Source organism: Schistocerca gregaria, chromosome 1 (genome assembly GCF_023897955.1).
Source record: "Schistocerca gregaria isolate iqSchGreg1 chromosome 1, iqSchGreg1.2, whole genome shotgun sequence".
Lineage (NCBI taxonomy): Eukaryota > Metazoa > Arthropoda > Insecta > Orthoptera > Acrididae > Schistocerca > Schistocerca gregaria.
Genome location: NC_064920.1, coordinates 138,249,804 through 138,393,982, shown reverse-complemented (window position 1 = coordinate 138,393,982; position 144,179 = coordinate 138,249,804).

Sequence of the window (144,179 nt, the reverse complement as noted above, 5' to 3'; positions counted from 1 at the left end):
ATTGTTGGGGCAAGCAATCCGTTCCCAGATGCGTTATCCGTCAGTTATGGAATGGTGTGTTGTCACTGCCAAATTTAGACTCCGCATTGCACTCATGCATTGTAGCGCTGTAAAGCGGATGAAAGGAGGGCGACTTGAAAATTTTGTTTTGCTGTCCTTCGTGACCATTACGACAGCGCTCATGACGCAATGGAAGTTCACCCCGTGAAGGCGAGACTCCTGCAACTAAATAGACTGCAATAATGTTGTCTTCCCTTGCGATCCCAACCACTTTCGATTCTTCATGGTGAGTTGGCGTCACTGTATTACCTAATTCGCCATCGAATGCCATCTCAGACCACACATCTACCATCATTCTACATATGGACGTGAGTGGTCACCCTCAACGTTATACAATGCGTGAACTTTCCGATCGTTACACTGGGGTGACATCAGACGCTATGCCGCCTGCTGATTTTACTTCCCCACTTAATAGTGGAGTTACGCCAGCATCCAAGAATATTTTTTTTGGCAGCTTTCCACCGTGATGAGGTTCTGACGTTGTACTTAGCTCTCCTTTCCGCAAATCACCTTATTTCAAAGTGGTTCAAATGGCTCTGAGCATTAAGGGACTTAACTGCTGAGGTCATCAGTCCCCTAGGACGTAGAACTACTGAAACCTAACCAACCTAAGGACATCACACACACCCATTCCCGAGGCAGGATTCGGACCTGCGACCGTAGCGGTCGTGCAGTTCCAGACTGTATCGCCGAGAACCGCTCGGCCACCCATGCTGGCTCACCCTATTTTAATGGGTTTTCCAGAGAATTTATGTTTGATTTTGGCCACTGGTAGGCGATACGAAGCATCTATGGTGAATAATGTTATGCAAGGCATACACATCTCGTCCTCCTTTAAGGTCGGAAAAATTGTTCTACTTCCCATGAAGACATCCGTCTATGGATCAGGTCCGACTGATAAAGTTACTAACTGGACATGGCAAAGGATGCAAAGCTCGTGTGAGCTTTTTGCGATTATGCTGTACCTGATATTTAGTCGTCAAGGAGTTGGATAAAGTGTAGAATCCGTTTTCTGTTCAAATGTATCATTATTGTTGCCTTGCTTTGTGTAAACTTGACAAAAAAGGAAAGAAAACTGAGAAGATTTTGAGTTAATTGGCACATTTCGTATTTTCGTCGGTCCCTCTAAAGGTGTACAGTCAGAGAGTTTATACCATTTTTGTGGCCCTGTTTTTTGTCTTGTTTCCTTTTTGTTTAGTTATTTAAAAAAGAAAAATTGTTGCAGGCCACAACTGGAAGTATTTTTTTTTCTTTTCTCTGTGGTTGAAATCGTGTACAATAAAGAGCAATTTTATTTCTTTCCTTTTTGAGTAGCGTGCTGTAAAGTTTTAAGAAAAGAAAATAAAGAAAGGAAAAGTTAAGAAAAAGGCCAGTACCATGTATAGGACCAGAACAGTGACAGGGGGAGGGGTGGGGAGGTGACAGGTGGGGAGAGACAACGCGGCCAGGGGTCGCGATCCGACCTCTGCCCTCCTTGTCTCCACCCACGCTGAAGTTGACTGCCTGTGTTCGTCCGACAAGAAAAAGAGAAAAAAAGAAGAGGCAATGCGACGGTGGGGAAAGATAATACGCAGACCCGACACGACATTCGAGTCGCGTTCGCGCCAAACCTTTCGTTGCCAGTTAAAGCATCAAATTGTCCCAATTTACAACTCTACAGTGCGGTATGTTGTGTATTTCTTTTTGTTAGCGTTAACTTAATTTAAACATTAAGACAACATGCACGTCTTACAGACGTAAACGGCCACTTTGTTTCTCCCATGACGCAGATAAAACCAACAGAAAATAACAGTCTGCATCCAATGGAGTACAAAAAAACAGAGTAGGTAGTCGGCACTAGATTGCACATTGTTATCCTTGCAACAATTACATTCTGTACGTTTGACGTCCAGGTTTGTCTTCACAGAGCCGTTACATAAACGTACGAGCAACGTTCACTCTAGAGAAGACCTTCACCTTGCGTTTGCAAACACTTCGCCACTCGCTGGATCATACTTTGCCAGACGCTATTCAACACACCTGCATACGCCATTGTCAAAGTGCGTGGTTGCTAGCTAGCGGTGTTCTAGCTAGTGGTGTTCTACCATGGATGCATGCTGTAAACTGTTCCTTTAAGTGTTGCAACAAATAAAAATCGTGTGGATTAAAGACTGGGAAACATGGATGTCAGAACAGTGGACCTCCATGACCAATCCATCTGCCTGGAAACATTATTTACGCACATTCATTCCAACGTGTGAAGGTGAACTATCATGCTGAGACCACTGATGTCACCTAACACCTAGTGGAACGTTTCCTAGTCATCCAACTACAGTTCCGCGAAGAAATGTTCGGAACAGGGCGCATTCAACTTCTCTGGAAATATGTAAGGGCCAAACCGCACTCCTCCCATGATTTCAGAGTACAGGTTTCTGTCAAAGCGTGCCTGAAATCCACGTTCACCGTTGGAAATTATTTCACGAGTGAAGGTAAATTCATCAGTCCACTACACGTTATTTAGAAAATTTTCGTTACCTTCCTCTAGGTGCAAAAGCTGTTCACCGAACTGTATTCGCCGAATACTGTCTTCTGGCTGCTGGTGCTGAGGTAACGTGAACGATGTTGTGGTTGGCAGGAGAGCCAACCGTGTTCCTAAAGGAGGCCGAAATGCACGCGTTTTAGCTCACGCAGGCTGGCGTGAGGTCTGTAACATGGGAAGGGAATTAGAATTGAGAAAAACGGAAGTAGCTGGTGGAATACTTAACTTTAATCCATTAATGACGAACGTCGCTCTTCCTGGTACATGATTTAAAATATCAATAGAAACTGATCATGGCGCCTTACTAGATCGTAGCAAATAACGTAGCTGAAGGCTATGCTATCGTCTCGACAAATGAGAGCGTAGAAGTCAGTGAACCATCGCTAGCAAAGTCGGCTGTACAACTGGGGACGAGTGCAATGAAGTCTCTCTAGACCTGCAGTTTGGCGGCGCTCGGTCTGCAATCACTGATATTGGCGACACGCGGGTCCGACGTATACTACCGGACCGCGGCCGATTTAAAGGCTACCACCTAGCAAGTGTGGTGTCTGGCGGTGACACTACATTCCTCCCCCGCAAATCGGAGTACGGTTGTGGCATAAGGCTTCCGCCCGCCGTGGGGAGGACCCCATGTTGACGTATGCGACGAGGTGGGGAGCCTAACAACAGGCGAGGCTGTGCCACCCGCACCCTGCCATTCGGACCGCGGGGAGCTAGGAAACGCCTGAAAACTTGCTCCAGGGTGCACGCCAACATGCGGTCTATGCGCACGTAGAGAGACAGGAGGGGCCGGTGGGTTGACTGACCTCCATCGCGCCGGGGTACCTGACGGGCGAAGACGACATATGGTCCGGAGCGGGAAAGAGTTCTCTGTCGGAGGACAACTGGTCACGGAAAGCGATCGGCGGCGCGTGACCCAGGGAGGCGCCCGGCGGTTGCAGCGACGCGTCCACTGCGGGCGTCGCCGGCGGGAGAACAGGAGGCGGCGGTGGCGGCGGCGGCGGTGGTGGCGCTTCGCCATGGGGCATATGGAAGGCAGCGTCGGTAACACCTGGGGCTGAGGCGAGCCAGTAGATGGGTCCCCAGGGCGCTGACCGGACGGCACCGACGCTGAAAGCAGACGGCGAGCGGCAGATCCCGTGCTACGACAGAGGCGCAGCTGATTGAGATGCCGACGCACCTCACCAGAGACCCCCAAAACCAGATACATAGCGCTGCCGAGGCAGCGAAGAATGCGCCCTTCGAGCCAACGCCGTGAACCTCGGTAGTGGCGATAGCAGACGACGTCGCCTTGGAGTAAAAGCAGGTGTTTGCCGCTGCACAGGAACCTGATGCGGCGGATGTAGCAATGACATCAAGGTTCGATGAGGGCGACCGTGGAGCAACTCAGCCGGCTAGTGACCATCTCGGGGCTGAGAGCGATACGAGGACAAAAAGAGCAATAACGTGTCCTCCCGAGACTCTTTCAACTTCAACATCTGTGACTTGAAAGTCCTAACCAATCGTTCAGCGGCAACGTTTGACTGTGGCGAAAACGGCGCGGATGTCAGATGTTGAATACCATTGGCCTTGCAGAATGACTGAAATTCTTCTGACATGAATTGTGGGCCATTGTCGGAAACAATAGTCTGTGGAAGACCTTCAATGCAAAAGATAGCGGATAACGCTTGGATAGTGGCAGCTGACGTCGTGGAAGACATCCGGACAACAAAAGGAAAATTACTGAATGAATCTACCACAACCAACCATCGAGCATTCCAGAATGGACCAGCAAAATCGATGCGTAAGCGTTGCCATTGGGAAATGGCTTTTGGCCATGCAAAGAATTTCCGCGGTGGTGCTGATTGTTGTTCGGCACACACCATGCAAGAAGAGCACATATTCGTAATCGCGGCATCGATTCCGAACCAAGTACAGTGCTGACGAGCAAGTTCTTTCGTTCTCACTATACCCCAAAGTCCTTTGTGGAGAAGCTGTAAGACAGAGGACTGTAACGAACGTGGTACCACGACCCTGGACTGATCATTATCAGAAAGCAACAGCAAAACACCACGTCGTACAAAAAGTCGCTCCTTATGAGCAAAAAATCGGCGAACCAACGGGTCCCCGATCCGTGACTTTGATAAGGGCCATTGCGTAGCAACAAAACGCAGAACAGGAGCAAGGACAGGGTCGGCAGCTGTGGCTGTAGCTACACGACGAAAATCAATCGCAAACGATTCGACCACGTCATCGGTTTCCGCATCAGTGAACATGCAAGCAAGTTCGGAGGAATCGAATGCCCTATCCTCAGCAACAGGCAAGCGGGACAACGCATCGGCGTTTCCGTGCTTAGCAGTGGACCGATACAAGATATCGTAGCGGTACTGCGAGAGGAAAATAGACCAGCGAATGAATTTCTGAGCTGTACGTGGAGGTACAGGCTTGGTCGGATGAAAAAGCGATGTCAATGGTTTGTGGTCTGTGATTATGGTAAAGTGACGACCATACAAGAAATCATGAAATTTTGTAACACCAAATACGAGAGCCACTGCTTCTTTCTAGATCTGTGAATAATTTCTTTGCGCAGACGAGAGCAATTTGGACGAAAAGGCAATAGGGCGATCGTGCGATCCATCTTTGTGCACAAGCACAGCACCGATCCCGAAATCCGACGCAACCACCATCAACAAAAGGGGCTTCTGGGGATCGAATGGCGTAAGGCGAGTATTGGAAAGCAACGGCGATTTCAACTGGCGAAAGGCGCGTTCGCATTCCGTCGTCCAGACGAACAGAACGCCTTTTCGGCGTAAGCGATGAAGCGGAGCTGAAACAGAAGAGGCATGCGGCATATATTTATAATAATAGTTGATTTTTCCTAGCACGCTCTGTAGCTGCTTCAAATTCTGCGGCGAAGGCAAGTCTTGAATGGCACGAAGGTGCCTGGGAATGGGATGTATGCCTTGGGAATTGATTACATGTCCCAGGTATGGTAAGTCCCGAAAAAAATACACATTTGTCATTCCGCAAGCGAAGACCATTTCGTCGCAAGACCTGAAATAATGTTCTGAGATTGGCCACATGATCTTCTTCCGTCTTTCCAGAGATCACAATATCGTCCAGATAATTTGCAGCAGTAGGGACCGACGCACAAACAGTTTGTAGATATTGCTGAAACAATGCAGGGGCGGATGCACACCCGAATGGCAGTCGTTTGAATCGATACTACCCAAGATGTGTTTTAACCACCAAAACGCGCTGGGATGCTTCGTCCACCGGTATTTGCAAGTACGCATCTGCTAGGTCCTACTTCGAAAAATATTTACCCTGGCACAGTTTGTCAAAAAGATCTTCTGGGCGGGGTAAAGGAAAATTTGCAATCTCTAGTTGTGGATTCACTGTTGCCTTGAAGTCCACACAAAGTCTCAACTTTCCGGAAGGTTTTGGCAAAATTACTAAGAGTGATGCCCAGAGAGAAGCCTGCACACGTTCAAATACACCTTGTGATTCTAAATCGTGTAACGTTTTTGCGACCTCATCGCGCAATGCGTGGGTAACATTGCGCGCTCTGAAAAATTTCGGTTGCGCGTTTACTTTCAGTTCCAAATGTGCTTTGTAGTTCGTAGCGCAACCGAGGCCCGGTGCAAAAATGTCTGCAAATTCTTCACATAGACTCGAAACACTGTCTGAAGGCACAGTCTGGTTCACTGATAGGACCTGATTTACTATAGACAAGTTAAACAACTGAAATAAATCTAAACCAAACAAGTTCACTGCAGAAGAAGAACGAAAGACGTAAAATGACACAAGTTTTGATTGTCTTTTGTATGTTGCCAGAAGGCTGCACTGTCCTAACACAGGGATCTTTTGTCCTTAATAGCTACGTAATTTAACGTTTGCGGCGCGCAACGGAGGTGTGCCCAGCAGTTTGTAAGTGTCTTGGGTGATCAGTGAAACTGAAGCTCCTGTATCGAGCTGGAATGGTATCACGTCGCCGTTAATGTCCAAGTCTACAAAAAGTTTATTGTCCTGCTGACGACAAGAGCGACTGTCTCGTGCAAGGTGAACTGACACTGGTACATAATCACTTGCGACTTGACGGGAGTTCCGGCGATGTCGACGCACACTATTTTTGGGACGAACACAGTCACTGTTAGAGATAGTGGCACTGGGCGGAGTGGAATGAACTACATGAATTTCCATGGGCGAAGTTTCGCGAGCCTGAGTATCCTTGGTTCGATTCCGATTCCAGCGCGAAGCAAAGGGTCTGGAACGGTTTTGAGCTTCCGATCTGAGCTTTTTCTGGCAAACACTCTGAACATGTCCTTTTTTATTACAATAAAAGCAAATAGCTTGGCGTGACGGACAATTCTCACGCGAATGTTTAGTAGCACACCGCGGGCATGATTTGATCACTGCATTTGCTTGCCTGCGCGGTACACGTGGCTGAGAGCCTGGCGGCAGCGGCTCGGTCGGGCGCGAGGGCTCTTTACTGCTCCGTGCAGCTCGCCCGGCGCGCCGGTGAACCTGACACACTGCTGGCGAAGTTTCAAATGATTCCTGAGCAAACTCAAGTACGTCCTGCCGATCCAATATGCCCAGCACTTGTTGAAGGGAGGGATTTACTAGTTTCAAAATCTGTTCCCTTATACGAACATCAGAAACGTTCTGTGCAATTGCATCACGTACCATAATATCTGAATACGGGAGTCCACATTGACACTCAAAAGCACAATCCCTAGTAAGGCCTTGCAAGGTTGCAACCCACTCCCGATTAGTCTGACCTGCCGTACGTTTTGTACGAAAGAAGCTATACCGTTTGGCAGCTACATTGACTGATTCTTTGAAATATGCATCTAATGCAGACAAAATTTCTTCGTAGGACAGAGTTGCTACGAAGCGTCGGGTAAATAATTTGAATATCACACGGCACGTGGTCACACCTACTGAAGGAAGGAGAAACGGCTGCCGCTCGTTACCTTGAATTCTGTAGGCGGCGAGATGGAATCCAAATTGGCGTGACCACTCCGTCCAGCTTTCCAGTGCAGCATCAAAAGGTCGAAAAGTGGGTGCAACAGCGTGGTGCGGCTGCGTGAGCGGAGAAGCGGCTGCTGCCGTATCGTTTTGCATCGCACGTTGACCCTGGACGAGCTCTCAAAGGGCATCCAGTAAGGCCTGCGTCTGCTGATTCTGTAAGCGATAGAGTTCGGACAGTACATCTGGAGATTGAGGCGAAGCCATTACACAAGTAAATCAGAGCAATTTAGATAAGAACACTTGTACTCTCGTCGCCAATGTTGTGGTTGGCAGGAGAGCCATCCGTATTCCTAAAGGAGGCCGAAATGCACGCGTTTTAGCTCACGCAGGCTGGTGTGAGGTCTGGAACATGGCAAGGGAATGAGAATTGAGAAAAACGGAAGTAGGTGGTGGAATACTTAACTTTAATCCATTAATAACGAACGTCGCTCTTTTTGGTACATGATTTACAATATCAATAGAAACTGATCATGGCGCCTTGCTAGGTCGTAGCAAATAACGTAGCTGAAGGCTATGCTAACTATCGTCTCGGCAAATGAGAGCGTAGAAGTCAGTGAACCATCGCTAGCAAAGTCGGCTGTACAACTGGTGACGAGTTCAAGGAAGTCTCTCTAGACCTGCAGTTTGGCGGCGCTCGGTCTGCAATCACTGATAGTGGCGACACGCGGGTCCGACATATACTACCGGACCGCGGCCGATTTAAAGGCTACCACCTAGCAAGTGTGGTGTCTGGCGGTGACACCACAAACGATATGCGTGCAGTTCTTCATCATGGAACCAGTCTTTGAGATATCTGGAACTTCCTTACAATATCACTGGTATTTCGCCGAGGTAATAGGTGAACGGTCTCAAGAACCGCGTCCTTGTGGACGAAGATTACCGGTTTCTCGAAGATCTTGCTCCAGGCAAGGAAAAACATTGTTATCGGGACCGTTCCTTTAGGGGTACCATGCAGCATATACACTGAAGCGCCGCAAAACTTCTATAGGCATGCATATTCAAATACAGAAATATTTAAACAGGCAGAATATGGCGCTGCGGTCGTCAACGGCAATGACAGGTTATCAAGATTTAAGTGAGTTTGAACGCAGTTATATAGTCGGCGCACAAGCGATGGGACATAGCATCTCCGAGGTAACGATGAAGTGGGGATTTTCCCATACGACCATTTCACGAGTGTGCCAGGAATATCAGGAATCAAGTAAAACATCAAATCTCCAACATCGCTGTGGCGGGAAAAAGATCCTGCAAGCACGGGACCCACGACGACTGAAGATAATCTTTCAACGTGACTGAAGTGCAACCCTTCCTCAAATTGCTGCAGATTTCAGTGCTGGGCCAGCAACAAGTGCCGGAGTGCAAACCATTGAACGAAACATCATCGACATGGGCTTTCGGAGCCGAAGGTCCACTCGTGTACCCTTGATGACTGCACGACACAAACTTTATGCCTCGAGCCTTCCTCGGTGGCCGAGCGGTTCTAGGCGCTTCAGTCCTAAACCGCGCGACTGCTACGGTCACAGGTTCGAATCCTGGCTCGGGCATGGATGTGTGTGATGTCATTAGGTTAGTTAGGTTTAAGTAGTTATATAAGTTCTATGGGACTGATGACCTCAGCCGGTAAGTCCCATAGTGCTCAGAGCCATTTTTTTATGCCTCGCCTGGGCCCATCAACACCAGCATTAGACTATTGACGACTGGAAACATGTTGCCTGGTCGGACAAGTCTAGTTTCAAATTGTATCGTCCGGATGGACGTGTACGGGTATGGATACCACCTCATGAACGTATGGACCCTGCATGTCAACAGGGGATTGTTCGAGCTGGTGGAACTCTGTAATGCTGTAGGACGTGGGCAGATGGAGTGATATGGGACACCTGATACGCCTAGATACGACACTGGCACGTAACACGTACGTAAGCAACCTGTCTGATCACCCGCATCCATTCATGTCAATTGTACTTTCCTACGGACTTGGACAATTCCAGCAGACAATGCGACACCCCAAACGTCCAGAATTGCTACAGAGTGGCTCCACGAACATTATTCTCAGTTAAACACTTCCGCTGGCCACCAAACTCCCTAGACATGAACATTATTGAGCAAATCTGGGATGCCCTCAGACGTGCCGTTCAGAAGAGATCTCCACCCCGTCGTACTCGTTACAGATTTATGGACAGTCCTGCAGGATTCATGGTGTCAATTTTCTCTAGCACTACAGACATCAGTCGAGTCCATGCCGCGTCGTATTGCAGCACTTCTGCGCGCCCGTGGGAGCCCTACACGATACTAAGCAGGTATACCAATTTCTTTGGATATTAGTGTAATTTGTTCTGAAATTGCCTGAAAACGTTATGATATCGATTTTCTTCGAAGCGCTTGGCCGAGGCACCTAAGTGACTCCCAGATACTAAAAGATTATTTTAAAATGTTAGGCCTACTGTCCATTTTCATGTAAGTATTAATAACGCAGTTCAATAAAATCACGCATTTATTTTTCTCGTCAGAAGCGTGAGCGACCGAGACTGCTACTACTATAACTTAATTTGTTTCAAAAAGAAGTGAAAGAACAGGTGGACGAAAAATTAGTATAATGAGCGACAAAAAATCACACACGAAATATTGATAAAATGTGGATCTTGAAAACGGCAAATGATTACCGGACTGCTTCACGAGGCTATAATCCAACATTTGAGACAGTACTGAAATTGATTGCCACTGAGATTAACATTCAGACTTAACAGTGAAATAAATTAATGAAAATGTAAATGTCTAACGAACGAAATATAACGTGGTAAACTGACTGTAATACCTACCACGAGAATAACCTGGAGCGTCTAACAACCCTACCACAACAAAGGTCAAAAATTAATTATGATTGTAATGTTGCTCACGCTGCTAAATATTGCATTTTCGGGCAACAACAAAGTTATATTATGTGGCAGGTGTCATTAGAGCATAGTTATTAAAGTCATTTCTTGAAACAATGAATAAACTAGGCACTCATCTTTTCGTGTTTCCCACGCTGGTCTCGTTGTGAACTTATGGCTCAATCGTCGAAAATCTAGGTAGTGATGATTCCATGCTCGGATGCAAAGAGGCCTAGGTGTTATTTTGCGATATTCAGTTTTATAGGTGTGTTTCATAAACCATTCTTGAAGATTAAACTTTTGCAAGTTAGCACAATGGTGGTGTAAAAAAGTAATCAGCACTCCGAATTTAAGTTAGACTTCTTTCTTATTACTTTTTTTGCAACATCACTTCACAATATAAAACATACTTGAAAATATCTTCCTCGCTGTTAAAGTTCACGTTTCATAAACTGACTACAATTTGCGTCATGACGACCAAGACTTGACTCTCTAATATCCGCTTACGCGCCCAAAAATCAGAGTTACAAGTACGACATAGATCATAGTGGCAAAAGAAAGAATACACATAAGAATAATATCATTGCAATAGAAACATATCGATGTATCACAGCACCTCTACATTAATGAAATGAAATCTGAATGCTGTCACAGAAATATGTTAACTACTTTGCAGAAACACAGTAGAATATTGTTGGTATCGAGAGGTTGGGGTAAGGGGCCGTAATTGTTACGTAATACAGGTACCATTACAAGCGACGAGACCTATCTTTAATATAGTACCTGCAGATGTCACGTGATGGCGGGACAAGCGAAAGCTCGAGTATCTGACAGAAAGACGACTGCAAACTTTTATTTATTGACTAATTGCCGTTGTTACATACGTCGCATATCTTCGAAGATATTGCAGTCTGTTTTAATAGTTATTTTTATTGTTAAAGTCCACAGTGCCATATAAATGCTAAGGCAGATTGCTGATATAGTACCTACAGAAGTCTCTAGATCGTGGCCGATCAAAAGACCAAACTGAATCAGAGATTTCCTAATCTGTAACGTAATCTGTTCGAATACTTCAAACACAACCCTACTTGAAACAGTGAAAACTGAGCTGAAGCAATGGAAGACGAATTCTCAAAAAAACACAGTGAGATACCTATTTCAAAATGTAACAACTAATCGTTTTTTCCTACAGGTGAGGCTATATTCATTCGTCGCATTCCGTTGGCACCCTGTGACTCAAGTATGCCTTTCGATTTAAAGCGATTGAAGTTTTCCATGCGGCTTGAATTCGCGGTGTGTATTATCACCAAAGCAAAAGGCCAATCGCTTTGTGTGGCAGATGTTAAACATCCCGGGCAACGAAGAGCGCTGCAGCTAATATGAACAGAAGATTTCTGGCAGTTTCTTTCAGTGTGCCGTAACAAAAAGAAAGATGGCTTTACGAGTCCCACGATATGGTTTCGTGGGTTATTATTTGTCGGCCCGAGTCTTGGTCGGTTACGGGAGTAAATCGCACCAGGACGAGATATTAGTCACTTCCCTGAAAAGAGCGCACTGGACGCTTATGAGTACTGCACATAGTGTGTAACTGGTTGCCCAGCGGTCAGGGGACCATATACCTTGGGCGTACATAATACCAGTGAAGTAGTGTGTATGCCAGTCGGTTGCATAGAACCTGTCCCGTGACATAAGTCGACGTGAGCGGTGTCAGAATGTCAGACAGAAACTAACTTTTTTGGACGTGCACCTAGCGACACTATGAATGGAGCTGCCCGATTTGTTCTGTCATTGCGAATTGTCCAATGCGCCCACGTGGGAGGGTTTGCCGCTCACAGCCGCATAACGCGAAATAAGAACAGTCGGCCTGAGAAGAATCCTAACCGACAGAGACCGGTGGCTAGTGTTACGCCTTGTCTAACACAACAGGTTTGAAACTCGACGCTAATTACTGCTGATAGTAAATAACATACACTCCTGGAAATGGAAAAAATAACACATTGACACCGGTGTGTCAGACCCACCATACTTGCTCCGGACACTGCGAGAGGGCTGTACAAGCAATCGTCACACGCACGGCACAGCGGACACACCAGGAACCGCGGTGTTGGCCGTCGAATGGCGCTAGCTGCGCAGCATTTGTGCACCGCCGCCGTCAGTGTCAGCCAGTTTGCCGTGGCATACGGAGCTCCATCGCAGTCTTTAACACTGGTAGCATGCCGCGACAGCGTGGACGTGAACCGTATGTGCAGTTGACGGACTTTGAGCGAGGGCGTATAGTGGGCATGCGGGAGGCCGGGTGGACGTACCGCCGAATTGCTCAACACGTGGGGCGTGAGGTCTCCACAGTACATCGATGTTGTCGCCAGTGGTCGGCGGAAGGTGCACGTGCCGTCGACCTGGGACCGGACCGCAGCGACGCACGGATGCACGCCAAGACCGTAGGATCCTACGCAGTTCCGTAGGGGACCGCACCGCCACTTCCCAGCAAATTAGGGACACTGTTGCTCCTGGGGTATCGGCGAGGACCATTCGCAACCGTCTCCATGAAGCTGGGCTACGGTCCCGCACACCGTTAGGCCGTCTTCCGCTCACGCCCCAACATCGTGCAGCCCGCCTCTATTGGTGTCGCGACAGGCGTGAATGGAGGGACGAATGGAGACGTGTCGTCTTCAGCGATGAGAGTCGCTTCTGCCTTGGTGCCAATGATGGTCGTATGCGTGTTTGCCGCCGTGCAGATGAGCGCCACAATCATGACTGCATACGACCGAGGCACACAGGGCAAACAGCCGGCATCATGGTGTGGGGAGCGATCTCCTACACTGGCCGTACACCTCTGGTGATCGTCGAGGGGACACTGAATAGTGCACGGTACATCCAAACCGTCATCGAACCCATCGTTCTACCATTCCTAGACCGGCAAGGGAACTTGCTGTTCTAACATTACAATGCACGTCCGCATGTATCCCGTGCCACCCAACGTGCTCTAGAAGGTGTAAGTCAACTACCCTGGCCAGCAAGATCTCCGGATCTGTCCCCCATTGAGCATGTTTGGGACTGGATGAAGCGTCGTCTCACGCGATTTGCACGTCCAGCACGAACGCTGGTCCAACTGAGGCGCCAGGTGGAAATGGCATGGCAAGCCGTTCCACAGGACTACATCCAGCATCTCTACGATCGTTTCCATGGGAGAATAGCAGCCTGCATTCCTGCGAAAGGTGGATATACACTGTACTAGTGCCGATATTGTGCATGCTCTGTTGCCTGTGTCTATGTGACTGTGGTTCTGTCAGTGTGATCATGTGATGTATCTGACCCCAGGAATGTGTCAATAAAGTTTCCCCTTCCTGGGACAATGAATTCACGGTGTTCTTATTTCAATTTCCAGGAGTGTAATTTACGGACTATAATACGCTACGGACCCCCAATATGAACCTTAATTTTTAAGCATTTTTTTAAAATACATTTTTACCAATTTTATTATTAGACTGTAAAACCAGACTAAAATTATTCTTAGTTTATAAAACCGACCTGACCTTTAAAATTCCAGAAAATCGTCTTCGGAACTTCCTTCTTTTTCTTCCCTCTTCGTCGTCATCGTCGTCCTCTTCATATGAAAGATGATCTTCACAGCCACTGAGAGCGTTACTTATGCCAAAAATCTTGAATCATATAGTGGTGTATTTATCGAGACATCAAGAAGTTGCAATTACGAAGTAAGTTCAAAAAAATGGCTCTGAGCACTATGGAACTCAACTGCTGTGGTCATCAGTCCCCTAGAACTTAGAACTACTTAAACCTAACTAACATAAGGACATCACACACATCCATGCCCGAGGCAGGATTCGAGCCTGCGACCGTAGCAGGCGCACACGAAGTAAGTCCTCCTGGAATGATAGCTCTGTACTTCCCCATCTCGGTTTCTCTTTCACAGATTTTTTCAAATGACTACTAAACTGATCTAGCACAAGAATAGAATTCTTCTTCAATAAAGCACCTTTCCTTCTCTCCCACACTCTGTTAATCGATAATTTCATACTAACCTCATTTATCCAACCTTCGTTTGTACTCGTGGCGTATTTAAGAAGATTTTGGCATTGTTTTGCAGTTGGAATAAATTAAGCACCGTCAGCACAACATGAAAGGACCACAGTACAGTGCATTTTTTCGTGTCCTCTTGTTTTCGTAATGACGGTTTTAGCACTTATCATGACAACAGTTCTGTTGCTCGACACATCAAATGTCAGAGGGGCTTCGTCCATATACGTTATTTGGCTCAGTTCCATACTGGTTCTCTTTCGACGTTGAATAATAAAGCGATGGAAAGGTAATATTTTCTCTTCATAATCTTATGGCATTTTCTGAGACTTTTTGGTTTTGGTTCGCATGCTACGTCCATTACGCTTCAGGAACATGTAGCACCAACAAACTCCACCCTTAAAGACTTTTTGTTAAGTTTCTGTGCAGCGCTAGATTACGAGCGTGTATTTGAATCATTTTTGTATTAATTCCAATGCCTTTTTGAGGGTGTCCTTGAATTTCAATACGCCATCTTCTAGTTTTGGCTAATTTCCATTCAGTCCTCCATTTGCACCTTTACTCTTCCAGATTTTTTTCAGCCCGCCAATCGTGAATGTTTCTGTTCTGACAGTGGACGCCCGAAATACTACTCAGCTGCTCTGTTTCCATGTTCTGTTCTTATGCTAAATGATACATGCAACTTGGAGCAACAGTGATATCACTACACATTTTCTTTCTTCCCTTAGCGCACCTTTCACCGGGTCTTTCACTAATAACGGGCAACGAGTTTTCCGAACAAGCGTCCACACAGAATGAACGTTGAACTTACTCTCGTTTCGTAAGGAAAAATAGAAGAAAAACAGCAGGCGTGACGCTGCTCGCATTTGAAGACCTTGGTAGGTAAAAAATGGTGCGAGACCGGATTCCAAGGGCACGACGAAGTATTTAGTCCTATTTTGTGAAAGCATTAGCGTAGCGTAATTAATTTTCAATTATGTGATAAATTCGAGGAAGGAAACCTGTCATGCTACCGGCACAAAACTCCGGCGTCCGACATGTAGTACAAGAGTTGCCACCCTGCCTGCGCCTAGGCTGGCCACACCTTAGTGGGCACTGCTTTCCGCAGTTAACTCGACATATTTCACATTCGCGCCATTTCTGTACTCGAATGGCCATAATGATTCATTCGTGCAAATGTAATTGCTTTTATCAAACAGAAAAAAGTGGCATTTTGTCACAACCAAACATGCTGTTAATTGACATTATGTTAAAAAGATACTCGCCTCCATAACTGGCAAAACGTGATTTATATGTCCATATAATGTTATTTCAGATGTGGCTCAATAATTTGCTGGCAAGAGAGGAATATAACGACTGAAAGGCAAAGCTGGAACGCGTCACAGTTACAGTACAAATTAAATTTCTAGGGTGTCCCACTCAAACCTCCCTGATTTCACGGATCCTCGAGAGAAAAACCACAGTAGATACGGCAGTGAAAAATGCATCACATTGTAGAGCATCCCGCGTCAGAAGCGCCAAGTAACGTCGCCAGAGTGCAGCGTGGTCGCATGAAGAGAAAATGGCGACTCTACAGCAGGGCATGCAGAAGTATTGTGATTTGCAGAAACAAAATCGCCGATTACTGTGCAAAGAAACTATCGTCGTGTGATCCACGTGATGTGAAAACAATTAAGGAATGGTATGGGAAGTTTCTGGCAGCAGGATGTGTTCTGAAACATTCTGGTGGTGCAAGTTATGGAGTTTCAGAAGAAACAATGGTGGACAGCAGACAAACGTTTCTCAGAAGCCCACGTAAGTCAATTCGTCAAACGTCTAGGCAACTTGATGTACCTAGATCAACATTGCATCGTGTAGTTCACCAGTGTGTTCGTATGTGTGCTTCCAAAGTGCAAATTCTGCAACGTCTGAAGCCAAACGACAAACAACGCCAACAACAATTTGCTGTGGGTAAGCTGCAGCATATTGATAAGGATGCCAGCTTCCTGGAAATATGTTTATCCTCAGATGAGGCAACCTTTCATCTATCAGGAAGGGATAATAGGCATAATATCGGATTTGGGGTTCGCAAAACCCGCACTTTGTCATTGAAGATGTCCATGATAGCCCTAAACTGAACCTCTGGTTCGGGGTAATGCACGACAGGATTGTTGGACCGTTCTTCTTTGCGGAACAAACAAGAAACGGGTCAGTGTATATGGACATGTGGAGCAGTCTGTGCACCTCAGATACAAGACTTGCAACCCAACATCACTTTTCAACAAGATGGAACTCTGCCACATTGGTCAACAGCTGTTCGCAAGTTTCTGGATAGGAAATTTCCCAATCATTGGCTCGGACATGGAGGACCCATTGCCTGGCCACCACGTTCACCCGACATTACGCCGTTTGATTTCTCCATGTGGGGATTCGTGAAGGACCGCGTGTATGCGACCAAAGTCAACGATATTCCTAAGTTGCGACATCGTATAACTAATGCGATTGCAGCAATAAGAGATGAAATGTTATAAAGAACTAGGTAAGAAATTGGATATAGACCCGATATTCTTCGTGCTACAAACGGTTCACATGTACAGGTGCACTGATGGTAAATAAATAAATTCTTTGAGATGCTCTACAATGTGGTGCATTTTTCATTGTCGCATGTACTGTGTTTTATTTTTTTATCCTGGGTCTTTGAAATCAGGGACGTTTGAGTGGAACACCCTGCACAAAATATGCCGTCAAGCAAAAACGTGATTTACTTATATTGATTGAGATGGAACATAAAAGTCTAATAGAACAGTAAACTGATGTGCAACTCTCCTCTGTCGTTTAAGAATATCTTTGCAATGCGCATTTAACATAATATCCCACACTATGAAGCAGCTAAATAGCTGAATGCTCTCTTTGGTCAACAGTTCAATGAGGTGCTGTTTGCCGGTGTTTGCACGGAATAATCACCGCTGCTACCCGCCACCATAGGGCAGTCTAAAGTTATTGATTTGGTTCTGTATGGCGTAAATAACGTTTGGTGCGACAGGATTAAAGTGTTACTATATGGCGCATACTTCTAAGTCACGATAGTTATATGTGTTTTAAGGGTGTGTTTTGCATACTTATTGAGTCATAACACCCATGTTAAGCAACGTTACGCACTTTGAAAAGAAATCTGACCAGACCACCGCAACTATAAAACTGCTTCCTAAAGTTCTCGTTCGCAAAAAAATTACAGCAAACACGAGGAGCGTTCAGTAAGTAATTCAACACACATTTTCCTCGGCCATTTTCGATTGATAAGATCCGGATATTGTTGTGGGAACATTCCCGCTTCAGCCCCTATAGTTGCACAAATTTCCGATAGGTGGCATTGCTGTATGTAGCCTTCAAAATGACGCCTGTAACGGGCGTGCATTCGAAACAGAGAGCTATCACAAAGTTTCTTTTGCTGGAAAACCAGAGCATCACAGATATTCATAGGCGCTTGTAGAATGTTTACGGAAAGTGAACAAAAGCACAGTGAGTCGGTGTGAGAGACTTCTTTTTCAACGCACCAAGGTCGCGCAAACCTGTCCGATCGTCTGCTTGCCAGCCAGCCAAATGTTTTTGACCGTTGCAATGCTGGAGCGTGCGGACAGTCTCATTCGACATTATCGACGGATGCAAACGAACTTCTCCTTCTCCCTGACGAGGCAAGACCTCATGAGAGGAACTAACAGAGCATCATTGGACTGTTCTACTTCAACCAACCTAAATATCGCACCTTTCGACTTCCATCTGCTTGGCCAAATGAAGGAACCACTCGAAGGGAAGCGGTACATAGATGACGGGGAGATTATTCAAGCACCAAGTTGTCGGCTCCGACTTCAACCAGTAGAGTGGTAACACACGGGCATACAGGCCCTCCCAGTAAGATGACGTAAGGCCATCGCATTGAAAGGAGATTATGTTGAAAAATAGTGGTTTGTAGCCAAAGGAGTGGGAAATGATATGGTGCACTGGAATTTTGAATAAAACCAACCTGCTCGCAGCAAAAAAGTGTGATGCATTACTTACCGATCACCTCTCGTATGAACCAGATTACTTAGATGCATGAAAACAACAAATTTCACTTTATGATGACCTCAATATTCGGATCAAAAGGTATGATACACTATTCTGGAACACTAGCAGAAAATTATTCACAATGTCTTGGATAATATGAACATACACTTAGAAGATAGATGGCTTTTGCCATTTCAGAAATTGCAGCGAGTCAAGCATCACAGCAGTCTTGTTGATGCAGAATACAAACAATCCATGCTTGAGAGAAATCGCAGATTTCTGATGTACATTCATTTCTTCTTAACATCCCAAGAGCTATTATACCGGAGGGAGTCAGCTCTCGCCCTCATATGCAATCACCAGAACATGAAGTAATTCGTTAAGTACTACATCACGAGCTGTTTGAGCTGAAACGTCAGTTAGAAGCTCTTTGGGGACCGAGAAGGAAATAATTATAGAATGTGGTATAAGTTTTACTACATGTATATCATTTATAAAGTTGTAAAAAATATGACTATTTGTAAAAAATATATGTTTAAAAATGAAAGAAAGGAAAAAAAACGTAGACAAGGTCGTTAACCTATGCCGGTGGTGTGGCACTCGACGCGTCGGGTGGAAGGGGGGGAGGAAAGGGGGGAAATCGGTTCGAATCCTGATGGCGGACTTAATTTTCACTGCCCATATTTTGGTCGGCAAGAGAAGAGGAGGTAGTGGAGTGTAAAGTTTCAGGTCACCAGTCTTCGCGTCAGTGTAGTGGACAAAGTTCTAAACCTCTCGTCAGTGTCTCGTGAAGTGAGGACATGTGACAATATATATAGGGATGCTAGTTCGGTGACCCCCATTGTGTTATTCGAGAGCTGCGACCAGTGCGCCGGTATCTTCACATTTTTTTTCCACAGCACAGGCAAATGTTACACTACACAAGCATCCATAACACCCATCTCCACTCTACAAATACACATACGATGCAACGCTCAAGTATCCGCAAGGACATGGGCCAGTCTCCGCCAAGGAAGAACAGCCCCGCCGATAGGCAGCTAGTGCCAATACATGCGATACTCCACCAAAACTGCTATATGACATTTACATTTTACTGTCTTTGTGGTTATTCTTTACTGTTTAACGTTACAGAACGTTCTTTCGTCCTTACGGCACTGAAATTCGCCGAGAAGACTACTATATGACGATGGTGTCCGTCTAGCAACTGACCATTTGCGTCTCATACATAGTTTCATTTACGCAATGACCCCCCCCCCACCCCACCAGTAATACGACGGTAACACTACATAACTCCTTGACGACTGCAAGATACATACATAATTTTTTTGCCCGAAACGACAACAGCCTACAATTTAGTTTGTTAATCGACCACATATTCTTCAGTTTCCTGTGATCGATACGTGGACGTTCAGGGAGTAAGGAGTTTCGGAAATACAGTGACTGCAAATACTTGGTTCAATTTCATATTTTTACATTTCATGAACTGTACATAACACTTTGTAAATCCACTCACCGTTAACACTCTGATGGTAGCTGACTTCATCCCACTGACAGTGGCTAATCTGCTTCATCAGGTAACTTATCATAGTAGTGATATGATTTTCAGCTCATCTATTCGCTGTTGATAAACTTCGCTCACAAATCATAAAAATCATAAAAAGAAAGAATGTCATGTATTCTGATACCAGGAGAAAATGACTGACACAAAAGAGTGAAATCTCCTTTACCAACATTATATATGCATGTTCAGGCAGAGAATAATTCTGAAATCGTCGAACATCTTAATTCCTATGACGCAGAGCCCCGAACTGTTGGAAAATGAAGTTCTGCATTCTTCATTAATTTTGAAACCAAGTGCCGCTTTGCCGCCACCGCAATCGGCTGTTTAGTGGGGGGACTGGACTCACGGTATACAGAGAAATTTTCTCAAACGTGATTGACAATACGTCATTACAACAACTGAAAGATAAACAATGAATGATTAAATGCAACAAATACATAAGCTCGTCACGGCAACCTCGAATGGCATTCATGAATGTGCAATAAGTGAATTTTTCAGATTAATTTAAAAATGCACCAAGCCAGCAATATAAACCAATCGAGGAAAATTTAAAGTTAATCACTTACTGAGAGGAATCATTATTAAGTAAAATGCAGTATCAGGGGAAATTAATAAATATTTGAAATCAGTAAATGACGTAGAAACATAAATCTGATCTAATGTCTCAGACAGCAGTACAAGACATACCTTAATAAATCCATCAGGGCGGTCTTCAAGGCCAATATTAGCAATATAGTGTTTAATTAATAACACAAAAATTAATTAACAACAAATGCAGGATAGCAAGAACTTAGATGAGGTCATCGATTTGGATCAATGAGGTAAAGCAGTGATGATAAATGAAAGTAGAGACTGCAGTGAACATACCCTCAAACATTTAATTAGTTGGTGAAACCTTCCCTCAAAAGTTTACTTAGGACAACCATTACACAGCTCGACCTTAATACGATACAGGCTACAAATCCATTACAGTAGAAATATGCACTTACAATGACACCACAATTGGCGGTTGTTTCAACGGATTACATATAATAATTTCATTATTCCTCGGGTTACAGCTCGTTCCATTCGCGCTCAGGCTCCTTACGGCCATCGGCCCAATCGCAGACCACCGGGAGATGCGGGTTACCCAAATGCCCATTCTAAAGCAATTAAGATCTCGGATGAGAAGCGGTTTGGCACTGGCGTAACACAAGGTCACAGGATAGCACAATAAAATGTTACAATTGCAATGCTATCAGCGTATACACCGAGGAGCCAGAACATTATGACCACTGTCCACCGCGAGGTTGAATGGCTCCTGGAAGTGTTGCGGACACGCAAAGCAGCAAGAAAAGAATGTAAGTGGAAGACAGAAGAATGGGCAGTCATTATAGCCAAGATACAGACCGCAAATGAGGAAATGCACTGATATAAGCAGTTTTGACAAAGGGCACATTGTCATGGACATGCGGCTGTAAAAGAAAATCTCCGAAACCGCGAAGCTGGTCGTCTGATGGCGTACGGCTGTCGTGAGTACCTGTGGAAAATGGCTGAAGGATGTGAAATAACGAGTAGGCCGTATGGTATTGTCTTGAATGAAAAAAAGTCCACAGTTACACTAAATTATGTTTACTTTAAACCTTGACCATGGTTTCAGAAGTCATACACACTAATAGCCCAGCGGCTGCGTCAAGATAATAACTTCAACAGACATAAGCCTGATTCAAACATAAGTAAAATTACATATGGCACCATATGTTCTCCGCTACTAACTCTGCTGAGTATAACAGTGGTTAACAATATTATCGCTTAACCAAGCGCACTAACGCCAGTTATTAATACCGATACACCAGCCTTACGAATCCGTAAGCAAATCTTAAACAGTACTTAAGATTTCTTGCGATAAACGTGAATAGGAAATTGGAAATTTGTGGTAAGTTCTATGATACCAAATTGCTGAGGTCATCGTTCCCTGGACTTATGAATTACTTGATCTAACTTAAACTATCTTCTGGTTTCCCGGGTTCGATTCCCGACGGGGTCAGGGATTTTCTCTGCCTCGTGATGACTGGGTGTTGTGTGCTATCCTTAGGTTAGTTAGGTTTAAGTAGTTCTAAGTTCTAGGGGGCTGATGACCATAGATGGTAAGTCCCATAGTACTGAGAGCCATTTGAACCATTTTTTTAAACTGTCTTTCTCTAAGGACAACACACACACTAGTGCCCAAAAGAGGACTCGAGCCTCCGACGGGAGGAGTCGCGCGATCTGTGGCAATGCTCCTTAGACTGTACGGCTACCCCGTGCCGCTAAATGTGAATACAGGAACCGCCTTCAGAAGGCTGAAGGCTTATAATTTCAGATAATCTGTTAATAGATGCCAGGTACTGGTAGATTCCACTGAACAGAACAACCATTAAAGTGTACGATATCCGTGCGGAGAATGTTCAAACAAATCCATTCATGTACGAATGCATGATTTAGTGGCGATATCCGTTTGAGGCTCAAAGGAAGAAAACCCTTGAAGAAGACACCAAGAAGGTTGCATTCTTACCGTTTTGTGGTTCAACAACAGGGAAGATTAGTCGTCTCATGAAGAGGCATAAAATAGGCACAGTCTTCAGTCCTCCGGCAAAGATCCGGCAACTAATGAAATCTGTGAAAGACGATATAGGCCTCAGAACGCGAGGAATTAACAGGATACCGTGTGTATGTGGGCAGTTCTATGTCGGCTAGACTGTTCGCGCAATTGAACAACGCCTCATAGAACATGAAAGGTGTCACCCACTGCTCTGTCTCGAAAAGTCAGCTGCAGCAGGACATGCTCTGGATCACGGACACCGAATTGCATTCGGTGAGACGTCTATTATTATACGGACTAATGGCATCTGGAATGGCGTGATAAACGAGAACATAGAGAGTAGAATTACTGACAACACCTTCAATAGAGACGGTGGATTGCAGCTGAGTACAGCGTGAGATACGGAGTTGAGGGACTTGAAGCGGGCCCGGCGGTCGCGCGGCCAAAATATTACCATATATGGTGCGGGACTGAGCACCAGTGACGTCACGAGCGCCGTCGCGGCTATATAAGCACGGCAATGACAGCCACACGACAGTCATCCATTTGACAATTGCAGAGGAGATCTCGGCCGAAAGCCCGTGGGCAGTAAACCACTTGACGCGCCTTAAAACATGAGAATGTTTTATTAAAGCCATTCATCATCAGATTTTATTTTCCAAGCACAGCCACAGCTGTCGCAGAACTCTTGGAATAAAACCACTATTTACACATTCGCCATTCTCAAAACAGAATCATAAGACCCAATTAAGCAAAGTGGCAGCTTGAAACAGTTAAATTCAAGTGGCTTCCAGTGACGTAACATCAGACTCGCTATCGATAAACCGGAGTCACCTGGCACTTTTCACTGATCGAACAACAGGTGAGCAGTACACAATACAATGAGTTGCACTTTGAGTTTTGCTCACCAAACGAACTTGACCACAGCGTCCGTTTTCAACAACCAGCAGTTTAGACTGGGCAGGGTGTACTTCACACACGAAGTCGTTCCGTCCCCCAGAAATAGCAGCTACCTCCACAATCAGCCACAGGCACCCTGCTAGACATCTCGACTGCCGATTTCCGTCCTCTCTCTGGTAGCTCGCACACGTCACGCAAATTCCACTTCCCGAAACCACCGCACCAAAACTGTCACACTGTCCACTTGCCTACCGCGCTTTCGCGTCAGTTATTTCAAATCCAAATATGTGTGCCAAACCGGCCGGCCGAAGTGGCCGAGCGGTTCTAGGCACTTCAGTCTGGAACCGCGTGACCAACGGTCGCAGGTTCGAATCCTGCCTCGGGCATGGATGTGTGTGATGTCCTTGGGTTAGTTAGGTTTAATTAGTTCTAAGTTCTAGGCGACTGATGACCTCAGAAGTTAAGTCGCATAGTGCTCAGAGCCATTTGAACCATTTGTGTGCCAAACCCGCCTTCAAAGATTTTTTTTGCGTCATCAGTCTTCTGACTGGTTTTATGCCGCCCGCCTCGAATTCCTCTCTTGTGGCAGTCTCTCATATCAGAATAGCACGTGCAATCTACGCCATCAATTATTTGCTGGATCTATTCCAATCTCTGTCTTCCTGTGCAGTTTTTAGCCTATGCAGCTCCCTCTAGTACCATGGAAACTATTCCCCCGTGCCTTAACAGATGTCCTGTCATCCTCTCCTTCTTCTTGTCAGTGTTTTCCACATATTCCTTTCCTCTACGATTCTGCGCAGAACCTCCTCATTTATCATCTTATAAGTCCACGCAATTTTCAACATTCGTATGTAGCACGACGCATCAAATGCTTCAATTCTCTTCTGTTCCGTTTTCCCCACAGTCCATGTTTCATTACCATTGCTGTGCTCCAAACTTACATTCTCAAAAATTTCTCCCTCAAATTGCAGTAGACTTCTCTTGGCCAGGAATGCCCTTTCTACCAGTGCTAGTCTGCTTTTGATGTCCTCCTTTCTCCGTCGGTCACTGGTGATTTTGCTCGCTAGGTACCAGAATCCCTTCACATAGTTCGTGACCATCAATCCTGATGTTAAGATTCTCGCTGCTCTCTTTTCTGCTACTTCTCAGTACAGGTAGTTCCAATTTTCAAGAAGGGTCGTCGAGCAGCTGCGCAAAACTATAGGCCTGCATATCTAGCATCGATCTGTTGTAGAATTTTAGAACATGTTTTTTGCTCGCGTATCATGTCATTTCTGGAAACCCAGAATCAACTCTGTAGGAATCAACACGGATTCCGGAAACAGCGATCGTGTGGAACCCAACTCGTTTTATTTGTTCATGACACCCAGAAAATATTAGATACAGGCTCCCAGGTACATGCCATTTTCCTTGACTTCCGGAAGGCGTTCGGTTCGATACAGTTCCGCACGGTCGCCTGATAAACAAAGTAAGAGCCTACGGAATATCAGACCAGCTGTGTGGCTGGATTGAAGAGTTTTTAGCAAACGGAACACAGCATGTTGGTCTCAATTGAGAGACGTCTACAGACGTTAAAGTAACCTCTGGCGTGCCACTGGGGAATGTTATGGGACCATTGCTTTTCACAATATATATAAATGACCTAGTAGATAATGTCAGAAGTTCCATGCAGCTTTTCGGGGATGATGCTGTAGTATACAGAGAAGTTGCAGCATTAGAAAATTGCAGTGAAGTGCAGGAAGATCTGCAGCGGATAGGCATTTGGTGCAGGGAGTGGCAACTGACCCTTAACATAGACAAATGTAATGTATTGCGAATACATAGAAAGAAGGATCCTTTATTGTATGATTATATGAAAGCGGAACAAACACTGGTAGTAGTTACCTTTGTAAAATATCTGGGAGTATGCGTATGGAACGATTTGAAGTGGAATGATTATATAAAATTAATTGTTGGTAAGGCGGATGCCAGGTTGAGATTCATTGGGAAAGTCCATAGAAAATGTAGTCTATCAACAAAAGAGGTGGATTACAAAACACTCGTTCGATCTATACTTGAGTGCTGCTCATCAGTGTGGGATCCGTACCAGATCGGGTTGACGGAGGAGATAGGATCCAAAGAAGCGTAGCGCGTTTCGTCACAGGGTTATTTGGTAAGCGTGATAGCGATTCGGAGATGTTTAGCAAACTCAAGTGTCAGACTCTGCAAGAGAGGCGCTCTGCATCGCGGTGTAGCTTGCTGTCCCGGTTTCGAGACGGTGCGTTTCTGGGTGAGGTATCGAATATATTGCTTTCCCCTACTAATACCTGCCGAGGAGATCACGAATGTAAAATTAGAGAGATTCGAGCTCGCACGGAGGCTTTCCGGCAGTCGTTCTTTCAACGAACCATACGCGACTGGAACAGGAAAAGGAGGTAATGACAGTGGCACTTAAAGTGGCCACCGCCACACACCGTTGTGTGGCTTGCGCAGTATAAATGTAGATGTAGATGTACTTTAGACAGCGGCTGGATATCATTGGACTGCGGCCCGCTAGTGGCTCCGGGACCTCATGAGGGTCGACTCGGCTCAGATTTACTGGAGAAACCTGTCCTGTAACATCTTTTGTAACTGACGTTGCTGTGGCTTAGCAGACCCGTAGACTTCAATATTTTCTTAAGGTGCTAGAAGTTCCTCTAAAACATGAATGTTCTAGCGACATCATTTGAAAACATTAAGACGAGTACTTTCAAGCGTTCATTGAATGTGAATTTGAAGTCCAGGAGGTATAGACATCTGATATTGTACCCAGTAATCTGAATGATCTGGTATTGGATAACACTACGTCACATTTGTTATAATAACTCTCTCATGTCCGCCTAGTCATTCGTTCGGAATGAGGCAGTGAGACAAATTTTCAACGACCTATTTGGTGAATACTCAAGTATCGAAGTTCACGCCCTTTTTCTCTGGCCATGTAGAGTGAAAAGTGTGTGTCTTGCCAGATGAATTAGTCTCAAGAGTGTTGTGGTGTAATGTGTATGATTTGTTACGAATTATCATGGGATTACCCTCCTACTACCAGTGACACTAAAACTTAACAGTAAAACCGTCCGAAGGAAGGCCCAACGGTGTCGACCGGCCATCGTGTCCTCCTCAGATCTTAGCCGTCACCGGATGCGGATACGGAGGGGCGCGTGGCCAGCACCCAGCTCTCCCGACCGTTGTCAGTTTTCGTGACTGCAGCCGCTGCTTCAATCAAGCAGCTCCTCAATAGGAGGCACAAGCGCTGAGTGCACCCTGATTAGCTATAGCGCTTGGCAGACCCGGGTGGCTTCTCCTACAAGTGCTAGCCAAGTGCGACAGCTTCGGAGATCTGACAGGAACCAGTGACATTACTGCAGGAAGGCCGCTGGCCCTACTATTAATTGCAGTCCCCACTGCGTTTTTCTATCTGCATCTGAAGTATAGTGTAACTACTATAATGATCTTATAGTGACTTCTCTAATAGAAAGTGTTAGTCACAAGGACAGTTTGTGTATATGATTTATTCATACCCCTAGCAAACTGACAAATATGATGAGAATTTGACCGCAGTTCATGGTCTCGCTGTAGCGTTCTCGCTTCCGGAGCACGAAACGAGAATCTGATTGGTTGGGGGCCGACCTTAGCCACGTACTGCGCAGTGCCACTTCGCTCGACGAGTTCTTTTCGTTGTAATACGGTGTCATTAAGTTCGTGTATAACTTCGTAGGATTTTTCCATAAATTTAAAACAACAGATACACGTAACAGGATTTTCGTCATCGGTAGTACAGGGTGCTCAAAAACGAGATATTGAATACTTTGTGCGGTGGTAGTGCTCATCAAGACAAGAAAAATAAGTACAATAAACATGGGTCCAGAAACGCTTGTTTGTACACTCCTGGAAATGGAAAAAAGAACACATTGACACCTGTGTGTCAGACCCACCATACTTGCTCCGGACACTGCGAGAGGGCTGTACAAGCAATGATCACAGGCACGGCACAGCGGACACACCAGGAACCGCGGTGTTGGCCGTCGAATGGCGCTAGCTGCGCAGCATTTGTGCACCGCCGCCGTCAGTGTCAGCCAGTTTGCCGTGGCATACGGAGCTCCATCGCAGTCTTTAACACTGGTAGCATGCCGCGACAGCGTGGACGTGAACCATATGTGCAGTTGACGGACTTTGAGCGAGGGCGTACAGTGGGCATGCGGGAGGCCGGGTGGACGTACCGCCGAATTGCTCAACACGTGGGGCGTGAGGTCTCCACAGTATATCGATGTTGCCGCCAGTGGTCGGCGAAAGGTGCATGTGCCCGTCGACCTGGGACCGGACCGCAGCGACACACGGATGCACGCCAAGACCGTAGGATCCTACACAGTGCCGTAGGGGACCGCACCGCCACTTCCCAGCAAATTAGGGACACTGTTGCTCCTGGGGTATTGGCGAGGACCATTCGTAACAGTCTCCATGAAGCTGGGCTACGGTCCCGCACACCGTTAGGCCGTCTTCTGCTCACACCCCAACATCGTGCAGCCCGCCTCCAGTGGTGTCGCGACAGGCGTGAATGGAGGGACGAATGGAGACGTGTTGTCTTCAGCGATGAGAGTCGCTTCTGCCTTGGTGCCAATGATGGTCGTATGCGTGTCTGGCGCCGTGCAGGTGAGCGCCACAATCAGGACTGCATACGACCGAGGCACACAGGGCCAACACCCGGCATCATGGTGTGGGGAGCGATCTCCTACACTGGCCGTACACCTCTGGTGATCGTCGAGGGGACACTGAATAGTGCACGGTACATCCAAACCGTCATCGAACCCATCGTTCTACCATTCCTAGACGGGCAAGGGAACTTGCTGTTCCAACAGGACAATGCACGTCCGCATGTATCCCGTGCCACCCAACGTGCTCTAGAAGGTGTAAATCAACTACCCTGGCCAGCAAGATCTCCGGATCTGTCCCCCACTGAGCATGTTTGGGACTGGATGAAGCGTCGTCTCACGCGGTCTGCACGTCCAGCACGAACGCTGGTCCAACTGAGGCGCCAGGTGGAAATGGCATGCCAAGCCGTTCCACAGGACTACATCCAGCATCTCTACGATCGTCTCCATGGGAGAATAGCAGCGTGCATTGCTGCGAAAGGTGGATATACACTGTACTAGTGCCGGCATTGTGCATGCTCTGTTGCCTGTGTCTATGTGCCTGTGGTTCTGTCAGTGTGATCATGTGATGTATCTGACCCCAGGAATGTGTCAATAAAGTTTCCCCTTCCTGGGACAATGAATTCACGGTGTTCTTATTTCAATTTCCAGGAGTGTAGAAAGGGTTTCACTACGCTTGGTTGTGAATATTAGCACAGACGTTGCAATAGCGCTCCGTCAAATGTGTCGCCAAGGTATTATGATGTGTTCGGTGTTTTGTAGTCAGCTGCGTAGTTCGACTCGTGTTGTAGGCTACGTTAGCTTTCGTCGTGTTTATGTACCTTACTGTACAGTACTGTCAACGCTGGGTGCTGTTTTACCTTCTTCCAGACGTGGAGTCACTTACCTGTTTACTGTTATTGCTCTGCTTGTACGTACAAATGGTGTTGTACATTTATATTTTCTCTATTCCATTACTTGTTAGCAATGGAAGCCTACTACTCAAAAAGTGAATGGCAGATATGGTATTCTGCTATGGTTTAGCAAATGGACGCAACCTGCTAGCCCGTGCCCTGTGCGCTGACAAATATCTACGGCACAGAGTGTCCTCTGATGACGTGTTCGGCAGTATTTTCCAGTGTCTGAGGGACACAGGGATCCTTGCATCTTGAAAGGCTGACAGTGGAAGGCGCTGCGCAGTCCTCACGCCTGACATGATAGAGCGTGTGTTACGTTCGGTGGAAGAAACCCCGGGACTAGTGTGCGTCGGTTAGCAGTAGCAGAAGGGTGGGGGTGTACTTCATGAACAACTGCTGTACCCATATTATCTACAGCGCCTTAAGGCCCTAAGGCCACCGGATCGTCATGGCAGGCGGTGGTTCTGTCGATGTCTGTTGCAGAACTGTGCCGCGTGCACACAGTTCGTATCCAACATTTTATTTATCGATGACGCAGGGTTTACAAGAAATGGTGTTGTGGATTTCCATAACCAGCATGTCCCCACATGTAAATACCCAAGCAATTCACAAAAAAAGGCTTCAACACCGATTCCCAATCAACGTGTGGGCAAGCGTACTTGGCGATAGATTAATGGCGTCATACGTGCTACTCCCGAAGGTTAACTAGGCGCATTATCTGGACTTTCTCATTATCGTATTTCCTACCATGCTGGAGGTTATACCATTGCAACAACGAATACAATTATGGTTTATGTATGATGTCGCACCAGCACACTTTCGCCACAATGTTTGCGGACATCTGATGCTCACATTACAGGAGTGGTCACGGAGGTTGTAGGGGTACAGCTTGGCTCCTAGTTCCCCAGAACGCAATCCCCTAGACTTATGATTATGGGCACACTTGAAGGAATTGGTCTACGCCACGCCAATCAACAGTATGCGGGCAGTATCGGGTCGTGTCTTCAATCCGTCCCAGCGGGTACAACAACAACCGGATGTACGAGTACCTCAAAAGCTATGTCATTCCCGACGCCGGAGGGCAGAGAAGTGTACTGTTATGGACGCCTCGTTGACCACCTCCTGTGAGCACGTGCTTATCGCAGAAAATATGCATTTCCGGACCTATGTTTATTAGACTTATCTCAGGAAGTATGCATGTTCGGATCCATGTTTATTGGACTTATTTTTCTTGTTTCGATTAGTACTATCACCTCTGAAAGCATTCGACACTTTTTTGAACACGCCGTATATTCTCTTTCACTAGTTACGATAGTCTGCCAACGCTGGGATAATTTTTCGATTCCGCGACTCTAGAAATCACGTAGTTTTGAGGCGAAGAACTCGTTGAGCCATTTTCAGAGTGCATTTTCATCCGGACAGGGAGTTACTTGAAGGTAGTTCAATACAGAGCGCAGAAAGTTAAAATCTGAGGGCGCAAGATCAGGTGAATAAGGTGGGTGCGGAAAGACTTCTCAACGAAACTCCTGGTACAATGTTCTTTGTCAGTGTAGCAGAATGCGGGCGGGCGTTATCGTGGCGTAGCGTAACTTCCTCCTCCTTGATCTGGGATTTCGTCGGCAAAAGTCTCAGATGTTAACAAATAATGCCAGCAGTGATAGTTACATCTCGGGGAAGCAATTCGTACTACATCACACCGTCGCTGTTGCATAATCTTTCGTGGATGCAGGCAGGTCTTTGTAAGGGAAGTTGCTACTTTGTTTTGGTTCAACTATTCCGTTCTTTTCCTTATGACAGCATAAAGACACCGTTTCTCGTCACCATGAACTATACAGGTGTTGTTCACGAGCCAACTGATGACGAACAAGCAGAGATGCACATTTGGCCACTTGCTTATTCTTGTGATTTTGTGACTTGCGGTACCCATATACCCGATTTTGGAACCTTCCCCACTGCGTACAAATGTCTCACGATCGCGGAATGATCACAGTTCACCACATTTACCAGTTCTCCACTACAGTGACGAGGATCATTGTGGACTAATGGGTTTAAACGATCTTCACTGACGGTCTTCCTGAACGTCGAAACGATCATGCTTACAACCAGAAAATCATGCCGTTATCCCCATAGACGGCGGAAATGTTTCTGGCGGTCTCCGGTGCTATCACAACTCCGTTCAACTTAAACAGAAGAATATTACGGAAATGTTTCTATTTCTCCTATTGGCACTCCATTTTCTATGGTCCACAACTCTATCTCCAAATGACAACACGACAATTGTAATCTCAAACCGCAACAGCGAACTACAAATAAAAGGTGGCAATCTATAAACAAATCCGTCGCAGCCGGAATAGCAATATGCAAAACCAAAACGCTACGAACTTATCCACTAATCTAATAGATTGTAAAACAACAGCTAGCTCTGGATTTGTTTATTCAGAGCATAGAAATTACTGTTGATCTTGTTATTCTCAGTTTTTTTCTTCGTCAAATGATTTACACCTGTTGGCTGATATTGCTGAAGCTATATTTTACGGCTACTCGTAATCTCTCCTATCTCTCTATCTTCCTCCTTTGAGTTAAACAATTTCTAATTCAGTAGAGAACAGGTGCTCTGTTGAAATAACGCAAATTTCCTGAAATAAAAAGTGACTTTATGAAAGATAGTTTTAAGTACCCTCTCAGCTGTTTCGAGAGGCCGACTAACGGATTAGCAATGGGCAAGGATCAGAAAATGACATTTGGACAAATATTAATAAAAGCAATAATTCTCAAATTTTTGGAAGCCCCGCTTAGCTATAGTTTTTTTTTCCTTTTTTTTTTCAACTGACTTTGAACTTTGTCTCGCGAGTTCTATGTTTTCATCTGATGAGATCAGTAGCCCAAACTTCGTAATAAATGAAAATATATTAATCAAACTAGACGGCTTTAAGGTAAATGATTAAGAGGGATTTCGAAATATGGACTCCTGGTCAAGAATCAAGTAGATGAAGATAGTGTGCAGTCTCCATGGAGGACGGAGGGAAATTAACAGCAGAACTGTGAATGGCTTCACACAAGATACCTGAGGTTTAGAACGTTTATAGGTGAGCCACTTGCGCTTGGGAAACAAAGTCCTCCACCATAGAGCGGGGATGGAGCAAACATGTGCCCGAATTGGCCATTCAGGTCGGTATCATGAAAAGAGAGAGCTCTTGGCGTGATTGACTTACCGTGTGAAATGGTGCAAGACACTTATTCGGTACAGCGATCCGAATCCCAGTCCGCCCGTCCAGATTCAGGATTTCCATGATTTCTCTGAATCGCTTAAGGCGCAGGTCGGGTGTCGTGTGGTTCCTTTGAAAGGGCTTGTCTCCTTCCTAACTGTCAGCTTAAATTGCGTCCCTATCTAACTCGTAGTCGATAGGATGTTAAAACCTTAACTTCCTTTCCGCTTGCTTTAGACTGGATTCGCAGGAGAGTGTCGATATCTCTCGCAAGATATGGGTATGTCACCTCCCGATTGCTTATTAGGAAAAACAGCATATTCAGTGCTGAGTACAACTAAAGAGGTCTTGGTGGCTAACCACACATTCCGTGTCGTAGCTTCACTATCACACCTTGCATTCGAAGGAGGAGGAATGGCACCTGTTAAAAATATCTAGCGAAAGAAAAAGAAAGTATCCAAGTGCGAGCAGCACTCACGCAATAAGGGTTCCGTACAAACTTAATCATATATATAGACCACTTGTTCCTAGAATCGAGAATCTCGACGATTTTTGCCTGTTATCTACAGTGATACTTGTAAGATATCTGTCCCAAGGATTCAAATAGTTTGAGAATGTTTTAATTATAATAATATAAATATGAGATAAAGTCATGCAGGAGGCAGGCGACCATTGTTGTAATAATCAGTACTTCCCCATTCAGGCTGGATCGCAGTGGTAAGATTCAGACATGACTTTATTGCTCATATGATACGTTTCGGAATTTATCCACCATTAGATATCTAAAACATACAATTGTAACGCCTTATCTACGAGCAGTTACCACTCCCGGATATCCGATGATGCATAAATTCCCGGAAGTGTCAAAAATATCATTCCTTTCCCGATGTTTAACTTTTACCATTGCGGCCTAGTTAGCTCGAATGCAGATTTACTGACTGGTTTAGTTTCAAGTTCGACGTCGGATAACGAACGGCAAAATAAACATTTCTTATGTGATATTATTACAAACTACTAATTTTCATATTTTTTCCTTTACTTCTACTGTGAAGCTTCGCATCTTGCCGTATTTCATGATTCTAGGCCAACGTTGATAAGTCTATACGTTTTAGTAAACGAGTTTGGCAGTATCGAAATGTCTACATCTACATCTACATGCATACTCCGCAAGCCACCTGACGGTGTGTGGCGAAGGGTACCTTGAGTGCCTCTGTCGGTTCTCCCTTCTATTCCAGTCTCGTATTGTTCGTGGAAAGAAGGATTGTCGGTATGCCTCTGTGCGGCCTCTAATCTCTCTGATTTTATCCTCATAGTCTCTTCGCGAGATCTGCATAGGAGGGAGCAGTATACTGCTTGATTCCTCAGTGAAGGTGTGACTGGAAGCTTCAACAAAAGCCCGTACCCAGCTACTGAGTGTCTCTCTTGTAGAGTCTTCCACTGGACTTTATCCACCATCTCCGTAACGCTTTCACGATTACTAAATGGTCCTGTAACGAAGCGCGCTGCTCTCCGTTGGATCTTCTCTATCTCTTCTATCAGCCCTATCTGGTACTCATCCGACACCGGTGAGCAGTATTCAAGCAGTGGGCGAACAAGTGCAGTGTAAGGTACTTCCTTTGTTTTCGGACTGCGTTTCCTTAGGATTCTCCTAGTGAATCTCAGTCTGGAATCTGCCTTACCGGCGATTAATTTTATATGGTCATTCCATTTTAAACCACTCCTAATGCCTACACCGAGATAATTTATGGAATTAACTGCTTCCAGTTGTTGACCTATATTGTAGCTAAATGATAAAGGATATTTCTTTCTATGTATTCGCAGCACATTACACTTGTCTACATTGAGATTCAACTGCCATTCCCTGCATCATGCGTCAATTTGTTGCAGATCCTCCTGCATGTGAGTACAATTTTCCATTGTTACAATCTCTAGATATACTACAACATTATCCGTAAAAAATATGACATAAATGGCCGTAACTTTTGACTGCATTGACAGGAGTTTCAGTGTTTCTCGCCTCCGAGGGGCCATAGATCACAGTATCTGACATAAATTTCAACTTGATATGTCTACCGGTTCCTGAGAAAAAGGATTTTTAACAGACATACGACAAAGGTACCTTATAGGGTGCCTTTTTACCGATCGAGTTACAGAAAGCTAAAAGTATACAATAAAATTATGTGTCGAGCGAATGCTTAGGGGGTAAGCTACCTGTTTGCGTAGGCGACGCTTAACGTCTGGAGACAACGTTTCCAGGCACAGAAGAGTACTTATTGGTACAGAAGTAACACAATGTATTGTAATAGCTTTAGCTTCTACAAGCTGACGTAATTTATAAACGTTTGCTGCCACTACGCTTGGGGAAAATTCCGTATATTCATTAAGCTCTCGATCAAAATTCAGAATTATTCTCGTCACGTTACTTCATGGCAACTGACAGTAATTACGTGGGCGGCCGTCGTTACAGCTTCAGCACGGACGAGATGATGGCGTCTCGAGCTGCCGGGAGGCCCGAACGTCGGGCGGCTTCAAACGGCATTAAATATGGGCGATAATGAATAGCCTCTGGGTAACGGCTACCACGTTAACTTGTGAATATGGATGTCTCGTGTGTATCGACTCTGCAGGAAAGGTTTAGTGTGGCGGGCAGTGTCGTAAGTCTTCGGTGGGGGCGCCAGTAGCGAGCGGGCAGCAGTGGCAGCAGCAGCAGTAGATGACAGGCCGACAGGGCGTGGCCGACGGTCCGAGTGCGCCGCTAAGTGGACAGCGCGGACGAGTCAGTTTTCGGCAAGGGCAGCGGGTGGCAGCGCCCGCTGGGAACCAGTCGGCTAGCCGGGCTGTCGCGGGCAGCAGTTTCCCAGCCACGATATCCCAGGAACGACACGTGCAAAGGTGCCTCCCTGCCTGCCACCCACAAAGTGTGATGTTAATTAGTAGGCGATAAACATTTCGTAAAAGGAAAAAAAGGTCATTCTCAAAATTTGTGAGAAAAAGTACGTATTTTGGAGGGACACATATCTGTCCTTCCCTATAACAAACATAGTATTATCTACATCTACATTTATACTCCGCAAGCCACCCAACGGTGTGTGGCGGAGGGCACTTCACGAACCACTGTCATTACCTCCCTTTCCTCTTCCAGTCGCGTATGATTCGTTGGAAGAACGGCTGCCGGAAAGCCTCCGTGCGCGCTCGAATCTCTCTAATTTTACATTCGTGATATCCTCGGGAGGTATAAGTAGGGGGGATACCTCATCCAGAAACGCACCCTCTCGAAACCTGGACAGCAAGCTACACCGCGAAGCAGACCGCCTCTCTTGTCGAGTCTGCCACTTGAGTTTGCTAAACATCTCCGTAACGCTATCACGCTTACCAAATAACACTGTGACGAAACGCGCCGCTCTTCTTTGGATCTTCTCTATCTCCTCTGTCAACCCGACCTGGTACGGATCCCACACTGATGAGCAATACTCAACTATAGGTCGAACGAGTGCTTTGTAAGCCACCTCGTTTGTTGATGGACTACATTTTCTAAGGACTCTCCCAATGAATCTCAATCTGGCACCCGTCTTGCCAACAATTAATTTTATATGAACATTCCACTTCAAATCGTTCCGTACGCATACTCTCAGATACACTCCTGGAAATTGAAATAAGAACACCGTGAATTCATTGTCCCAGGAAGGGGAAACTTTATTGACACATTCCTGGGGTCAGATACATCACATGATCACACTGACAGAACCACAGTCACACAGACACAGGCAACAGAGCATGCACAATGTCGGCACTAGTACAGTGTATATCCACCTTTCGCAGCAAGGCAGGCTGCTATTCTCCCATGGAGACGATCGTAGAGATGCTGGATGTAGTCCTGTGGAACGGCTTGCCATGCCATTTCCACCTGGCGCCTCAGTTGGACCAGCGTTCGTGCTGGACGTGCAGACCGCGTGAGACGACGCTTCATCCAGTCCCAAACATGCTCAATGGGGGACAGATCCGGAGATCTTGCTGGCCAGGGTAGTTGACTTACTCCTTCTAGAGCACGTTGGGTGGAACGGGATACATGCTGACGTGCATTGTCCTGTTGGAACAGCAAGTTCCCTTGCCGGTCTAGGAATGGTAGAACGATGGGTTCGATGACGGTTTGGATGTACCGTGCACTATTCAGTGTCCCCTCGATGATCACCAGAGGTGTACGGTCAGTGTAGGAGATCGCTCCCCACTCTATGATGCCGGGTGTTGGCCCTGTGTGCTTCGGTCGTATGCAGTCCTGATTGTGGCGCTCACCTGCACGGCGCCAGACACGCATACGACCATCATTGGCACCAAGGCAGAAGCGACTCTCATCGCTGAAGACGACACGTCTCCATTCGTTCCTCCATTCACGCCTGTCGCGACACCACTGGAGGTGGGCTGCACGATGTTGGGGCGTGAGCGGAAGACGGCCTAACGGTGTGCGGGACCGTAGCCCAGCTTCATGGAGACGGTTGCGAATGGTCCTCTCCGATACCCCAGGAGCAACAGTGTCCCTAATTTGCTGGGAAGTGGCGGTGCGGTCCCCTACGGCACTGCGTAGGATCCTACAGTCTTGTAGTGCACCCGTGCGTCGCTGCGGTCCGGTCCCAGGTCGACGGGCACGTGCACCTTCCGCCGACCACTGGCGACAACATCGATGTACTGTGGAGACATCACGCCCCCACGTCTTGAGCAATTCGGCGGTACGTCCACCCGGCCTCCCGCATGCCCACTATACGCTCTCGCTCAAAGTCCGTCAACTGCATATACGGTTCACGTCCACGCTGTCGCGGCATGCTACCAGTGTTAAAGACTGCGATGGAGCTCCGTATGCCACGGCAAACTGGCTGACTCTGACGGCGGCGGTGCACAAATGCTGCGCAGCTAGCGCCATTCGACGGCCAACACCGCGGTTCCTGGTGTGTCCGCTGTGCCGTGCGTGTGATCATTGCTTGTACAGCCCTCTCGCAGTGTCTGGAGCAAGTATGGTGGGTCTGACACACCGGTGTCAATGTGTTCTTTTTTCCATTTCCAGGAGTGTATTTTACAGAAGTTACTGCTACCAGTGTTTGTTCCGCTATCATATAATCATACAATAAAGGATCCTTCTTTCTATGTATTCGCAATGCATTACATTTGTCTACGTTAAGGGTCAGTTGCCACTCACTGCACCAAGTGTCTATCCGCTGCAGATCTCCCTGCATTTCGATGCAATTTTCTAATGCTGCAACTCCTCTGTATACTACAGCATCATCCGCGAAAAGTCGCATAGAACTTCCGACACTATCTACTAGGTCATTTACATATATTGTGAAAAGCAATGATCCCGTAACACTCCACTGTGGCACGCCAGAGTTTACTTTAACGTCTGCAGACGTCTCTCCATTGAGACCAACATGCTGTGTTCTGTTTGCTAGAAACTCTTCAATACAGCCACACAGCTGGTCTGATATTTCGTAGGCTCTTACTTTGTTTATCAGGCGACAGTGCGGAACTGTATCGTACGCCTTCCCGAAGTCAAGGAAAATGGCATGTACCTGGGAGTCTGTATCTAATATTTTCTGGGTGTCATGAACAAATAAAGCGAGTTGGGTCTCACACGATCGCTGTTTTCGGAATCCATGTTCATTCCTACAGAATAGATACTGGGTTTCCAGAAATGACATAATACGCGAGCAAAAACCACGTTCTAAAATTCTACAACAGATCGATTCTAAACATTCATGGTGGTGTCTGTTTGTGCTATATCGTGTCTCCCTACTACTTTCGCGCAACGACGGTCTGAGCGTGTTTTTTAGGGAATTGACTAGTTTGAACCTGGGACCTGTTGCTGGTAAGGAGACGCCAGACCACACATGACATGTAGAATTCAGAAGAGTTCAGTGAGAGTAGTGATGATATAACCAAGTACTAAATTATCTCAGCGTCAGCTCCAGTGCACTCCCTGTAAAAGAATCTTAATACTAACAAAATTTAGTGAAAGGGATTCAAGGCTTTCCTATTTTTAGTTAGCTGGTAAAATAACGTCGAAAAAGCAGTTACGTTTACCATTGGAAATTTTATTCTACTCACAATACATCGTTTATAAATTGCACTATTGATAAAAGGAAATATTTTAATACAGGATGGTAAAAACCAACTGCGTTCAACAAAAATGTGAACGAAAATTCCCTGAATGGGTTTCCAAGTCCTACATTGGATCGAAGGATGACCTATGCCATATCACATCTATAATCTAGTTTTAACTTAAGTTTCACAAAAGAGAAAAACTATCAAAATGGTCTACAGTAATCCTCAAATATCTTTAATAACTTATCTAACTTGTCGTAAATTACAGTGGCTGATGTGGCTTCTCAATAACTATATAACAGAAAAATCATCGCGTTTCAGATTTTTACTTCAAGTGGCAAATGTGAACACCATGAGGTTTAATTGACGATGGACACTAGTATTACGCAAAAAGGGGGTGTAACAGATGAGACGTCTGCAGTTCTGAGTGAAGCTTTATGCGCTCAAAAATGCGGCATCGCGTGCGTTCATTTCCTTGTCGGTGTTCGTCAGGGAGGCGGCGGCCGGCGCAGCAGCGATCCAGCTCGCCGTCTCGGAACTAACTCTCTCCTATCTTCTTCTTACTACAATTTACCGAAGTTGGTTAAAAAAAACTATCTGGCTGTGTTTTGATCTGACCAATCAGGGTCTCAATGTTAACCTTAAGCTCCGCCTACAAAAATTCTGTCTATCCAATGAGAAACGTTATTCTTTTCGTGGTGGGGCAATGTTTTTAAAGTTTGCAACGTAACAGAGATGCTAAAAAGTCTCACGCTAAAACCTGCAGCTGGTGTGATCCTTTTAGCGTTATCGTAGGATCTATACTGTTCTTCTGGAGGGCTCTACCTTTTAACATGGTCTGGGGGTGGTCCTAATATGACAGACACGCGAAAAAGTCTCATGCTAAAACTTGCATGTGGTAGCGGCCCTTTTTGTGTTATCGTAAGATCTATACTGTCTTTCTGGAGGGCTCTAGCTTTTAACATGGGCTGGGGGGTGGTCCTTGACGTAACAGAGATGCGAAAAAGTCTCACGCTAAAACGTGCAGGTGGTAGTCTTAGCGGTAGACTGCCGACGTGGGTGTCCAGTCCGTTCCTTCTCGTAGGGCCTTCTAGCTTAACACGGTTCTGCTCTCGGCTTCTGTTCTCGTTTCTCCCCTCTGAACTGCGTCTGCCTCACAGTGGGAAGGTACGACATCATGTCAGGGTTTTCATGGAAGGTGTTGGATTTCCCTGACACCTTACATGATGTCAGAGATATAGGCCTACAGTTTTGCGCATCTGCTCGACGATCCTTCTTGATAACTGGAACTATTTGTGCTCTTTCACAATCATTTGGAATCTTCAGTTCCTCTAGAGACTTGCGGTACACGGCGATTTGCATGAGAAGATGAAGCAGCGCTTTGTATAATCTACATGTAAAATGAACAGTGTGAAATACAAGCGTGTTAATGAATTAACTGATCATCACTTACTGTAATGAATGTCAGTTCTGAATCAATAAGACTTACCAACAGAGCATATATAGGGTAAGGTGGGGTAAATCCGACCTAGTAATTTCTTGTGGCTGTACAATGCTTATCCGAGGCCGGATCTTAACGTTATATACGTTAAATTATAGGTAATATAAAGGGCCAACTGTTTGCAAAATATTTTTGTTATACCATCAACAGTTTTTGAGTTATACGTACTTTAAGAAACGTACATTTTTGCCATTTGCAAAAATGCTGGGGTAAATCCAACCCCCTAGTTTTTCTGGCTGATTTTGCACAGAAACAGTTCTAAATGATGGTTTTTTGGGAAATAATTATAATCAATTATGTTTTTTACATAACTGAACAAGATGTATTAAAAAACATGTTTGGAGTACGAAATGTACTGAAAGTTAAATGAATGTAAATTTTAATGGAAAACAGTTGATTTCATTGCACGACGGTCCAACAGCAATGTCCATCTCAGAATGTTAAAATCACGAGCGACAGCTCGTAAAGACATTCGTATTTGCATTGCAGCAACTGCTTTGCGAATATCGTTTTGTTTGCGTTTTGTCGTTTTTCGTTTGTAATTTCGTACCATTTTCCTAAAAATAAACAAAAATTGACTTTGTTTCCATAAATAAATAATTCCACACCCATAAACGATAAAAAATATGCGGTCGGATATACCCCACCATTTAGCGGTCGGATTTAGCCTACCGTGCCATTTTTCATTTAACACACATAGAAACTATTTACACAAAATTTCCAGCAAAAACGATTCATGCACTGAATAGATCACTACATGTACTACAAAATCATTACCGTTTGTTTTGCGATCGTTTTGTTTAATAAGGTAAATCTAGTGATGCAATTTGCACAAAAATTAAATTGAAACAATCGAAAACACACTTGTTGTTTTTTGAGTATCTAAATGTCAAATGCGGCATCGCTGTCAAGGTCACATTTTCGTTATTTCGAATGCTCTGTACGGTAACACTAATGCGAAATAGCTCCGCTTTGCCGTATCTCACAAATAGAGGGCGGTCGGGTTTACCCACCCAGTCGGATTTTCGCCACTGTGTCCCATTTATCTTGACCACCCTAAATAACTGTTTGGCCAGATGCAAATTACAAAACGTTTCAAGCAAATGTTCTTCGGCCGTCAGGGGGACATCAATCAGCATGATTGCCTTCGTTGTAGCTTTGTTTTTTACGAAGATCTGAACAGCGGTATAACCTTTTCAAATGGCACCCTGTATTTTTTATTCGGTAATTAATTTCCTCTCCTAAAGATCTATTCAAAAATTTATCATGGTGTACCATTCACTGAAACACAACGTTATTAACTGCATAACACAACAATGACTTTGAGCTCGGGATCACAAACTCGTCTACTTGCTGGAGTTGTTTGATTCCCGGCGGGGTCAGGGATTTTCTCTGCCTGGTGATGACTGGGTGTTGTGTGACGTCCTTAGGTTAGTTGGGTTTAAGTAGTTCTAAGTTCTAGGGGACTGATGACCATAGATGTTAAGTCCCATAGTGCTCAGAGCCATTTTTAGCTGGAGTTGTCAGAAAACAAATTAAAACCGAGTAAAAATATAACACAAAATTGGCTTTGACTCTCCTGTACCTTTGCCCAAGAGCAGAACATTCAAAGGTGCTCGAAGTGGTGACCCTGGACACAGATACTTTGGTGCAACCGTTGAATGAAATAATTATTTACTGCTTACAGTGTTGCCTGCTGAAGAGAATTTGAAGTAAGCACGATACGTTCCCGCATGTCCGCGTTGTTGGAATATCGCGATAGACAACGTCTTTAATGCATCCGAAAAGAAAACAGTCCAGAGGATTTAAATCTGGAGACCTAGCAGGCCAAGTAACTGTTCCTCCTCAACCAATCCATCTGGCAGGATACCTTCGGTATCCTATTGTATTCATTTCCTAATTAATTAATATTAAGTAATAATAATTAATACTATTTTCTTGAATTGTTGTCTAGCGATACGAAAAAGCAACTTTCCTAGGCGGCCTATACTAGACGATTGGGCGGAACACAGCATTGGCGATGAGGTGTACGGCGGACCACTTGCCGACAGCCACCACTGGTTCTCTGTTTTGATTTACGTGGGCTATCGTTTTGGTGGCGTCTTAATTCTCTCTTGTCTTTTCTTTGCAGGGGTATTTACTTGCTTTAACAGTCTCTTGTCCTGGTTTTCTTAATCAGCGTTTTCAGGTGGACGTTGCAGAAATGTTCTTTGCTTTTGCACTTATTTTTCTTGCTTGATTTGTCTGTTTCTCACTTTTGTCTCTTGCGGCCGGCCGAGGTGGCCAAGCGGTTCTAGGCTCTACAGTTTGGAACAGTGCGACCGGTACGGTCGCAGGTTCGAATCCTGCCTCGGGCATGGATGTGTGTGATGTCCTTAGGTTAGTTAGGTTTAAGTAGTTCTAAGTTCTAGGGGACTGATGACCTCTGAAGTTAAGTCCCATAGTGCTCAGAGCCATTTGAATAATTTTTTTTTGTCTCTTGCGACATGTCAACCCCACCTATCCCACCCCCTGCATAGTCACCACTGCTGCGAGTGTTGCATGTAACGCAGCTAATGCAGATGATTCAGTTCCAGACCCTTTACTGCTAAGATCGGTGCAACAGCTCCTGTACAACGCTGGGCGCCCAACAGACAAAACACCTACCGTAACTGCAGGTGCTATACCGTCGCCAGTTTCGTGAGCAAGAAGAGGAAAGGCTCTAGTGGTTGCAACAGTTTGAAGCTCATGTACTTGCTCACAAAGTACCAGGTACTGTGAAACTGCCTTATTTATTGTCCATGGGTACGAAGTGCAGCGTTCCACCTATTTCAAAAATTCTTTCCTAACCCCATTGAGAGTGAAATTTCGTAGGATCAGGTTGTGGATTCGCTAACTAACTATTATGAGCAACAATTGAGTGGTAGCGACTAGGTATCAGTTCTTTAACTGCAAACTTATCGCAAGTGGGTAAACGATTTGCAGTGTATACCGAGGAAATGCAAATTCGGAAGTGCTTGTGGTGCTTTATATTCAGATGATGTATTGCGTGATGCAATCGCTTACAACGTAACTGATGTCAAACTCAGAGAACCGATTTTGAAACAGTCCGATCCATCATTTCAGCAAGTAGTGCAAATACTAGATCAGTAGGATTCAGGTGCCCTGTCGGACGACAATTTTGAGCAGCCAGCAGTTTGTTGGCTAGAATGGTACCTGGCCCCTTAAGCAACAGCTTGTGCGTGCCACGCTGCATAAACACTTTTCCACGACACGTAAGCAGGTCGCTAAACAGGCGGATACACAGGTGAATAGAATTAAGTCGTGCCCTCAGTGTTATTCACGGCACAAACGTCAAGACTGCCCCTCCCAATGAGCGCAGTGTTACGCTTGTGGAAAGAAAGAATGTTTGCAACGGAACGGAAATAGGAATTCCGCTCACTCACAAAAATCTAGTCACAAGGCCCATATAATTAACGCTCTGTATTCAAAGCCTGTAACAGGCATCAACAAAACTAGCAAGCGAGCAGTTTCTTCACTGCTACGCCACTCCAATAAACTTTTTGTTCATTTGCTTCTTTGTGGAAAACATGTGAAATTTCAGTTGGACACGGGTGTCACTGTTACATTGCTAAATCGTCACACATATGAACTGTTAGGCTACCCACGCCTGCCTAAAACCAACACGCACCTGACGGCTTATAATGGACAAGACGTTCCCGTATTTGGAAAATGTACTTTGCCTGCCATATATCGCTCGCATGCCCGAACAGTGACTTTTACAGTGCTGGTTCGAATCCTGCCTCGGGCATGATGTATGTGATCTCCTTAGGTTAGTTAGGTTTACGTTCTAGGGGACTGATGACCTGAGATGTTCAGTCCCATAGTGCTCAGAGCCATTTGAACCATTTTTACAGTGCTACAATCACGCGATTGTGAGAACATATTTGGTCTTGATTCATTTGATTTGTTTGGCTTTACCATTCGGGACGAAATGTTGTCACTGTCTGCATTCCATGCAAAGGACAGTGTGGCTAGCTTGGTGAAAGAATTCCTGGAACTCTTTTCTGAAGGTTTAGGCAAGGCTAACAATTTTGTTGCACATGTTACTCCGAAAGACAGTGCTCAGCCGAAATTTTGACGGCCCAGAACTGTTCCCACTGCATTACAGGACGAAGTCGATGCTGAACTGAATTGAGCCGATACATGCTAGTCAATAGGCAAGTCCACTGGTTTTGCTTCCCAGTCCTTCCGGGCAGTGCTCAGCCGAAATTTTGACGGCCCAGAACTGTTCCCACTGCATTACAGGACGAAGTCGATGCTGAACTGAATTGAGCCGATACATGCTAGTCAATAGGCAAGTCCACTGGTTTTGCTTCCCAGTCCTTCCGGGCGCATTCGCCTCTGGGTTGAGTTTAATTCTACGGTCAACCCACAAACTGCGACTGATACCCATTGCCGCTCCCAGAGGATCTCATGGGTAGATTAGGCGCTGATCACTGCTTTTCAAGAATTGATTATCGCGACGCGTATCTTCACATACCGTTCGGTGAAGAATCTCAAAAAGTGTGTGTAGTGAATAGTCATTTGGACATGTTTAAGTATTTGCGTTTGCCTTTTGGCAGTGCTTCCGCACCCGCCGTTTTCCAAATGTGTTTGAAACAACTGACTGCTCAAGTGCCAAACTGTTCAATCTATTTGGACGATATTGTCGTAGCAGCTGGTACCCCGAGGAGCACATGGCATATTTGAGTGCTTTGTTTCATGAGTTATCTGCTGCAAGACTGAAGTGTAGACTGGACAAGTGTGATTTTTTTTAAACCTGAGCTAGAGTACCTTGGTCATCTCATAAACAGTCAAGGTGTACATTCCTCATCAGTCGCATTTGTTAACCATACGAGATTGTCTGCTGCTTTGCAATGTCACAGAATTGCCTACAGTTTTAGTAAAAGTAAACTACACTACTGGCCATTAAAATAGCTACACCACGAAGATGATAGGCTACAGACGCGAAATTTAGCCGACAGGAAGAAGATGCTGTGATATGCAAATGACTAGCTTTTCAGAGCATTCACACAAGTTTGGCGCCGGTGGCGACAACTACAACGGGCTGACATGAGGAAAGTTTCCAATCGATTTCTCATACACAAACAGCAGAAGACCGGCGTTGCCTGGTGAAACGTTGTTGTAATGCCTCGTGTAAGGAGGAGAAATGCGTACCATCACATTTCCGACTTTGATAAAAGTCGGATTGTAGCCTATCGCGATTGCGGTTCGTCGTATCGCGACATTGCTACTCGTATTGGCCGAGATCGAATGACTGTTAGCAGAATATAGAATCGGTGGGTTCAGGAGGGTAATACGGAACGCCGTGCTGGATCCCAACGCCCTCGTATCATTAGCAGTCGAGATGACAGGCATCTTATCCGCATGGCTGAAACGGATCGTACAGCCACGTCTCGATCCCTGAGTCAACAGATGGGGACGTTTGCAAGACAACAACCATCTGCACGAACAGGTCGACGACGTTTGCAGCAGCATGGACTATGCTGCGGTTACCCTTGACGCTGCATCACAGACAGGAGGCCTGCGATGGTGTACTCAACGACGAACCTGGGTGCACGAATGGCAAAACATTATTTTTTCGGATGAATACAGGTTCTGTTTACAGCATCATGTTGGTCGTATCCGCGTTTGGCGACATCGCTGCGGACACACATAGGAAGCGTGCATTCGTCATCGCATACTGACGTATCAACCGGAGTGATGGTATTGGGTGCCATTGGTTACACGTTTCGGTCACCTCTTGTTCACATTGTCGGCACTTTGAACAGTGGACGGTACATTTCAGATGTGTTACGACTCGTGGCTCTACCCTTCATTCGATCCCTGGGAAACCCTACATCTCAGCAAGATAATGCACGACCGCATGTTGCAGGTCCTGTACGGGCCTTTCTAGATACAGAAAATGTTTGACTGCTGCCCTGGCCAGCACATTCTCCAGATCTCTCACGAACTGAAAACGTCTGGTCAATGGTGGCGGAGCAACTGGCTCGTCACAATACGCCAGTAACTACTATTGATGAACTGTAGTATCGTGTTGAAGCTGCATGGGCAGCTGTAGCTGTACACGCCATCCAAGCTCTGTTTGACTCAAAGCCCAGGCGTATCAAGGCCGTTATTACGGCCAGAGGTGGTTGTTATGGGTACTGATTTCTCAGGATCTATGCCAGAGGTGGTTGTTATGGGTACTGATGCATGAAAGTGTAATCACATATCGGTTATAGTATAATATATTTGTCCAATGAATACCCGTTTATCACCTGCATTTCTTCTTGGTGTAGCAATTATAATGGCCAGTAGTATATTATATTCGGTTCATACCGAATGATGCACAAATCGAAGCTCCATTGCATCGTTTGCGTCACAATAATGTTTCCTTTGTTTGGACAGCTGAATGCCAAATAGCCTTTCAAAAACTTAAAAATGCATTGCTCGTTGAGCGAAGCTTCGTTCACTTTGATCCTGACAAACCAGTTGTATTGCAAGTTGACGCTTCCTCTTACGGAATCAGTGCAGTGATTTCGCACAGATTTGATGATAAAGACATGCCTATCACTTTCGCATCACGAGTGCTGTTCAAATCTCAGTGTAACTATTCACAAATACAGAAAGAGGCATTGGCTACTGCGTATGGTGTCACCAAATTCCACCACTATTTGTAAGGCAGGAAATTCTACTTAGTAACGGTCCACAGGCCTTTGCAGTATTGTTTCATCCGACGAAACCGGTTGCAATACGAACTGTCCAAAAATTGAACGATGGACTTTATTGTTGTCTCAATACGGGAACGAGTTTGTGTACCGTCCGACGGCTCAACATGGTAACGCGGGCGCTTCCGATTGTCCTGATACAGACGTAGACACTTCGGCTGCGTCTTGTTGTCACATCGATGCTCAGAATTCCGAATTGCTTGAATCGTTTCCGCTGAACTAAAGGTAAATTGCACAGGCCATGGCAGCTGATATAGAATAGAAAATTTGGCTAACATACATTCGTACATCTTGGCCTCGCTCATTGAATAGCGTAAAGAACTCTTTTATTGCGCTGATTATTTGCTCATCGGCATAGCCTAGCTGTACAGAAAGGTGTAATTCTTGTTCCAAATGACAGTGGACAACCACGTGTGTTGATGCCTAAAGCTTTGGACAAAGAAGAGTTGCAGGTACTTCACCAACGACACTGGGGGATTGTTCGTAGCAAACAGCTAGCGCGTCGACACTGTACTTAGCAGGGTATGGACATCAGAATACAACAGATGACGTTACAGTGTCACGCATGTGCGGAAAATCAGTCCTCTCCGCCACAGACATTCTCTGCTTGGCCTAAGTCGCTATCACCATGGCAACGTGGGCAGATAGACTCTGCGGGACATTTTTGGAGCACTCGTTGGTCGATTGTGGTTATTGGAATAACAAGTTCCTTTTTGCCATGTCATTGTACTCGACGACATACCGTAGCGCAAATCAGGTGTTGTCTTCTATTTTTTGCCTCGAAGGTTCACCTGAAGTCGTAGTGTCGAAGAACGGCCCTCAGTTCACGCCAAATGAATTTGAAACATTCTGTGAACGCAGTGGCCTACAGCATCTCACTAGTGGACCGTTCCATCCACAGTCAATCGGCGGAGCGTTTTGTCAGAACCTTCAAGCAGCAGATGGCCCGGTTTGGCTCCGCACACGCCAGTGATCAAACATTGCAACTGTTTCACGCCTCGTATCGTTCGCATCCACGAGACTGACCTTCGCCGGCCGCCACGATCGGACGCTGCTTCACCTGTTCCACCCTCTTCAGCATCCGGCACCGAAGGAAGGCCGCAAGTATCGCTTCGCACCGTATGATATTGAGTTTTGCAGGATTTTTAGCGGCGCTAGAATATATATAATTGCAGGTCCCGACGGACTGCAGCGCTGACATCGCAATCAGATCCGCCACTGTCATGTGCACGGCGATCCTTCCATGTCTCTTCCCCCAGATTCACGGATCCCGAGGACGGACAGCGCGGCCACAGCAGGCTGCCGGAGGGTGTCGTCACGACCCTACGGAGACGGAGCCTTCGCCTCCTCCTTCTCTCGTCCTACCGATGGAGATGTACCCGCCCACGCCGCACTGGCAGACGCCTTCTACCTCTGATCATGGGGGCCTCAGGAGGTGGACGCGTACCCTTGCGGTCGTTTTCCGGGGTACGTTTCCACCAGAGCGACGGCCGGATGGCGAGGTGCGACCGGAAGCGTGATGTCGCGTGCAGCTACGGTTTCCGGTTCAACGCAGCATCTACACTCATACCTCGACCGCCGTTGTCGAGCTCCTTAGACGACGACGGTCTGTTGATTTGGGATAGGCGGAGGGGGGGGGGGGGAGGAATGTTGTGCTGTAACGTCAAGCACCGGCAAGACGAGGCAGAGGAGCAGAGGAGCAGAGAGCGCTCTGTGAAGACGTCAACCAGTAGTACACTGACGGACCCATCTTGAGGAAGGCCGAATACAAGCGACGCGCAGCCTAGCCACGGCCCGAGTTGAAGTCGAGCCGATCTACGAACGCTACAGCAGTAACTAAGAAACTGCAGTGGTTCCCTTGTGTTACTAATTGTATATTACTGAAGAGCTTGCTTATGTTTGTCTGACGCCTCTTGCTCGCGACACGTCTATACAGGGCGGTCCATTGATCGTGAAAGGGCAAAACATCTCACGAAGTAAGAATCAAACGAAAAAACTACAAAGAACGAAACTTGTCTAGCTTGAAGGGGCAAAACAGATAGCGCTATGGTTGGCCCGCTAGATGGCGCTGCCATAGGTCAAACGTATATCAACTGCATTTTTTAAAACGAAAAAACTACAAAGAACGAAACTTGTCTAGCTTGAAGGGGCAAAACAGATAGCGCTATGGTTGGCCCGCTAGAAGGCGCTGCCACAGGTCAAACGTATATCAACTGCATTTTTAAAAAATGGGAGCTCCAATTTTGTTACTTATTAGTGTAGTACGTAAAGAAATATGAATCTTTTAGTAGGACAACTTTTTTCGCTTTGTAATAGATGGAGCAATAATAGTCACAAACATATGGCTCACAATGTTCGACGAACAGTTGATAACAGATATGTTTTTAAATTGAAATACAGAACGTAGGTACGTTTGAACATTTCATTTCGTTTGTTCCAATGTGATACACGTGGCTTTGTGAACTTATCATTTCTCAGAACGCATGCTGTTACAGCGTGATTACCTGCAAATACCACATTAATGCAATAAATGCTCAATATTATGTCCGTCAACCTCAATGCATTTGGCAGTACCTGTAACGCCATAGCCGGCCGGGGTGGAAGAGCAGTTCTAGGTGCTACAGTCTGCAACCGCGCGACCGCTACAGTCGCAGGTTCGAATCCGGCCTCGGGCATGGATGTGTGTGACGTCCTTAGGTTAGTTAGATTTAAGTAGTTCTAAGTTTTAGCGGACTGATGACCTCAGATGTTAAGTCCCATAGTGCTCGGAGCCATTTGAACAATTTTCTGTAACGCCATTCCTCTCAACAGCGAGTAGTTCGCCCTCCGTAATGTTCGCACATGTATTGACAAGACGCTGACGCATGTTGTCAGGCGTTGTCGGTGGATCACGATAGCAAATATCCTTCAACATTCCCCACAGAAAGAAATCCGGGACGTCAGATCCGGTGAACTTGCTTCGACGAACAATCCACCTGTCATGAAATATGCTATTCACTACCGCTTCAACCGCACGCGAGCTATTTGCTGGACATCCATCATGTTGGAAGTACATCGCCATTCTGTCATGCAGTGAATCATCTTGTAGTAACATCTCTTGAACATTACGTAGGAAATCAGCATACATTCCACCATTTACATTGCCATCGATAAAATGGGGGTGAATTTTAACCTTCCTCCCCTAATGCCGCACCATACATTAACCCGCCAAGGTCGCTGATGTTCCACTTGTCGCAGCCATCGTGCATTTTCCGTTGCCAAATAGTGCATATTATGCCGGTTTACGTTACCGCTGTTGGTGAATGACGCTCCGTCGCTAAATAGAACGCGTGCAACAAATCTGCCATCGTCCCGTAATTTCTCTTGTGCCAAATGGCAGAACTGTACACGACGTTCAAAGTCATCGCCATGCAATTCCTGGAGCATAAAAATATGGTACGGGTGCAATCGATGTTGATGTAGCATTCTCAACTCTTGTCTAGCGATCCGAGAAAGCAGCTTTCCTAAGCACCTTACATCAGACGAGTCGGCAGAATACAACAGGTTTATTTCTTATCTTGACGGAAACACGAAGAGGTTGTGGGAATACACATACTTTCAAGCACTTCTGCGGGAATAACGAAACAAGTATGCGTATTTTAAGTAATGACGGGCAACGCTGACAGACAAGACAAATGCAGATGAACATTGCGGTTACACGCTTGACCGACGAGGCTGACAGCGTTAACGTTTGATGCAGTTTCTCTACACGAAACAGGACAGTGCGGGAGAGAGAGACGGTATTTCACCTATTCAGCCGACGTCAGCAGCGAAAGGCGTACGCTCTACTTGGTAAAACATAGCAGCGACTGCCGTCAGTGTAGGAAAAGAGACAATTACTCGCGTGTAACGCGCGCAGAGCAGGGGGTAAGTGACTGCCGAGCGGGACACGTCACCACCAGTAGAAAGCCGGTGTGCTGGCCTAGGCTGGCTCTGGGCACCTGTTTGGAATTCTGATCACAGTCTAGCCGAGTGTCGTTAGCCGCCACGCCACGACTCTCTCAGGCCCCGTTCTTATGTCGGCAGAACCTGACCGCTTTCATATCTCACAGCTCAGTGTTAGCGACGCGCGTCTGCAGTACGTAAGTAACGCTGTCAAGGGCAGGACCATCCTCGAATAAATTTCCCAGTCCGGCTTAATAATACAAACCGCGAGACATAAACGGACGACAGGACTAACTTACGAGAGCGAAAGTGACACTCTGCACAGTGTAATTGTTAACTGACGCTGAACAGCCCAGCAGCTAAGCGAAAAAGCAAAATTTATAGATACATGGTGGGAAATCACTGTGTTCAGTTACTTGAGACGGTAGCTATTGGTGTTGTCGCTCTCCTAAAGTCTGACAAAGGCATCACTTGTCCGTTTGATTTTTTTTTCGTTACTGCTATTTCTTAACCGAAACATGAACCTCTATTCCCTTCATTCAGTGTCAGATTTCCAAGAAGCCAGCGTTTTTTTGCTGACGTCATTCACGTACTGAGCAATCAAGAACGCTATCATCATTGCGGGAATGGCTGTTAGCCGCGAATAAATATTGTTGCATCCGGATTTTGTGTCACTGCAAAACACACATAGAATAGAAGAGCTTTCCAATAGCTGAGTGTCAAAAATAAGATGATCCTACTTTGTGCACAATATACAGGGTGGTCCATTGATCGTCACCTGGCCAAATAGCTCAAGAAATAAGTATCAAACGAAAAAACTACAAAGAACGAAACTTGTCTAGTTAGAAGGGGGAAACCAGATGGCGCTATGGTTGGCCCGCTAGATGGCGCTGCCATAGGTCAAACGGATATCAACTGAGCTTCTTTTTTAAATAGGAACCCCCATTTTTTATTCATATTCGTGTAGTACGTAAAGAAATACGAAAGTTTTAGTTGGACCACTTTTTTCGCTTTGTGACAAATGGCGCTGTTATAGTCAGAAACGTATAAGTACTCTCAAGAGCGAGTAGTTCGCCTTTCGTAATGTTCGCACATGCACTAACAATGCGCTGTCGCATATTGTCAGGCGTTGTCGGTGAATCACGATAGCAAATATCCTTCAACTTACTCCACAGGAAGAAATCCTGGGACGTCAGATCCGGTGAAGGTGCGGCCCATAGTATGGTGCTTCGACGATCAATCCACCTGTCCATTCAATACCGCTTCAAATGCACGCGAGCTACACTCCTGGAAATGGAAAAAATAACACATTGACACCGGTGTGTCAGACCCACCATACTTGCTCCGCACACTGCGAGAGGGCTGTACAAGCAATGATCACACGCACGGCACAGCGGACACACCAGGAACCGCGGTGTTGGCCGTCGAATGGCGCTAGCTGCGCAGCATTTGTGCACCGCCGCCGTCAGTGTCAGCCAGTTTGCCGTGGCATACGGAGCTTCCTCGCAGTCTTTAACACTGGTAGCATGCCGCGACAGCGTGGACGTGAACCGTATGTGCAGTTGACGGACTTTGAGCGAGGGCGTATAGTGGGCATGCGGGAGGCCGGGTGGACGTACCGCCGAATTGCTCAACACGTGGGGCGTGAGGTCTCCACAGTACATCGATGTTGTCGCCAGTGGTCGGCGGAAGGTGCACGTGCCCGTCGACCTGGGACCGGACCGCAGCGACGCACGAATGCACGCCAAGACCGTAGGATCCTACGCAGTGCCGTAGGGGACCGCACCGCCACTTCCCAGCAAATTAGGGACACTGTTGCTCCTGGGGTATCGGCGAGGACCATTCGCAACCGTCTCCATGAAGCTGGGCTACGGTCCCGCACACCGTTAGGCCGTCTTCCGCTCACGTCCCAACATCGTGCAGCCCGCCTCCAGTGGTGTCGCGACAGGCGTGAATGGAGGGACGAATGGAGACGTGTCGTCTTCAGCGACGATAGTCGCTTCTGCCTTGGTGCCAATGATGGTCGTATGCGTGTTTGGCGCCGTGCAGGTGAGCGCCACAATCAGGACTGCATACGACCGAGGCACACAGGGCCAACACCCGGCATCATGGTGTGGGGAGCGATCTCCTACACTGGCCGTACACCTCTGGTGATCGTCGAGGGGACACTGAATAGTGCACGGGACATCCAAACCGTCATCGAACCCATCGTTCTACCATTCCTAGACCGGCAAGGGAACTTGCTGTTCCAACAGGACAGTGCACGTCCGCATGTGTCCCGTGCCACCCAACGTGCTCTAGAAGGTGTAAGTCAACTACCCTGGCCAGCAAGATCTCCGGATCTGTCCCCCATTGAGCATGTTTAGGACTGGATGAAGCGTCGTCTCACGCGGTCTGCACGTCCAGCACGAACGCTGGTCCAACTGAGGCGCCAGGTGGAAATGGCATGGCAAGCCGTTCGACAGGACTACATCCAGCATCTCTACGATCGTTTCCGTGGGAGAATAGCAGCCTGCATTGCTGCGAAAGGTGGATATACACTGTACTAGTGCCGACATTGTGCATGCTCTGTTGCCTGTGTCTATGTGCCTGTGGTTCTGTCAGTGTGATCATGTGATGTATCTGACTCCAGGAATGTGTCAATAAAGTTTCCCCTTCCTGGGACAATGAATTAACGGTGTTCTTATTTCAATTTCCAGGAGTGTATGTGCCGGACATCCATCATGTTGGAAATACATCGCTATTCTGTCATGCAGTGAAACATCTTGTAGTAACATCTCTTGAACATTACGTAGGAAATCGGCATACATTGCGGCATTTAGATTGCCATCGATAAAATGGGGGCCAATTATCCTTCCTCCCATACTGTCGCACCATACATTAACCCGCCAAGGTCGTTGACGTTCCACTTGTCGCAGCCATCGTGCATTTTCCATTGCCCACTAGTGCATATTATGCCGGTTTACGTTAGCGCTGTTGGTGAGTGACACTTCGTCGCTAAATAAAAGGCGTGCAGAATATCTGTCATCGTTCGGTAATTTCTCTTGTGCCCAGTGGCAGAACTGTACACGACGTTCAAAGTTGTCGCCATGCAGTTCCTGGTGCATAGAAATATGATACGGGTGCAATCGATGTTGATGTAGCATTCTCAACAACGACGTTATTGAGATTCCCAATTCTCGCGTAATTTGTTTGCTACTGATGTGCGGATTAGCCGCAACAGCAGCTACAACACCTACTTGGGCATCATCATTTGTTGCAAGTCGTGGTTGACGTTTCACAAGTGGCTGAACACTTTCTGTTTCTTTCAATAACGTAACTATCCGGCGAACGGACCGGACATTCGGCTGATGTCGTCCAGGATACCGAGCAGCATACATAGCACTCTCCAGGTGGGCATTTTGATCACAAAGCCATAAATCAACACGATATCGACCTTTTCCGCAATTTGTAAGCGATCCATTTTCATACTGGTAATGTATCACGAAGCAAACACAGTCCACACTAGCGGAAAGTTACGTGATACCACGTACTTATACGTTTGTGACTATTGCATCGCCATCTATCACAAAGCGAAAAAAGTGGTCCAACTAATACATTCATATTTCTTTACGTACTACGTGAATATGTAATAAAATGGGCGTTCTTATTTTTTTAAAAACGCAGTCGTTATCGTTTTGACCTCTGGCAGCGGGACAACCATAGCGCCATTTGGTTTCCCCCTTCAAGCTAGACAAGTTTCGTTCTTTGTAGTTTTTTCGTTTGATGATTATTTCGTGAGATATTTGGCCCGGTCACTATCAACGGACCACCCTGTAGATGTGTGCGACAAGTACCGCTACGGATTTTTTGTTGGTGGGAGGACTGTAACGAGGTGCCGTTACTGCTGTAGTATGGATTGAGGAGGTACTTGACTGGCCGAGAGAGCTGTGTACTGACCCCATACCCCTACATACCACTATCACATGACACCATAGGGCAGAGGATGACACGGCGGTCGGTTGGTACAGTTTGGGTTGTCTGGGCCAGAAGCCGAAGCTTCGGGTTTGGTTGCCTGCAACGCGCCCGCTGATATATAATTGACGCCTGTCAGCAGCAAATGGTCTGGATTTCAATGCGATTTCACTAATTTTCATCCCGACCTTACAGTTTACCAGAAATATAAAAAGCGAACACAGTCCGAATAAGCCTTGCAGGCCCGATGCTACCGATCGTCCGCCGTGTCATCCTCAGTCCTAGGCATAATTTATTGTAACTACGAATATGTCCTATGTAGCTCGGTGTGAATACGTGCATATGCGTGTACCACCAACATGAAACACGTTCTTGCAGCTGGAAAAGTAGCTCTGTGGCATCGTACGTTATTCAGAATACTGGGAAGTGGCGCTGTAGCCGTAAAAAATGACTTAGTGTCGAGATAATCTCAATGAAACAGCAGGGGAGCTCGTTAAAACTGTGCTGGCGAGGGCACTTCACTCTGGACTATGTGGAACTTGCTAGAAAGTGATCGCAACACATTTGTATATCCGCCAAAAAGCTACTATTGCAAAACGCCGCACATTGGTAGGTATTATTTCAAATGGAATATCAATATAGAAAGTATTAAAAAAGAGTATTCCATATTTTGAAGCGTGGTAGTATGGACTAAAACAGGATTAAAAGCCGGCCGTAGTGGCCGAGCGGTTCTAGGCGCTTCAGTATCGAACCGCGAGATCGCTACGGTCGCAGGTTCGAATCCTGCCTCGGCCATGGATGTGTGTGATATCCTTAGTTTAGTTAGGTTTAAGTAGTTCTAAGTTCTAGGGGACTGATGACCTCAGATGTTAAGTTCCATAGTGCTCAGAGCCATTTGAACCAGGATTAAAATGTATGGTAAACATGAGCTCTAAAATGCATACTTTGCTACTACGAGCGAGCTACAGAATGCACTAAAGAAATGATGACAGTTTCTGTTTTTTTATCTATGGATACAGCATGCAGTAAATATCTGCTAGTGTCGTGAGGTTCTTCATAGAATAGCCAAAGAAAGATGGATATGGAAAACACTGACAAGAAGAACGGAAAGGATGAAGGGACATGTGGTAAGACATCAGGGAATAAGTTCCATGCTTACAAGAGCGAGCTGCAGTGGTCAAAAACTGCAGGGGAAGCAGGGAATAGAATACATCCAAGAAATAATTGAGGATGTAGGACGCAAGTGCTACTCTAAGCCGAAGAGATTGGTACAAGAGAGAAATCGTGGAGGGTCGCATCCAACTATTAAGAAGACTGGCAACCCCCTCACCAACACCGACGCCTCTCCGCCCCCCCCCCCCCCCCCATGCCCCGAAAAGAAAAATGTTGTATAGGTTACTTCTAACGGACCCAACCATCGAGCCCATACGCTGTATGTTGAACCATATCCAGAACGCTGGATACCACCTGGTCAGTTATTCAGCTGTCTCTTCCAACGACTAGAAGACTCTGGCTCCATAGCTCCAACAACGGTGGATAGTGGGAGCCCTTGCATCATTCATACTCCTGTTGTGGAACAGTGAGTACTGGAGCTACCGGGAGAAGATCCTTTAACTGGCGTACGTAGAATTACAGCGTCTCTCGGAATCTGTCATCCTCTAGTCTGGCAGATCCTTCATGAACAGTTGCTGTATCCACACACTGCATAGAGTGTCCAAGATCTTCGACAACAAAATCAGCCTGCCAGATTGAAGTGCTGCGAACGACTTTGGGTAAGGTACTGTGAAGATCCACTTTTCACCAAAATGGTTCAAATGGCTCTGAGCACTATGGGACTTAACATCTGTGGTCATCAGTCCCCTAGAACTTAGAACTACTTAAACCTAACTAACCTAAGGACATCACACACAACCATGCCCGAGGCAGGATTCGAAACGGCGACCGCAGCAATCACGCGGTTCCGGACTGAGCGCCTTAACCGCGAGACCACCGCGGCCGGCTATTCACCAAAAAGGTACCTTTTACAGTCGAGGCTGGTTTCACGCGAGATGGTATTTTCAACTTTTGCAAGCAGCATCTCTTAACGAATAAGCTTCGATCTTCAGTTAACGTATGGGCAGGAATTATACGCGACAGACTTACAGGACTTATTACCAAATAAGTTGAATGGTGCAAGGTACCGGCATCAAATGACTTGTCTGTCCTGCTAGAGGAAGCTAGAGCTGTGGCTCTTGCATGATCCCATACAAGTTCATTTTCTCCGAAATGGTAGAGAACACCTTATACAGACATTTGAACGACAATAGATTGCTCGGAGGGGTGCGGTGCGTCGCCTAACTCGTTCCCTCGATCTAAATTCCTTGCATTCTTGGTGGTAGGCAGACTTGAAATCTTCGGTGTATGCATGCCCCCTTAATGATGTACAAACACTACAGGAACGGGCGATCTGCGCTTAGCAGCGCTTCCGTGTCCAACCTGTGGTTTTTCAGAGAATATGTGATTCCCTAAAATGACCGACACAAGCGTGTCCCACCATGAATGGACACCATATTTAGAATTTCCTTTAGCTATGGTTCACAAATGCAGACCATATGTAATAGCAAGCTGATTATATTAGAAAATCTGCTGTTTCAAAGCAACAGAATGTTGGGTTCTCATGTGTTTACTCATCTCTTTGCTGCAGTGTGCAGGTGGGTCGTTCGTAATAGCAAGTATGTTCCTATTACCACAGAAGTGTTTCACAGAAGCAAAGATGAACGAGTGCGCATGGCCCCTCAAGTATGCATTTCAGATCTAATTTTTATTCAATATTTTTTCTTGTTTCGGTCCCTGCCACTACATTTCAAGATCTTAAATACTTTTTTTTTTGCATCCCGTACGATTGGAGCGCAAACAGTTTGTAGCCACACCGTTGTAGCACAAACAAGAGATGGCTGAGCCTAAGGAGGAATAATAAACTAAATAAGTATAGACGTAATTCTCAGTATCAAAATTTTTACGCGTGGTCGCAATGAAACTCCTTGACAGGTTAAAACTCTCTGTCCGACAGGAACTCGAATGTGGACTTTTGAATCCTGAGGCAGTGGTCAACAAGCTGATGTATCAGAGCATCTACAGTGATCTGATTCACAGATACATTTTCCCACTACTTTCCATGGTGAAACACCTCACAAGATGCCCTGCAGAGCTCTGTACACGAAAGGCAGAGGACAAATTTTGGTACCATCTCAGTACAAATTGTTTGCGTATGAGAAAGTTGGAAATCTATAGACTGTACGTTTGGGTATTTGTGTGTTTAATTAAGTACGCAACTGTTACCTGAACGCCTAAGAAATATAACCAGTAGTGTGATTAATTGTTGCCGTGCGGCCGCTCGGTTTGAGGTGCCATGTCACGGATCCCGCTGCCCCTCCCGCCGGAGGTTCGAGTCCTCCCTCGGTCATGGGTGTGTGTGCTGTTCTTAGAATAAGTTAATTTAATTTAGCCTAAGTAGTGTGTACGTCTAGGGAACGATGACGTCAGCAGTTGGTTCCGTTAGGAATTCACACACACATTTTTGATGAATTGTTATGGAAATCTGGAGCAACTACACTGAGGTGACGAAAGTCGTGGGATAGCGATACATACTTATACAGATGGCAGTAGTGTCGCGTACATAGGGTATAAAACGGCAGAGCACTGGCTGAGCTGTCATTTGCGCTCAGGTGATTCATGCGAAAGGGTTTCCGACGTGATTACGGTCACATGATGGGAATTATCAGACTTTGAACGCGGAATGGTAGTTGGAGCTACACACATCGGACATTCCATTTGGGAAATCGTTCCGGAATTCAGTCTCCGAGATGCACAGTGTCAAGAGTGTACTGAGAATACGAAATTTCATGCATTACCTCTCACGATGATCATCGCAGTGGCCATCGGTCATCACATAACGACCGAGAGCAACGGCGTTAGCGTACAGATGTCAGTGCTAACAGACAAGCAACACTGCGTGAAATAACAGCAGAAATCGATGTGGGACGTACGACGAACGTATCCGTTAGGTCAGTGAGGCGAAATTTAGCATTAACAGGACACGGATGCTTTTTCTAACAGCTAGACATCGCCTGCAGCGCCTCTCCTAGGCTCGTGACCGTATCTACTGGATCCTAGACGACTGGAAAACCATGGCCTCGCCTACATTTATACTCCGCAAGCCACCCAACGGTGAGTGGCGGAGGGCACTTTACGTGCCACTATCATTACCTCCGTTTCCTGTTCTAGTCGCTTGTGGTTCGCGGGAAGAACGACTGCCGGAAAGCCACCGTGCGCGCTCGAATCTATCTAATTTTCCATTCGTGACCTCCTCGGGAGGTATAAGTAGGGGGAAGCAATATATTCGATACCTCATCCAGAAACGTTCTCTCTCTTAACATGGACAGCAAGCTACACCGCGATCCAGAGCGCCTCTCTTGCAGAGTCTGCCACTTGAGTTTGCTAAACATCTGCGTAACGCTATCACGCTTACCAAATAACCCTGCGACGAAACGCACTGCTCTTCTTTAGATCTTCTCTATCTCCTCTGTCAACCCGATCTGGTACGGTTCCCACACTGATGAGCAATACTCAAGTATATGTCGAACGAGTGGTTTGTAAGCCACCTCCTTTGTTGATGGACTACATTTTCTAAGGACTCTTCCAATGAATCTCAACTTGTCACCTGCCTTACCAACAATTAATTTTATATGAATATTCCACTTCAAATCGTTCCGTACGCATACTCCAAGATATTTTACATAAGTAACTGCTACCAGTGTTTCTTCCGCTATCATATAATCATACAATGGAGGATCCTTCTTTCTATGTATTCGCAATACATTACATTTGTCTACGTTAAGGGTCAGTTGCCACTCCCTACACCACGTGCCTATCTGCTGCAGATCTTCTACATCTACATCCATACACCGCAAGCCACCTGACGATGTGTGGCGGAGGGTACCCTGAGTACCTCTATCGATTCTCCCTTCTATTCCAGTCTCGTATTGTCCGTGGAAAGAAGAATTGTCAGTATGCTTCTGTGTGGGCTCTAATCTCTCTGATTTGATCATCATGGTCTCTTCGCGAGATATACGTAGGAGGGAGCAATATACTGCTTGACTCTGCGGTGCAAGTATGTTCTCGAAACTTCAACAAAAGCCCGTACCGAGCTACTGAGCGTCTCTCCTGCAGAGTCTTCCACTGGAGTTTATCTATCATCTCCGTAACGCTTTCGCGATTGCTAAATGATCCTGTAACGAAGCGCGCTGCTCTCCGTTGGATCTTCTCTATCTCTTCTATCAACCCTATCTTGTACGGATTCCACACTGCTGAGCAGTATTCAAGCAGTGGGCGAACAAGCGTACAGTAACCTACTTCCTTTGTTTTCGGATTGCATTTCCTTAGGATTTTTCCAATGAATCTCAGTCTGGCATCTGCTTTACCGACGATCAACTTTATATGATCATTCCATTTTAAATCAGTCCAAATGCGTACTCCCAGATAATTTATGCATTAACTGCTTCCAGTTGCTGACCTGCTATTTTGTAGTAAATGATAAGGGATCTATCTTTCCATGTATTCGCAGCACATTACACTCGTCTACATTGAGATTGAATTGCCATTCCCGCACCATGCGTCAATTCGCTGCAGATCCTCCTGCATTTCAGTACAATTTTCCATTGTTACAACCTCTCGATACACCACAGCATCATCTGCAAAAAGCCTCAGTAAACTTTCGATGTCATCCACAAGATCATTTATGTATATTCTGAATAGCAACAGTCCTATGACACTCCCCTGCGGCACACCTGAAATCGCTCTTACTTCGGAAGACTTCTCTCCATTGAGAATGACATGCTGCGTTCTGTTATCTAGGAACTCTTCAATCCAAACACAAATCACATAATTTGTCTGATAGTCCATATGCTCTTACTTTGTTCATTAAACGACTGTGGGGAACTGTATCGAACGCCTTGCGGAAGTCAAGAAACACGGCATCTACCTGTGAACCCGTGTCTATGGCCTTCTGAGGCTCGTGGGCGAATAGCGCGAGCTGGGTTTCACACGATCGTCTTTTTCGAAAACCATGCTGATTCCTACAGAGTAGATTTCTAGTCTCCAGGAAAGTCATTATACTCGAACATAATACGTGTTCCAAAATTCTACAACTGATAGACGTTAGAGATATAGGTCTATAGTTCTGCACATTTGTTCGAAGTCCCTTCTTGTAAACGGGGATGACCTGTGCCCTTTTCCAATACTTAGGAACGCTACGCTCTTCTAGAGACCTACGGTACACCGCTGCAGAAGGGGGACACGTTCCTTCGCGTACTCTGTGTAAAATCGAGTATTCTGTATTTCTCTGCAATTTTCTAATGCTGCAACTTCTCTGTATACTACAGCATCATCCGCGAAAAGCCGCATGGAACTTCCGACACTGTCTACTAGGTCATTTATATATATTGTGAAAAGCAATGGTCCCATAATACACCCCTGTGGCACGCCAGAGGTTACTTTAACGTCTGTAGACGTCTCTCCGTTGAGAACAACATACTGTGTTCTGCTTGCTAACAACTCTTCGATCCAGCCACACAGATGGTCTGATATTCCGTATGCTCTTACTTTGTTTATCAGGTGACCGTGCGGAACTGTATCGAACGCCTTCCGAAAGTCAAGAAAAATGGCATCTACCTGGGAGCCTGTATCTAATATTTTCTGGGTCTCATGAACAGATAAAGTGAGATGAGTCCCGATTTCAGTTGGTGAGAGCTGATGGTAGCAAGGGAGTGTGGCGCAGACCCCACGAAGCCAAGGACACAAGTTGTCAACAAGGCACTCTTCAAGCTAGCAGTGGCTCCAGAATGTTGTTGGTTGTGCTTACAGGGAATGGAATGGGTCTTCTGATTCAACTGAACAGAACACTGACTCAAAATGGTTATGTTCTGCTACTTGGAGACCACTTGTAGCCATTCATAGACTTCATGGTCGCTAAGAGCGATGGAATTTTTTATGGATGACAGTGCGCCATGACTCCGGGCCACAGTCGTTCGAGTCCGATTTGAAGAATATTCTGGACAGTTCGAACGAATGATTTGGCCATCCAGTCCGCCCGACGTGGATCCCATCGAACTTTAATGAGACACAATCGAGAGGTAACTTCGTGCACAAAATCCAGCACCGGCAAAACCACTGCAATTATGGACAGCTATAGAGGCAGCATGGGACTTCCAGTAACTTGTTGAGTCCGTGCCACACCAAGCTGTAGCATTATGCCGGGAAGAAGGAGGTCTGACGCGATATTAGGTGGCATTGCGTGACTTGCGTTACCTCAGTATATAACCGTACCTAGTACTGAAGTTTAGGCTCGCTGCATAATTGAGTGAAAGTCACTAGTTCGGAAGTAAGTTAGCGTGATCCTTTTTTCACGACAAAGCTAGTGTCACCAAATTATGCAATAAACTGCAGAAGTTGCAATATTAACTTTTTTGTTACTTGATTAATTTCGAGCCTTAGCTCGAAATCAAATCAATATGCTCGAAATTAGTCTTCAAGGAACAAAAAAGGTAATATTGCAACTTGGATCGCCCTGTTGACCGTGCGGTTTAACGCACGGCTTTCCGGGCGGGAAGGAGCGCCTGGTCCCCGGCACGAATCCGCCCGGCGGATTTGTGTGGAGGTCCAGTGAACCGGCCAGTCTGTGGATGGTTTTTACGGGGTTTTCCATCTGCCTCGGAGAATGCGGGCTGCTTCCCCTTATTCCGCCTCGTTACACTATGTCGGCGATTTCTGCGCAAACAAGTTCTCCACGTACGCGTTCGCCACCATTACTCTACCACGAAAACATAGTGGTTACAGTCGTCTGGTGTGAGACGTTCCCTGACGGGGATTCACCGGGGGCCGAACCGCACAATAACCCTGGGTTCGGTGTGGGGCGGCGGAGGGGTGAAGTGGATTGTGGTAGCCGTCGTGGGGTTGTGGACCACTGCGGCGGGGGCGGAGTCTCACCGTCATTTCTAGGTCCCCGGTTAACATAACAATACAATATTGCAACTTCGGTGGTTCTCTGCAGTTTATTACATTATTCAGTGAACCATGCCTTGCACTTTTTTGCGTTGCACTTATATTTTTCTAAGTGAGACAATGTAAACTAAGTTAGCTCTGCTTGATCTTGAGAAGTTTTGGGGACAAAAATTTGAAGACTATCGTACCTTGACTATTTGTGTATCATATTTTCTGTGATAGAGACTGGAGAACAGTAGCTCAACATTTGCTTGAAGAACTACTTTTAATCGCCTAAAAACCACAAAAAATGGCTCTGAGCACTATGGAACTTAGCATCTGTGGTCATCAGTCCCCTATAACTTAGAACTACTTAAACCTAACCAACCTAAGGATATTACGCACGTCCATGCCCGATGCAGGATTCGAACCTGCGACCGTAGCGGTCACGCGGTTCCATACTGAAGCGCCGACAACTGCACGGCCACACCGGCCGGCTAAAAACCACATTCAGTCTGCCCAGTGTACCACACCACCGGCCGTTAATCCGGTGCATGATTTCTAACCGAATCTCCGACATCTTGTCTGCAAGCTAGCGAGCGCACTGCACGCCAAGCTACACGAGAAGGTTTCTTGTGTTCTCTCACAATGGCAAGTGAAAGGACACCTTGAGAAAATATTGAATAAAAAAATGAGAGTAGTCAGAATAAGCGAGTAACTTATTTACAATGGAAATGAAGAGGACCGCAGGACAAACCAGAAGCACCACGAGAGGCATACGTAGTCGAGATATCTCGTTACTAAGCGAAATGCATAGTGCACCAGGCAAGGAACAGCGCCAAGATGGTGAGAACCGCATCAGCATGCCTGTTGAAGGGACATGGTAGAGGAAATAAGATGGAGACGAGGAAGAAGTTGTGCTTCAGGTGGAGGGAGATGGTGAGTGGCACAAAGAGAGAGAGCGAAAGAGAGAGACAGAGAGGGGGTGATTTACGGCGCGCCGGCGCGGCAGTAATTTAGTGGAGGGCGGGCAGCTCGAAGACTCCCACCGCCCAGGCGAGACCAGATAAATCTGCCTCGCTGCTGGAAAAGTCAGTTCCTGCAGATCAGCTAGCGAGGACCGCTGGGGGCCTCGCTGCGAAGAGTGTTTGCGAATGTCTCAGAGATTCGCTAAGAGTAGTTGGGCCAACAGCAGGTTACACAGTTACAAGAATCCCAATAAACCAGTCCACATCATAGTTTCCAAAAGGAGAGGCACGGCTCTGTTATGCAGATTTCTCACGGCTTGCAGTGCTAAGCTTGATTAATATTACAAACGCTTTTCTACGGAGCGCTCATGACGAATGATGCTATCGTACCTTAAATGAAAGAATATCAAATGCCGATATCCTCGTTCTTATCAACTAAAGTACCATCTTCAGCAGTTTTCGTGCCGACGTTTCATGCTATGAAAAACATGTCATTGTTTCTCATTCCTCCACCATTTCTCACGCCTTTTACAATGATATATCTTTTGATCTACTATTCTTCTCAGCATCCTGAAGTTTCCTATTTTACTTTGACATTAATGCTGCTTCTTTTAAACTTTGACCGTTATGTACATCCATTAGTCTTTCAGCTAAATTTATTTCCGGCTGTTGCAGTTCTACTGCCTCTCTATCTCGGCTTTTATTGCTCACAATTTATCGAATCGTGATCCATTAGTCAGTTCAGCTTTTGGTATTTCGCCAACCTGGGATTTTGGAGACGTTGCGGATAGTAATTTCTAACTCAGTGTATCGTTATGGTGTGCTCTTGACACTAAGAATCTGTATATTATCTCCGGTAGAAACCAGAAACTTGGTGCCAGTAGCGTTTACAACCAGCTGTTCCTAACATACGCAGTAGAACAATACTTTAGAGGTAACAGTTGGAGGATGGTGTGTTTCATTATATTGCTCTGTGCGTCATTTTCGGGTATTGACCACATAAACCTTCAGAGGCTGCATGAAAGCAACATGTCTGGCAGTGCATACCATATCCTTTTTCTCTTATGTAAGTGAGCACACGTTCATCTCCATAAAGTATCGAAAATGTTGTATAGATAGTCAGATGGACTGTCGTTAGGCAGCTGGTAAAAGTCAAGTAGATTGGCTGCTACTGGGTACAAGATGCGAACGTAAGCATACTGACGAAAAGACATTAATTGCCGTGTAACTCGGTCTCTAACATTAATAATGGCCTCAGTTCGAAAGCAAGAGATTCCTAAAAGTTATCCAGAATACCCATCAAAAAATAAGAAAGGGAAACAAGTAAGCTGTAGATAATAAAGGGAATTGAAAATCTCATCTATATAAACACCAGAGTAGACCAAGATTCCACATTAGTTGTATACTACAAAAAATACTATAATACATACGTCAAAAGAAGTTCTGCATCGCCCCGGTTCCAAGAACTCCTGAAGATAGACGTTGATTGTGGATATTTATCAGTCACAGACCCGTGGGCCTATCAGATGGAGGGGGTCCGACAGCCTATCAGATCCAGTGATTCCACCAGGATGGAGGTACACAGCTAAGCTGTAGTTCAACCATGCCTGGACAGTGAATACCGCGGTTCGACAGCATCCGCATTGTTACTTTGTGCGCAGGAGAGCTTCTGTAAAGTTTGGAAGGTAGGAGACGGATACGGGCAGAAGTAAAGCTGTGAGTAACGGGCTTGAGTCGTGCTTCGGTAGCTCAGATGGTAGAGCACTTGCCCGGGAAAAGAAAAGGTCCCGAGTTCGAGTCTCGGTCGGGCACACAGTTTTAATCTGCCAGGAAGTTTCATATCAGCGCACACTCCGCTGCAGAGTGAAAATATCATTCTGATAACAAATAATGTTCTCAGTGACAGGGACGTCGGAAATTCCCGTTACAGACTTCTAGGACATGAAAAGGGTGTTGAGTACGTAACATTTTGAATAGGAACCCATGTCCGGAAACGAATCGTTTCCGTTCTACGACAGTTTCAATGCAGATGATTATCTCATCCACACCAACGTTCGGAATGTACTTCGGCGTTACCCAGTATAATTGTTGCAATCCATTTGAAAAGAATACTGACTCGTTCCGTTATTACTTGCGCATTTGCATTGCAACTTACACCTTATGGGTTACATTAGTCGACAGCAACAAGAACCCAGCATCTACGGCACCAGCTGCAACGTACCGATGCATTACAACAGCTGCTCGATGAGCCACCACCAACGATGTTACACACATTGTATCTCCCAAGCATGTTCTGGTACAGTCTCTCCATCCCACCTGGTGTCTCTTCAGTGTTTTGTGCAGCGGCCAGGACTCGTGCCAGCAGATCTTCCTCTGTCTTCACAGGTGTCTCATAAATAAGGCTCTTCATACAACCCCACAAGAAGTAGTCCATAGGGGTTAAATACGGCGATCGTGGCGGCCACGAGGTTGGACCACGATGGCCTATCCATCTTTCACCATACCGTCTGTTGAGATGTCTCCGGACAGCCACTGAAAAGTAAGGTGGTGCTCCATCATGGTGAAACCACATTTCCTGACGGACATTCAATGGCACAGCTTCCAAGAAAGAGTCCATTACGTGTTGTAGAAAGACTTAGTATGCGGGGCCCGTGAGCTTGGGTAGGAGGTATGGTCCAATCACATGACCGTCCAGAATACCTGCGGGCACATTAATTCCAAACCTGTTTTGAAATCCCTGAATATGCGTGGCGTGAGGGTTTTCATCCGCCCAGATATGGCTATTTCGAGCATGCAGGACACAATTCCTTGTGAACCTACATTCACCTGTGACGAGAACTCGACGTGGAAACAGCGGCGCGTCGACGCAACGGTGCAGGAATCCTGTCTGGAAGGCGACACGTTGTGGAAAGTCTGCTGGACTCATAGCATGTACCCTTTGTAAGTGGTACGGATGTAATTGTTGCTCATACAGGACGGCCAAAACGGTACACGTCATCGAGTCTGCCCTGTTGCATATCAGGACAGGGAATCTGAGACGTTTCTCTTGCCCTAAGTAGACGTTGACAAGGTACACATCTGATCTGAAACTGTAGTAGAACGGAAGCTATACGATTCTGGACATGGGTTCCTATTCAAAATGTTATGTACTCTCTACCCTCTACATGTCCTAGAAGTTTGTAACGGGAAATTCCGACCACCCTGTATGTAATGCATCACTGGAACAAGGAGTTTTTCCAGACAGATTAAAATATACGTTTGGTAGATCTCGTCATAAGAAAGTTAATAACAATGATTCAAATAACTATTTTCCTATTTCCTTACTGATATCTTTTTCCATCATCATCATCATTTAAGACTGATTATGCCTTTCAGCGTTCAATCTGGAGCATAGCCCCCTTATAAAATTCCTCCATGATCCCCTATTCAGTGCTAACATTGGTGCCTCTTCTGATGTTAAACCAATTACTTCAAAATCATTCTTAACCGATCCAGGTACCTTCTCCTTTGTCTACCCCGACTCCTCCTACCATCTACTGCTGAACCCATGAGTCTCTTGGGTAACCTTGCTTCTCCCATGCGTGTAACATGATCCCACCATCTAAGCCTGTTCGCCCTGACTGCTAGATCTGTAGAGTTCATTCCCAGTTTTTCTTTGACTTCCTCATTGTGAACACCCTCCTGCCATTGTTCCCATCTTCTAGTACCTGTAATCATCCTAGCTACTTTCATATCCGTAACCTCAACCTTGTTCATAAGGTAACCTGAATCCACCCAACAAAGTTGGTCGAAAGACGGTGCACAGATAACTTAGTCTTGGTACTGACTTTCTTCTTGCAGGAGAGAGTAGATCGTAGCTGACAGCTCACTGCATTAGCTTTGCGACACCTCGCTTCCAATTCTTTCACTATGTTGCCATCTTGTGAGAATATGCATCCTAAGTACTTGAAACCGTCCAACTGTTCCAACTTTGTTCCTCCTATTTGGCACTCAATCCGTTTATATTTCTTCCCCACTGACATTACTTTCGTTTTGGAGATGCTAATCTTCATACCATAGTCCTTACATTTCTGATCTAGCTCTGAAATATTACTTTGCAAACTTTCAGTCTAATCTGCCATCACAACTAAGTCACCCGCATATGCAAGACTGCTTATTTTGTGTTCACATACCTTAATCTCACCCAGCCAGTCTATTGTTTTCAACATATGATCCATAAATAATATGAACAACAGTGGAGACAGGTTGCAGCCTTGTCTTATCCCTGAAACTACTCTGAACCATGAACTCAATTTACCGTCCACTCTAACTGCTGCCTGACTATCCATGTAAAGACCTTTAACTGCTTGCAAAAGTTTGCCTCCTATTCCATAATCTCGTAGAACAGACAATAACTTCCTCCTAGGAACCCGGTCATTTGCCTTTTCTAGATCTATAAAGCATAGATACAGTTCCCTGTTCCACTCATAACACTTCTCCATTATTTGGCGTAAGCAAATTTCTTGTCCTGACAACCTCTAAGAGGCCTAAACCCACACTTATTTTCATCCAATTGGTCCTCAACTAATACTCGCACTTTCATTTCAACAATACCTGAGAAGATTTTACCCACAACGCTGATTAAAGAGATACCTCTGTAGTTGTTACAATCTTTTCTGTTTCCATGTTAACGATTGGTGTGATTACTGCTTTTGTCCAGTCTGATGGAACCTGTCCCGACTCCCAGGCCATTTCAATTATCCTGTGTAGCCATTCAACACCTGACGTTCCACTGTATTTGATGAGTTCCCACTTAATTTCATCCACCCCAGCTGCTTTATTGCACTGCAATCTATTGACCATTTTCTCCACTTCCTCAAATGTGATCCTATTTCCATCATCATTCCTATCCCATTCTACCTCGAAATCTGAAACATTGCTGATCGTATTTTCACCTACATTGAGCGACTCTTCAAAATATTCCCTCCATCTGCCCAAGGCATCCACAGGATTCACCAGCAGTTTTCCTGACCTGTCCAAAATACTTGCCATTCCCTTCTTACCTCCCTTTCGAAGACTGCTAATTACACTCCAGAATGGTTTTCCAGCAGCTTGATCCATAGTCTCTAACCTGTTTCCAAAGTCTTCCCAAGATTTCTTCTTGGATGCTGCAATTATCTGCTTGGCTTTGTTTCTTTCTTCAACATAACTTTCTCTGTCTACCTGAGTTCTAGTATGTAGCCATTTTTGATACGCCTACTTTTTCCTTTTACATGCTGCCTTGACTGTGTCACTCCACCAAGCTGTTTGCTTCATCCTACTTTTACACACTACTGTTCCAAGACATTCTTTAGCCACTTCTAGCACTGTGTCCCTGTACCTTGTCCATTCCTTTTCCAATTACTGTAATTGACTACATACAACTAACTGGTACCTTTCTGAGGTCGCTGTCATGTACTTGTGCCTGATTTCCTTATCCTGAAGTTTCTCCACTCTTATCCTCCTACGTATGGACCTGACCTCCTGCACTTTCGGCCTCACAATCCCAATTTTATTACAGATTAAATACTTTTTCCAAAGCATTCGAAAAAGGAATGCCTTCAAGAGTAATCTCACATATAAGAAGAAACAAGTTACTTAGCGTATGACAGTCTGGACTCCAGAAGTGCTGCTCGGCTGAGAATGCTATTTGTGTATTCACTCATCGGATATTGCAAGCCTTCAACCGCAAAATATCTCCAATTGGTATTACTAGTGGTCTTAGCAAGGCATTTGATTGTGTAGATCAAATTATACTGTTAGGAATATTCAGGTTTTATGCAGATGATGGCTTTACAAACATATGGTAGAAAATTTTTTGTGACTGGGAAGAAACCACAGCAGGATCCACTCAGGGTGTAATATTGGATCCGCTCCTCTTCCTTACTTATGTGAATGATGTTCCACTTAACATTCAGCAAGTAGAATTAGTACTTTTGAAAATGATACTATAGTCAATGACTGCGTTTATGGGCATTGGGCCGGGGATGCACAGTAGACAGCTGTATAGCTAGACAATCAGCACTCTGTCCGTTTCCGCGTTCGGTATTGTGCAATTTTCCGTGATACCTGAGCGCACTGTCGTGTTTTACGTGCGTGAAACTACGGTAGACTGATACTTATGGCATTCTGTGTGATCTGAGAGTTTTCTCATAATGGCTGAAACATTTAGAACGCACTAATGGATTCACGAACAGGCAAGGGACGTTAATTTTAAAGTGCACTCATTCCTCAAACGTGAGGCAGATTCAGGTGAGCCAGTTTGCGAGGTCGCCAAAATGCAGGAAAGCACTGCAGCGGCCTATGGCGATATTGGTATGTGGACTGTGCAGGAGGCCAAGCTGTCCCAGCAGGCAACTGTAAATGTGGAATTTCGCTCTCCACATAGTGTGCCAATGCAGGTAACAGGAATCTACGACTTCGATCAAAACGTTTTACCTCAGACGATATTCGAATTTTATGAAAGGCGCGAGTTCCTCACGGAAGCCGGAGTGGAGCTGGTGGGTCTGAGGGAAGTGCAAGGCCAATCCAAAGAATATTGAAGAACATCGGATTTAAATACGTAAAATCTGTGACGGACGGAAATTTTTAATGGAGCGAAGTGATATCCTTGCACGGAAAACACAGAATACGACAGCAATAGGTCAATCTTGGTTTCCCCCTCGTAAAACACGAACACTCAAGTATCACAGAAGTTTACATACTGCGGAACGTGGAAATTGACTGAGCGGTGACTCTAGTTAGCTGCACAGCTGTCTACGCACATGCCCGGCCCAGAGGTCATAAACGCTGTCGACGACTATAGATGTCGCCTGAAAAGGTATTATTCCTAATTGTTGAATTTTAAGTGGAGGGGAACCAACATTGAACAACGCATAAATTCAGATCAGAAGCAATGTCAACTGTATATTACTTAGACGAGAACTTAGTAAATCAAATGCACACTTAGTTGTCAAACAACAGAGGAAATAGGCGGCTTGAAAGTTCCAGTGGGAAAAGGAGGATGTCTCACCATACGTCTCACCGGTTCCGCTGCTGCTGGATTTGTGCTTCAAAGTAAGCTTGTTGTTGTTGGGGTCTTCAGTCCAGAGACAGGTTTGATGCCGCTCTCCATCCTACTCTCTCTTGTGCAAGCTTCTTCATCTCCAAGTATCTACTGCACACTACATCCTTCTGAATCTGCTTTGTATATTCACCTCTTGGTCTCCCTCTACGGTTTATACCCTCCATGCTGCCCTCCAGTTGATAATCCCTTGATGCCTCAGAACATGTCCTACCAACCGATCCCTTCTACTAGTCAAGTTGTGCCGACAATCCCTCTTGTCTCCAATTCTATTCAGTACCTCATCATTAATTACTTGATCTACCCATCTAATCTTCAGCATTCTTCTACACCACATTTCAAAAGCTTCTATTCTCTCCTTGTCTAAACCATTTATTGTCCATGTTTCACATCCATACAAATATAATAGGAAAGACTTCCTGACACTTAAATCTACACTCGATGTTAACAAATTTCTCTTCCTCAGAAACGCTTCCCTTGTCATTGCCAGTCCACTTGTTACATCCTCTCTAATTTTACCATTATCAGTTATTTTGCTCCCAAAATTGCAAAATTCATCTGCTACTTTAAGTGTCTCGTGTAATAATCTAATACCCTCTCCATCACATGATTTAATTGGGCTACATTGCATTATCTTCGTTTTGCTTTTGTTGGTCTTCGTCTTATATCCTCCATTCAAGACACTGTCCATTCCGTTCAACTGCTCTTCCAGGTCCTTTGCTGTCTCCGACAGAACTACAATGTCACCAGCAAACCTCAAAGATTTTATTTCTTCTCCACAGATTGTAATTCCTACTCCAAATTTTTCTTTTGTTTCCTTTACTGGTTGCTCAATATACAGATTGAATAACATCGGCGATGGGCTACATCCCTGTCTCACTCCCTTCGCAACCACTGCTGCCCTTTCATGTCCCTGATTCTTACAACTATCATCTGGTTTCTGTAGAAATTGTAAATAGGCTTCAGCTCCCTGTATTTGACACCAGTCACCTTTAGAATTTGAAAGAGAGTATTCCAGTCAACATTGTCAAAAGCTTTCTATAAGTCCACAAATACTACAAATGTACATTTGCCTTTCCTTAATCTGTCTTCTAAGGTAAGTCGTAAGGTCAGTATTGCCTCACGTGTCCTAACATTCGTACGGAATCCAAACTTCTACCAGTTTCTCCATTCGTCTGTAAAGAATTCGTGACAGCCGTGACTTATTAAACTAATAGTTCAGTAATTTTCATACCTGTCTACACCTGCTTTCTTTGGGATGAGAATTATTATATTCTTCTTGATGTCTGAGGGTATTTCGCCTGTCTCATACATCTTGCTGACCAGATGGTAGTTTCGTTAGGGCTGGCTCTCCCAAGGTTATCAATAGTTCCAATGGAATGTTGTCTACTCCTGAGGCCTTGTTTCGACCTAGATCTATCAGCGCTCTGTAAAATTCTTCATGCAGTATCATATCTCCCATTTCATCTTCATCTACGTCCTCTTTCATTTCCATAATATTGCCCTCAAGTACATCGCTCTTGTATAGATCCCCTATATTTTCCTTCCACCTTTCTGCTTTCCATTATTTGCCTAGAACTGGGTTTCCATCTGAGCTCTTGACATAAGAGGTTCCCTTTCTCCAAAGGTCTCTTTAACTTTTCTGTAGGCAGTTTCTATCTCACCCCTAGTGATATATGCCTCTACATCCTTACATTTGTCCTCTAGCTATCCCTGCTTAGCAATTTTGCACTTCCTGCCGATCTCATTTTTGAGATGCTTGTATTCCTTTTTCCTGTTCCATTTACTGCATCCTTTCATCAATTAAATTCAGTATTTCTTCTGTTACCCAAAAATTTCTACTATCCCTCGTCTCTTTACCTACTTGAACCTCTGCTGCCTTCACTATTTCATCTCTTCTTCTACTGTATTTCTTTCCCCCGTTCTAGTCAATCGTTCCCTAATACTGCACCTGAAACTCTGTACTACCTCTGGTTTAGTCAGTTTATCCAGGTCCCATCTCCTTAAATTCCCACCTTTTTGCAGTTTCTTCAGTTTTAATCTACAGTTGGTAACCAATAGATTGTGGCCAGAGCCGATATCCACTCATGGAAATATCTTACAATTTAAACCTGGTTCCTAAATCTGTGTGTTACCATTATATAATCTATCTGAAACCTTCCAGTGACTCCAGGCCTCTTCCTCGTATACAAGCTTCTTTTGTGATTCTTATACCATGTGTTAGCTCAAGTTACGTTCTGAGCAAAATTCTACCAGGCGACTTCCTCTCTCATTCCTTACCCCCAGTCCTTATTCACTTACTACTTTGCCTTCTCTTCCTTTTCCTACTATCGAATTCCAGCCCCCATGACTATCATATTTAAGTCTCGCTTCACCATCTGAATAATTTCTTTTATCCCATCATACATTTCTTCAATCTCTTCATCATCTGCGGAGCTAGTTGGCATATAAATTTGTACTACTCTGGTAGGCATGGGCTTCGTGTCTATCTTGGCTACAATAATGCGTTCACTATGCTGTTTTTTTATTCGTTATTAAACCTACTCCTGCATTACACCCATTTGATTTTGTATTTAAAACCCTGTATTCACATGACCAGAAGTATTGCTCCTCCTGTACCGAACTTCACTAATTCCCACTATATCTAACTTTAACCTATCCATTTCCCTTTTTTGATTTTCTAACCTACCTGCCCGATTAAGGGATCTGACATTCCACCCTCTGACCCGTAGAACCCCAGTTTTCTTTCTCCTGATAACGACATCCTCTTGAGTAGTCCCAACCTGGAGACCCGAATGGGGGACTATTTTACCTCCGGAATATTTTACCCAAGAGGACGCAATCATCTTTTAACCATACAGTAAAGCTGCATTCTCTCGGGAAAAATTACGGCTGTAGTTTCCCCTTGCTTTCAGCGTTGGCAGTACCAGCACAGATAGGGCCGGTTTGGTTAGTGTTACAAGGCCAGATCAGTCAATAATCCAGACTGTTGCTCCTACAAATACTGAAAATGCTGCTGCCCCTCTTCAGGAACCACGCGTTCATCTGGCTTCTCAACTGATACACTTCCGTTTTGGCTGCACCTATGGTATGGCTACCTGCATCGCTGAGACACGCAAGTCTCCCCACCAACGGCAAAGTCTATTGTTCCGATGAAAATCAAAAAACAAACTCTGACTACAATTCCGAAATGAATGGAGAAACAGCTCGAGAATAGTTCCAGATTCAGCGCTTGCCTTATCTGCATCTAAGCTTTGTCGCTGTTATAGACAATGCGAGCTATCACTGTTACTCTCGACATGCCTTCCACTACAAACACAAGAAAAAGTGGTATTCTTTCATGTCTCCGACGTAATCATACGCGACATATTGAAACACAGACAAGAACAGAGCTGTTAGAGCTCGTTAAGATTTCAAAAGTAAGTTAGGAACAACACAACGTTACCTTTCAAATTGGCGACGACTGTCAGGATAAGGCAAATTGCAGCACAGTTTTACTGACAACTGCAGTAGCGGAAGTTAAACCTACCTCGCTGGGGTCTGGTTCATTGTGCGCTACAATTTGTTTCATGATAAATTTCTTGAGTGCAGTTAATAAGTATGACATACGCATTACAGAGTTGAATATGTATTTAACCTTCTTCGGCCATAATAACACCAAGGAAAACAATTTATACAGATCCTGCCACTGCAAAAAAAAAAAAAAAAAAAAAAAAAAAAAAAATGTTCAAATGTGTGTGAAATCTTATGAGACTTAACTGCTAAAGTCTTCAGTCCCTAAGCTTACACACTACTTAACCTAAATTAATCTAAGGACAAAGAGACACACCCATGCCCGAAAGAGGACTAACCTCCGCCGGGACCAGCCGCACAGTCGATGACTCCAGCGCCCTTAACCCCTCGGCTAATCCCGCGCGGCTCTCCCACTGCAGATTGGGTTCTATAATACATTGCATCTTAAAGAAAGTTCGGTTGCCTCCTACTTTATTAACGAAACGACCAAAGAATCAGTTCTAAAATATCCACAGCATTTTAAACTACGTAGTATTGTAGTCAGAACAGCGGGCTAGGTGACATAAAACTTCCGGTTCATAAAAAGTTGTGGTCTGCACTACTTTCTCCTGCATAAACTGCTTGACAAGAAAGTAAATGTTCCGTGAAAATTACAAAATCAGTCTACATTCCATTCACGTACCTTTCTATACAGATGTTTCACTGCCACTACTTTCAGAAGTGGAAAAAAATACGAAATTTATTCCATAGCTCAGCAACATGGCCACTGGTAAAGACGAGTACCTCATTGTCATTATAATCCAATGGAACTAGTGAGGGCACCGGTGAAGAGGTATGTGGTAGAAATACTACCTGTAAAGTGGCCGAAACTGAAAGGCTCATCGATGAAGCAATATACAAAATCACCGCCACTGTTTGGGAAGCGAGTGTACGCCATTATGACAAACTGCAAAACAAAGTTCACCAGAAAGAAGTAGTTAGACACGAAATTATGGTTTCTTTAATTGCCCACATCCAACGCCTCCACTTCTGAAGGCAGTGGCAGTGAAACATCTGTATAGAAAAGTATGTGAATGGAATGTAGACTGATTTTGTAATTTTCACGAAACATTTACTTTCTTGTCAAGCGGTCTATGCAGGAGAAAGTAGTTCAGAGCATAACTTTTTATGAACTGAAAGTTTTGTTTCATCTAGACCGCTCTTCTAACGACAATAATACGCAGTTTAAAACGATGTTCATAATGCTGTGGATATTTTAGAATTGGTTCTTTCGTCGTTTCGTTAATAAAGTAAGAGGCAACCGAACTTTCTTTAAGATGCAACATACACTCCTGGAAATTGAAATAAGAACACCGTGAATTCATTGTCCCAGGAAGGGGAAACTTTATTGACGCATTCCTGGGGTCAGATACATCACATGATCACACTGACAGAACCACAGGCACATAGACACAGTGTAAGTAGGCTGTTTAGTTTTTTTTATTGGTAACGCCGCCGCCACGTAGCGCTCTGTATAAAAATCACTGGCTGTGCCGTGTGCAGTCTGTGGCTGGTTTGCATTGTTGTCTGCCATTGTAGTGTTGGGCAGCGGCAGCTGGATGCTAACAGCGCGTAGCGTTGCACAGTTGGAGGTGAGCCGCCAGCAGTGGTGGACGTGGGGAGAGAGATGGCGGAGTTTTGAAATTTGTAAGAATTGGTGTCATGAACTGCTATATATATTATGACTAGTGAGGTAAATACATTGTTTGTTCTCTATTAAAATCTTTCATTTGCTAACTATGCCTATCAGTAGTTAGTGCCTTCAGTAGTTTGAATCTTTTATTTAGCTGGCAGTAGTGGCGCTCGCTGTATTGCAGTAGCTTGAGTAACGAAGATTTTTGTGAGGTAAGTGATTTGTGAAACGTATAGTTTATTGTTAGTCAGGGCCATTCTTTCGTAGGGATTTTTGAAAGTCAGATTGCGTTGCGCTAAAAAATATTGTGTTTCAGTTTAAGCACAGTCGTGTATAAATTTTTCTAAGGGGACGTTTCATATAGACCAGTCTTATATAATTTTTCGAAGGGGACGTTTCATATGTCGACCCTTAGCCAAGGATACCTCACTGGAATCTTCTGATTTTTTCCTTGTAGTTTGTGTAATTAGTGTAGCTTTTGTTTATTGTTGGCGCGTAATCATAGAGAAAATTTCCTTTGTAGTTGCAGTCTTTCATTGTTGTACAGCAAAATAGTTGTGGCATGCATGTAGTTTTGCACAAAGTATTTCGCAGCTGCGCTTGCAATTAACTAGATATTATTTTCAGTGATATGTTAATGTGTTCTCTTACTTTTGCTTTTCAAATTGTGCTTTTTTGTGTTGTCGTGTAAAATATTGTGACAATAATGGCGTGTGAAAAGCGTAATACTTGGCTCCAAAGTAAACTGAGAAATGACAGTGAAGACGAAAGCATTGTGTTAGCGCCACCATGTAATGAATTCACAAATGTTCAAAGTAGTAACTTGGTAATAGTGCATAGGGAAATGGAGCGGGCTGCAAATAATGGTGTAGGCAGTGAAACAATTAGTGAACAGGGAAGCATTATCGATCGATCGGTCGGCATCAGCTCGCCTTAGGATTCCGAAATGACAGGACACAATCTTGCAAATACTGTAGATTCAGATTTTGCGTCCTCACCGTTTTCTCAAATAAATCAAGGCACATTTTCTGCTTTTCAAAATTCGAATATTGCCGGTTCAAATGCACTGCCGAAAAGCACTGAGGAACATGTTTCAGACACCAGTGCACTGTTATTACAGTAAAGGCAACAAATGGGACAAAGGCTACAAAAGTTAGACACAACGCTTGAACAAAATCAGAAACAAATGGGACAAAATCTTCAAAAGTTAGACACAATGGAACAAAATCTTCAAAAGTTAGACACAACGCTTGAACAAAATCAGAAACAAATGGAACAGAATCTTCAAAAGTTAGACACAATGGAACAAAATCAGAGACAAACACAGCAAAAGCTTCAAAAGTTAGACACCACACTGGAAACAAACACGTGAAGATTTAACTAATGAGTTACATAACATCGAATCGAAATGTCAAAAAGTCTGTAATGACGTAAAAACACAAATTTGTGAGCATTTCCAACCTATTATTTCGCGGCATGAAAATGCATTACAGAATCACGAAGCAGCCATAAAAGAACTGCAAACTATTGTTCATGAAAATCATGAGACCTTGCAACCTAAAATTGACTCGGTTGCATCTACCGATTCGGTTACGCAACTTGCAAAAACTCAAGCGAACTTAAAGGACACAGTAGATACTCTGAAAATTGGTTCAGAAAGACACACAGAGGAAATAATTTCACTGTCGGATAAAGTAGCCGAACTTTCAGATCAGTTCACTATCTTATCTACGAAGGTAGATGATGATCTGAATGACACAAAACCTGTAGCCTTCACTGACACTGAAGAGTATGAACAAATTAGGAAATTCAAACAGAATCAAAATCAAATCAACACACAGTACAAAAGAGAAATGCGGGAAGTACAAGATCAGTTGGCTCAAGTAATAAAAGAATTACATATTTCAGAGGACACTCGCGTCCCAGTATGGGAAGAGGGACATAGCAATACAGAACAACCACAAAATAATAACACAGGGCATTTCGGAAATCATGAAAGTAATTGGCAAGGTGCACCGAATTTTGAGATGGAACCGCCGATACGACGTAACAATGACCGATATGCTACCCGCCGACACTATGATTTTGACTATAAGCTGTTCATTACTACACGTAAATTCAGAACATTTAAGAATTCTGGCAACGACATTCATCCACAAGTGTGGCTTCATCAATTCTCTCATTGTTTTCCTCCCAACTGGTCATTAGAACAGAGATTAGAATTTATGTGTGGCTACTTGGAGAATGAACCAGCTGTAAGAATGCGATCGATCATTCACGATTGTCACAGTGAAGGAGAATTTTATCATGCTTTCCTCTCAGCATATTGGTCTCAAGCTACACAAGACCGAGTAAAACATAGCATAATGATGACAAAACACTTTGAACAATCTGAATTTTCCAGTCTTGTCAAATATTTTGAAGATATGTTGCGTAAGAACCAATATCTTTCAAACCCATATAGCCCTTCAGAACTCATCTGCAATTTTTTGGACACTATTATATTTAAAGGATTTTGTTTCTACAGATTTGTAAAGCAAATTCTTGACCTGTGAAATATTTTATATGAGACTGTCACTGTAGCAGAAACTGCTGTCGTAATTTTTTCAGTAAGAAAGGTAAGCGACCACCTGCACGTAATGCGTCATGGGCACCCTGCTGTGCGACAGCCACCGGGAAACAAGCCATTAGTGTGTGCCTTTCAGAGGCACAGGTAAAAAAAAGGGAGGCCATTATCCTCGCTATTGACAGTCCTTTGTAGAAAGCACCGCAAATACGATACGCTTATTTCTTGGAAACATTCTTACATGTGCACACCTGATTATGACAAGTGCCTTTCTACAAGAGTTGAGAGAATTTGTACTAACTTATGAAATGTCACATGACTATTGAATGATATTTTTATGCTTTGCCTTTCATAGTTGCTTATTTCATTTGATATCTGTTTTCCAGCTGTGTTGCAGCATTTGTTTTATAAAATAAAATTAAATGCATTTGCTAATGTGAACACTTTCTGTCGACAGATCTATTAAATAATTATTTTATGATCCACATTCTTCGAAAAAGGAGCTCTTGGAATGGAAAGAGCAATAAGAAGCGACTAATAACAGTAACTGTATATATAATTTTCTTTTCAAGTACTTGGTAATTTATTTCATTGAATAAGTAGTGGTGCACCATTTTAATTACATAGACATTAAGATGTGAATATACATTTCCCTTATCTGCGTTGTTGTCTTCAGTGTACTATTTTTTCTGCTTGTGGGTTTGTCATGTTTAGATATAAGTTATTACATTTATTGCTGCTTGCTTTGCTTACCTGCACCTTTTTTTCATTGCTGTTTGTATTAATTGTTTTGATCTGCTGCATTGCCTCATCCCTTAGTTAAGCATCTGAGCTCATTAGATTTAAGTTAGCTTAAGAGGGGTAACCTGTATAAGAGAATGAGTTGTGATGGATTTGAAGAAATGCACTGAGAGGTTATATGAGAAAAGTACAGAAAGCAGGTATAGGTAGGATTTTCTTGGAAATAAATGGTGAGGTAAGATACTGGAAAATAAATGATGAAGTAAGAAATATGTGAACATATAAATAGAGAAAGCATGCTTGGATAGGATTTATTTGGTGGAAACAAATGTTGAAATAAGACGAAAGATCTAAGGAATGAAGTTTTGGGTTGGACTGCAGTACCAAATGTTACACTGAAAACAAATCCTGCCCTTTCCTCTTGTGTTAACCCACTATGTGTTTGTGTACCCTTGGGTATTTGTGTTTATGTGTTTATCTGATGAGAGTTACGTAGTAGAATTTTTATGATAGTGTGTTATTTACTTTGTAAAGATGTTTAGACATTATTTATCTGTTCTGTTTTATTGCTCTTGTGTGAAGTTGATGTTTCAAAAGTTATTCTGATCTTTTATGTATGTACTTATGTCATAATTTTTGTAACACTGATGTATTTGCTATTTCGATTCTTTTGTAAAGTCTGTACTACTACAAATGTTATCTGTATTGTTTTGTTCTTTAATGATATATTTTGTACCTTTGTTATTGTATTCTTACGTTATAAAATTGTAATTGACACCAGTTCATCAAGTTAAGTAACTTGTAAATTACATTTCACTGCACACGTTTCTGTTGGTCATAGTATATGGACAATTTGTGAGAAGTAGGGACTGATAGTGTTTGCACCTGTGTTAATAATTCAGTAAGGGTCTGGATAACAGCATTGCTGGTTCTAAGGACATTTCAAAAACAATTTTTGTGAGTGAACAAGTGGTGGTTATGGACTTGCTATATAATCCGCAAGACTCTTCAATGGTTATTGTGCGCCTGCACAGTCAAACAGATGGCTGCTGGCCATCTCTACAAGGACTACAGTGGGTCTACACCTTTGATGACCCACCAATACCATTATTTCTACAAGGTCTACAGTGGGTCTGCATCTCTGGTGACCCACCATTACCGTAATCTCTACCAGGACTACAAGGGGTCTACTCTGTGATGACCTACCCACCAATAATCTTCAAAACTTCAACTGACTCTGCTGTGGGTTTGCTCTGTTGTGGCCCATTACCTGTCTGCATGTCAAGAGTCAGCACTGTCTTTCCGTTGGAAGGACAACATTACTTCTTCAAGACTGCATGGAAATCCGCTACTTCCATGTGCATTTTCTTTTACTACTCAGACTTTGAGAAAAACACTGCAATTTTACTTTGATGAATGGTCAGGACTGTCTTTAAGGACTGTGAGAAAATTTTAGCTTTTGACCAACATTGTATCGATAAGTGTGTGCATTTCATTTCTTTGTCATCGCAATTATGAAAAAAATTTTCAAATCTGTATTGGCCACTGCCCGAAACAATTTGCAAATTTTTTTGTGGGGAGCATGGGGGCTATGTAAGTAGGCTGTTTAGTTTTTTTTATTGGTAACGCCGCCGCCTCGTAGCGCTCTGTATAAAAATCACTGGCTGTGCCGTGTGCAGTCTGTGGCTGGTTTGCATTGTTGTCTGCCATTGTAGTGTTGGGCAACGGCAGCTGGATGCTAACAGCGCGTAGCGTTGCGCAGTTGGAGGTGAGCCGCCAGCAGTGGTGGACGTGGGGAGAGAGATGGCGGAGTTTTGAAATTTGTAAGAATTGGTGTCATGAACTGCTATATATATTATGACTAGTGAGGTAAATACATTGTTTGTTCTCTATTAAAAACTTTCATTTGCTAACTATGCCTATCAGTAGGTAGTGCCTTCAGTAGTTTGAATCTTTTATTTAGCTGGCAGTAGTGGTGCTCGCTGTATTGCAGTAGCTTGAGTAATGAAGATTTTTGTGAGGTACACGTATAGGTTATTGTTAGTCAGGGCCATTCTTTCGTAGGGATTTTTGAAAGTCAGACTGCGTTGCGCTAAAAAATATTGTGTTTCAGTTTAAGCACAGTCGTGTATAAATTTTTATAAGGGGACGTTTCATATAGACCAGTCTTATATAATTTTTCGAAGGGGACGTTTCATATGTCGACCCTTAGCCGAGTATACCTCACTGGAATCTTCTGATTTTTTCCTTGTAGTTTGTGTAATTAGTGTAGCTTTTGTTTATTGCTGGCGCGTAACCATAGAGAAAATTTCCTTTGTAGTTGCAGTCTTTCATTGTTGTACAGCAAAATAGTTGTGGCATGCATGTAGTTTTGCACAAAGTATTTCGCAGCTGCGCTTGCAATTAACTAGATATTATTTTCAGTGATATGTTAATGTGTTCTCTTATATTTGCTTTTCAAATTGTGCTTTTTTGTGTTGTCGTGTGAAATATTGTGACAATAATGGCGTGTGAAAAACGTAATACTAGGCTCCAAAGTAAACTGAGAAATGACAGTGAAGACGAAAGCATTGTGTTAGCGCCACCATGTAATGAATTCACAAATGTTCAAAGTAGTAATTTGGTAATAGTGCATAGGGAAATGGAGCGGGCTGCAAATAATGGTGTAGGCAGTGAAACAATTAGTGAACAGGGAAGCATTATCGATCGATCGGTCGGCAACAGCTCGCCTTAGGATTCCGAAATGACAGGACACAATCTTGCAAATACTGTAGATTCAGATTTTGTGTCCTCACCGTTTTCTCAAATAAATCAAGACACATTTTCTGCTTTTCAAAATGCGAATATTGCCGGTTCAAATGCACTGCCGAAAAGCACTGAGGAACATGTTTCAGACACCAGTGCACTGTTATTACAGTAAAGGCAACAAATGGGACAAAGGCTACAAAAGTTAGACACAACGCTTGAACAAAATCAGAAACAAATGGGACAAAATCTTCAAAAGTTAGACACAATGGAACAAAATCTTCAAAAGTTAGACACAACGCTTGAACAAAATCAGAAACAAATGGAACAGAATCTTCAAAAGTTAGACACAATGGAACAAAATCAGAGACAAACACAGCAAAAGCTTCAAAAGTTAGACACCACACTTGAACAAACACGTGTAGATTTAACTAATGAGTTACATAACATCGAATCGAAATGTCAAAAAGTCTGTAATGACGTAAAAACACAAATTTGTGAGCATTTCCAACCTATTGTTTCGCGGCATGAAAATGCATTACAGAATCACGAAGCAGCCATAAAAGAACTGCAAACTATTGTTCATGAAAATCATGAGACCTTGCAACCTAAAATTGACTCAGTTGCAACTACCGATTCAGTTACGCAACTTGCAAAAACTCAAGCGAACTTAAAGGACACAGTAGATACTCTGAAAATTGGTTCAGAAAGACACACAGAGGAAATAATTTCACTGTCGGATAAAGTAGCCGAACTTTCAGATCAGTTCACTATCTTATCTACGAAGGTAGATGATGATCTGAATGACACAAAACCTGTAGCCTTCACTGACACTGAAGAGTATGAACAAATTAGGAAATTCAAACAGAATCAAAATCAAATCAACACACAGTACAAAAGAGAAATGCGGGAAGTACAAGATCAGTTGGCTCAAGTAATAAAAGAATTACATATTTCAGAGGACACTCGTGCCCCAGTATGGGAAGAGGGACATAGCAATACAGAACAACCACAAAATAATAACACAGGGCATTTCGGAAATCATGAAAGTAATTGGCAAGGTGCACCGAATTTTGAGATGGAACCGCCGATACGACGTAACAATGACCGATATGCTACCCGCCGACACTATGATTTTGACTATAAGCTGTTCATTACTACACGTAAATTCAGAACATTTAAGAATTCTGGCAACGACATTCATCCACAAGTGTGGCTTCATCAATTCTCTCATTGTTTTCTCCCAACTGGTCATTAGAACAGAGATTAGAATTTATGTGTGGCTACTGGGAGAATGAACCAGCTGTAAGAATGCGATCGATCATTCACGATTGTCACAGTGAAGGAGAATTTTATCATGCTTTCCTCTCAGCATATTGGTCTCAAGCTACACAAGACCGAGTAAAACATAGCATAATGATGACGAAACACTTTGAACAATCTGAATTTTCCAGTCTTGTCAAATATTTTGAAGATATGTTGCATAAGAACCAATATCTTTCAAACCCATATAGCCCTTCAGAACTCATCTGCATTTGCTTAATCATATTACCTGAACATTTTAGACAGATTATTTCAGCAGGACGTTGCAAAGACGACATTGAAGCTTTTCAGGAACTGTTACAAGAATTAGAAATTGACACAGACAGTCTCGGGATGCGAAAATAGGAAAACAATCACTACAGGTCACTTCCGTCGCAATTCTGCGATGAAAGAAACAATAATTGGGAACGACAAGGCCATTCTCACAACACAAATCGTGACCAAAACGGACACCACCCATATGACAACCAGTGGCAGAGTAATAGTTACAGAGAAAGACCGCATTTCCGTAGTAATGAATATCACAGACACAATCAGAGGAACAGACAATATGGGAACCAAAATAATTATTATCAAGGGAGACTGAATAACTTAAGACGCAACGGTCCAGCGCGCAGTTACGATTCAGGGAGAAATTCTCCACCTCGTGACCGACAAGAAATTAATTACAGAAATTACCGACATGACGACAGACAATATGATCGTAACGACAGACCTGAATTGGATCAGAACTGGCGGGATTCAAACAGAACAGGGCCCTCTCGGCAAGGTGAATTTGTAGAAGTTAGGTCTCCTAATCCCAATAACGGCGCGCGCCAACAAAGAGACAGACAATGGCTTGCACCGCAGGCAGCCGCGCACGCCGGTTGGCTCAGAGAAAAATAACATAAGCTAACCTTGAGAAAAATTCCAGTATTATTTACCGACGTATACCACATGATATTTGCGTTGAACTTGAAACTCTGCGTACTAGGAAGAGTAAAGGTTTACACCACATTTCACATGTAAAACCGTTTATTGAAAGATAATCTGCTTTTTAACTTTGTCTTTGCCATAAAACATTTCACTTCACATTTCTAGTATGCTTTATCACACTTAGAAACTGTTAACATGCAACAATGTTTTGAAGTTCACTATCCAGTCTAGAACCTACGGAACATATTTAGACAGTATTTACGAGTGCATTGTTATAGTGAACAGACATCACTGTGTTATTTCGTGTGTACATTCTTGCTTGTTAGTTGCACGATTACGTAACGACTATAAGGCTTACATACTTAGAACATTTACCAGTACTGCTAATGAGATTTTAATGCAACATTTTGGTTTACTTGAAAATACATTCTTTATTTGAAGTACATTCGGTGAGATTAAAGATGACTTAGCATTTGGTTTCTATAATAGCTACACGATTATATCACGACGGTACTAATATGTGACACGATTTACATTGTTGCGTTTGCGGTGTATCTGCTTTATATCTGCACAGTTTTTCTGTATTATTCTGGAAAGTAAAACATGTTTTAGTAGTAACTTTGTGGTATAGCTACAATGAGACAGCCTTTATCGTAGCACAACAATACGTTACATTATAGTACTTTCTTGATCATGGTAAGGTACGTAATAACTACGATATCTATACGGAAAGCATTTCACCTTCGTTTATGATGAGGTAAGTACATTGACTTCAGCAGAACTTTGCTTACAGAGGACGATAACTACGACAGTTCCACAGAATTATCTTACAGCAAAACGCACATTTAGCACTACAGGGCACGCATTTGAGTGATTAATTTGGTACTTAAACCATTTATTTATCAATATTGTTGAATTAAAAAGAAAGTTTTTTGTGATACATTTCATTCTATTGCTGTAATCGGTAACACCTGAGGGTATAATTACATTAATCCTCAGGGGGGTACACGCCTACTTTGTGTACCATGTGTTTGGCAAGCACAAGGAGCCCTAGCTAATATGGTATTTGCTTATACAACTTTACACATCGGTACCATATTTCTCTAACACATAAATTACACAGCTATCTGATCATTTAACTGAGAGAAACAAACATTTATTATACTACATCAGTGACAGATGTTTACATAATTACACATTTGGATAACTTCACACTTACGAAATTATATTTTGTCTGTACTTTGTGAACTGTTCATACTTTTTCGGAACCATTGTGATACTATGAGAGCTTTGAATGACATATTTGGTATGGGATCAGATTTTTAAAGTACGTTTGAGGTAGATGACACTTTTGACATGAGCAGAGAATTTTTTTTTAGGTTTTGAAATTATTGGAGGAAGCTACGACGATTTTGAGATTTGGCTGAGGTTTTATGACGTTATGATGACGATGTGTATTACGCTGTTGCGGTTGTTTATGATCAATAAGCTGATGCTATATGAGTTATTTGATTATGCTATGCATCTGTTGTGATGAAATATTGAAGACGTTTCAACGACTAAGGTAAGGAATAATAAGTAGTGGTTAGGGACTCTGGTTTGTGAAAAAGGATACTCGAAACCGAGAATCGTACTTTAAGAGTTATGAAATGTGTGTATATGCGTGAATGTATCACTATGCTGGCGAAAATTTTTTGGACACTATTATAATTAAAGGATTTTGTTTCTACAGATTTGTAACACAAATTCTTGACCTGTGAAATATTTTATATGAGACTGTCACTGTAGCAGAAACTGCTGTCGTAATTTTTTCAGTAAGAAAGGTAAGCGACCACCTGCACGTAATGCGTCATGGGCACCCTGCTGTGCGACAGCCACCGGGAAACAAGCCATTAGTGTGTGCCTTTCAGAGGCACAGGTAAAAAAAAAAGGGAGGCCATTATTCTCGCTATTGACAGTCCTTTGTAGAAAGCACCGCAAATACGATACCCTTATTTCTTGGAAACATTCTTACATCTGCACACCTGATTATGACAAGTGCCTTTCTACAAGAGTTGAGAGAATTTGTACTAACTTATGAAATGTCACATGACTATTGAATGATATTTTTATGCTTTGCCTTTCATAGTTGCTTATTTCATTTGATATCTGTTTTCCAGCTGTGTTGCAGCATTTGTTTTATAAAATAAAATTAAATGCATTTGCTAATGTGAACACTTTCTGTCGACAGATCTATTAAATAATTATTTTATGATCCACATTCTTCGAAAAAGGAGCTCTTGGAATGGAAAGAGCAATAAGAAGCAACTAATAACAGTAACTGTATATATAATTTTCTTTTCAAGTACTTGGTAATTTATTTCATTGAATAAGTAGTGGTGCACCATTTTAATTACATAGACATTAAGATGTGAATATACATTTCCCTTATCTGCGTTGTTGTCTTCAGTGTACTATTTTTTCTGCTTGGGGTTTGTCATGTTTAGATATAAGTTATTACATTTATTGCTGCTTGCTTTGCTTACCTGCACCTTTTTTTCATTGCTGTTTGTATTAATTGTTTTGATCTGCTGCATTGCCTCATCCCTTAGTTAAGCATCTGAGCTCATTAGATTTAAGTTAGCTTAAGAGGGGTAACCTGTATAAGAGAATGAGTTGTGATGGATTTGAAGAAATGCACTGAGAGGTTATATGAGAAAAGTACAGAAAGCAGGTATAGGTAGGATTTTCTTGGAAATAAATGGTGAGGTAAGATACTGGAAAATAAATGATGAAGTAAGAAATATGTGAACATATAAATAGAGAAAGCATGCTTGGATAGGATTTATTTGGTGGAAACAAATGTTGAAATAAGACGAAAGATCTAAGGAATGAAGTTTTGGGTTGGACTGCAGTACCAAATGTTACACTGAAAACAAATCCTGCCCTTTCCTCTTGTGTTAACCCACTATGTGTTTGTGTACCCTTGGGTATTTGTGTTTATGTGTTTATCTGATGAGAGTTACGTAGTAGAATTTTTATGATAGTGTGTTATTTACTTTGTAAAGATGTTTAGACATTATTTATCTGTTCTGTTTTATTGCTCTTGTGTGAAGTTGATGTTTCAAAAGTTATTCTGATCTTTTATGTATGTACTTATGTCATAATTTTTGTAACACTGATGTATTTGCTATTTCGATTCTTTTGTAAAGCCTGTACTACTACAAATGTTATCTGTATTGTTTTGTACTTTAATGATATATTTTGTACCTTTGTTATTGTATTCTTATGTTATAAAATTGTGATTGACACCAGTTGATCAAGTTAAGTAACTTGTAAATTACATTTCACTGCACACGTTTCTGTTGGTCATAGTATATGGACAATTTGTGAGAAGTAGGGACTGATAGTGTTTGCACCTGTGTTAATAATTCAGTAAGGGTCTGGATAACAGCATTGCTGGTTCTAAGGACATTTCAAAAACAATTTTTGTGAGTGAACAAGTGGTGGTTATGGACTTGCTATATAATCCGCAAGACTCTTCAATGGTTATTGTGCGCCTGCACAGTCAAACAGATGGCTGCTGGCCATCTCTACAAGGACTACAGTGGGTCTACACCTTTGATGACCCACCAATACCATTATTTCTACAAGGTCTACAGTGGGTCTGCATCTCTGGTGACCCACCATTACCGTAATCTCTACCAGGACTACAAGGGGTCTACTCTGTGATGACCTACCCACCAATAATCTTCAAAACTTCAACTGACTCTGCTGTGGGTTTGCTCTGTTGTGGCCCATTACCTGTCTGCATGTCAAGAGTCAGCACTGTCTTTCCGTTGGAAGGACAACATTACTTCATCAAGACTGCATGGAAACCCACTACTTCCATGTGCATTTTCTTTTACTACTCAGACTTTGAGAAAAACACTGCAATTTTACTTTGATGAATGGTCAGGACTGTCTTTATGGACTGTGAGAAAATTTTAGCTTTTGACCAACATTGTATCGATAAGTGTGTGCATTTCATTTCTTTGTCATCGCAATTATGAAAAAAATTTTCAAATCTGTGTTGGCCATTGCCCGAATCAATTTGTAAATTTTTTTGTGGGGAGCATGGGGGCTATGTAAGTAGGCTGTTTAGTTTTTTTTATTGGTAACGCCGCCGCCACGTAGCGCTCTGTATAAAAATTACTGGCTGTGCCGTGTGCAGTCTGTGGCTGGTTTGCATTGTTGTCTGCCATTGTAGTGTTGGGCAGCGGCAGCTGGATGCTAACAGCGCGCAGCGTTGTGCAGTTGGAGGTGAACCGCCAGCAGTGGTGGACGTGGGGAGAGAGATGGCGGAGTTTTGAAATTTGTAAGAATTGGTGTCATGAACTGCTATATATATTAGGACTAGTGAGGTAAATACATTGTTTGTTCTCTATTAAAATCTTTCATTTGCTAACTATGCCTATCAGTAGTTAGTGCCTTCAGTAGTTTGAATCTTTTATTTAGCTGGCAGTAGTGGTGCTCGCTGTATTGCAGTAGCTTGAGTAACAAAGATTTTTGTGAGGTAAGTGATTTGTGAAACATATAGGTTATTGTTAGTCAGGGCCATTCTTTCGTAGGGATTTTTGAAAGTCAGATTGCGTTGCGCTAAAAACTATTGTGTGTCAGTTTAAGCACAGTCTTGAAATAATATTTCTAAGGGGACGTTTCAACAGGCAACAGAGCATGCACAATGTAGGCACTAGTACAGTGTATATACACCTTTCGCAGCAATGCAGGCTGCTATTCTCCCATGGAGACGATCGTGGAGATGCTGGATGTAGTCCTGTGGAACGGCTTGCCATGCCATTTCCACCTGCCGCCTCAGTTGGACCAGCGTTCGTGCTGGACGTGCAGACCGCGTGAGACGACGCTTCATCCAGTCCCAAGCATGCTCAATGGGGGACAGATCCGGAGATCTTGCTGGCCAGGAAATTGACTTACACCTTCTAGAGCACGTTGGGTGGCACGGGATACATGTGGACGTCCATTGTCCTGTTGGAACAGCAAGTTCCCTTGCCGGTCTAGGAATGGTAGAACAATGGGTTCGATGACGGTTTGAATGTACCGTGCACTGTTCAGTGTCCCCTCGACGATCACCAGAGGTGTACGGCCAGTGTAGGAGATCGCACCCCACACCATGATGCCGGGTTTTGGCCCTGTGTGCCTCGGTCGTATGCAGTCGTGATTGTGGCGCTCACCTGCACCGCGCCAAACACGCATACGACCATCATTGGCACCAAGGCAGAAGCGACTCTCATCGCTGAACACGACACATCTCCATTCGTCCCTCCATTCACGCCTGTCGCGACACCACTGGAGGCGGGCTGCACGATGTTGGGGCGTGAGCGGAAGACGGCCTAACGGTGTGCGGGACCGTAGCCCAGCTTCATGGAGACGGTTGCGAATGGTCCTCGCCGATACCCCAGGAGCAACAGTGTCCCCAATTTGCTGGGAAGTGGCGGTGCGGTCCCCTACGGCACTGCGTAGGCTCCTACGGTCATGGCGTGCATCCGTGCGTCGCTGCGGTCCGGTCCCAGGTCGACGGGCACGTGCACCTTCCGCCGACCACTGGCGACAACATCGATGTACTGTGGAGACCTCATGCCCCACGTGTTGAGCAATTCCGCGGTACGTCCACCCGGCCTCCCGCATGCCCACTATACGCCCTCGCTCAAAGTCCGTCACCTGCACATACGGTTCACGTCCACGCTGTCGCGGCATGCTACCAGTGTTAAAGACTGCGATAGAGCTCCGTATGCCACGGCAAACTGGCTGACACTGACGGCGGCGGTGCACAAATGCTGCGCAGCTAGCGCCATTCGACGGCCAACACCGCGGTTCCTGGTGTGTCCGCTGTGCCGTGCGTGTGATCATTGCTTGTACAGCCCTCTCGCAGTGTGCGGAGCAAGTATGGTGGGTCTGACACACCGATGTCAATGTGTTCTTTTTTCCATTTCCAGGAGTGTATTTTAGAACCCATTCTGCAGTGGGAGAATCTGTATAAATTGTTTTTCTTCGTGTTATTATGGTTGAAGAAAATTAAATACATATTAATTTCTGTAATATGTATCTCATACTTATTAAGTATACTCAATAAATTTATCACGAAACAATTTGTAACGCACAGTGAACCAGACCGCAGCGAGGTAGGTTTAACTTCCGCTACTGCAGTTTTCCTGTAAAAATGTGCTGCTATTTGGTTTATCCTGACTCTTTTAGCCAATTTGAAATGTAACGTTGTGTTGTTGCTAACTTACTTTAATAACTGAACTCACCTTGTGACAGGCAAATTGAGGGTTGAATAAAATAATTAATTGGAATGGTTAAGCTCTGGTAGCATATAGTACATGACTATAATTTTAGTGTAAATGTGACATACCTTTGTAGTCCATGCAAATCAGATATTTCTAACAGGTGAAAACTGTGGAGGCGAGTAATTGAAAAAGTTTACATGCATCTGGCTACGATAATAACCTCACCATACTGCGTATACGAGCCAAAAATCCTTGAAGCTTTGCTAAATTTTTGATTGCCCCTACAGGCCTCAACTGTATTTCTGTCCTGACATAAAAAGGTTTTAACTGCACGCTGTGATGACTTGCTGCACTCGCATTAACGAAGCTGAATAGGAAAAAAAAGCACCAAGAAAAATAAGTTTGCTGCTGCTGGAGGCTGAAGCGATCTAGAGCAACTACTGTGCTCCCTTAAGGTCGTGATTAATGTTATGTCTGGTGAACTAATTGCGCAGTGGCGTCACAGATTTGTTCACACTGAGGTCAGTCTCCCACAGTTTGGGTGTGATAGAGTGGTGCTCTGCATTGCAGGGCCGCTGTAGGTGAAGTGATGAGTGCACATGTACAGACATCGTATCTTTCTTGTGGGGCTTTGGGATGTTACATATGAACGCTGCTATCAGTTCAGCCCAATCATCCACGTTGGGAAAACAGTATTATTATTAAACTTCTACAAAAGGTGGCGGTATGCACGCCACTTGCCTGATAGGGCGGTACTGGTACAGAAATGTGGCAGCACACTAAGAGGGAATCAAAATATTTATTGACAATTATGCTACAAAAGTGTACTCTGGCCACAGTTTGTTGCGTGACACATCAAGTCCTATCCCTGATGCAATGAAATCTAATTAATTTTGTGGTCTCTTGGCAGTCTGTGGCATGGTCACTACAACTGAAAGAACCTAGGGGCTGCAAAAGGCTGTTTTCCCGTGTTAAAAAAATGATTACAACATTCAAATTGCATTTACGGTCAATATTCTCACAAAAATCTGTTATGTTTGTGTAATTAAAGCTTAAAAATCATAAAATATCAAGATTCGGTGATCGAAAAGTTTATTGGCTGAATCTCTGGTGATACCAGAGATTAGGTGTAAGACGAAGATATACGTGTGTTGCAGGAAGTTACTAGGTTTTTACGTATTTTTCTGTAAATAGTTCAACTATTAAGTGATGGAAAATGCGCTTACTAGTATTAAGTAACAATAGAAAGGAGTTTTATGAACGCTGATATGGAAACTTTACGAATGTTGATGAGTTTATACTCCACCCATTTAGAGCGGTGAAATAGTTCGGACAGGAAGAGAATAGAAGCTTTCGAAATGTGGTGCTACAGAAGAATGCTGAAGATTAAATGGGTAGATCACATAAATAATGAGAAAGTATTGAATAGGATTGGGGAGAAGAGAAGTTTGTGGCACAACTTGAGCAGAAGAAGGGATAGGTTGGTAGGACATGTTCTGAGGCATCAAGGGATCACCAATTTAGTATTGAAGGGCAGCGTGGAGTGTAAAAATCGTAGAGGGAGATCAAGAGATGAATACACTAATCAAATTCAGAAAGATGTAGGTTGCAGTAGGTACTGGGAGATGAAGAAGCTTGCACAGGATAGAGTAGCATGGAGAGCTGCATCAAGCCAGTCTCAGGACTGAAGACCACAACAACAACATGTGCAACGATGGACAACCTTTTCCCTGATCCCTGTAACGTCTATAAACTCGCTCAAAACTAAGGAAATCTAGAACTTCTGCAAATGGGTTGTACCTTATATCTAAGTTGTCGACTACGTCATGAACTACGTCCCAAAGCATAATAAAACTATTCTTTGCAAATCTTAGTCCTGATTTCCCGACATACAGGTCAATCAGCAGATGGGTAGCTTGTGGCACGCGATATGTGGCACAACGGATAGCGCAATGAAAAGAACACAGATTTGAACAAAATAAGAAAATAGCGTAAGCAAGAACTCATTACAGCAGTTGTTTCGATGGTGGAATGTATTGTATATAGCTTCACATTAACCTTAGTCTGAGAAATGGACAACAGAGGGTAAATGCATTTACTTTGTTCACAAAGAATTCACTTTTTTGGAAAGCATTGCTAGTAGTGAAAATGCCTCCATACTCCCAAAGTACAACGAGGTGTAGGATGATAATATTTTCTATGCGAAGATATATAACGCACGTCGCATGTACAACATTCAGATGACAAGTATGGGCTGTGATATTTGTGAGTGCAAGCTAACCTTAGTGTTTGAAGATAATATAACTTTATCTTATGTAAAATCATAAAAATTCAAAAGTTTAAACAACAAGAACAGAACACTGTTGCAAAAAAAACGAAACAAACATGCCAAATTTGAACAGACGCAAAATCCCCAAGATTGGCGATCTTTTACATAAGCTCGCAATTTAGCGCGGACTTCAATGCGAGCTGCTTGTAACAGTTTCCACAACGAAACTTTGTCTCGAAACCGGACAGTAAATCCAAAGAGATTCTGGTCGTATGTGAAGCATGTTAGCGGCAAGAAACAACCAATTCCGTCTCTGCGCGATGGCAATGGATACACTATCGAAGACAGTACTGCCAAAGCAGAGTTACTAAACACAGCCTTCCGAAATGCCTTCAAAAAAGAAGACTAAGTAAATATTCCAGAATGAGAATCAAGAACAGTTGCCAACATGAGTAACGTAGAAGTAAATATTCTCAGAGTAGTGAAGCAACTTAAATCACTTAATAAAAGCAAGTCTTCTGGTCCCAACTGTATACCAATTAGTTTCCTTTCAGAGTATGCTGATGCATTAGCTCCATACTTAACAAGCATTACAACCGTTCGCTCGACGAAAGATCTTGCCCACAGACTGGAAAGTTGCACAGGTCACATCAATATTCAAGTAAGGTAGTAGGAGTAATCCACTTAATTACAGGCCCATATCGTAAACGTCGATGTGCAGCAGGATTTTGGAACATATATTGTGTTCCAAAGAGACTCGAAGAAAACTGTCTATTGACATACAATCAACATGGAATTAGAAACATCGATCTTGTGAAACACAACTAGCTCTTTATTCGAATGAAGTACTGAGTGCTATTGACAACTATTGACAAGGGATTTTCAGATCGATTACGTATTCTTGTAGTGAAATTGCGTGCTTTGGAATATCGTCTGAGTTATGTGACTGGATTTGTGATTTCCTGTCAGAGAGGTCACAGTTCGTAGTAATTGACGGAATGTCATCGAGTAAAACAGAAGTGATTTTTGGCGTTCCGCAAGGTAGTGTTATAGGCACTTTGCTGTTCCTCATATATATAAACGATCTGGGAGACAATCTGAACAGCCGTCTTAGGTTGTTTGCAGATGACGCTGTCATTTATCGACTAACAAAGTCATAAGAAGATCAAAACAAACTGGAAAACGATTTAGAAAAGATGTTTGAACGGTGCGAAAATTGGCAGTTGACCCAAAATGACGAAACGTGTCAGGTTATCCACATGAGTGCTAAAAGGTATTCGATAAACTTCAGTTACACGATAGATTAGTCAAATGTAGAGGACTTAAATTCAACTAAATACCTAGGAATTACAAATAGGTACAACTTAAATTGGCAGGAACACATAGAAAATGTTGTGGGGAAGGCTAACCAAAAACTGCGTTTTATTGACAGGACACTTAGAAAATATAACAGATCTACTAAGTAGTCTGCCTACACTACGCTTGTCTGTCCTCTTTTAAAATACTGCTGGGCGGTGTGGGATCCTTACCAGGTACGACTGACGGAGTACATCGAAAAAGTTCAAAGAAGAGCAGCACGTTTTGTATTATCACGAAATATGGGAGACACTGTCACTGAAACGATACAGGATTTGCGCTGTACACCATTAATAGAAAGGTGTTTTTCGTTGTGGCGGAATATTATCACGAAATTCTAATCACCAACTTTCTCCTCCGAATGCGAAATTATTTTGCTGACACCGATGTACATAGCGAGCAACTATCACCACTATAAAATACTGGGCAATCATTGCTCATACGGAAATGATATATGTGTTCGTTATTTCCGTGCGCAGTACGAGATTGGAATTGTGACGGTGGTTCGATGAACCCTCTGCCAGGCACTTAAATGTGATTTGCAGAGTATCTATATAGATGTAGGAGGAGGCTAGTTGGAGGTAAAAAACAGTTTTTCTAATAAAGTAAAAAAGTGTGTGGTCGCATTAAGTAGAATGTTCAAATTTGAGTGAATTTCTAAGGGATCAAACTACTGAGGTCATCGGTCCCTAGACTTACACACCACTTAAACTAACTTATGCTAAGAACAACACACACACCCATGCCCGAGGGAGGACTCGAACCTCCGACCTGGGGATTAACTAGAAAACATCTTTTTGAACGCGATGCGTGTAAACAGTTATGGGAAAAGTAAACACATGGAAACGCCAAGGGAAAGACAATAATAGTCTGTTCCTAATAGGTGTGGTGAAGTTTTGTAACTGTGATTTCGTTTTCATATCAAAGGATTTGTTTAACAAATAAGTTGGAATATATTTGCTGGCTGGATGTAAACTAGTGAGCTATGGATATCATCTTATAATATTTGGTAGACCATCGCAGTACCAACTAAGCTACCAAATGATGTGCAAAGAAGTGGCTATAAGTATAATTTTTACTAAGAATCTAATACTGTTGAATGATGCTATTCTCCTATGTAACAGTGGGAAAGCGTATCTCGGAGGAAAATTAATGTTAACGTCAGAGTGCAAGTAAGTAAGGGAACTTGGGCGTCGACATGGCGTTTTGCTGGTACAGTGAAACCTCTTTTCACGCAGCTTCTAATTCTCTGAAAACACTAAAAATAATTTTTCAAGAGCTTTATGGATGTATTTATGCAGTGTGGTACTACAAGCATTTGTAATCCATTTTATGAAACGTAAACTCGAAAACAAGACATAAATGTAAATTATCTTTACGACAGTAAGAGCAGCGAACTAGCCAGTGACATGACAGGCATCACATAACTAGATGAAGGAGTTTTAGCTGGCTTTCAAATTATTTGACTTTCATTTACTGCCGACCTTTGTGGTCGAGCGGTTCTCGGTGCTTCAGTCCGGAGCCGCGCGGCCGCTACGGTCGCAGATTCGAATCCTGTCTCGGTCATTGATGTGTGTGATGTCCAAATCTGATACTGCAAACGCAAGAACACGTACAGAAATGTTTTCATATGTGATGGATATGGAACGGAATCTGGGCAGAAAATGTCAAACAAGCGAGAAAGACATAATATCGATTTTATTATTCAGCACCTCTTACACTGTATGTTCAATATGAGCACGGGAGATGTCGACGTGATGCTGAACAACACTAAATTTGCATCTGGTTGCCAAAGTTACAACTAAGATTTTTTTCCAGCGACAGTCGGCTGGTTCATATCCAGCCAGCAAATATATTACAACTTATTTGTAAAACAAATCCTTTCCTTTAAAACCCAAATCACAATTACAAAACTTTATCACACCTACTAGAAACGGACTGTTATTGTCTTTCCCTTGGCGTTTACGTGTGTTTACCTTTGCAATAGCTGTTTACACGCAGCACGTCCAAAAGATATTTTCTAGTTAATGTGACCACACACTTTTTTACTTTATTAGAAACACTGCTTTTTATCTTCGTGCTCTCCAGCTAGGCTCCTCCTACATCTTCATGGATACTCTGCGAGTCACATTTAAGTGCCTGGCAGAGGGTTCATTTAACCACCTTCACAATTCCCTGCTACTCCAATCTCGTACAGCGCGCGGATAGAACGAACCCCTATATCTTTCCGTACGAGCTCTGATATCCCTTATTTTATCGTGACGATCGTTTCTCCCTATGTACTTCGAGTCAACAAAATACGGTATTTTCGCATTCGGAAGAGAAAGTTGGTGATTAGAACTTCGTGAGAAGATTCCGTCGCAACGAAAAACACCGTTCTTTTAGTGATATCGAGCCCAAATACTGTATCACTTCAGTGACTCTCTCTCCCGTATTTCGCGATAATACAAAATGTGCTGTCTTCTTTGAACTTTTTCGATGTACTCCGCCAGTCCTATCTGGTAAGGACGCCACACCGCGCAGCAATATTATAAAAGAGGACGGACAAGCGTAGTGTAGGCAGTCTTCTTAGTAGATTACATTTTCTAAGTGTCCTGCCAATGAAACGCAGTCTTTGTGTTGTCTTCCCCACAACATTTTCTGTGTGTTCCTTCAAATACCTACTAAGTTCCCTTGCCACACCAAACCATAATTACAGCCCACACTGGATATCCGTGAGTATATGCACTTTAGCTGTAACTACCAAGTACGTAGGACGTACACACTCTTAGTGGTTCTTTTCTGTTACTCCCTAAACAGCGACTACAAACTGTTGTTTTCTGAAAGGAACTCGTGGAATTGTGCTCCGCGTCTTAATTACAGATAATGCTGCATCTGTAGGAATGGCTGATCCTTAGGAATTGACAGAGTATCGGCGGCGGTCTTCGTCTCTTGCGTGTGTTGGCGGCAGGGACTCCATCTTGGCCAGAACATAGCGGAAGTGAACAGTCCACTGCTGACAGAACTCTCTCTAGCGGCTGGCAACATTATTGGTGGACGCACTGATCTCGAGGCGGGTGCTCGGAAGCTAGAAGGTGCCTTTGTGCTGGCGTCTTTGTACTTCTCAGCTCTGTACCAAGCAAGAGGAGATAAGAGGCACGCTCAGAAATTAGGTGTACTAGATTTTTATATGTATTTTTAGAAAAAGTGAATTTGAAAAAATTGCAATATATTGTCGATACATTTGTTGACTGTTTTTCCACATACTTGCCATCCCGTTCGTCTCACATGGTGAGCCATGGCGCAAGCGTCTTTATACCCTTCTGCAAGAGTTCTCTCGCTAACTCGTTCCTCTACTTCAGAACATCTTTCTGCATCCTATCGTCGCTAGAAAATTTAGTTCCACTCATGTGTGCCTCCAGGGAGGTGAAAATACGATAATCTGAAGGATCGAAGTCGGAGGGTGTTTCAAAACATCATATGCAAACCAATTCTTGAGAGCCTTGGTGGCTAAGGCTCCTTGAGAAGCGGCGTTGTTGTGCAACAAGCACACTCCTCTCGTCAGCACTCCCCTCCTTTTGTTATGAATTCTCGATTTGAGGTTTATATGGTCTCACAATATCGTTGTCCATTTATGGTCTGCCCCCTGAGGCAGAAATTCGTCAGGGGGAATTGGTGTGACCCTAATGTGCGCTGCCATTACTACCTTTTTGTCTTAGGCATATAATGAGCCACTCAAGTTTCATCTCCTCTCACAATAGAGCTCACCTTCCAATTCCGGTCGTTCAGCAAATTCGCGGGCGCTACTGACCCGATTTTCCAGGTATTGCACCGTCAGCTGTTTTGCAACCCACCTTGCTCACAGTTTACGGTATCACAGCGTTTCTGTGGGCGTCTAGTGTAAGAGAGTTCTGAGGAGTCAACATAGCAGAAATTTCATCCACTCTCACGGTCTTCACGAGCAGTTTCCTTGATATTTTGCGTCAACATATCAGTCAAAATGGAAGCTATTCCACTTTTTTTTGTTATAAACATGTGTTCTACCTTCAGTCAACTCCCTACACCTCTTAGGCACACCCAGTCTATTCATAGGATATTCGGCGTAAACCTTTTCGATTCGCGAAAGAAATAATTCCGCGAGTGGGAAGTGGATCACAGTACGTGGCTCGCTGGCTGGAAATTGGTGGGATTTCTTACCGACAGCTTTCACGCAACTGGATACAACAACGTGAGTTTACGTGCTATCGTGTTCCTGTGGTGCTCGCTTTGTCAGGGGATTCAAACAAATCCACCACTCGATGCTACCTACCCTCAAAAAACAAAAAATTTTAGCCTGTTGTGGTCGCGGTACTCTCACTTTCTGAACATTTCTCGTACGATTGCAGACATTTTTTAAGACTATAAATCGTTCGATGTAAAAATCCAGAGCAGTAGAACACTTCATCTGCTGCCAGAACACAGTCCATTTGGAAAGTGCAGTGCATCGCCTGGTGTGGTTTATGATGTATTCGTGCCACAGCAACACCGTTTGCGAATGTGGAAGGCGAATCGTAAGTCAGGGAGACTTTTCCCACAGTTTGAGCGTCCAATACTCTTCCTAGTTTATGTTTACTGTGACTTGCAGTGAACAGAGCACAAATGTGGCTTCTGTAGCCTAAAGCGAACAGGTGGTTCTAGTTGCTGCTGACTGCTCTGCAGTAGTTGCTGTCCAACACTGAAGTGACAGGTGTTTGCCGCACTTTCTCCAGTTTATCCGCTCTTGCGATCTGCGACAGCAGACCGGTAACCCAGCCATCGATATGTTGTCAGCCAACGCGGCTGACAATGTGCAAGCTTGCTACTTTCTTTTATACTCTGGACTTTAATAAAAATGACAAGGCAATGTTAATCAGAACACACGGAACAGCTGTCATCTAAATAACAATAATTTATCCATTCTTAACATCACAAGACAAAAAAAAATGCCTAAATAAACGTCACACAAACATTTTCATTTGACAGACGCTAATACAAGATCTATGATGGACAAAGTGATCAACTGGAGATCGACACACGACACTAACCAGAACACTAATCGCTCCATCTGACTTAATGCACTTAAATCCGGGGTATGGCACAAAAACTACGCCACCATCAAGCATGTATACTCTAATACTACAAAAAGAAAAATATGGTTCAAAAGAACAGGGTGCTGAGAAACTTATATTGGAGCCCTACGCCGTAGCAGCGAAAAATTTCCCCTTCTGCTGACCAGGGCGGCACATCACGATGCATTCGGCGACTGATGTCTTGGACGGCAGCAATCTCTCATAAATGGCGCGCCTGAAAAATGCAAGTACACGGTCTCGCTTTTGGGTAATTCGGAACGCACGTACTTTCCTATGAGCCTCTGAAACCGTGGTGGATTCCAGTGTGCAGGCTGACCCGTTCGCTGGTCTGCCAAACCAATTTGACTCCGTCCCACGACTATGAGTGACAGAATATGTCAAATGTTTAGACAGGCAGACTCAAGACAAATAAGTACACCCATGACTCACTCATTGTGTGCATGACGCTTGAAGCAGTACCTCCAACGGTTCAGAAGGTGACAGGCAGAGGATCTAAGTAACACGCTAGCAAAGGACACAAGTCTTACCATTTAAGTAGAGACCTGCAGTTATTTACTTGCGAAGCACCAGCATAAGAGTGCCCACTTCTTTTTCTCTCCACTCTCCTCGCCATCTCGGTAGCCTAGCAGATTTACGTCTTAGACTTCTCCCACTTTAGTACAAGCCACTCATGAGCTGGAGCACTGTATTGGATGATGGGAGACTGCTCTTTGCTCTGCCAATCAGAGACTTTAAGGTTAATTGGGAGAAAAGAAAAAAAGATTCATCTTCACAGCCTCTTTCCCACGCATTTACGCCGTGTCTTTTGCTAACAACACGATCAGGATGGAACCAAAGCATTCCATAAAAAGATTGTTATCGCCCCTGTTGAGTACATTTCCAAGTTTCCAAAGAATGGCCATAAACTCGCTAAGAGCCTCGTGCCTTCAAAAGCATGTTTTGTAACAGAGTCTGGAGTCTGGACGTCTGAGCGCGAGTGACCCGTCCCTCGGAAATTCACAGAATGCTTACAGTTCTCTCGTCGGCTTCCTGCCTAACAAGGGCCCATGCTCTGCTTTATTGTTGGTCTACAATGCGCTGGGCACTGCAGCAGTGACCTCTCGGTGCTAGTCAGTCTACCTGGACTCAGCTGCCGACCGACCGGCACCAACCAACGTGTCTGCACAATGTGACCGCAGAACTCGGGTGTCGGGAAATGTTTCCATCCAGGTTCCGCAGAAAAATCGCACTCCCCTCGGCTACCAGTCGCCGTACACTTTTACTGCAGTCTTTTAAATTGGCACCCTATTCCTCTGAATGCAGGTAAAGCTTACCACTATACCTTCAATAGGGCACACAAGCAAGATTGTTAACCACTGCCCACCATTTCATCGTGATGTATGATGTCAGATCTTAATAAAGATCATATTCCCTAAGAACATTAAGTGGCATGACCGAATCAGAAGTGAGAGTGCCCTACAATCTCTCAACTGTCTCAGCGGCTTTGCACTGCACGTACAATAATTACTCACTGTACCTCCTCTGCGCCATGATACAGAAAAATCCAGAGCCTGCATGGCATCGGCGATGGAAATCTATGATTTGGCAGCGATTAAATGCGTGGATAGGCACATACCGCACATGTCATCCATCAAGCAAGCATCTGTCACATCGACGACCAGTACAAAACCTTACGACATGACACACCAAACTACACAGTTCGCAATGATGCCAGGTGTCCATCCTTTTCAAAATGGGGGATTTTTCGCTTTCAAGTATTCATATGCAATGTCATTTCAGTTTCAGTTGCAGGCAACATTTAGGAATTCGTTACTTCTTCATGTCACGTCCACTTTGTAGACGACCAGCATGAAACACAAAAGCAGAATTATATTACTTTTTTTGCGTGGATCCCCACATGTATTGGGAAAGAAGATGTATATGAGTAGTAAACGTTTCTCTATATATTGCCACTGGGAACAATAATTCTCTTTGCTTATTTTGCATTGCATATTGAATTTTCAAAACTTAGTTTTGGATTTAAAAAGGAGAGCAGTGACTTTCTTCTCCCATAATATTCCTTTCTCCATAGGCGATTAAAATATTTTTCTCTGACCTGACTTAACATACTGAGATATGTTACCAAATATCAGTCCGTTCCATTGATGGTGCATGTCATCATTCAGTTCGAAACTCTTCTAATTTACTACTATTTCGGAAACGTTTAAGATGCTGAAAGCGACTAATCGTGTACTTAACACTTATTACAACATGACAAGTTATGTAAAATGCACACAAATGTATCCAGCGTTGGTAATCGAAAGTGGTAAGAATTTAAAGCTCTTGTTTTCTTAGCTTCTTCCGCTTTCCAGTGATGTAAAAATACCGTAAACGCATTTATTTCTGCATAAGAATAGAGACATCAATCTCTGTTACTACTCTCTGTATATTCGGACTTAATCGTTAGCAGCCGAATTCAGCACTATCTGGCTCTTGTTAAGAACATAACATCAGACGTCGCATCATCAATAAGCAATATTCCAGATCTCCACTGCGTTCTTTATATGCAAACATAAAAGCTGCTTGCAAAATCTTGCACGAAAATGTTCCTGGGATTCTAATGTGCTCTATAGTCAAGTACCACTTTTCTGCTGTAAAGTGACGAAAAGCATCTTTTTTTTTACAAAATTTTGCAAAAACTGACATAATGTCTTGTGGGATAACAGCAATCAGTGATTTTATAATGTTACTTAAAAACCGTCTTGATTGCAATTTTTTTTTATTCATATGACCGGTTTCAGTTCATTCAGAACCACCTTCAGACCTGATATTTCAGTTACAGGAGTAACCCGTCCAAATCCAGCAATTTTCACGTCCAACTTCCATGTTTGCACACACCTCAGGTTGGTGCAAATCGTCTCTCCACACACAACGATCGTTACGTGTGGACAGAAGATTTGCACCAACCTGAGATGTGTGAAAACAGGGAAGTTGGATGTGAAAATTGCTGGATTGGGACGAGTTACTCCTGTAACTGAAATATCAGAACTGAAGATGGTTCTGAATGAACCGAAACCGGCCATATGAAAAAAAATCGCAATCAAGACGGTTTTTAAGTAACATTCTTTTTTTACGTCTTTACTTTTACTAACACCAAGTAATGTACAACTATTTACTTTATGAATCCCTCCGATACAATATAGAATAAATGATTTGTCACGTAATGACAAATTACTAGAGATTTCATCAGCTACAGGGGTGGTAATCTGATGGTACAATAGTTACCAGACACAGGAAAGATGTCCAAGGTTTAGAATTTGCCTGTAAAACAACGTTATCAATAGCTACAGTTGTTTTTGATAGTCGCAAGAATCAGGATCAACCACATATAAATGCGTGGAACAATAATTTTCTCATAACTGCAATAAAAGATCGAAGACAAACAGTGCATGAGAACCTAGAAGCTTAGTGTAACAAGTTTGTCATGAAGAATACTTACGAACCGACTGTACCACTAGGTTTTCTGTTCAATTCTTCCATCCTTAATATCATGCAACTTCCTCTAAATATCTCGTTATCATTTATTGAAGTGATCACATAACCCCTTATATTTAAAAACAAAATCTGTAGGTCCTGTCAATAATTTAGTTGTCGGGCTATGTGATGGGTGACAGTGAGCCAGAATGGGTAATAGATGTAAGTTTATGATACAAGCGAACCGCCTGTTCATTTACTGTCTCCCGTCAAGGAAATATTCCGCCAGTAACTTAACGGAGACGAGAGGAGCAGATTGCAGAAATGAGGTGGTCAATTAGCGCGGAACCAGTGTCGGTAAGTCAGAAGGTACGGCGTGGCTAACTTAATTAATGTGTAGTAAAAGCACTCAGCCTGGAGTATAAGTGTTTAGTCAGAGATACATGTTGAATTAGGTGCACGTACAATCTCGCTGAAGTGTCTTTTAAAGGTTCTTAACTGCGCCATAATGGCGTGCTGTTATATCCTTTTAGCAATTCTCGTTTGCTTTCTTGATTTTGTTACCAGCAGAGTAGAGTAGTTTGCCCTTTTCGCCGTTTCATAGATGGAGTCGACGTTTTCTGCGCCTTCTGCAAGTACTTCCGTAAGCACGTGAATTTTGTGGTTCAGTGGAGAGGAGAAAGAGGTGGAAGAGTGGCATACCGTTCTCCTCCTGTACTTGCAGAGCGTCAGTGAACGTGTGGAAAAAGTTCTCCGCCGAGTTGGCATCAGTCCGATCTGCAGATGCAGCAACACAACCGGAGATACGCTACACTCCACGAAGAATGCTAGCGACAAGCTGCACACGCGTGGAGTCTACAAAGGCAGCTGCGCGAGCGGAATTGGTGAGGCAGCCTGGTCTAAGAGAACGCCCCTAAAGATCAAGTAAGCGGTTATGGAGCATCATAAAGAGACCAGCAAGGTACGAAAGGGGAAGTACCCTGACAACGTGAATCTCAACGATGGATAAAAGCGCCCTTCACCTTGGCTGTGAGAAGGAATCGGTGCACGGAGCAAAAGTGCACATTAGGCTTGCCGTAGATTACGAAAAATTGGACGTGTAACAACTGACAGGTATCGCGCGTGATGTCACGGAGATGGTGCCGCCCTTGGCGGAACTCTATATGAAAAGGCGCTTTTAAGTCTGATGATTTCTCCGAGATTCTTAGCAAGAACCAATATGCAGTTGTGTTGATTCCAATACTCATCACCTAAAATTTTTTGCCTAGTTCCTAATGCTCTTGTTTACCACCAACTGTATCCTCCGATAAGGTTGCACCTGATGCTTTTTCTTTTTGTTAGATGCAACAACTAAATTACTCATTTAATCGAAAATGAGTTCAACACTTTGGTTAACTGTAAATATTTGTTACTGGGTAAGTTTCGCATAGATAATGTTAACAATGGGTGGTGCATGTTACCATGATAGTCTTCCATGAAAAAAAAAAGTGTATTAAAAAAAGGATAAGAGTTGTTCGGGGACTTCTGTATTGAAGACCTGAAATGGGTTTCTAATAATATTATCGATATTAACTGTGAAACGTCCCCTTAGAAAAATTTATACACTACTGGTCTATATGAAACGTCCCCTTTGAACAATTATACAAGACTGTGCTTAAACTGACACACAATAGTTTTTTAGCGCAACGCAATCTGACTTTCAATAATCCCTACAAGAGAATGGCCCTGACTAACATTAACCTATATATTTCACAAATCACTTACCTCACAAAAATCTTCGTTACTCGAACTACTGCAATACAGCGAGCGCCACTACTGCCAGCTAACTAAAAGATTCAAACTACGGAAGTCACTAACTACTGATAGGCATAGTTAGCAAATGAAAGATTTTAATAGAGAACAAACAGTGTATTTACCTTAGTAGTCAAAATATATATGATAGTTCATGACATCCAGTCTTACATATTACAAAACTCCGCCATCTCTCTCCCTATGTCCACCACTGCTGGCGGCTCACCTCCAACTGCGCAACGCTACGCGCTGTTAGCATCCAGCTGCCGCTGCCCAACACTACAATGGCAGTCAACAATGCAAACCAGCCAGAGACTGCACAGGGCACAGCCAGTGATTTTTACACAGAGCGCTACGTAGCGGCGGCGTTACCAATAAGAAAACGTAAACAGCCTACTTACATAGCCCCCATGCTCCCCACAAAAAAATTTACAAATTGTTTTGGGCAGTGGCCAATACAGATTTGAAAATTTTTTTCATAATTACAATAACAAAGAAATGAAATGCACATACTTATCGATACAATGTTGGTCAAAAGCTAAAATTTTCTCACAGTCCATAAAGACAGTCCTGATCGATCATCAAAGCAAAATTGCAGTGTTTTTCTCAAAGTCTGAGTAGTAAAAGAAAATACACACGGAAGTAGTGGATTTCCATGCAGTCTTGAAGAAGTGGTGGTGTCCTTCCAACGGAAAGACAGTGCTAACTCTTGATATGCAGACAGGTAATGGGCCACAACAGAGCAAACCCACAGCAGAGTCAGTCGAAGTTTTAAAGAATATTGGTAGGTAGGTCGTCACAGAGTAGACCCATTGTAGTCCTGGTAGAGATTACGGTATTGGTGGGCCACCAGAGGTGCAGACCCACTGCAGTCCATGTAGAAATAATGGTATTGGTGGGTCATCAAAGGTGTAGACCCACTGTAGTCCTTGTAGAGATATCCAGCAGCCATCTGTTGCGACTGTGCAGGTGCACAATCACCATAGAAGAGTCTTGCGGAGAATGTAGCAAGTCCATCAACCACCACTTGTGCATGCACAAAGTTTTTGGAATTGTCCTTAGAACCAGCAATGCTGTTGTCCAGTCCCTTGCTGAATTATTAACACATGTGCAAACACTATCAGTTCTTCTTCTCACATATTGTCCATATAATATGACCAACAGGAACGTGTGCAGTGAAATGATACTTAATTTGAAGAACTGGTGTCTATACAATTATAAATTCAAAACATAAAAATACAATTACAAAGGCACAAAATACATCATTAAAGAACATAACAGTACAGATAACTTTTGTAGTGAAACAGGCTTTACAAAAGAATAGAAATAAACATGCACATCAGTGTTACAAAACTTTTTGAAACATAAACTTCACACATGAGCATTAAAACAGATCAGAATTAATAATGTCTGACATCTTTACAAAGTAAATAACATATTATTAATGCAAATTATATTTGAGGATAACAGTATTCCTCATCATAGTGAATGTAGCTTAGTATTAGAAGAGAAAAAATTCTATGAAACAGTACACAGAGACAGGAAGAAAATAAATACACAAGGGTACACAAACACATAGTGGGATAACAGAAGGAAAGGACAGGGTTTGTTATCAGTGTAACATCTGGTACTGCAGTCCAACCCCAAAACGTCATTCCATAGATCTTTCGTCTTATCTCAACATTTGTTTCCACCAAAAAGAAAAAAATCCTATCCAAGCACGCTTTCTGTATTCTGTTCACATCCTCTTTCAAAAATAGTTTTTCTCCACTGTACACAACTTTTTTTGGCCAAACCATTTTCTTATAGCTTCTCAATGCTTTTCTTCCAATTCATCATAGTCAGTTTCTTATATAGTCTACCCCCTCTTAAGCTAACTTAAACCTACTGAGCTCAGATGCTTAACTAAGGGACGAGGCAATGCAGCAGCACAAAAAAATTTACACAAACAGCAATGATAAAAAATGGAAATTGGCAAAAAAAAGGCAGCAATATTACAACTAATATAAGGCAATGCACAGCAAACAAGAAAAATAAATCAGTAATAAAATTAGCTTAACCTAGTAATACAAAGTGACATTCAGTAGCACTATGAATGGCAAACAGCAGCAGCAAATGCTATAACTTATACCTAAACATGACAAAGCTCAAGCAGAAAAAATGTTACACTAAAGACAACAATGCAGATAAGGACAATGTCTATTCACATCTTAATGTCTATGCAATTAAAGTGGTGCACCACAAAAACTAATGCTACAACAAATTACCAAGTACTTGAAAAGAAAAGTATATATACAGTTACTGTTATTAGCCGCTTCTTATTGCTCTTTCCATTCCAAGAGCTCCTTTTTCGAAGAATGTGGATCATAAAATAATTATTTAATAGATCTGTCGACAGAAAGTGTTCACATTAGCAAATGCATTTAATTTTATAAAACCAATGCTGCAACACAGCTGGAAAACCTCATTACACATATGTATATTCGTCGACACTTCTTCAATATGTCATCATAACAGATACGTAGCATAACCAAATAACTCATATAGCATCAGCTTAAACATACTTCAGCGGCATAATTCACATCGTCGTCGTAATAATAACATCATAACACCTCAGTCAACTTTCTAAATCGTCATAGCTTCCTCCAATAATTTCAAAACCTAAAAAAAATTCTCTGCTCATGTCAAAAGTGTCATCTACCTCAAACGTACTTTAAAAATCGTGATCCCATACCAAATACATAATTGAAACCTCTCATAGCATCACAATGGTTCCGAAAAAATATGAACATTTCACAAAGTACAGACAAAATACAGTTTCATAAGTGTGAAGTTATCCAATGGTGTAATTACGTAAACATCTGTCACTGATGTAGTATAATAAATGTTTGTTTCTCTGTTAAATAATACGTAATCATCTGTCGCTGATGTAGTATAATAAATGTTTGTTTCTCTGTTAAATAATCAGATAGCTGTGTAATTTATGTGTTAGAGAAATATGGTACCGATGTGTAAAGTTGTATAAGTAAATACCATATTAGCTAGGGCTCCTTGTGCTTGCCAAACACATGGCACATAAAGTAAGCATGTACCCCCCTGAGGATTAATGTAATTATACCCTCAGGTGTTACAGATTACAGCAATGGAATGAAATGTATCACAAAAAACTTTCTTTTTAATTCAACAATATTGATAAATAAATGGTTTAAGTACCAAATTAATCACTCAAATGCGTGCCCTGTAGTGCTAAATGTGCATTTTGCTGTAAGATCATTCTGTGGAACTGTCGTAGTTATCGTCCTCTGTAAGCAAAGTTCTGCTGAAGTCAATGTACTTACCTCATCATAAACGAAGGTGAAATGCTTTCCGTATAGATATCGTAGTTATTACGTACCTTACCATGATCAAGAAAGTACTATAATGTAACGTATTGTTGTGCTACGATAAAGGCTCTCTCATTGTAGCTATACCACAAAAGTTACTACTAAAACATGTTTTACTTTCCAGAATAATACAGAAAAACTGTGCAGATATAAAACAGATACACCGCAAAAGCAACAATGTAAATCGTGTCACATATTAGTAGCGTCGTGATATAATCGTGTAGCTATTAGATAAACCAAATGCTAAGTCATCTTTAATCTCACCGAATGAACTTCAAATAAAGAATGTGTTTTCAAGTAAACCAAAATGTTGCATTAAAATCTCATTAGCAGTACTTGTAAATGTTCTAAGTATGTAAGCCTTATAGTCGTTACGTAATCGTGCAACTAACAAGCAAGAATGTACACAACACAATAACACTGTGACGTCTGTTCACTATAACAATGCACCCGTAAATACTGTCTAAATAAGTTCTCTAAGTTCTAGACTGGATAGTTAACTTCAAAACATTATTGCATGTTAACAGATTCTTAGTCTGACAAAGTATACTAGAAATGTGAGTGAAAAGTTTTATGGCAAAGACTAATTTAAAAAACAGATTATCTCTCAATAGATGGTTTTACATGTGAAATGTAGTACAATCCTTTACTCTTCCTAGTACTCAGAGTTAACTTGAACGCAATTATCATGCGTTATACGACGGTAGAGAATACTGGAATTTTTCTCAAGGTTAGCTTATGTTATTTTTCTCTGAGCCAGCCGGCGCACACGGCTGCCTGCGGTGTGAGTCATTGTCTGTCTCTTTGTTGGCGCGCGCCATTATTGGGATTAGGAGACCTAACTTCTACAAATTCACCTTGACGAGAAGGCCCTGCCCTGTTTGAAGTTCGCCAGTTCTGATGGATTTCAGGTCTGTCGTTTTGTCGGTAGTTTACATAGTTTCTTGTTTGTCGGTCAAGTGTTGGAGAATTTCTCCCTGAATCGTAACTGCGCGCTGGACCGTTGCGTCTGAAGTTATTCTGTCTCCCTTGATAGTAATTGTTTTGGCTCCCATATTGTCTGTTTCTGCGATTGTCTCTGTGATATTCATTACTACGGAAATGAGATCTTTCTCTGTAACTATTATTCTGCCAGTGGTTGTCATTTGGGTGGTGTCCGTTTTGGTCACGATTTGTGTTGTGAGAATGGCCTTGTCGTGTCCAGTTATTGTTTCTTTCATCGCGGAATTGCGACGGATGTGACCTGTAATTGTTGTGTTCCTGTTTTCGCGTTCCGCGATTGTCAGTGTCAATTTCTAATTCTTCTAAGAGTCCCTAAAAAAGCTTCAATGTCGTCTTTGCAACGGCCTGCCAAAATAATATGCCGTAAATGTTCAGGCAATTTGATTAAGCAAATGCGGATTAGTTCTGACGGACTGTGTGGGTTTGAAAGATACTGATTCTTATGTAACATGTCTTCAAAATATTTCACAAGACTTGAAAATTCAGATTGTTCGAAATTTTTCATCATTATGATGCCATGTTTTACTCGGTCTTGTGTGGCTTGAGACCAATATGCTGAGAGGAAGGCATGGTAAAATTCTCCTTCACTGTGGCAATCGTGAATGACCGATCGCATTCTTACAGCTGGTTCATTCTCTAAATAGCCACACATAAATTCTAATCTGTGCTCTAATGACCAGTTAGGAGGAAAACAATGAGAGAATTGATGGAGCCACGCTTGTGGATGAATGTCGTTGCCAGAATTCTTAAATGTTTTGAATTTACGTGCAGTAATGAACAGCTTATAGTCAAAATCATCGTGTCAGCGGGTAGCATATCGTTCATTGTTACGTCGTGTCGGCAGTTCCATCTCAAAATTCGGTGCACTTTGCCAATTTCTTTCACAATTTCCGAAATGCCTTGTGCTATTATTTTGTGGCTTTTCCGTATTTCTAAGTCCCTCTTCCTGTGTTGGAGCGCGAGTGTCCTCTGAAATACGTAATTCTTGTATTACCTGTGTCAGCTGATCTTGCACTTCCCGGATTTCTCTTTGGTGTTGGGTATTAATTTGATTCTGATTTTGTTTGAATTTCCTAATTTGTTCCCACTCTTCTGTATCATTCAGATCATCATTTACCTTTGTAGATAAGTTAGTGAACTGATCTGAAAGTTCGGCTACTTCCTCCGATAGTGAACACATTTCCTCAGTGTGTTTTTCTGAACCACGTTTCAGAGTGTCCATTTGTGTTGAAATCGAATCTACTGTGACCTTTAAGTTTTCCTGAGTTCTTGCAAGTTGCGTAACCGAATCGGTGGATGCAACTGAGTCCATTTTAGCTTGCAAGGTGTCGTGATTTTCACGAACAATAGTTTGCAGTTCTTTTATGGCTGCTTCATGATTCTGTAATGCGTTTTCATGCCGCGAAAAAATAGGTTGAAAATGCTCACAAATTTGTGTTTTTACGTCATTACAGACTTTTTGACATTTCGATTCAATGTTATGTAACTCAGTAGTTAAATCTTCACGTGTTTGTTCAAGTGTGATGTCTAACTTCCGAAGATTTTGTTCCATTGTTTCTAACTTTTGAAGCTTTTGCTGTGTTTGTCTCTGGTGTTGTTCCATTGTGTCTAACTGTTGCTGTGTTTGTCTCTGGTGTTGTTCCATTGTGTCCAACTTTTGAAGATTTTGTTCCATTGTGTCTAACTTTTGAAGATTTTGTTCCATTGTGTCTAACTTTTGAAGATTTTGTTCCATTGTGTCTAACTTTGTAGCCTTTGTCCCATTTGTTGCATTAACTGTAATAACAGTGTACTGGTGTCTGAAACATGTCCCTCAGTGCTTTTCGGCAGTGCATTTGAACCGGCAATATTCGCATTTTGAAAAGCAGAAAATGTGTCTTGATTTATTTGAGAAAACGGTGAGGACGCAAAATCTGAATCTACAGTATTTGCAAGATTGTGTCCTGTCATTTCGGAATCCTGAGGCGACCGATCGATCGATAATGCTTCCCTGTTCACTAATTGTTTCACTGCCTACACCATTATTTACAGCCCGCTCCATTTCCCTATGCGCTATTAGCAAATTACTACTTTGAACGTTAGTGAATTCTTTACATGGTGACGCTAACACACTGCTTTCGTCTTCACTGTCATTTCTCAGTTTACTTTGGAGCCTAGTGTTACGTTTTTCACACGCCATTATTGTCACAATTTTTCACAGGACAACACAGAAAAACACAATCTGAAGAACAAAAATAAGAGAACACATTAACATAGCACTGAAAATAATATCTCGTTAATTGCAAGTGCAGCTGCGAAATACTTCGTGCAAAACTACATGCATGCCACAACTATTTTACTGTACAACAATGAAAGACTGCAACTACAGAGGAAATTCTCTCTACAATTATGCGCTAGCAATAAACAAAATCTACACTAATTACACAAACTACAAAGAAAAAATCAGAAGATTCCAGTGAGGTATCCTTGGCTAAGGGTCGACATATGAAACGTCCTCTTGGAATAATTATACATGACTGTGCTTAAACTGACACACAATATTTTTTTAGCGCAACGCAATCTGACTTTCAATAATCCCTACAAGAGAATGGCCCTGACTAACATTAACCTATATATTTCACAAATCACTTACCTCACAAAAATCTTCGTTACTCGAACTACTGCAATACAGCGAGCGCCATTACTGCCAGCTAACTAAAAGATTCAAACTACTGAAGTCACTAACTACTGATAGGCATAGTTAGCAAATGAAAGATTTTAATAGAGAACAAACAGTGTATTTACCTTAGTAGTCAAAATATATATGATAGTTCATGACATCCAGTCTTACATATTACAAAACTCCGCCATCTCTCTCCCCATGTCCACCACTGCTGGCGGCTCACCTCCAACTGCGCAACGCTACGCGCTGTAAGCATCCAGCTGCCGCTGCCCAACACTACAATGGCAGTCAACAATGCAAACCAGCCAGAGACTGCACAGGGCACAGCCAGTGATTTTTACACAGAGCGCTACGTAGCGGCGGCGTTACCAATAAGAAAACGTAAACAGCCTATTTACAACTGTAATTGTCTTATCTAACTTCTTTGTCTTTTTTCACCAAACGTGACATCTGTATAACAAAACCCTTTGATGTAACATCCGTGTAAATATTTTATTGACGATATGTGTAATTGTAATTAGTCTATGGATGTAATTTTAGAAGTAATCTGCTGTAAAAGAAAGGGAAAAAATAAAGTTTTACTTGTAATACTGTTTCATGTATTTTTTAATCTCGTAATACACGGAGAGAAGCCCCTCTGCAACGAATCTGTCTTGGCGGGAATAGAAAATGTAGAACTCGCAGTCGAAATATAGAACTCATTTGTGTCATGAGTCAGTCGGTGACTAGCAAGCAACGTTTCCGCACATTGTGAACTAAACGAGGCAAGAATCGCGAAATTATATAACACAACCTTGGATGTGGACGTAATTTGGATTAATCATGGCACACTTTTTCTGGCTTTTTACTACGAAAATCCGACTCCTTCGCTAAGAATATAATTTTCTGAGCTAGTTACTAAGCAAGGATACTTTAGCGTCCTCCTTTTTTAGAAGAGTCACAGAAAGAAGGAAGTTTGGGCTTAGATGAAAGTGAGGATCACTGACAAATGCCACAAGGCTCAAAATGGGCCACATTGGCCACAATGAATAAATAAGTAAATATTAAGGATATGTTCAGGGAAAAATGCAGATTACTTGTAACAATGTGAAATGTGTGCTCATCTTGGGCCAAGTCGCCCACAATGAATAAATAAGTAAATATTGGAGTCATGTTGAGGAGAAAATGATGGTTACTTGTAACAGTGTGAAAAGTGCACTCATCATTACTTGGCATAAAGCACATAAATTGTTTCCAATGTGCTACCAATGTAATTTGATTTTCTGAAGTTTCATACAAAGCTGTTACATTTGCTCTCTTCTGATTTCTATTTCTTCTGTTAAATAATGTGACAATGCAGTAAGAATACACTCACTATACACCGAATGTTGAAAATAATGATGTGCTGCAAACTGATCCTTGTCATATGGTATTCACTTGAAAGAGGCAGTTGTCTCATCAAATTGTATAATGTGTTCAAAATTATTGTATGGTAGCTGTTATATTTACATCAAACCACCGAACCCTCAAAATGCCATCTCAGCAGTAGAAATGTATGTGTGTGTGTGTGTGTATGTATACATGTATGTAAAATTGTAAGTATGTATGTCTTGAGTGTCCTCCAAACAACTCAAATTATTTCAACTAAATCTGGCACACAAATAATGTGCTCTATGAGTATCAGTCTGCAGGGTGTGTCTCAGTTCCAATAGGAGTGAGTATAGGGCAAAAGGTGTTATTTTTCAGCCCCTGTTATATAGGCTATCTTGCATGGCAGGCATATTGATCGGCCCGCCTCGTCAATGTGCTTTTTTTTCGGCAGCCTGCATGTGAGGGGAAATACCTTCTGAGCCAGTGATGCATGGGCTACCACACACAACAGGCATGTTGTGACAGTAGTAACGACCAGCTATATCGATCAGTATTTCAGAGGCTACATGTAAAGACAGGTGCAGGTGGGGAAGGTTGAGATGGATATAGGAGGGTATAGACAAATTGGAAGTGAGTATATAGAGAGGGAGCACCATAAGACGGACAGAGAGATGGGGAGTAGGGGATTAAAGAATGAATGGAAGAGGAGGAGAAGACAGATAGGAGTGGGGGCAGGGGGACATGGAAAGAGAGATGGGAACAGGTGGAGACGGACAGAGTTGGATGGGGAGGTGAAATAAATGGAGGTAAAGGGGGAGGAGATGAGCAGAGAGATGGGAGACAGGAGATAAGTGCAGAGAGAGGGTGAGGAGAGATGTGCGCAGTACATTTTTTTAATGCTTTCTCAAGCAAACCTGTGGGGAGAAAGTCTTTAATAATAATCACTTCTACGAAAGGAATTTTTCCACAGAAGCTCGCTTGACACAATGAAACACCGTTGCCAAATCTACGTTTATTTTGGGTTTTGTTATATGGCGATCGTGACAGGACTACAACCTCTCAGGTCTCCAGGTACACTGCCACCACCTTCATCTCAAATTATCAGTCGAATACGGTACAACTAGTTTCATGGGCAAGTTATGGGGTTTCTTTTTCAGTAATGAGTTCGTGTTCTGTAGGCTTTGTGCTGAGCACCCGTATTTTATGCTTAGAAAAGAACCTATCCCACGTGCTACGATATTTACTATTATCCTATTATATCGAACTGAAAAGACAGTTCAGTACTCTTTCTCTACAGTTGCTAAGCTTTGTGGAGCAGTGAATTTCATAATTATTCAGTGAGTGTAAGTTTTGAAGTACTCGCCGCATTTTTCGTAAACGTATACTTTAAATGAAACTTCCTGGCAGATTAAAACTGTGTGCCCGACCGAGACTCGAACTCGGGTCCTTTGCCTCTCGCGGGCAAGTGCTCTACCAACTGAGCTACCGAAGCACGACTCACGCCCGGTACTCACAGCTTTACTTCTGCCAGTACCTCGTCCCCTACCTTCCAAACTTTACAGAAGCTCTCCTGCGAAACATGCAGAACTAGCACTCCTGAAAGAAAGGATATTGCGTAGTCATGGCTTAGCCACAGCCTGGGGAATGTTTCCAGAATGGGATTTTCACTCTGCAGCGGAGTGTGCGCTGATATGAAACTTCGTGGCAGATTAAAACTGTGTGCCCGACCGAGACTCGAAAATCTTTTTCTGTATTGTGATGTGATGAAAATGTTCAGCTTAGATCCGAGACTAGTTTTTGGGTCCCCATGCTAATACACGTGCCAGATTGAAATTTCGTATTACAGTAACAATACTCACGAGGTACAACTTTCATTCTGATAGCTTGTGTTTTCTACAGTAAGAAAATAGTTGCGACTATTCAAACTATAACAGATTCAGGTGTCACATGTCCCACCTGAGTTAAATCGTATAAGGAAGTGAATGCTCCATGAGAATACACATAAAAATAAGTACAAAAGATACAATTACTTGAAAAATATTTCAGTGGTAGTAATTTCCAATATCTAAACAAACAATAGAACCCCTTGTAGAAGATAGTAGTGCTCCAAGATTAGAAATCATTTACCTATCATGATCATTAGCTTCCTACTGTAAGATAGTAAGCGATATTGAGAGCCAGTTGTTGCCTAAACGCATTAATACTTCTCCTGCATAGTTCATGTCAGACCACTGGTAAATTACTTGCTAAACTGCGCTACTGCCTTGTATCTTATCAGCAAAACCGAATGTCAGCATCAAGTAAAGTCAGTGCCAACAGTTGACTCTCTTTATCACCTGTGCTAGTACTTGGTGTAACTCTTCCTTACTAGGTCGACGAGCGTTTCCTTTTACTTAATTACAGTTCACCCGTTTACTAACATTACCTTGGCTCGATTCCCGTTTGTTCTGCTGTTGTGCCATTTCAATAGAAATATTTAGAGAAACTAAAATAGTCCGATACCTTATCCAGTATACGCGTGATAAAATCCTTTCAGAGGTGTAACATTAACGGTGTGTTGCCAATTTGGTAGTAGCTGGTAGTGCTATATTTTCTATACATATACTTACCGAAATACCTATTATGCATCACATTTATTAAGGTGCCAGTAAAACAGGAATCACTCAGAATAACGTTTTTGTACTATTTTAAACTGTAATTGGTAAATGTGTATGATAAGTGTAAAGCACTTGTAGCCAGAGGAGACGAGTTCATTAGGGTCGACATAAACGGGCACATTAAATCATAGTTATAGAATTTGTGCAGAGGAGATCAAAAATAACTCTCTGAGTTAATATTTTAATTGTCATGAAAGGAGGCTAAATGTTTCAAACACTTCAATTTTATGACTTTGGAAGCTGCACTAATAGTAGAGAATAGCAAAAGACACCTGACTAAACTCCCTTTTCTGATGCATGTACTTTTGCTAAAGGTGCTAACGCAATCATTTCAAAACTTGTCTCTCTTTGAGAAATATTTTCACAAGTATATGTTATTCCAAAATAAGAACCAGCCTCCTTGCAAACGATAGTAGATGGAAGTATGATTTTTAACATAAACGCAGATTTCTATGTAGTCGCAGTTTGTTTCCTTGCTAGTTTTTCTTCTTGAATGTTTGTTTTTCTGTAGAACGTGAAACAAAAGCCGTAGTTTTTATATTAGATTGAACTTCAAGGCTACATTTTTTTAGGATAGCTCGAAAATACAGAAGTAATAACGTAGAATATAAGTTGTGTTAAGTAATATGACTGAAGAGTGTTCATAGTTTTTATTCCCTAGTCTCTCTGTTCCTCCACGGCAAATGTAGAGGCCGAAGGCACAATACATTATGTATGATCTTGTTTCAGCCACCACCAGGCGCTGCTAGAGCGATAACATTACCAGCTTTCCGGCCTTTCAGGCAACTGGCATTTGGGGACCATTTTTACACAACAGTTACCTATTTCTAGGAAATACAGGAGTTCAACTACGTCATGCATTGCTGCGGTAGAGAGGTAGTTTCAAACTGAACGTCTCAAATGGTAAGGAACAAAAAATGAGTAGAAAAAATGTAACTCAGCTAAAGTCCAGTTATAATGTTGCTATGGTTTATTAACAACGACAGGACAGATTTCATGCCACTAAGATCAAATACTTTGTTTTGTAAGTACTTAAAGCTTTAAGCTGATCATCTACTCTCGCGCAGCAGCTGGGAAAGGTAACGACTATTAGTTCGGAAAATATGGAGTTTAGCAGGAGAAATGAGAACTGCAGGAAAAATTCCATAATTATGGAATTCTTTTCAGTAACAAAGTTTGAAATAAATTATATAAATCAAAGCATTTACTGATACGGGCATCATGCTCTTTGGGCAGCAAGTCTTGTTTAAGAGAACAAATCAAAAGTTTTTCTCCATTGAGGGTTGTTACTGCTATGCTTTCGTGCTCTCTCTTTTACTACTGCACACGACGTGTACATTAATATAGTTTCACTGAACGAAAGAGCTATGCAATACGCAAATCCCTTAGGGATAATGGGCATGCTGTCAGCAGAATAATTTGTAGAGATGTATCACACAAGTGTGAAGCATACAGAAAATCTCCCCTTGATACCAACCGCCCACATATGTATATCTGAACTACAGGGTAATTAGTACGTACATCATATAAGGATAATTGTATTTATGTTCTGAATTTCCTGTAAAAATATTTAATTTACAATGGGCGTTATACTGTACCTTGTATTTGTGCTTCCACTTGCTTACCCTATCATAGAAAGAGAAGTGAAAGACCGAATATCAGATAGTCCACTGCAGTACCCCAATTACATTGCATGTCTTTTGTATCTTTTGTATCTTTTGCTATCTTCTCTTATGTTTAAGTTTGTTGTAATGTCACTCTAAACGCAAATAAAGGAGTGAAAAAGATATTCCGACATCTTTAACAATCTAATGTTAATTATGTAACGAAATAAAACAGTAGTCAAATGTGCTGCTCCAACTGTAAGTCATATTCACTTCAATGTTTCAACTATCTGAAGAAGAACAGAAAGCCTCGATTCATCAAGAATTTAACCTTACTTTTTATGCACCAAATTTGATCAAAAATTTGTGCAAATTGAAACACTGTACCTCTTTGTTTCATGATATAATTCTCGTGATCTTCAGATGAATTTGAAACGTCCCCTTTGAAAAATTATACAAGACTGTGCTTAAATTGAAACACAATATTTTTGGCGCAATGCAATCTGACTTCCAAAAATCCCTACGAAAGAATGGCCCTGACTAACATTAACCTATACGTTTCACAAATCACTTACCTCACAAAAATCTTCGTTACTCAAGCTACTGCAATACAGCGAGCGCCACTACTGCCAGCTAAATAAAAGATTCAAACTACTGAAGGCACTAACTACTGATAGGCATAGTTAGCAAATGAAAGATTTTAATACAGAACAAACAATGTATTTACCTTAATAGTCATAATATATATAGCAGTTCATGACATCCAGTCTTACAAATTTCAAAACTCCGCCATCTCTCTCCCCACGTCCACCACTGCTGCCGGCTCACCTCCAACTGCGCAACGCTACGCGCTGTTAGCATCCAGCTGCCGCTGCCCGACACTACAATGGCGAGTATTACAACAATGCCAACCAGCCACAGACTGCACACGGCACAGCCAGTGATTTTCATACAGAGCGCTACGTAGCGGTGGCGTTACCAATAAAAAACTAAACAGCCTACTTACAAATTACGTGGTAAACATAATCTCCGACCATACTGCCTGGTGGCCCCATAGGTGCCGATCGCCCGCCGTGCCAACCTCTGCCAATGGAATCACTGGATACGGTATGGGTTAGCACGCCTCTCCCTCGGCCGTTATTGGTCTGTCAAGTAGCTCCTCAACTGGTATCAGGAGACCGGCCGCAGTTGTCCCACCAAGGCAAAATCTCTGGCCTTAGTGTAATATGTGAGCAAAACATTATTGTACAGGCAGTTCCCTTATGATGTGCCACTAGGACAGCATTGGCACTCGAAATGAAGTAATGAATTTCAGTTATTGTAAGCATCACGAACCAAGTGACCGGACGTAGCGGCAATGACAAGGATTCTTACAGAGCATTTCCAGGTATCAACCATATTTCAGTGCCTCAATTTAAGCTGTAGCTAATGATACCCTGCTCGCAACATCCGGCTGAGCTTTGTGCATTCAAATTCTTATGGTTCTCCCTAATCTTCATTGCGACAGGGTCTGAAGCTGCGAAGGATTTTTTTTAATGATTTCGTGATGCCGTTAGCTGCTATACTCTTTGTTTGATATACTACATATTGGACAAATAGGAAGTAAAATTAGCACACTATATAGAGAACACACAACAATAAGCGACAATAGCCCATCCATCTTAAAGGCACCAACCACAAAATACCTTATCAGTGGCGGCTAGTGAGTATACTGGGTGATCAAAAAGTCAGTATAAATTTGAAAACTTAATAAACCACGGAATAATGTAGGCAGTGACGTACAAATTGCCACACATGCTTGAAATGACATGGGGTTTTATTAGAACAAAAAAAAGTATTCCTACATGCGTGAAAGGTCTCTTGCGCTCGTCGTTCGGTGATGATCGTGTGCTCAGCCGCCACTTTCGTCCTGCTTGGCCTCCCAGGTCCCCAGACCTCAGTCCGTGCGATTATTGGCTTTGGGGTTACCTGAAGTCGCAAGCGTATCGTGATCGACCGACATCTCTAGGGATGCTGAATGACAACATCCGACGCCAATGCCTCACCATAACTCCGGACGTGCTTTACACTGCTGTTCACAACATTATTCCTCGACTACAGCTATTGTTGAGGAATGATGCTGGAAATATTGAGCATTTCCTGTAAAGAACATTATCTTTGCTTTGTCTTACTTTTTTATGCTAATTACATCTATTCTGATCAGATGAAGCGCCATCTGTCGGGCATTTTTTGAACTTTTGTATTTTTTGGTTCTAATAAATCCCCATGTTATTCCAAGCATGTGTGTCAATTTGTACCTCTGTATCTACATTATTCCGTGAGTTATTCAGTTTTCAAATTTATACTGACTTTTTGATCACCCAGTACATTCTGGCTGTTCACTTATTTTTAGATAGAGATAAATTTGAGACTGTGAAATTAATGGCATTTACTGTATAACAATAACGCTCATCACGAGTTTATACATCTACAGCCACTGCCAATAATAGTAATAATAATAATAATAATAATATAATAAGATACATAACTTATCTGACAAAAAGAATTTCTTTTTGGAATTCTCTTCTCTTGTATGTAATTAAGTACAGTTTAGGACGATAACAAAACAATGTGTGAGCTTTTGCAACGCTACATTTCCCATTTTTGTGTAAGTGGGAGTTTTTGTACTTTTTACGTTCTTCTGACAAATGTACTAGATCCCTAACCGATATATTAGTCACGAATTTACTTTCTGGCTGCAAATCAGTTATTCTTGCGTTTCATCCACGAAACAACTCGGGCGAACTGTACACTTCCTTGTTAAATGTTCGCTTGCAGTCACTTATTTGACTTCGTCATTCTCTCAATCAAAGGATCTGTTCTTGGAAGCCCTAGTTTCTTGGCGGCCAACTTTTCCTGGTAATTTACTTTCCTGTCCCTAGAATGAGATTTTCGCTCTGCAGTGGAGTGTGCGCCGATACGAAACTTCCTGGCAGATTAAAGCTGTGTGCCGGACCGAGACTCGAACTCCGGAACTTTCCCTATCAGTGCCAAGTGCACTACCGACTGAGCTACCCAGGCAAGACTCCCGACCCGCTCTCAAAGCTTTACTTATCTGTTAGCATAGATTAAACATAGTTCATGTTGAAATTGCACACGAAAGACGATTCCCGCACAGTATACAGCGAAACGCAAAGTGCTGTTTGTGGAAATGATTAAACTCAAGTAGTTATGTCCCCAACATGGTCACCTGACTAGAATAGAAATGAGGCGCTGAGATCCATAAGGGCCTAAAGCACACCGCCCTCGATCCCACATTTACGTGAATATCACAGAAACCAGTGATACAGCTTTTCGTAACTTTTCATTTATACAGTGTGGGCTTACAGCACAGATAAACCTGACTTACCATAAAATCAACAGATACGCTATAATCTCACAGTCGACAGTGATGTGCTTTGGGCATTTATGATTCTCAGCGCCTCAAACGGATTACTGTATGATAAAATTCACAACTTAATATACTGTAACTTATTCAGAAATCCACAAAATAGGTTTCCTGTCAGTACAGCTTTAACATGTACTGACGTCCGATCTAATTTTACTGTTGTATATAGTGAACGGATCAGCATATCTGACGACTGTGCTATCATCTAGCAGGATTTATGCCGAGCTACCGAGGATGAAAGTCTGCCGCAGCGTGCTACCACCTGGTGGCATTGACATAATCTTGTAGTTGAGTGGTAAGAGCTAGCTGTGCACATCCCAAAGCATGCACGTTGTTTATCGAATCCATACGTATTTGGCCCGTAAGGCTATTATGTCACACGAGTTGGGCATGCTCAAAAGCTGCTTGAAATGTGCAGAACTGGAGGTGTGCTCGCCACCCTGGTGCTAAGTTTCACGTACTATAGAGCAGCAGTAGCATGGTAAATTTAAGTGCCGTATCTTTCAGATTGCAGCATGTGTGTTACGTTTAACAGCATTCAAAGTAAAATAACCAATAAATACGCAAGATGTGGAAAGTTGCGGTGTTCATGAGCTATTGTGTTCTTACACAGGAGCTGCAACTGTACTTAATATTCATGAATCCCAACAAATGTTACGTAAGTTACAGAAAGTATAATTGTGGATCTGATGGAAGAAATTGAAATTTACATCCATCTAAAAGACCAATCAGAGAGAGCTTCAAATGAATAAAAATCTTGCAAAACTGAAACTTCCTATACGACTTTTTACTAGTTCTACAATCAAGCATTACAGAATGATAGAATGTATAATTATCGCTATATTCATTAATAAACATGATTTGAAAGGTTTTGCTTGAGTTCCATGGTTTTCAGTAGCGTTTCATTAAAATAATTTGATCGATTTAATACATAAGAATTTTTTAATAACTATTCAAAAATGACGTGCTCTCATAGTAATAGAACAAATGCTTACAAGTTATTTTAAGGAAATTACATACAGTCATATTTGTACCAATCACGAATGATTACTACATATAATTGTGAACAAAGACACATCTAGCTTAATTAACAAATTTCGGTTATACGCTTATAATCTTCCTAACATAAGTACGTTAAAGACTTCGATCTTATATAGGAACAAGGACATACATGACAGAGAGTACCATTAAGAATCGTACATAAAGTAAGTTACAATCCTCCTAGTATATGTCAGGGTATGAGTTGTTCCAATGTTCAATTAAGAAGTGATACTAATGCTACCAATATACAAGGTGTAACAAAAAGCTAAGGCCAAACTTTCAGGTAACATTCCTCACACACAAAGAAAGATAATATGTTATGTGGACATGTGTCCGGAAACGCTTGCGTGACTTCAAACACTTTGTCACAGGAAATGTTTTAAATGTCCTCCGTTAGCGAGGATACATGCATCCACCGTCCGTCGCATGGAATCCCTGATGCGCTGATCCAGCCCTGGAGAATGGCGTATTGTATCACAGCCGTACACAATACGAGCACGAAGAGTCTCTAGGTTTGGTACCAGGGTTGCGTAGACAAGAGCTTTCAAATGTCCCCATATATGAAAGCCAAGAGGGTCGAGGTCAGAAGAGCGTGGAGGCCATGGAATTGGTCCGCCTCTACCAATCCATCGGTCACTGAATCTGTTGTTGAGAAGCGTGTGAACAATTCGACTGAAATGTGCAGGAGGTCCATCGTGCATGAACCACACGTTGTGTCTTACTTGTAAAGGCATATGATCTAGCAGCACAGGTAGAGTATCCCGTATGAAATCATGATAACGTGCTCCACTGAACGTACGTGAAAGAACATGGCGCCCAATTAAGACATCACCAACAATGCCTGCCCAAACGTTCACAGAAAATCTGTGTTGATGACGTGATTGCACAATTGCGTGCGGATTTTCGTCAGCCCACACATGTCGATTGTGAAAATTTACAATTTGATCACGTTGGAAGGAAGCCTCATCCGTAAAGAGAACATTTGCACTGAAATGAGGATTGAAACATTGTTGGATGAACCATTCGCAGAAGTGTACCCGTGGAGGCCAATCAGCTGCTGATAGTGCCTGCACACGCTGTACATGGTACGGAAGCAACTGGTTCTCCCGTAGCACTCTCCATGCAGTGACGTGGTCAATGTTACCTTGTACAGCAGCAGCTTCTCTGACGCTGACATTGGGTAATCGTCAACTGCACGAAGAATTGCATCGTCCATTGTAGGTGTCCTCATCGTTCTAGGTCTTCCCCAGTTGCGAGTCATAGGCTGGAATGTTCCGTGCTCCATAAGACGCCGATCAATTGCTTCGAACGTCTTCATGGGGGGGCACCTTCGTTCTGGAAATCTGTCTCGATACAAACGTACCGCGCCACGGCTATTGCCCCGTGCTAATCCATACATCAAATTGGCATCTGCCAACTCCCCATTTGTAAACACTGCACTGACTGCAAAACCACGTCCGTGATGAACACTAACCTGTTGACGCTACGTTCTGATGTGCTTGATGCTAGTACTGTAGAGCAATGAGTCGCATGTCAACACAAGCACCGAAGTCAACATTACCTTCCTTCAATTGGGACAACTGGCAATGAATCGAGGAAGTACAGTACATACTGACGAAAGTAAAATAAGCTCTAACATGGAAATTAAGCGTTTCCGGACACATGTCCACATAACATCTATTCTTTATTTGTGTGTGTGGAATGTTTTCTGAAAGTTTGGCCGTACCTTTTTGTAACACCCTGTATAATATTTTTTTCGACATCTGAAAATGACCTTAGGTAAAAAAAGTACTATTCAACACCAAATAAAGAAAATGGCAGGTGAAGGCACCACGAAATCATTCAAAAAAACTTTCTGGAACATTTTCTTGACACACAGTAATATATAAACATTCTTTTATAACATAATGATCCTACACGAATGAGAGTCGATTCACATAAGAAACGCCTGCCTATTCATTTTCTTGGAGAACTCATGCGTCACCAAAAATTTGACTATGACAAAATTGTTTTCACAAAAAAGCACCTAAACGTTACTGAGACAGTTTCTCTGTATTTGCTGTGAATAGAATGGATTGCGATTTCTCCGGGCTGACCCAGTCACAGAAAAGTGTTGTGTCCTCGCTTATGGATGCAACCGGAGCTGGCGCGCTGAGACTGTTTCCGAGTGGCGCCAAGGACGATGGTTCGCAGCCAACCACACGCGCGCCCCAACCAGCAACCACCTCGCCGCCGCCAAGGGATGGACTTCCGCCTTGTGATAAGCGGCGGAAACAGGCAGCAACGGGAATGCGTCTTCAGCGCTGGTGTACGACAGTTCTGGTGCGAAGTTCCAGGGTTCCTAATCGTAGCTACAGTTCGCAGTGGAGATCAGCCTGCTACAAATGGAGTCGCCTATAGCCTTCGCGTAAGGACGTTTACTACAGTGATTGACAGTGTGGTGCCCAAGACGCACCTACTCTTGTTGGCATTGTATTCAGTAACGCACGCCTTGATAGGCCACTGCTTTGGTGTATGTGTCTTCAAGACCATCCAACGAGTTGCTGCACAACTTTAGTCAAGTTGTAAGTAGGCTGTTTAGGTTTTTATGTTGGTAACGGCACGTAGCGCTCTGTATTAAAATCACTGACTGTGCTGTGTGCTGTCTACGGCTGAGTCGCATTGTTGGAATATTCGCTAGTGTAATGTTGGGGAGTTGGATGTGAACAGCGCGTAGCGTTGTGCAGTTGGAGGTGAACCGCCCGCAGTGGTGGATGTGGGGAGAGAGGTGGCAGAATTTTGAGAGTGGACGACTGGACGTGTGTCCGTCAAAAAAAGGAAATTTGTAAGACTGGATGTCATGAAATGACTTTTGAACACTATTAAGGCATATTTGCTAACTATGCCTATCAGTAGTTAGTGCCTTCAGTAGTTAGAATCTATTATTAAGCTGGCAGTATTGGCGCTCGCTGTATTGCAGTAGTTCGAGTAACGAAGATTTTTGTGAGGTAAGTGATTCATGAAAGGTAAAGGTTATTGTTAGTCAGGGCCATTCTTTTGTAGGGATTATTGAAAGTCAGGTTGCGTTGCGCTTAAAAAAAGTATTGTATGTCAGTTTAGTGTTTACCAGAATAAGTAAAGAGAGAAATGTCTGAGCACGTTCAGTTTTGCTCAGCTGTTTGAAAATCAAATACCGTAGAGGTGTACAAGCTCAGTAATTCATAATTTTTCTAAGGGGATGTTTCAAGTATCGCAGCGCGATAAAGTGTATTTTTGTGTGTCACTAACTTGTGCACGTCAAATCACCTAAATCTAATACGACGTGTACGAGCCGTTCTACCCAGACGATCCATGCACTTCAAAAACATTAAGTATTTTGCCGTAAGAGCGTGCAAAAATTCAAATGGCTGTGAGAACTACGGGACTTAACATCTGAGGTCATTAGAACTGCTTAAACTTAACTAACCGAAGGACATCACACACATCCATGCCCCAGGCAGGATTCGAACCTGCGACAGTAGCCGCAGCGCGATTCCAGACTGAAGAGCCTAGAACCGCTCGGTCACATCGGTCGGCTGCGTACAAAAATGTGGCAGGACTTAGAGAATGCTCCACTGAACTATCTTATATATGAGATAGGGGAAGTGACGTTGAAGTAGCCAGCCTAAGGAAATATGGAAGTAAATTTGTCTATCACGTTGTGTAGCGTTACAGTTTTCCAGCTTATTTGCAACAATATACGTACAAGTTTAGACGTACTGTGTTGTTTACACACATGAAAAGTTTTATTTCCTGAAGGAAACAAACATAACGAGCTTGATTACTGCAGCTTTTGTTTACATTAGATGTCCAGAAGTTGGCTTTCTTGTATCGTATTTACATTTTCCTATCATAGAACGTGCTATGAACCAACGACAGACCCATTCGTTATTCATTACTATTCAGAGACGTACAGTACAATACGATGGAACCGTACTGGTAGAGTATTTCCTGGTCGCTGGATTGCAAGAGGAGGTCCTATTCCATGGCCTGCAAGGTCACCTGACCGGAATCCCCTTGATTATTTCCTATGGGGATATCTAAATTCACTTATGTATGAGAGCTCAGTGGATATAAAGATGGAATTAGTTCCGAGAATTGTAGCTGCCTATGACGTGATTCGAAACACACCAGGGTCTGTTCACCGATGTCATGCTTGCTCTGAGGTTGATGGCCGTCAGTTTCAGCACATTTTGTAAGTAGGACTCGTTTGGTCATTGTGCCAATAATGGTATTTGGAGATAACTAATGTAAATAAAGCCCGCACTGCTTTCCAGATTGGGAAGGAACGCCTGGTCCCAGGTACAAATCCGCCCGGTGGGCTTGTGCCGAGGACCGGTGAGCCGGCCAGTCTGTGGATGGTTTTTAGGCGGTTTTCCATCTGCCTCGGCGAATGCGGAATTGTTCCCCTTATTCCCCCTCAGATACACTATGACGGCGATTGGTGCGCAAAGAAGTTCTCCACGTACGCGTACACCACTATTACTCTACCACGCAAACACAGGGGTTACACTCGTCTAGTGTGAGACGTTCCCTGGAGGGGGGGTCGGGGTCTACCGGGGACCAAACCGCACAATAACCCTGAAAGAGTGGTTTGGTGTGGGGCGGCGGAGAGGTGAAGTGGTGGTAGTGGTGGTGGTGGTTAGTGTTTAACGTCCCGTCGACAACGAGGTCATTAGAGACGAAGCGCAAGCCCGGGTTAGGGAAGGATTGGGAAGGAAATCGGCCGTGCCATTTCAAAGGAACCATCCCGGCATTTGCCTGAAACGATTTAGGGAAATCACGGAAAACCTAAATCAGGATGGCTGGAGACGGGATTAAACCGTCGTCCTCCCGAATGCGAGTCCAGTGTGCTAACCACTGCGCCACCTCGCTCGGTGATTGCGGTAGTCGTCCCGGGGTTGTGAACTACTGTAGCTGCGGCGAGGACGGGACCTCTAGTTCGGTTCTAGCCCCCCGGTTAACATACAGTACAGTACGGTGTAAATAAAAAAGTACACAGTAATGTGACTTTATTCCTATTGTCTCCTTAAGCTGGATTCTCCTGCCACAGGTTCTCTACCTCAAATTGCTCAGTGGAGCATCTTCTATTTCTTGTTAAATTTTTGCACGTTTTTACGGAAACAGCCTGAATGCATAAGTTAGAATCTCGTTTTGTATCAAGATAAAAAATGAACCATATTTTAAGTACGATCTCCAAAAATAATTAGTGTTGTAAAGACCTCTAATATAAGCCGGCCGCTGTGGCCGAGCGGTTCTAAGCGCTTCAGTCCAGAACCGTGCTGCTGCTACGGTTGCAGGTTCGATTCCTGCCTCGGGCATGGTTGTGTGTGATGTCCTTAGGTTAGTTAGGTATAAGTAGTTCTAGGTCTAGGGGACTGGTGACCTCAGATGTTAAGTCCCATAGTGCTTAGAGCCATTTGAACTCTGACAAGTTTTTCTTAAATATCTTCTATGTTCAGATATCGATCAAGTACAGTTCTATTACAGGTATAAATATATAGATACGACACACAAAAATATGTATAAATATTATATTAGTGAATAGAAAATCATATGTGGAGGTCGATGAACTGCAACCTTAAGTGACTAAGCGTTAATTCACAAAAGATTCATGAAAAACAAAGATGATGAAATAGTTTGAGATTGCAACGTGTGCAGAGGAGACTGAAAGAGGGACATCAAACTTATTACGCCACTCTTCACGCTGGCAACATGCTAGAATAAAATTTACGATAATGCGACGATACGAGAGTCTCTTCCCGCGAACGGCGCCGGGCGTTTAATTGCCGCATCAATTTCGCTTTATTGCCTGTGATACAGCTGCAGCAGTATCGCGACGAATCGCAGTTCTGGTGATAACAAACACCTTGTTTTGAGCTCTCTTTCTGCGTCGCTTACATCTAATCTGATGGAGGAGTGTGTTTCGCTGTCGGAGTCATAAAAGCCATTACAAGCGGCCGATAGCATCCGCCGGGCGCGAGGCGCCGCCTGCGAGCCCGACGTATCTGATACTCGTAAACAAGGCCGCGGATAAACATCGGCGGCATCACGGCACATCGCCGCACATCGCACAGCGAGGCGCTGGGCCGGCGCTCTTTTGTCGCCACCCTGTACCGACAGCGCGATCTCTATCGGCTGTGGAGTCCTGCGCGCTGCTAAATATATCCGTGACGTCGCGCTTTGGGGAAAAGGTCGCAAAATGCCTGTCTGTGCGAGGAGTTTTTGTTTCAGTGAAGTACAGGCGCTGTAGCGCTCTAACGACGTCTAACTACCCGCTGCATACGGGAAACAAGCGTCTAAAAAATAACAATAATAAGGAAAAAGTGACTGTGCTTGGATCGTTAAAGCCAATTAACTCAAGTTCCCACTAATAATCGCAGTCTTTACTTATACCGACTATCCCTGTCGGTTTGTTCATTTCAAAATAGAAACAGCGCTGTATGTACTTCGTTTTCCCACGTAGGTACCGCAGACACTCAAAACTTACTTGATGCACTGTCGTACGTTTCCATATCCAGCAGTCTCCAATGATAATTTAGACTATTGTCTTGGTATATCATAGTTACTGTGAAATCAGTTCTGCACTGTCGTGTTACACATAAAGACTCTTTTCGTCTGAGTAAGCTAGTACCTAGACCAAGGGTTTGCAACTTTTTAGCTTACCCTGGCTGTACGATTACAGTTTTTTTTTCCTTTATTGTGATTTCATTCCCCTGCCACATATGGGCAAGGGAGGGCTGTAAGCGGCACAATCCGCCGCTCTTCAGCCGAGTGGCATGCCAATGTAAAATAAGAATAAAATGTTACATACATTAGATGATAAAGGTGAACTCAAAACAGAATAATGGGAGGAAATGGAGGTAAAAAATAGACTAACACGGAGATGTAAATTGAGGACAGTTTAAAAACAAGTCACCAGAATGTTAAAAAAACACAGTTGGCTATTCAACAAAACTCAGAGAAGACATTGAATGCACATGCACACGTTAAAAGACGGCAGCAGTAGTAAAAACACTCCAGGACAACACACTTAAAACCCACTTGGAACACATATGACAAATAATAAAACTGCCTGGCGGCACCTGCCGAGGGAAAGGGCAGAGACTATGGAAAAGGAGGGGAGAGCAAAGGGGCAGCAGCATGAAGAGAGGAGGGGCATCAGTGGGTGCACGAAGAGGCAGGAGACTCGTGGCGTGGGAGATGAAGAGGGAAGACAGGGTAGGAGGGAGTGCAGAGACACTGAAAGGCGGCACAAGAGGTGGAGGGGGAGTAAGAGGGGAAGCCGGTCAGGAAGAGGGAGGGGGAAGATAGGGAGCCCTGAGGAAGAGGCAGGAAGATGGGGTTAGAGTTGGTAGGATGGGTAGATGTCAGGGCGAAGCTCATCCTCTGGGAGGGGTAGACGGTGGAAGTTGCGTTGGGTGGTGGTGGTGGTTAGTGTTTAACGTCCCGTCGACAACGAGGTCATTAGAGACGGAGCGCAAGCTCCGGTTAGGGAAGGATTGGGAAGGAAATCGGCCGTGCCCTTTCAAAGGAACCATCCCGGCATTTGTCTGAAACGATTTAGGGAAATCACGGAAAACCTAAATCAGGATGGCTGGAGACGGGATTGAACCGTTGTCCTCTCGAATGTTAGTCCAGTGTGCTAACCACTGCGCCAACTCGCTCGGTAGTTGCGTTGGGAAAGGAGATGGAGGGTGTGGAGACGGAGAGAGGGTGAGACACAACGGTAAAGGCGTGGCAGCTGGGTGGGAGTGGAGAGGAAGGGAGACACCAGGGGGTGAGGGGGATCATGGCGGCGGCGGAGCACCGGGAGATGGCGACCAGGCGGCTGCGTCGAAGGCGGCGACGGTGGTGGCGAGCACCGAAAGACGGTGACCAGGTGGTGGCGGCGGCGGCGAGCACCGAGAGACGGCGAGCGCCAAAGAAACCAGTATAGGCATCTGTATTCAAATACAGAGATATATAAACAGGCAGAATACAGCTCTGCGATCGGCAACGCTTATACAGGGTGGTCCATTGATCGTGACCGGGCCAAATATTTCACTAAATAAGCGTCAAACGAAAAAACTACAAAGAACAAAACGTGTCTAGCTTGAAGGGGGAAACGAGATGCTGCTTTGATTGGCCCGCTGGATGGCGCTGCTACAGGTCAAACGGATATCAACTGCGTTTTTTAAAATAGGAACCCCCATTTTTTATTACATATTCGTGTAGCACGTAAGGAAATATGAATGTTTTAGTTGGACCACTTTTTTCGCTTTGTGATAATGGCGCTGTAATAGACACACACATACGGCTCACAATTTTAGACGAACAAGTGGTAACAGGTAGTTTTTTTTTTAAATTAAAATACAGTACGTAGGTACGTTTGAACATTTTATTTCGGTTGTTCCAATGTGACATGTACCTTTGTGAACTTATCATTTCTGAGAACGCATGTTGTTAGAGCGTGATTACCTGTAAATACCACACTAATGCAATAAATGCTCACAATGGTGTCCGCCAACCTCAATACATTTGGCAATACGTGTAAAGACATTCCTCTCAACAGCGAGTAGTTCGTCTTCCGTAATGTTCGCACATGCATGCACGTACTATACGAATATGTAATAAGAAATGGGAGTTCCTATTTTTAAAAAACGCAGTTGATATCCGTTTGATCTATGCCAGTGACATCTAGCGGGTCAACCACAGCGCCATCTGGTTTCCCCCTTCAAGCTAGACGAGTTCCGTTCTTTGTAGTTTTCTCGTGTGATGCTTATTTCGTGAGATATTTGGCCCGGTCACGATCAATGAACCACCCCGTATAAGACAACAAGTGTGCCCCGCAGTTGTTAGATCGATTTCTGCTGCTATAGTGACAGGTTATCAAGATTTAAGTGAGTTCGAACGTGGTTGTAGAATCGGCGCACGAGCGATGGGACACAACGTTTCCGAGGTAGCGATGAAGTGTTTTCCCTTACGTCCATTTCACGAGTGTATCATGAATATCAGGAGTCCGGTAACACATCAAATCTCCGACATTGCTGCGGCCGGACAGAAGCGCAACCCTTCCGCAAATTGCTGCAGATTTCAGTCATGGGCCATCAGCAAGTGTCAGCTTCCGAACCATTCAACGAAACATCATCGATATGGCCTTTCGGAGCTGAATACCGACTCGTGTACCCGCGATGACTGCACGACACAAAGGTTTAGCCCCGCCTTGACCCGTCAACACCGACACTGGACTGTTGATGGCTGCAAACACGTTACCTGGCGGCACGAGTCTGGTTTCTAATTGTGCCGAGCGGATGGACGTGTACAGGTATGGAGAAAGCCTAATGAATCCATGGACCCTGCACGTCAGAAGGGGACTGCTCAAGCTGGTGGAAGCTCTGTAATGGTGTGGCTCGTGTGCAGAGTTGGATTGATATGGGATCCCTGATGCGAGTAGATATGACTCTGACGGGTGACACGTACATAAGCATCCTGTCTGACCACCCGCATCCGCTCATGTTCACTGTTCATTCTGACGGACCTAGGCAATTCCAGCAGGACAATGCGAGACCCCACGCGTCCAGAATTGCTGCAGAATGGCTACAGGAACACTCTTCTGACTTTAAACAGTTCTGCTGGACACCAAACTTCCCATTGAGCATATCTAGCATACCTTGCAACGTGCTGTTCAGAAGAGATCACTACCCCTTCGAACCTTTACGGATTTATGGACAGCCCTGTAGGATTCATGGTGTCAGTTCTCTCCAGCATTACTTCAGACATTAGTCGAGTCGATGCCAAGTCGTGTTGCGGTGCCTACTCGTGCTCGTGGGGGCCCTACACGATATTAGGCAGGTGTACCAGTTTCTTTGGCTCTTCTGTGCGTATGTAAAAGCTGTTGCACAAATATAAAAAATTTTATAATTTTTTTTTTGTAAAATAATGAAGTAGTCTTTCAAATTCTTCGTTGGCTGCTTATTTCATCCCTAATTTAGGGTAACACTAGGCCAACGAGATGAAATGAAATTTGCATTTCCATGTGTTTGCCATAATTACAATTTACTCTGCAACGCGTTTATTGTTTAAAACTTTGTACTGATAAGTAGGTTTATACCTTGAAAGCACCTGTTTAAGTCACCTAATGAGCGTTCAAATCTACCAAAAGTGCTAAATCTGCCCCCCAGTTGCCATCGGCAAGTTCTGCCACAGATTTTGCCTTTGATATCTTGAACAATTTTATTTCATTAATTGCATTATAAAATCTTCTAAACATCTAGCCTCGACTAAGCCACCTTTCCTTCTGTAAAATATACGAAAGCGCCATATTCATCACTGGCCGCTGTGGCCGAGCGGTTATAGGTGCTTCAGTCCGGAACCACGCTGCTGCTCCGGTCGCAGGTTCGACTCCTGCCTCGGATATGGATGTGTGTCATGTCTTTAGGTTAGTTAGGTTTAATTAGTTCTAAGTCTAGGTGACTAATGACCTCAGATCTTAAGTCCCGCCGGCCGCTGTTGCCGAGCGGTTCTAGGCGCTTCAGTCTGGAACCGCACGCCGGTACGGTTGCAGGTTCGTATCCTGCCTCAGAAATGGGTGTGTGTGATGTCCTTAGTTAGGTTTAAGTAGTTCTAAGTTCTAGGGGACTGATGAGCTCAGACGTTAAGTCCCATAGTGCTCAGAGCCATCTGAACCGCCATACTCATCATGCATACTTCAGAGTGATTCCATGTACTGACGAGGACTGAGTCACTTAGGAAGCTAGTCCATAGGCTGTCGAATGCAAAAACTGAATTTAATGACAGGTAATCTCTTTGTTCTGATGGTCTGGTATGTTATAAATTAAACACGAAAGTAAGAAGAGACGGAGACGTTCATTTTCAAATGTGGTCTTCATACATAGCAATGATTATGATATCAAATTAAACCTGTTATAACAGAAATATGATACAGCCAGATAGCAAACATTGACAGTAATTGCTATCCATATGATGATTTCTAGCTTCTACTGACGTGTAGTGATCAGAACTAAGGTGAAAAGGGTTCATCACAATTGCACTGAAATAAAACAAACTTCACTTGTATTTCCATAAATTTATTTATTTATATTAAATATCTAGTTCCGCAGTTGCAACCGATGCAACCATAACAGCGAGTCAAAGCGGACTCAGAAAATACCATCGTATGGTGAGAGTTTCAAACTAAAAATATACAATCTCTTAACTTTATGTAAACTGAATTAATTTTCGTTTACTTAGCGATCGTGTAATAGATGCTCACGTCTTGGACAGCACTAATACTTGCTTTGGACACCCTTGAACTAAAGCAACTTGGTGTAACAGATGTCTTAAACTTAGATTTGAGCAAACATTATTCCTAGATAACTATCAGGACGATGTTTGCTTGAAAATGACAGAAAATACAAGATAAAGGCTCTGTTTGTTATTTTAAGAAAGACTTTTTAACGATAAGTCATCCGAGTACAGTGAGCACATGCCGGCTTTTGCCGATATATCTACACAGGGGGACCATTCCGTGTACCCTAGTATCTTCCCTAATAGCATCATTCAAATACGTCTACCAAGTCATTTCTCACTGTACTATGGAGAGCTATGGGCGATCAAGGAAGCACTGGAGCAAATGAGATCTGAGGATGCAGCGAAGTTCCTTGTCTGGTCAGGCTCTGAATGGTACTCAGCAAATGTAGTCAGCAGGTATTATAGTTCAGATGATCAAGGACGGCGTCCTTTGAAAGGTGTCCAGTGAAATTGAGAACAGTGAAACCTGCGTCGAGGTAAGGTCCAGGGAAGGTCCTCTAATCCGCCTGTCCGAGCTCAGCAGCTTGTACCGCCTTAAAAAGAGCCTAGGGCTCCTTATTACATTGAGTTTTACTTTGCAGCGACTAAAGATGCAGAGCACAGGAGATGCCTAAATTTTTGCCGTCGGAAATGACTTTTTGTCTGATGCTATATCGAAATGTTTACTTTTACTTGGAATTTTAGGAAATACGATAGAAAAAAACTTAATTATAATCACGGAATTTGAAAAAAAAGAATACTTTAAACATTTCCTGAACAGTAGACATTTAAGAAAATTCCTTGCTACACAATTTGAAGAGCCCATTCATAAAAAATGGCTTGTTTATTCTTTAGAGCCTTCCTCCTACTTTTCCTCCAAGAGCTATGACCCTCCCAGCATAGTTGTCGTTTAAAAGAAAACTGGTAGCCTCATTCATAGTTAATACACCTGCTTAAACACCAACCACTTGTAGTGATTCCATTTTTTTCCGTATGATTCGACTCGGTGGTTATATAATATCCTCATCGTTGTCTGCTGTTCTGGCATTTCAAATAACAAAATCATATTCTCTGTTGTGCGGACCACCTACTTCTTTGTAATATATTTTCAAAATCGACGACACTTCTTCGTGATTCAGAGCCTTGTGCGTCACCCGGATGCTCGTTTGAGCTAACCACCTTGTGTACTAGCGAGTGCAGCTCCACCATATTGCTTCTGAAGTCGAGGTTGACAATATAATCATTCAACAGAACTAGATCAGACATCTTCTCAGAAATTATATTACTGTGTTTTCATTTTGTGAAGTGCACAGTTTTTGTATGAATGAATGATTTCGCGGCGACATGAATTACTAAAATTTTCTCGGGCTTCCTGCCGCGTCAGGTGGTTGAAGTCCCACGAGCTTTCGACCGAGCTCTCCTCAGTTATTGTCAGCTGGCAAGACTGACTGCTGTGTCGCCTAGGCTGCGTCGTTATATAGCCGCACTGCCGGCTGTGACGTCACTAGTGCTCTCTTTCTCGCCATATATGGTAATTTTTTCATCCCGCGTCCGTCGCGCCCGTTTTAACCTCGCGATGGCCGGGTCCCAGGCTGTGCTGAGCTACCAACCGCCGTCCTTGTTGATGGTGTTTTCAGAGGTTTTTATTTCAATAGCTTCTTTTATGACACCACCCCAAAATCCCTTCGTCCATATAACGACAGATGTCTCGTCGAATAGAATTCGGTGTCCATTTTCTAAGGCGTGTTCTGCCACGGCTGATTTTTCTGGATAGCGTAGGCGTAACCACCTCTCGTGTTCCGTCCGGCGTTGCTCCACAGTGCGTACTATTTGGCCGACGTAGTAACAGCCACACTGACATCGTATCTTGTACACTCCAGGCGTTATAAGCCCTAGATCGTCCTTCACAGGCCTGATGGGCTATCGAAGTTTTGCTGGGGGCCTGAACACCCATGAATTGTTACATCTATTTAGGAGCCGGCTAATCTTTCCCTACACTGTTCCACAGAAAGGCAAAAACCCAAGTATCTTGCTTTCTTCTTCGGTGGTGTTCTCTTCTCTCCGTGTCATAGCCTGTGACACCTGTCCGTGGCTGTACCCGTTTTCCCGGAAGACTTTTCGGAGGTGGCTCAGTTCTAGTGGCAGACTTTCAGCGTCTGAGACGACTTTAGCACGATGGACTAGGGTATTCAGAACGCCACGTTTTTGTGCCGGATGGTGGTGGCTGAGAGAGTGCAGATAGCTATCTGTGTGTGTCGGTTTCCTGTAGACACAGTGGTTGTGGTGCCCATTTGTTTTCCGCCGAACGAGGACGTCAAGGAAGGGCAATGCACCGTCTGTCTCGACTTCCATCGTAAACGTCATGTGGCCGTGAATGCTGTTCAGGTATTATAAGAATTCTCCCAGTTTTTCACGACCATGGGGCCTGATGATAAAAGTGTCATCTACGCAACGATACAAGCAACTTGGCTTAACTGGAGCCGTGTCCAAGGCAATGTCTTCACTGGGCGCGACGGACATGGGATGAAAACATAACAATACATGGCGAGGAAGAGAGCGCCAGTGACGTCACAGCCAGCAGTGTTGCTGTATAACGACGCGACCACGCCGACACGGCAGTCATTCTTACCGCTTGACAATGACCGGTGAGAGCTCGGACGAAATCTCGTGCGATTTTAACCACCTGACGTGGCTGGAAGCCCGAGAAAATTTTATTAATGCACCATTTTCAGTTTATTAACATTTAGAGCAAGTTGCCAGTCCTTGCTCCACTTTGAAACCTTGTGAAGGTCCGACTAAATATTTGTGCAGCTTCTTTGATACTGCGAATAGAGAAAGCAGGAGAAATATCATCCGCTAAGACATAACGTGGACGGAAGTCTGTATTGAGTGACCCTGATAGACGGTTGAACCGTGAATTTACTTTCAAAACTTCTTCTTAAATATTTACTTTATTGACTAACAATTCATCAAGAGCATTAACACATTTAATCACACTATGTGAGTGTGGAACTAGTTGCCAGTGGGTAACTGATGAAAACAAATCAAATTTCTTTCAACAAAAGGAAATTTTATTCCTAAAAGCGCTTTTTTTTAAAACAGACTTAAAATTATAATCAGAAAGCACTCTCTAAATATCAAGTTACAATTTATTCAGACGCAGAAATAACACATTTTTGACAGTATAATCTTTCGGCTTGAGAACCTTCCGCTCCCTTTTGACACAGCAGTAGTCACGACTGCTCTCAACAACCTCTGAAAGACTACACTGGTGCAAATCTGCAACACACCAGATTACTTTAAACTAAAAGATTTGAGAACTCACACAAGCACATAAATTATGCACCCCGTAGGAGGGATGGAAATGGTACAAAACACTAACATTAATAGATTAACTTGCCACCGAAGGTGCAACTTCATTTTAAAAAAAAGGTCTTACGGTGGAAGGGTGGCAACTTTATATACTAAAATGACCATTTAAATAAAAAGCCATGAAATTCCGTCCTACATAAAATACACAAGGTTGGCCAAACATGCTCTACATTTCACATATACCACCTCTCAAGATGACAGGCAAGATAAGAACACATTTCAGAAATTCAGCCGTTATGCTTCAAGCAATAAATTCGTTCACACCAAATCTGACCAACATGACAGAGGCAGCTATTAACGTACGGCAGACAGACAGAGAGACACTAACTGTCTAACAATTGCGTACGAGGGACAGACAAGCAAGCTGGGGACGAGAGACTGACCAAGAAAACAAGTAAAATTTAACAAGTAAATGAAACAACATATCACGAATCACTTAACTTCTAATAAACTGCGATGTCTGGCGAAAACGTGGCGCAGCACCCCCAAAACGCTCTTCCGAACCGTCCGCTGCCAGCCACTTCAACGGACGCAGGAAGGCGCGCCGATCTCCCGTCTCACGGCGTCGCAGCTCGCACCGGCCAGACCGACGTCGTGGGTTGACTCCTGTTGCTCCCGTGTCGGCCGTGAAGCCACTGCCCCTCGCCCTACGGAGCGGCCCACTGGACTGATGTGGCGACCTCACGAGCGCCGACGCTCCAGACGGACAACTCATCTTGCGTCCCAGTGCTCCAGTGCTCGACTGACCAACCTATCGATCCAACCGCCAATGACCATTGCCTGAACAAACTCGTGCAGACTGGCGGCCTAACACATAGTAGCACTCCGGACGACAGACAGACACTGACTGTCCCACACTGACCCAGCTGACCAACTGACCAGACTCGCCGCCTAGCGAGCTCATAGCGCTCCTTAAATGCGCGTGAACAGGCTACCTTTCCACTTTCCCACCAGAGGGAGACAACAAAGCTGCCATTTCCACAGCATGCCACCGCCAGAAACGGAGGGCGACTGCTTCACACTACGTGCTGCAGCGCGCTCTTCAAAACAGCAATTTTACCACGGCTCAACGATCACTGAAGAGGAGAAAGTCAGTTGCAGCTATCACTAAACTGAATGTCTCACTAACGAAGCGTTTCAGCACCAAAACAACACGAAGGAAGGAGCCCGATAAGCAGGGAATCGCAGGATGGGCCGGAATTCCAGAACCAGTCATCAGCGACGCAGATACCCGTAGCAAGGATGCGGGCTGCCGAAGCCATAAAATCTGGCCTATGTTATGATGAGCCTTGTTGTACGCTCTTTCCAACATCTGACCGAGTTTACGTTCCAAGAGAGATACGTGACGGTGTTTCGGTGATGATTTGGCCGCCATATGGTGGTACTCTATGTCTCTCTGCAAGGTTGCATTACTTCCAAGGATGCGAATACTTTGGCTGATCGGGTCCGTCCCATACTGCAGTGTTTGTTCCCCTATGGGGATGCTGTGTTCCAAGAGGACAGGGGCCCCCGTTCACACAGCTCACTCCGTCCAGGACTGGGTCTGCGAGCACGAGGCTGATCTGTCGCATCAGCCCTGGCCACTATATCCACCGGATCTGAATAGTATTGACTCTTTGTGATCTATTTTGGAGCCATGCGGGCGTGGTCGCCATTCAGCTACATCATCCTTACTGTTGCGTTGGCATAAGAGCCAACACCGTGTTACTAGAGGAGGCCGAAATTCATGCGTTTTAGCTCACGCAGGCTGGCGTGACGAGGGAAGAACTATACTGGCGTGAGCTCTGGAACATGACAAGGAATGAGAAATCAGAAAGCGGACGTACTTAGTTGCATACTTAACTTTATTCCATTAATGATGAACGGCGCTCTTGACGGTACATAACTCACAATATTATCTGTTAGTAACTGAATATGGCGCCTTGCTAGGTCGAAGCAAATGACGTAGCTGAAGGCTATGCTAAACTGTCGTCTCGGCAAATGAGAGCGTATGTAGACAGTGAGCCGTCGCTAGCAAAGTCGGCTGTACAACTAGGGCGAGTGCTAGGGAGTCTCTCTAGACCTGCCGTGTGGCAGCGCTCGGTCTGCAATCACTGATAGTGGCGACACGCTGGTCCGACGTATACTAAAATACCGCGGCCGATTTAAAGGCTACCACCTAGCAAGTGTGGTGTCTGGCGGTGACATCACACTTACCTGAACTTACCGTTATTTTGCAGGCACGGCACAGGTTTTTATCCATTCTGAGACTACTGGAAGCCGTTTCGAATTACATCAGTTCTTCTACACCGTATTAGGCATCGTGATGTGTCGTGTTTTTGGTGTTACGTTATTTCTGCACACCACATGTGAAATCTGGTTTCGCAGGACAGAGCGGATCAGGCTGAGGAAAGGGGGCGAAGATCAATTACTGTTAGTTGTACAAGAACACACACAACTTTATTCCTCAAACCAATGCACAGTTTTCTCTTTAAAACAAAAACAAGATCAATTCACGGCTGAGGGACCAAGTAACTTCTCCAAAATAAGTTTAAAAGATTCCTTCTAAAATACCAGGATTTAAAGTAACGGCTGTAGATCTTACGTAAGTAAAATTGTAATATCTTGTCGGCTAAGGGCCGAAATAATATTTCAAATCAGCAAAGGAAATAGTTTAAAATAAAAAAAGCACTCCGTCTTCAGGCCACGAGTGGCCTACCGGGACCATCCGACCGCCGTGTCAGTGAAGGATGCGGATAGAAGGGGCGTGGGGTCAGCACACCGCTCTCCCATCGCTATGGTGGTATTATTGACCGAAGCCGCTACTATTCGGTCGAGTAACTCCTCAATTGGCATCACGAGGCTGAGTGCGCCCCGAAAAATGGCAACAGCGCATGGCGGTCTGGATGGTCACCCATCCAAGTGCCGACCACGCCCGACAGCGCTTAACTTCAGTGATCTCACGGGAGCCCGTGTATCCAGTGCGGCAAGGCCGTTGCCCCTTTAAAAATCCAAGCACTTATAAATTTCAGCTAAAGGCCATATTAAGGAAAATTCAAATTAATTCTTCGGTTGCAAGCACAATAAATGTTGTTGTTTTTTCATAATAAAAGAGAGGCTTTACAGATAAGCTTTTACACAGCACAGCAGAAAAGCATCTTAAGAAAACTTGAAGTGTCTTGTCGGCTGAAGGCCGAAATAATTACTAACGACTAATTAAAGGCACACTTAAGATAAACATTTACAGAAAATCCCTGAACCCGCCAGGAATCAAACCCGGGGACTTGGGCGCGGGAAGCCAGAACGCTACCGCACGACCACGAGATGCGGGCGTCATGAAGTTCGCCTGAAGGCCATATACTAAACATAAAACAGACAATATTAATACAGGGCTGAAGGCCTGGTACAGTACCTGCGACCAAATAAAATGACAATCACAAACAACAGTGGTACTCAGGAGTGTTCCAAGGGTCTACCTGTGGAGGAAACTCTAAGCACAGTTTAGGTGAGACAGGCAGCCAAGCGTTGGCACTAAACAATCGGGTGGCAACACGGCCTAGCGACGGCTCAAGAACCAACCAACAGCATAATCAATTACATTCCAACCGATACAGTCGCTGCTCTATTTCAACCGACCGAAAGACTTTCACAGAACGCAGACACCATTCATCTGCTGAGTGGAAAACACAGAACGATCCACGTAAACACGTACAAGAACTCGAACAACCGTAAAAGCAATCACTTCGGAACAACAAGGACGAATCAATTCGACACACAGAGAGTTTCCACAAGCGGTCGGCGACCAAACATACGTCGTCTGATGAAACTACCGACCAACCGACCGACCGACCGACCCACGTCGTTCCACTGAAGATACGTGTGTCGGCAACGGTCGGCTGAGTCTTGGCTGTCCGCAGCTGACTGCAGCTCCAACCCGACTCAGCTCGATGTCCGTTCGGAATTCGGGGAAACTGCTACCCCGGCACACTGGTTCGGATCCAACCATGCAGAGAGAACACTTGGCCATTGGGCACCCGACATCTCCGCACAAGGAAGCAACCGACCCACGTCCGGCAAGATGACCAACTGACGAGGCCCAGAAACGGTCAAAAGACCAAATACACGTCGCCCGATGAGTCGATCAAACGAACGACCAACCAACGGTCGTCCTGCTCCAATCTCCTTTCGTCGCACAGTTCATATGTGTCGCCAGCGGTCGGTAAGTACTGGCTGCCCGCACCTCACTGGCGCTTAGTCCCAACTGCTGCTCCGTCCCGGACCTCACTGTTGCTGCGTCACAACAGAGCTCCCAACTGAACTCCAGACACGCAACGATCCTGAAATACTAGCGGTCGCTGCAGAGATAGTACGACGGTGTACTTATCGATAACCGCTGCTGCTGCAACTCATGGGCAAGCAAACCAGCAAACCAGTAAATCGAATTTTAAAAGAAACAGGGGCGACAGAACCATAAAAACAATATGACGAGCAATAAACGACATGAGTGCGAGCCGCGCACGGCTCACCTTGTACAGTGAAAAAGCAGTAAAGGAAATCAAGAAGCAGTTTCGGAACGGAACTAAACTTCGGGGAAAGGAAATAAAAACTTTAAGGTGTGCAGATAACATTATAAATTACACAAAGACAGCGAAGAATGGGAGCGGGTGGTGTATTGTAAATAAACTGTAAGGTGAACTTCAACGATAGTAAAATGATAGTAATGGAATTAATCGAATTAAGTTAATTGATTCTGAGAGAATTAGAATAGGAAATAAGATAAAAAAAGTCGTGGATGAGTTTTGCTCTTTGGGCAACCAATAGCTGACGATAAATGTTTACTTCTCTTTCAACTTCAAAAATTAGTCAAAGCTAATTCATAATGTTTTAGCAATGAATGTAATATTATGAAACACAAAAACTAAATATGTTAAAAATTAAAAACCATTTTCTGCTTGCACAATAACTCACAAATTTTTTAAGAAGTGCGGATAATATAAAAAAAATGGTACAAATGGCTCTGAGCACTATGGGACTTCACACCTGAGGTCATCAGTCATCTAGAACTACTTAAACCTAACTAACCTAAGGACATCACACACATCCATGCCCGAGACAGGATTCGAACCTGCGACCGTAGCGGTCGCGCGGTTTCAGACTGAAGCACCTAGAACCGCTTGGCCACAGTGGCCGGCGGTAATGTGGAAACGCCTTAAAATTGTGGGGGAATACTTCAAACGAAAACTATTGAAAATAGTAGAAACAATTTTATTTCATATCAAATTTAAATTATACAAAACTATTTTTAAACGAAACTTTATTAGAAAAATGCTTCATAAGCGAAGTTCACTTGCAAAAATCGCGTATGTAAATATTTCCTGCATTTCCGCCACGCAAAGAGTGACTACACTGCTCACACACTACACACTTAATCCACAATTCTCCCCGAATGTCTTTGGAAAATGCGCCGTCACAAAAAATACAAGTTGCATCTTCTTCAGTAGGTTTTTCTTCCCCAACGGCGAGATCCAAATGTTACTCGCCTGAAGAGACAGTTGGTGCATTGGGCTTTTCATCTGAATCCTCAAGCCGTTCTTTGCACGGTTTTCTAGGAGGAGCTTCACGTTTTTTCTTGCTTTTGGCAGGTGCCTTAGGAAGCTTCTGTTTACCCTTCAGTAAGGAGTCACAGAGGCGTGTTTTATAAGGCGAAGATGTGAATACAGCTGATGAACCTGGCTTACGACCTCTGTTGGAAACCGTGTTCTTTAGAGGAGGTACTGGCACGATATATTGTGGAGAGACACACCTATTTTATGAGGTATTTGACAACGATGTTGACCTGTTTTATCCATTTTAATGAGGTGTTGCACCAACTGTTTCTCAATAGCATCAGGTAGTACAAACTTAAGTCCAAGTCTCAAAGAAACACATTCTTCAGGTGACATATCACTATGCACAAACCTTTGAAGTGTCGTCTGAGGTACACTGAAAGCTTTTACTGCTCTTCTTAACCTCACCTGCTTTCCCTTGAGGCTATTATAGCCTTAATCATGTTTTCAGCATCCCATTTCTTCACAATAGCGCTTGGTTTCTAATCATTTAGCTTTAGTGGTATCTAGAAACAGACGCAAAACGTATTAGAAGTAATGTATTTAATGTTGGTATTGTGGAAACGTTTCCACAATGCTATCGTATGTATGCTTCCACATTACCTGCACAATGGGCATTTTAAATTTCGGTAGATTACATTAAGCAACTATCCATTTAAGGTTGATAAAGGACTCCTGAAACCTTCTATGTACTTTCGTTTATAAGCTATCAGATATAAAGAAAGATAACTACAAAGTATATAAATAAATATAATAACACAACTTACCTCGAAAAAGGTTTAGAAAATGCGCGAACGTAAATTGCATCACTGTCACAGCGTCTGTTGGTCAACCGACTTCTAACCCTCTACCGTGACAAATAGGAACTATTGCAACAATTTCTGGCTGCCCCACTACAGTGCAGCACTCTGCAGGCCAGACGTTTCCCACACGCTTCCACATATACACCCCTACCTATAGTGTAAGCAGCTTTTATTAAGCTAAATTTGTTATTTCCTGAAGATAGTTGTCTCATTATAGCCTAAAAGACGATTCTCAGAACCAGCAGCGGTCTCTGCAGCAAAGTAGACCAGCTGAACTGAAAAAAAAGAGGAGGAAGCGCGAGGTAAACAAATATGACACTGAGAATATGAGTCGGTCACGTGCAGTGCTAGTGTGACCTAACCGGTAAAAGCGAGGGCTCGCAAAAAGTTCTGGTTTAGAATCCAACGTCAGGCAATAAAATTAAATAGCCATATGGTAATCTTGCAGCAACTATCCATCACTGTAACTGAGAAGTGCAGTTGTTCTTGAGAAGACACGAGACGGACACAGTTTCGCTCGCTATGCTTGTGGATGGATTGCCGCTGTCACGAAGAGCGTTCCAACGACCCGAGCTTGGTGGCAGAAGGCAACTTGAAACGTTCCTTGCGTCCGCCCCTCGGATCTTGAGCGGCATCGAAAAAAGTCAACACTAGAGGCTGCAACGTCAGAATCCTCGCACCCTTTGCGACGTGAGGCTCGCGAGGCGAAGTACGCGACGTACCGCTCTACAGGTGTAATCGGAAATGTTTACATGCGGACTCGCATTCAATACGGGTTCCCCTATCAACAGAAATTTTGCCCCGCGTGATACGTAATCCGCTCCGTGCTGTACCTCGTCGCCTCGCTACTCAATAAATAGTAAAGGTGTTTACCGACAGAGCACAATACGTAGTGCGCCAGCACTTAGGTGTGACAGATGAAGTGGTTCTGGACGAGGCTCTTGCGTTGTACGCCGCATTCTAGTGAAGCTATTGCTGCAAATCAGTTTCAGTTGCTGTGCAACATAGTTTCAAAGTGTGCTAAAATGCTGCGAGTGCGTTTCAGTCCCAAGGAAGATGAGGCACTGTGAAAAACACATTGCTGAGTGTTTTTCTGAGCACCGCAAGAATCCAGAGCAAACTTTCCTCTTATGCGTCGTCTGCTGTATGATTAACTATCACTAAACCCGGGAGTTTCCTTACCATTTCTCAGACCCGATCCAAAGTAACGTTATTTCTTTGAACACTCATCCCAGACAGCACGTGCAGACTGACTAGTTAATGCACTTGTGGTTTAATTTTCTGGGAAAGCACAAATGCGCAACGTGAGCCAGTTCGTCACTGTCTCGAGAGCGATAGCTGGTCAGCGACCATCTCTGCTCGTTAGCGCGGACCAACATGTGTTGCAGCGCCAGCCGAAGTAGCATTCCGTGGCATTACGATGGTATTATGGTCTCGTGGTAACAGTGGCAAAGGGCTCTCTCTCTGTATCGGTTCGAAGCTAGTCAGATACCTAGTCCCCAGTGACGTGAGACTGATATTCTGAGTGTCAGCATATGCGTAACGGTGGCGCACTTAAGTCGAGTGTCTGCCAGTTGCGCAGTGACGTTTTTTTTTCTGGTTTACTGGCTTCCGGAACTTGCCCAAACTGCCATGTCAACAATGGAACTGATGAGGATGATGATGACGATTTTGTTTTCTGGGGCTCTCGACTGTGTGGTAATCAGCGCCCGTAC